Source organism: Echeneis naucrates, chromosome 23 (assembly GCF_900963305.1).
Source record: "Echeneis naucrates chromosome 23, fEcheNa1.1, whole genome shotgun sequence".
Taxonomy (NCBI): Eukaryota; Metazoa; Chordata; class Actinopteri; order Carangiformes; family Echeneidae; genus Echeneis; species Echeneis naucrates.
In genome coordinates this window covers 7,248,656-7,392,834 of record NC_042533.1, presented here as the reverse complement: position 1 = coordinate 7,392,834, position 144,179 = coordinate 7,248,656, and the positions used below count along the sequence as shown (strand labels likewise).

General features: G+C 40.0%; 6 protein-coding genes across 10 annotated transcripts in view; 4 read left to right on the top strand and 2 right to left on the bottom strand.

Annotated features, from left to right (window-relative positions):
• The window catches only part of LOC115037156 (uncharacterized), a 15,040-nt gene extending 11,473 nt beyond the window's left edge, over positions 1–3,567 (top strand). Inside the window, exons 16-24 of the mRNA XM_029495657.1 lie at positions 1–127; positions 219–334; positions 432–666; positions 762–898; positions 1,009–1,258; positions 1,392–1,522; positions 1,622–1,874; positions 2,000–2,103; positions 2,346–3,567. The exon at positions 1–127 is cut by the window's left edge and continues 126 nt beyond it. Coding sequence (XP_029351517.1) covers positions 1–127; positions 219–334; positions 432–666; positions 762–898; positions 1,009–1,258; positions 1,392–1,522; positions 1,622–1,874; positions 2,000–2,103; positions 2,346–2,353 — 1,361 coding nt within the window. The 3' untranslated portion in view covers positions 2,354–3,567. The remainder of the gene's footprint in view (positions 128–218; positions 335–431; positions 667–761; positions 899–1,008; positions 1,259–1,391; positions 1,523–1,621; positions 1,875–1,999; positions 2,104–2,345) is intronic.
• Positions 3,568–11,249: 7,682 nt separating this feature from the next.
• Positions 11,250–50,794, top strand: ptpn12 (protein tyrosine phosphatase non-receptor type 12). 3 transcript variants are annotated; one of them, XM_029494917.1, is made up of 18 exons: positions 11,250–11,847; positions 26,222–26,330; positions 27,386–27,462; positions 27,670–27,765; positions 28,571–28,609; positions 29,201–29,272; positions 29,393–29,452; positions 29,746–29,888; positions 30,927–30,993; positions 31,125–31,202; positions 32,345–32,443; positions 34,922–35,007; positions 40,929–41,118; positions 41,728–42,688; positions 45,826–45,897; positions 46,895–46,948; positions 47,461–47,535; positions 47,837–50,794. In XM_029494917.1, exons 1-18 carry the CDS (start codon positions 11,746–11,748, stop codon positions 47,896–47,898), a joined length of 2,442 nt encoding a protein of 813 aa, XP_029350777.1. In that variant the 5' UTR covers positions 11,250–11,745; the 3' UTR covers positions 47,899–50,794. The 3 variants fall into 3 exon arrangements, with proteins under 3 accessions (XP_029350777.1, XP_029350778.1, XP_029350779.1); XM_029494918.1 differs by having other exon boundaries at positions 47,461–47,539; XM_029494919.1 differs by lacking the exon at positions 45,826–45,897.
• Positions 50,795–53,088: 2,294 nt separating this feature from the next.
• On the top strand, positions 53,089–82,681 carry LOC115036829 (round spermatid basic protein 1-like protein). 2 transcript variants are annotated; one of them, XR_003840433.1, is made up of 10 exons: positions 53,089–53,779; positions 58,501–58,635; positions 62,702–63,264; positions 63,391–63,549; positions 70,134–70,271; positions 71,493–71,635; positions 75,434–75,604; positions 75,697–75,805; positions 76,376–81,623; positions 81,949–82,681. XR_003840433.1 is itself a non-coding variant. In XM_029495194.1 (9 exons), the coding sequence occupies exons 1-9, from the start codon at positions 53,140–53,142 to the stop codon at positions 78,350–78,352; spliced, it is 4,035 nt and encodes a 1,344-aa protein (XP_029351054.1). In that variant the 5' UTR covers positions 53,089–53,139; the 3' UTR covers positions 78,353–82,681. The 2 variants fall into 2 exon arrangements, 1 of the variants encoding a protein (XP_029351054.1); XM_029495194.1 differs by having other exon boundaries at positions 76,376–82,681.
• An 831-nt stretch (positions 82,682–83,512) lies between these two features.
• On the bottom strand, positions 83,513–84,631 carry LOC115036830 (transmembrane protein 60-like). Its single transcript, XM_029495195.1, has 3 exons — positions 84,483–84,631; positions 84,081–84,227; positions 83,513–83,913 (listed from the first exon to the last, which is right to left on the bottom strand). The coding sequence occupies exons 2-3, from the start codon at positions 84,162–84,164 to the stop codon at positions 83,596–83,598; spliced, it is 402 nt and encodes a 133-aa protein (XP_029351055.1). The 5' UTR covers positions 84,165–84,227; positions 84,483–84,631; the 3' UTR covers positions 83,513–83,595.
• Positions 84,632–84,918: 287 nt separating this feature from the next.
• LOC115037141 (putative homeodomain transcription factor 2) lies at positions 84,919–117,725 on the top strand. The gene is made up of 22 exons (XM_029495643.1): positions 84,919–85,205; positions 88,920–88,979; positions 96,544–96,624; positions 103,564–103,620; positions 103,934–103,945; positions 107,312–107,381; positions 107,840–107,998; positions 108,745–108,910; positions 110,303–110,464; positions 111,411–111,639; positions 111,724–111,870; positions 111,963–112,119; positions 112,280–112,350; positions 112,475–112,603; positions 112,694–112,779; positions 112,873–113,065; positions 113,176–113,307; positions 113,501–113,587; positions 113,956–114,111; positions 114,200–114,295; positions 114,406–114,531; positions 114,940–117,725. The coding sequence occupies exons 3-22, from the start codon at positions 96,580–96,582 to the stop codon at positions 114,958–114,960; spliced, it is 2,301 nt and encodes a 766-aa protein (XP_029351503.1). The 5' UTR covers positions 84,919–85,205; positions 88,920–88,979; positions 96,544–96,579; the 3' UTR covers positions 114,961–117,725.
• On the bottom strand, positions 117,373–143,976 carry adipor2 (adiponectin receptor 2). 2 transcript variants are annotated; one of them, XM_029495644.1, is made up of 9 exons: positions 143,842–143,976; positions 130,305–130,361; positions 129,913–130,208; positions 121,928–122,092; positions 120,793–120,964; positions 120,152–120,338; positions 119,876–120,063; positions 119,591–119,784; positions 117,373–119,468 (listed from the first exon to the last, which is right to left on the bottom strand). In XM_029495644.1, exons 3-9 carry the CDS (start codon positions 129,997–129,999, stop codon positions 119,340–119,342), a joined length of 1,122 nt encoding a protein of 373 aa, XP_029351504.1. In that variant the 5' UTR covers positions 130,000–130,208; positions 130,305–130,361; positions 143,842–143,976; the 3' UTR covers positions 117,373–119,339. The 2 variants fall into 2 exon arrangements, with proteins under 2 accessions (XP_029351504.1, XP_029351505.1); XM_029495645.1 differs by lacking the exon at positions 130,305–130,361 and having other exon boundaries at positions 143,842–143,938.
• Between the last annotated feature and the right edge of the window lie 203 nt (positions 143,977–144,179).

The window sequence follows — 144,179 nt, the reverse complement described above, 5'->3', positions numbered from 1 at the left end:
ACGGACATGTCTATGCAGACATTTCAGAGAAAATGAAAGATCGTGGCTTCATGAAAACTTCGGAGCAGTGCCGGTGGAAAGTCAAATCTTTGAGGAATAACTTTCGACACTGCTATGACAGAAAGAAGTGAGATCTGTTTGCTTATTTAAATGTAATTTATGCTTATTTAAATGCAAGTCACAATCGTGGTAACGGTTTGTATTTTCACACTTTTTAGATGTGGTAGAAAAGTAAATTACAGATTCTACAACCAACTAGAACTAATACTGGGACAGGAAGCAGTTTCTCTTGATGAGTATGATGAAAGAGATGAACAACCAGAGCAGGACCCAGGTACAGTTATTTTCACTGATTGGTCCAGCAGCAGCAAAAATGCTCCTTTAAATAACAATACTTCACAGATCCAGCATGTCTTTACTTTCCCCTGCAGTAAGCGTAGATGGCTTGAACACAGTGTGGTCAGAAGAGGAGACCACTGCTCTAGTTGAGGTGTGGGCTGCAGATGACGTGCAGCACAGCCTGAAAACCTGTGTCCGCAATGGCCACATATTTGCCGACATATCAGAGAAAATGGCCACAATGGGATACCTAAGGACACCGGAACAGTGCCACTCCCGGATCAAAAGGTTGAAAAAGACTTACCGGCGTTCCTGCAACACCCGGAGGTGAGTAAAATGAAAGAAAATGGAGGCTGACGAGTTGTTGGCTTCATGATTTCAGCCCACCGTTCTCCAGCTCACCTTTGATTTGTGTTTGGCAGAAATGGAGGACGACCTGCAGTCTTTCAATACTTCCATGTCATGGCTCAAGTGCTCGGTGATGACTCTTTGTATCCTGATTTGGACAGTGCTGCAGTGGATGCCACTTTATCCCTTATGGACAAGGATCCTGACTTGTGTAGGGTGAAATATTACACTTATTGCACAATTTGTAAATTGTGCAGTATTTTTCTGTATTTATTGTCAAAATATAAGGTAATACAAAATAACTGTTGATTTGACTTTTAGATGATCAGCCTTCAACCAGCCAACTTGCCACTGACCTGAGCAGAAAAATGCCCTGGTCAGACCAAGAGACTCGCAAGCTTCTGGAGATCTGGGGTGAAGACAACGTCCAGCGCACCCTTAAGGGCTGCCTGAAGAACCGACACGTGTTTGAATACATCTCTGAGAAAATGAGCAACCAAGGGTTTATGAGGACGTCAGAGCAGTGCTACACCCGCATTAAGCGCCTCAAACATGGCTTCCAGCATGAAAAGTGAGTGAAGGGAAAAACAGTGGCTTGAAACATGTTCATCATTTACAGTATTGTTAATAGCAGTGGATATTGGTGCAACAAGCTGGTTAGCTTGATGGTGAAGTTTTTCTGTTGTATATGTTTTTATGTTCAGGGTGGAATTTAAGTTCTTCAATGAGATGGAGGAAATCTTCAGCAAGGAGTTGAAAGTAGAGGACTCATCTGCTGACACATCAGTCCCAGATGACTCAGATGACTGCCCACCTGAACTGAACCAAAATAAAGGTGAAACAAAACAGAAAACAAAAAGACAACTGAGTATTGTGTACATTCGGTATACTTCCTGTTTATTGTAATCTGAATCTGTAATCTCTACTCTGATAGTTGCCTCAAGCAACCAGTGGGTGGCTGACGGCACAAAGCAGGCCTGGGGCGACGGGGAGACGAGAGCTCTTTTGAACATTTGGGGGAGTGAGGAGATCCAGAACAACCTGAAGGGCTGCACCAAAAACAAACATGTTTTCATCCAGATCTCTCAGGTCATGGCCAGCCAGGGCTACCTGCGCACTCCCGAGCAGTGTCAGACCAGGATAAAGAGGCTGAGAGCTAATTTCAGACATTTCCTGGAGGGCAAAAAGTAAGTGCAGCTGAAATGCAGTCCAAGCAACAAAGTTTTATGGTGAAAACACATTTCAAACCTCAAGCAAGCAGTTTATTTGTCTCGCTTTTAGCCAACTCTAAAATTCAGTCTCATTTTCACAGAGGAGAGAGGCAAGAGTGTAAGTTCTTTGACCAATTGGTGCAAATATTTGGCAACAAGTACATGATGAACTCTGATCCCCTGGCTGACGACACAGCAGATATAGGTAAGTAGTCACTCTCCCACACTGGTGTCACTTTGCCTCTATTAGTGGCAGCCAAATGGACGTTCTTGCGATGACATAAGCTAAGCTAAGTCTCTTCTGGCTTTACCTGCACACTGGTATAGATTCATTTAAAATACATATTCATTTAAAATTAGCAGCAGTTTTGCAATTTTACTGCATGTTATTGTCAATTGGAAAGTTCATTAGTTAAATTAACTAACATTTTTTTCTGTCTGAGTCAGAATCATGAAACTGTTCAAGACAAGACAGCAGAAGCAGATGAACAAAGACACATTCAGAGGGAAAATAACAAGGACATAAAGCAGAAACTGATACTTACTGCTCTGGTGTGCAGTTGTTTACAGATGATAAAGAGAGCCTGTCCAGGCTCACTGGAACTTCCATCTGCCTCTGTACATACTTTAGGCCAGCGGTCCCCAACCCCTGGGCCGCGGACCGGTACTGGTCCGTGTGTCATTTGTACCGGGCCGCACAGAATAAATAACTTGGAATATTTTCTGTTTTATTCATTATCTAAGTCTGAGCGATGTTTTATTTTGAAAAATGAGCGGATTCTCTCTGTTACATCCGTCTATGACTCACTTTTGACGCTTCTTTCAGTCAGTCACCCACAAGCTAGAAAATGAGTATAAAAACAAACATCTTTGCGAAGGGAGAAAGGCCCAGTGAGAAGATAGAAGAGTCTAAGAAAGCTGCATTTAGGTTCGGCCTTAGTTACTCATGTTATGTTGGCACGCTGTTACGAGGACGCTGCTAATAAAGTTCCATACGAGTGCACAGTGGATTCACGTTTATTATTATATTTGGAAAATAGCACAGTTTTTATGCCGGTCATATCATTTTATTTTGTTGTATTTATCTGCCACACCTTGGAAATGTTATCTGACCTTTACCCGGTCCAGGGCACAAAAAGTTTGGGGACCGCTGCTTTAGGCTGTAATGTCGTGCGCATGTATGTGTGTGTTGGTGTCCCTCAACTAGAGTGTCTATGTGAGTAACTTGAGAGCCATGCCACTAAAACCAGGATGCTCAGGGCTTGAGGGACAAAACAAAAGATCAGATTTAGACCTGGTGACAGTCTCCCAGAAAACACATTTTTGTAATATTTAACTATTTTCTACTTGAACTTAAAGTCAATCAATCCAAGAAATACATGCAAAGCCTAGAACCGCCGTCTACGTTTGCTTTTTGGTCTTAATTGTTCAGTCTTCTGTCTTTGCACTTCTTTGTCATGTTTGAAATCTGTGGTGAAAGGTTAAAGATGATTTATTTAAATTAATTTTGATCTCAAGGTGAGCTTTTTGTGTTGGGGGTTTTATTTATTTGAATTACTGTTTACATATGTGTTCCAAAGTTTTACAATTTCCCTGTATGTTTGAGCATTGTTGAGGCACATAAAAAAACATGTAGAGGTTTTGTCATATCCATTAAAAATTTTTGGGAAAATTATGATTGAGGATTCATTTCCATGATTTTACTGTGAGAAATATGAAGAAAAAAATGCATGATAAATAATCAGAACTTGAGATAACATGGTACAGAAAAAAGGCAGAAAAAAAATCTAAGTTCTTGATTAAACAGTCAAGTTCATATCCACTTGAATGTATCCATTAAAAGAAGCAATTTGCAAGTTTTCCCCGTTTTTTGGAGGGTGGGGGGTTGCTACTTAGCCAATATTAATGCTAACATTGACCAAAGCAGCAATAGAATAAGAATAGAATTTGAATACTTCTGGTCAAATTGTAGGCTACGAAAACTTGTGATCACAACATTGACAATTCAACATTTTTTATGTTGACCTGGCAAAGTTATGAGCACATTGTTGCTTATTGACACATCATTTATTTGGAGATATGAAAAATGTAAAGCTAAATATTCACTTTCTTTTAGCTCTGCTTTTGGTCTTAACCTCCTGAGGCTAATATTTGCCTAATTGTGCCTCTCTGTAGCAACTGAATGTGTCTCAGTCCTTTTTCACTGAACATCAACATTGTCTCGCGTTGTGTTAATGAACACTGAATTGGCAGATTGCATTGAACTTTTGGTTCAAAACAATATATAACTTTAGGATCTGATCATTCAAAATATTTTTACCACAACAAATGTGTCCAAAAGGTATTCATGAATAGTTGCCACAGTGATTGCGTCACTGCTGTTGATTTTTCCTCGTAGTCACCCAAAGCCCCCTGCTCAGTTTACACTAAGTAAACTCCGATGGATTGAAGGGAAACCAGAGGATCATTACTCGGCGACATGATGTTGCTTTGCTGGCAGCGGCTCCCACACTATAAACATTTACTGGACACTAAAGCAGGAAGGCTCAAGGTTTTTATTACATTTATGGTCTGCACTTTTGTCCCACGCAGAGATGGAAATTAACAGACATGTCTTTCACTGTTGTCCAAACTGATATACCTCTTAGTCAGTTAATTATCAGATTACAAGAGAGAAAAGTAACATAAGTAGGATTCATCCTCTAGGGACAACATACCAATATATGAATAGATGGAACATGAGCATGTGTCAGCCACACAGCTACAAAATAAAGTATTGCAAACTCATTAACGCAGATAAGAAATCTGGGTGAAAAACAACAAAAATAAGTATAATATTAATATATTATATAATATAATAATAATAATATTCAAAGTGTTTGCTATACTTCTAAATTTTGTATTTCTGTCAACTTGGGATGTTAAGGCAAAGATGCTGTTGAGTCAACAGTACAAACAACACAAACTAGCAGATGAACACTATGACTTAGTGCCTTGCAGCTCCCTCTCTCAGCCAAATAATATCCTGGACGTTTTTAAAAACATAGTGTCCCTCTGCCTAAAGACAGATCGTTGCAGGCTGAAGTGATTTTTAAAAAATGGTTTGACAAAGTTAAAAGAAGTTCAGATCATTTTCTTTATTTACTTTGTTTTGTCGGCCGTGGGACTTGGAGGCAGTGATTCTTGTGGTTCTTGTCAGGTTCCTCAGTCCTTCCTGAGATTGGTGGCAGTACACTTGGTACTCTGTGCAGATTCCCACTCTTTGGCCTGGAGCTCCTAACTGAAGTGTTCTTGACATCAGGCAGTTTCCTGCTGCTGTTCAACACCGTGGTGGGCTCGAGGGCAGCCATTTTCGGCCTGTGTGCTGCTGACCAGGCACTTCTGGAGCTTTTCTGGGTCATATTTTCAATTGCAGGCAGACAAACAGGTATTGGTCGATCCTGTTTCAACTGCCTGCTCTCCTTGTAGCCACATCCTTGTATGGCGACTGTCAGTAAAACAAAAAATGTTACAATACAGTAACTGATTTAAGAAGTACTCACACACGTGTACACAGAGGCTATTTTATTTTGGTTCTTTCAGTTTTTTGATGAGCCTGCCTCATACCAGAGATGCTATGGACTAAGTGTACCCTCACTGTGTGCCATATTGTGTGTGAAAAAGTCTTGAGCTGAGAAAATCAGACCTCACCTGCAGGAAACATGGGAGGTTTTTGCTCCGAGTCCAACCCAAGGCTGGAAGTTGAGGGGCATTTGCTCAACATCTTGACCCGCTGCTGGGCCACTGCTTTGACTGGTATTGGGGGAAATTTAGTGGGAACCACTTTACCACAACCTGCAGGCTGAAATGTTCAGCAAACAAAGGAGGAAAATTGAAAAAAAGAAATTGATTTTTAACTCTGTTTTAACCAAGTTCCCAAACCAATGACGGACGCAGTGATCAAAATATGTATTAATCTTGTTAATATATAGAAATGAAAACTGACCTTATTGTTGCCTGTGTGTTGTGTCACCAGCTGACCATTACCAATTTCTGGCAATTTACACCTGATAGCCTTGGACACGTGTGATGACGTGTGAAGGAGATGATGGACATCTCCTGCGTGAACCTGGTATGTGCCACAAAAAAGGTACCTTGATTATCAAATGACACAAACTAAAGAAGAAAGAGGAGGTATAGAACTATTTCTAGGAAGTGAGTGTGACATAAACAAAGTTTCGTGTGCAGACCTTCATATTTGGGTTCACATAACTTGTATCCTCAATGTTCTTCCGTCGGTTTAAGAGTTTCAGCTTTTGCCTGGAGGAAAAGTCCAGAAAAGCATCCGTGTATTGCTGCTGTAACACTGAATTATTCTCCAAATTAAAGACCATATGTATTATTCACTGAATTTCTTACCGTTGCATGTTTTCAGTCCCTCGGGACAGTGAAATTAAATAGGCAAAGTTTGATTTAAGTCTCTTGCAACAATATGTGGCTGAAGTTTGTGAATGTTTGGAAGTTGGAAGTGAATTTATTAACTGTGACATCACAGAGTCAGAATGTTTGAACATTCCACTTCCATAAATACATAAATCCAAAATCCTGATTATACATTATGGAGGTGTAGTCAGTATTACAACACCAAATAAAATTATTTATAAATTAGAATGATTTACATAATAAACATAATTACTTGGCAATTATCACATTGTTTCATTAAGTTGAATTACCAGGTTCATATTGTAAACTTACAAGATACAAGATATAATATACAGAAATTAAAATGTAAATTAACAATTTTCATTTTACAGATTTATTATGGTTGTTGTTGTTGTTGTGCTTACAACTTTCCAAATGTTGTCCACCTGGTGGCGCCAGTGGATCATAAAAGTTATTGTAATTGTTTAAAACGATGTTTTTGACACATGGTGGTCATAGTTAAAGGTCTGAATAACAGAAATGCACCAGCAATTATATTAATGTGTTTATTTGTACCTTACACACATAATTCAATCCACAGACAGATCTGTTTGTGTGGTCTCCAGTCTTTCCTTGTTTATTCGGACAGGATGTTGTTTTATGATGTGTCATAAAAGAGCAGGTATGTGTGTGTATGTGTCACTGCAGTAAACCTAATCCATGTTAAACACAGACACTGAGCTTAAATAGACTGGTTCACCCGGCACAAACAAACACACATACACACAGCTCTCAAAGGCCAGGACAGTAATTACAGGTCTAAATCTGACAGAGCGTCCAACCACAAGTGTCTGGCTGTGTGCGTCTGTGTGTGTGTGAGAGCAGAGACAGGCTGGCTGGAGTGTGCTGAGGGAGAGGTTATACTGAGGCTGTTCCTAAACACACACAGAAGGCGTGTCACACGGTCCACTCTGTCATCTTTTGTTGCATTAACCACATTGATTCAGTTGTGTCTCCGCTTGAGGATGCTCTTGTGTTACAGCTGCAGAATACACAATCTACACAACTACTGTCCTCCACTATAATGATGAAGTGTTGGTTCTTTGCTTCAGTATTTCTGTATTATTACACTGAATACTTCTACTTAACCATATTTCAGAGGGAAATGTTATTGTTTTGTATGACTTGCATTTAAATGGGTACTTCAGTACTTCAAAACTCAAAGCTTCCCCTGATGAATTTTCTGAGCCTCTAAAATGACACATCTGATTTTCATCCCCTGTTTCATTTTCATTAAGTATTTTGTTTATCATTAATTGAACCCTTTAGTAAGCTGTGGATGGTGCACTGTCATCCGGGGCCCCAGAACACCATATAATGTTAATGTTGCCCTCAATGCTTCCTCCTCCTTGTTCAGGGATTCCATTTCATTTGACACTGTCTGTATTTCACTAATTTGTGCAGCTTATAACGGTGGGATTGGCAGGGTTGTGCAACATGCTACTGAGTCAGTCCTCTATCCCGAGGGCAGACATTTTCTCCCTACATTGCTGCAACAGGCAGACTCACGCTCTGTCTTTCTGTGTGTGTGTGAGTGTGTCCAGACCAGATACAGTCAACTCATTCTGCCATGTTCTCAAACATGCAGCTTCATGCTCTGCCCTCAACTGCACACACACATATACAAGGACAGAACTTTAGGAAGAGCAAAGCAGTGAGGACTAAAGTCAAAGAACGCAAACACTGTGAAAGGAAACTGTGCGTATAAGGTGTGTGTGTATGTCTGTGTGTCTGTGTGCGTATGCAGGGAGCCTCCCTCCCTGGGGTTGTGTATGGGCTTGTTACAGCAACATTCCTCCTCTCAGCTGCTTCTGAACAGCACATTCCAGAAAGACAGAGACAAAAAAAGGGGGTGAGTAAAGGGGAAAAAAGTAAGACGTGAGGGAGATAAAACGGGGAGAGTAAGAACAAAGACAGAATTCTGGTGAGTAATTAAAAGAAATTGTAGGGAAGATGGAAAAAATAGTTAAGAAGGAGGGGCAGAGGAAATTGGTCAAAGAAGGAAAAAGGTATAATAATATTAGTGAAAATAATATTAATTCGATGTGTAAACAATCCCTGTTGGGTTCCCTCTCATCACCACAGAGAGGTCAGAGGTCAGGGTCAGATACAATACAGAACAACCCACGCTGGTGCTGAGAAAAGGAAGTGACAGAGAGGAGGCCACTGGGTGTCTATAAAATATTATTCTCTATTTAACCAAAACACACAGAGACACACGCACCCAAACCCATCTCTTCAGTCTGCTTGACCTGTTTCCACTGAACTGTGGAAGGAAGATACTAATCTCATCAAAAACGCAGGTACGGATAATGATTCAGCCACAAAAACACACAATTACCCCTTTCTGTATGGACACAGCAGAAAAGCACGAGACAGAGCTCTTCATAATAAAACCTCATACAGCATGTTTTTCCAGACGGATACAATGTATTTCACTTAAACTGGAAAAAACAAACAAAAAAAGAAGACGATAAAAAATTAATGCAACCATTACATACGTAGCAGGAAGGCTTCTTGGAATTTAAAAAAAAAACAACAACAAACAACCATTTGCATTATGAATATCCACACATTAAGTCTGCATGCAAGCAACTCGGACTCTATTTTCTGGGGAAGAAGTTGATTTGCTGTGACCTGTTTCTTATTGATTACACAGATTGTATGAATGTAAGGATCTAACTGTGTGTTATGAACACACATATTTTGTAGTAGTAATGTACAACTCCATCTTCATCTTAGCAACATATGTGATGGCTGGGAACTTTAAATACAGGCTCTATAATGAATGAGCAATTAACAGAGCATTTACACATCACATCAGCGTAGACACACACAACAATGATGGGTGCAAGATCTGAAACTATGAGTCATCTCTTGACAATGAACTGACTGATAAATGGAGAGTTGAAATAATTGGTAGTTGCAGCCTAAAAATATACCAAAAATGATATGCATTGTATGTTGTGTTGTTGTTTATGTGTCAGAAGAAGCTCAAAGGTGAAAACACACACACCTCTTCAAATCAAAGTGGATAGAATTATTAGGTTTGTAGTTTTATTGACTCTTTCTTCCCTGCTTTTTTTTTTTCTTGTTGTTTCAAATATGACTTTGCTTTGTGTCAGATGAGAGAGGGGAAATAATAAAATACACCTGATAAAAGTTAACAGTGTTCCTCATGCCTGGTAACTGAAGACACAGCAGAAGCACAGAGAGATGGGGAGAAAAGAGAGCAAAGAAAACATAAAATCTCGACTGCAATAACAAGCAAATAAGCTTAAAGATGAGAGCAACAAAAAGCAGTTTGTGAGTGTAAAGCTTGTTGGCTCAGCGACAGCGTCCCCTCTCCTTCTTCCTCGCTCAGCCTGAATAGATGGGTTTGTTTGCCATCACTGGTAGAACTAAAGGAAAATAAAGTGACTCAATTCCCCTTCCCTCTATGTGTGTGTTTATTGGAAGGGAGTTAATCATGCATAAGTATTTACTGAGTTCTTCTCCCCCAACAGCTCTAGCTAGAATACCAATTTCCCTTTTGCTTCTTCTCTTCTCTTATTTTTTCTTTCTCTTAAGTTTGTCACTTGCATTATATGTTTAAATGAACTTGATGCTTAAAATTTGTATCCTTAAACATAATTATGTAATACTTTTCTACCACCTAAATACAACTACTAACTGCAAACCGACTTTGGAAATGCCAATACACGACATCGTCTATTGAACATATTGCTGCTCACAAGAGAATCACCATTAGTGCAGATGTTACATGATGCATTGGATTGTTTCTATTTCTGGAAATATCTTAATCCAGATTATATATCTGACCTAATAATCTGTTGGCGGTTGGCTGCTTCTATTTCGACAGCTAGCTACCACCTGTGTGTATGCTGTGTTTGTGGAAATAAAATCCGCATGGATGAAAGACAGGATGATCCAACTCAGTATGACAAGAGCATGTCTCCTGTGTCCTCCATGCAGATTCATCCCAGAGTCTGTTGATGACTGGAAACAGTTGAAAGCCTTCTCAGAGTGGAGGGGATGCTTACATAACGGCAGTAATTTCACATTAATGCATCAATGATCTAACACTGAAGGGGAACATTTCTCAGCTGCTTCTCACTTGTGCATGTAATTGAAAACTTCTGTAATTTAACAATGCTTTAACATTGCCTGTAGCATTCAGACATAAGAATGAGGATATAGATAGGAATGGGTTTGCATTTGAGTGGTGGCCCAATAGGATGTAGATACTCCAGGCCACTACACTCAAAAGCCTCAAATGACTCTCCTTCTCTACATAGTTTGATTTTACAATTTACCCACCCCGGGACAAAAATAAAGGAGTTTGAATTTGCTATCACAAATTTTAAAGAAAATTCTCCCACCAAAGCAAAAAACTTAACGTCTGTTTTTTGAGGAGGCATGTTTCAAAATCAGACTTAACTGAGATCCTAAAATTGTGTTTCATCACTCAACTTGAATTTTTGTTTGTCTGTTAGGATTGGTAGTGTTCTTCAATTAACAGTTCTCAATAATTATCACTAATTTGCTTTGATAATAAATTAAATATTTTGTAAATGATTACATTAAATGTCAGAAAGTTGTAGTAATAGCCATGAACATGGCCGTAAATGATCAAATAAATGAGAAGAAGGCTCTAAATGAAACAATGTCATTTACCAATGACGAAACCGAGTCGCCTCAAAACGACAGACAGATTTTTAAGCCAATCAAAGCTGGATAAAGCTTTGAGCTACATCCACAACAGCCAATCGCATTCTTATTCCCGGCGTCTAGTGTCCAATCAGCGGTGGGGATGCGCTGGAAGGGGCGGGAAGTGTCCTGCGTTGGCTTCGCCCAGTCCGGATGTTCCTCAGTAGCAAATAACGAGCAGCAGTGTGTGAATGTGGCAACCGAGGTAGACAGGGAGGGGTAGATAGGCTGTCCGGAGCTGGGTCCTTTTTTTTATTTTATTTGTCATTTTCCTTCATTTTCCTCCACTCCCGGAGCGAATAGCTGGCGGTTTATGTTACGCCACGGCTGTGAAGTTGTTCGTCGAGCGGAAAACGGGGCCGCCGCCGCTTTTCTTCGGGACTAACGGCTGTCTGTGAAAACAGCCCAGAAGAAAGAAGGAGAGGCAGAAACAACATGGGGCCGTAATAAAAGCCGAAGGTGCTGCGTTGTGAACCGACGATGACTCCCCGGGGGGACCCGTGAAGCTTATTTATTTTTATTTATACCCCCTCTTCCTTTTCCCCTTTGTCCTTTTTTCTTTTTTGCGTTTTCGCCTCCCTTTCTACTTTAAAGGGGTGGCTGTGTTATTTAGTTTTATTTTTTATTTTAATTGTTTTTAAAGAAGGGTAACGGGATACGTGAGGAGAGCTGAAGGATGGACCAAGCCGGCATCCTGCGAAAGTTTATCCAGGGGGTGAAGGCCATGAGCGAGGGGGACGAGGAGAGGGGAGAGGACAACTTCGGCAACGACTTTATGGTGGGTCAGCATTTACACCTATTCCCCTTTACTCAGTATGTCCACCAGACCCACTCCCTTCATGATTTCCACCATACGGACCCTCCAGACCCCCCCGCCCCCCTTCTTCTCTTCCCCGTATCCCCCAGGAGGTGAGGCAGGGGCGGCCACACTGCCCTCTTCCTTTTCCTCCCATTTCCAGGCTTTACATGGCGGCCTAGCATTGTCTCCCACAGCACAGACACCCCGCCGGCTCCCGTTTCATTAATATACCGAGACAGACAACAAAACAAGGCGCATTCACGTCCCTTTGCAGACCCAAGCTGACGTTTTTACATGGCGTTGTTGGAAAGGGCTTAGCTTGCAGGTAACCGCTGGCCTGATGTGTAGTGTTATTGTGGTTGTTTGCTGAGGATACAGTGTAATGATTCATACCCCCCCCAACTCCACCCCCTGTTAGTGAATATCCAGTAACCAAACTCAGCTCAATTATATTTATCATCTCCAGTCGTTTAGCTGTTATGCCCCTGCTGAATTTTTTGGATGCATTGGATGACTGGACTTACTGATGTAGCAAATTAGCAGATGTGAACTGTAAGGAGGAGGATAAATCCATGAAAAGGTAGCCAAACCAATTCCTTTACTAAAGGAATACTATTAAGAAAGCTTGCAAGCTCGGATTCAGTTTAAGATTGTTGTCCTAGGCTGGATATTTTTTTTTTCCTGTGTTAATGGTGTAAAGGCTAAAGAATATAGCATAGTTTACAGTATCATGTGGACAGGGTCTTCAAAGATGGAAAAGAGAGGATTGTTGTCAAACATTTGTTGTTTTCCTCGTGATGGCCACTGACCCACAATCTGGAGTTTGCCTTCTCTATACCACTGGATGTTATTGTGTTTCCACTCTGGACTGAAAATAGGACCTCTCCCAGGCTTGTGAAATACCTGAAATAGCCACAACAGGAATGGCACTTCTTTGATAACATGTCTCATTTTATTTTAATGGCTTTGGCAAGGATGTGTTAGAAAATCCTGGGCAAAGTGGACGATTGTCTGACATTTATTGCGTTTATTCAACACTACAGGTTATTATTAAATTATCATTGCCATTCACAAAGCCATTCAGACCTCTTGACCTGAAATACACAATGAATTTTTTTTATTGTTTGTTTTATTACGCAGGAGGCTAAGCAGCATCAGAATAGTTAACTTCTTCTCCTTTTGCCTACAGTTGCGTACACACACACACACTCTCACTCCCTTCTCCTTACTTCCTACCTCATGCAAGCTGCTTGCTGGAGCTTGCAACATTCTTTCTTAGTCCATTTCATAACATTTTGTCCTAGCTTTTAAAGTGGAGCATTTTCAACTAACTTTGAGTAACAGCCACACAATTTGACAGTTTGTTCTCTCTCAATTTATGCAAATTATTGACTGTGAAATATGCAGGATTCTTATGTAGGTACCTAGCTGTGGGCTGATGGCCTGGCCTGTGCTGTCTTTTGAGCATGTTGCAGAAAACGGGGAGATAGCGGATGTTGCGCAAAAGCCAGACTATTTGCAGCAATGGGTTGAGTGAGAGGCACTGAGGAAGAGCTTTATGGATGAGGGACACTTCAAAAGGAGCTCAAACTAATCTGCTGCTGGTTTATTTGCATGCCATTCATCTCATGATGCATGTGATTATAAATAAAATGTTTTTCGTCAACTTTTTATGCCATATCCATTTAGTTTGAATAATTGTCTTGGTTAGTTCACATTTTTGATTGGCCAATCCTTCCTCTTAACCTTAAGTTCTCTATCTAAAGTCACATGGGTAGATGGAGGTTCTTGTTTTAGCACCACCATACTTCTCAATAATAATTTTACACACCTCCTGCCTACAACAGCCACAGGAGGCTTTTAGGAAGAACCAGAAGTGAATTGGAGTGTTACCAGAACTTGTTCATTCTGACTTTCCTGGCATACAACAATCTTCTTGTTTGTGTTCCTACTGAAAGTGATATCTTTTGTTTTTAGATGTCCCCTTTTTACTGCTTGCTTTTTGTGTGGTGACTTTTCATGTGATATCTGCTGAGTTTCCTTTTCAGTTAGCTTTGTTGGCATGAAATACAATAATTTTTTACAATTAAACATATTTCCTGTTGGCCTTTAGGCTATCACGCATTACTCCAGACAGTAACTCAACTATCAGACGACTCACTCACTCACTGCTTTAATTTACCATAGTTCCTTAATCTGGTTATCCACAGTAATCAAGTTATTTTTTGTTCCTGCAAACTTGCTGAATGGCAGCTTTGTGGCATCCATGTAAATGGGACCTCAAGCAAAAATTTTCTCCCAGTGGGCAACATCACCCTGTGGATGTAGAGTTTCCCCTAAATTATTAAGCAGGGAAAACCAGCTTGTAGATAAGAAAACTTGTTCTGATTGGGCATAGGTCAGATACATGCCCATGAATCAAGAACAATTAAGCCACATCAGCCAACATGTAAGTAAGTGCTTAAACTGGTTGCTACCCATCTCACAATACCACAAGCACACAGGGTGTGCTCCTCTGTGCACTGAGTCACCAGAACACCCTGACATAACACCCACTTTAACTGCCTATTGTTGTTTATATATAGAAAGTGTTTTATAGACATAATTACAGTGCACTGTTAGGGCAACGAGTCACAGATTATATACTTCAGTACGTTTGTCTGCTGTTTGATGGAACAAGAAGCCTAGAGATAATTTTTGTACCTAGCACCCGGATATGACAAATATCCTTTCTTGGTCTTCAGGTGTGATCTTGTTGCATGTTTGAATCCACTAGAAGCGTTTTAGTACCCCTTTTGTATGGGGGATTAATATTTTTAGGAATTTTGTTTATTTCCAGACAAACCTCAACAACTGATCTAACTACACGGTATGCAGAACTAAATAGTGTGAATACATGGTGATAGGTTGCGAAGCAAAACACGATGACCAGTCCAAGTCCAGATGTAATGGGACCCATTTTCAATACTTATGTTAAAGCTATAGTCAATGCGAGCTAGTTTACATGCTCCTCTATACACTCACAAACATGCAGCATTATGGCCAGCATGTGCCTATAATTTCTTCCTTGACTCTTTGCATTTTTCTGGTGAGTTTATGACAGAGTACATTTTAAAGCTGACCGAAAGAGCTTTGCTTGTTGGTGGATCCAAAAATCAGTGCGAACTTTGGTCTGTGTGAAACATTTAAGTGTTAGGAATGGAGTTGTGCAACATGTCATCAGCAAGAAACTTAATGTATGATCATTTTAACCAATATGGACTGATGATGTTGAGTTAATCCATGATGCAGGTTTTGCAAAACCTATAGCGTCTTCTGTTGCGTCTAACACAAAACCAAACAATGGCTTTCTTACTTGTTTCACAAGGGTGGTTATCAACTGGCTCACTCAACCCAAGACTTTCCAAACCAGCTCTTAGTGCGCTAACATAAGAGAGTTAAAAACAAAAACAAATAGATAGTTACAGAGAGTGCGCAATGGACAGAAAAGATTTTAAATGTTGAAACTTTTGGGGAAATGCTGGTTATGATTCAGCAGTTAAAAGGAAACTCAATATCAAAAATATAAAGCAAAAGTACAAAAACTTGAAAGTGAGTTGCGCAAAAGGTGAAATATATTATTATGTCACATGATGATGTAAGCATATATATTTTGGGTCTACTTCCAAATATATCTTTCACGTTGTAAAACATAAATGTTCTGAATTACAACAGTAAAATCTAAAGTGGTTTCTGCTTGAAAGGATCGAGAAAAGTGGAAATAACAGAAAAGGTAATTTCCCTCCTTTTGGACAGTGTGAGCGCCATCTCTAGTAAACTTGCATATCATATGCTCATCAAAATGCCATGAGTGAATCCTGTTATTGTGCCAGTTTCTTCCTCTGTTTAGGAGACACTTGACTGTTCACTACCTACATCTATTTTGCAGCTCAGTGATGATACATCAGTTTCTGTGGGCAGTGAAATGCCTGTATTTGATATGGGCTTTTTCATTTGGGGTGATAGAGAGTGGTGTTTGTGGTTTGATGGTTGAGAGACAGGGCTCTTTTATGAAAAGCTCTTTCCATTTTATATATTATATATGTATGTATGTATATGTGTGTGTATCTATCTAGCTTACAGTTAATAGTGGAGAGATGAGCTCAAAGCCTTGCTGACTGAACACATGGGTGTTCATAGACAAATATAAGAGTTGTTGGTGACCTCTGTGTTATGGGAAACTGTCTGTAGCTTGTGGGACATCCCAATGCTTGTAAGAACCATGCTATTATAGAAAACCTTCAGTGTTTTTGTTCCCAGTAGATCTCCTAGCTCTGGCAGTGTGAGCATAACATAACATAAGATGGGAAATTTAAATTATTCAAAATCTAACCTGATGTCAAAGACAAGGTGTAAAACTGATTTTTATATATATATATATAAAAGAAAGGCCTTTTCTAATGCCAAGTACCCTTGTATGCCACACAAACAGACGTTTGCATTTTAACAGATGGTTGGACATTACGAGCTTCATATGAGATAGGAGGACACACTTTAAGTGTCATTACAGAAGTGTAAAAATCATTTCACAGGTTATAGCTACAAACTGAATTGAGTTTGAAGGGAGAAGATGATTACATAACATGGTTTAAAAACAGGAAATAACACAGCCGGAAACAAAATCAAATGCAGAACGGGGCGCTGTGTTACCTGTGTCATTATACCAACTTGGATATTGTTTCCAAGTAGACTGGCATAATCATACATGTGCCAATGTTGTGCTCAACACTGTAGTCTAGACAGGGTTTAGATGTAGGAGGTCTGTGTGTGTGTGTGTGTGTGTGTGTGTGTGTGTGTGTGTGTGTGTGTGTGTGTGTGTGTGTGTGTGTGTGTGTGTGTGTGTGTGTGTAATCCTTCCCCACGTTTCCGAGTAGATCCAAACTCCCACGCAAGACATCAAAGAAAACGAGCACACGCTTTTCTAAACATGTGTCCTGTCGGGCAGACATAAAACACTCAGAGGGGAGGCAAGAAAATGGGATGTGGTAATGCCAAACATGCAAGTGTGTATTTGTATGAGTTTGTGCTTGTGTGAAGTAACAGCTTTGACTCTCACCAGGGGGCTTCCCCCTCTCCTTTCTGAGTTTTGTGTGTCTTTGTGAACCTTAAGTGCACACACATCTGAGCTCCCAGCACATGATTTGGAAGTCTTTTTACCCTTATAATACACACACACACACACACACACCACAGAAACACCTCATTGGACATGGCTGCAAACCCTTTATTCATGTGTGAAAGCATGGTGCTATCCCAGTGTGAATTATGCAAGACTAATTCAAAAATTATTCAGTACAGTCACTGGTGGAAAGCATATTCAGAAAGTAATTTGCCCTGTGTTAGAACGTAAATGTAAGCGGTTGTGATCATAGGGGTATGATGTTTCATGTGCTGGTGAGACAATCCAGGAAGTCCAGCTGTAGGAATGTGTTTGCATATATTAATGGCCACCTCACTGGATGACGCAATGCAAAAATTTAAACTGGCTATGTATTTTTGCATCATTTTGGATGACCAGGTAATCGATCCAGTAGTGAGCACACATTGTAGCCTCTTTTGGTGAAATTATACACCATCTCCAGTATGTTTGGTATGCTGTGTTCTCATTTTCACACTCATCAGTCAGACATTGTGTTGAAAATCAGCTGGAGGCGGCAGAACGTCGGCCTTCTTGTGGCAGGCAGTGTAGTCTACGGCTTCAGGTTTCAGTAAATGTATCTGAAAATTGATGTGGGACATAGTGAAAAGAAGGCATTTATTCATTTACAATGTGTGCTACAGTTTATGTTCTCATCAGATGAAACATGACATAAACGGGATGCATGGTGGGATTCTCTGTTGTTAATGGAGTGTTTGTTACTGTTATCTCAGCAACTTTGGAGAAAAGTAATATACCAGTGTTTTTATTGGTTGTCTCCATCTCCCAGCATGGGACAAAAAAAGTAGAAGCCTGGTGTTTGTTAGGCTTTGGGCTTTTATTAGATTGTTTGTGTGTGGGGGTCCAGGGGCAGCTGCTGTTTTTGATTGTCTATGTCTGTGCATGTGTTGTAATCACTTTAAACCCACCTTATGTTACTGTAACAAGACTTCCCAGTTTCCTTTGGTGTCACAAGCCTCCTTTTTGTTCTTACCCTCCCTTCCCCGGTTGTTTCTTATAAGAGACGCAATACAAAATTTCCTCTTTCAAGTTAGTGTCTGTGTGTCTGTGTGTGTGTGTGTGCATGAGGCTTTGTGCATGAAAGCTGGCTGAGCCACTAATAAGGCAAAATAACTTCTTTGAGCAAGATGAGGAGACCTAGGGCTGCAGCTATCAGTTATTTTTGTGATCACGCCTTCTATCGATTATTTCATCAATAAATAATTTTGCCTTATTAAATAGCAATGGTAAGAAAATAACAAAAAATTACTGTATTGTATTGTTTAAATACCATTTTTCATGAAACTATAGTGATGTCTGGCTAAGATGAAAAAGGCCAGTTAAATGGGGGACTCATCTTGGTCATGACAATGCACACACATCAAAATTGAATGAACATGCTCTTGTACAAAACCAGCATCTGCTCTGCTGAGGTGTCCTTGACGAGGGTACCATAAAAAAGAAAAAAGTCTCATCACCAGATACCAGGGCAGCATGAAATCACAACATCAATAGTAACAATTTAACCACACACATTTGTTGCACCACTCGCTAAAGATGTATGAAATCACAACTAGATGTGAAATATCTGTGCAGGGAAGCAATTAATACACAGGGTTAATAGTACTAAGAACATACTAAACACAGAATGAGCTCCTGTCCCACATGATTGGGATTATATGCAGTTCGTCCACATCCGTTTCCTGCTGTAGACCAAGACCCAGAGTCAGAAATTACCACCCGGCAAATACCAGTAAATGCCAACTTTGTTAAGTATGACAGTGGAGTAAACAATTTTGGCTAAAGTTCAAAACATTTCAAACATTGTAGGTTGCGTGTTTTGGGCTCTAGAAATGTGTCTGGCTCCCAGTGCTTTAAGCATCAAATCCACTCATGATAAGCTGATGCTTTTGAGTTCATGCAGCGGGTGTAGGATTTTTATTCTGGTTTCAAGGAAGCAAAAAGTTCTGACATGGGAGCGAGAAGTCAAGCTGTGAAAATTACATCATTTGTCGGAGGAAAAGTAACATAGTGTACAGGTGCAGAATGTTTTTGAGAATACTCAAAACTTCTTAAACCCTCAGTAAAATGTATATGATAGCTCAACATACTGATAGTGTGTGTTTTCATATCTTTCATTCTATCAAATGTGAGATATTTTGTTTATACACTCCCCTTAAAATGGTGGGATGATCTTAATCTCACAAATAAATTCTCACACCTGAACAGATATTCTGGTATATTTGAAAGATGGTGTTCTGGTTATTGTGCCATTTAATTTTTCACTTGCCCCAATTCTACTTAGCTCTCATCAGTTAGATGACTGTCCCGCCTCTCTTTCCCCTCTACATCCTTCCTCTTCATTTTTTCCCTCTCTCCATACTGATGTTATAGAGGCACAAACTCTAACTTCGCTGAAGGAAGCACTATGAGTAGACCCTGTGTTTGTCTTTCTTTTTAGTTCTAATATGGCTAGTACTTGAGGTCCCAAAGGAAGTGAGCTCCCTGAAATGATGGGCATTTTAATTGGCTGCTTGAACTAAGTGCTTTCAGTTGAGCACAGGTGTTTCCTGTGGTCAGTGTGACACATTGGATGCATGTGTAGCCTCAAACACACCGATAGGCTCATATTAAAAGGCTTAATTATTAAGTAACTTCTCAGTTTTTCAAGGGGGGAAAATGTTTTGCTTTTAGAACTTCCCATTGTTTTTATTACAGTTCAGCTTTTTGTGCTGTGATGATCTGCCAGGCCTGTCTGTCAGGCATGCAGTATATCTGTCATATTTTAGAGATGAAAACCAAATAGGGATGCATGGTTGCTAATTAAAGGACAGTGCATGTGGTTTGTACTTTGTAAATGGTGGCTTGCTTATAACCAACCCTAGGTAGGTGTGTAGGTGTGTATTAGTATGTTAAGTGACAGCTCAAGCTGTCAGTGCTCCACTGACCTATTTTGGGCAGCAGCCATAAAGTGAACATGAATATGTGCATGTTTGCATGTGTGTTTACAGTTTAGCAACTCATACTAGATAATCATCTTTGTCAGGATCTGAAGCTAATGAGGATGACACACACACACACACACACACACACACGCACACATGTACACATGCACACATGGACCACTGACTCACACTAGTGGGCAGGGTGTGGTTTACTGTTATTTCCTTTGCAATTAGTGAGCCCGCTGAACTGTTAAACTAACAGTAGTACGCAGACATGATCACCACACAGGTTACTATTGCTAGCTTGACCCTGTTCAAAGCCAACAAAACTCACCCATTTCCACTACTAATATCTATTTTATACATTTTTATGATTTCACTAGTCACCATTTTCTTGGTGACTTCAGTAACTTCCTTCAATCTCTGGTTTCTATTGTTTATTCAAACAACTTGCTGTCTGCATTACCACCATATAAGACGTAGAGACAGGAGAGGGGTCTCATCTCTCCTCATCTAAAAGCCAGACAGAAAACAAAAATCAGTATTTCCTGAAATGTCAATCTATTCCTTTCATATGGCTGCTGCCTATATCGAAACGTTTATCTTTTGACATCTCTACATTGCTTCATTCAATTGATGAATTTAATGCAGTCCGATTTTTCTATATAACTCAGTATGACTTTATACTTCACAGCTTTTTTGGAACACTAATGCAACATAGAGGGAAGAAAAGGCAAAGGGAGCATCAGTCAAGCTTATTGAGTTGTCAGAGGGAGACTAGCAGAGTGTCAGGCTCATCAAGATCCATATAGACCCTTTTAGTCTCTGTGCTGTAGCAGTGCATCTTTGCCCCCACATGCTGGCTGTGCAGGAGATAGATTCTTCTGAGAGCATTGTAAGGGGTGACCTATTTTACCTTGTACGTGTGTCTGCACAGAAGGTGATCCTCAGTACAGCCCCTCTGCCACTAGTGCTCGACAATCAATACTTCCTGGCTGACACATATACGCAAAACCCTTTTTACCCATTGCTTCTGCAGGAAGAGCGTATTTTCTGCCAATCAGTGCCCACTGCCGATTTCAAAAAGAGTTTGTGTATGAATTATTCAGTGTACCAGGGAAGTAGAGTGATGCTGACTTATTCAGCCAGGAGATAGAAAGTAGGTTAGACCTACTAACAATTACATCTTTCTTGCTTTGCCTTTTTAGTGCTCTTAATTTCTCTGTTGACCTTTTCTTTTCTTTTTTAAGCATTTTTCTTCTCAATTCAACTCTTAAGTCTTCTCCATTTTCTCTCCATCTGTCCCCTTCTGCCCAGGAACTGCCCTGGCATCCTCAAGTCATTTTAGGCCAAGTCAAGTCATTGTGCAGAAATGTGTCTGTGAGCACACATGACTCAGTTTCACCCTGAAGGGGGTCTGTAAATTTGGCGCTGGGCTTTTTGGGGGAACGCCCTGTGTGTGCATGTGTGTGTGTGGGACAGTGGAAGTTGAGCATTCACAGGAAACTGGCCAAGTCATGCAGTTTTACACTTCTGACTGACAGGAAGTAGGAAAGCAATAGAAACAGCAGGGAGTAGAATTTGAGTTTAAGGGTTAAATATTTTCTTCATGTAATGTTGAGGTTAAATGAGAGATAAAATCAATGGAGTGGAGGAGTACATATCAAAAACACAATATCCATTGTGCCTGAAAAGGTGTAAAAGGTGAACTTTTAGTAACACCATCTACAACAGATGTCCACCCACATAGATTTGAGAAATACACTTTCGCGTTTTTACAGACTAGAACAGCTTAGTAAAGGTGTTTTAAGTGCATTTTCCCCCGATGTGTGAAAACTAGAGAAAGGTCTTTGAGAGGTTTCTTTGGTTTCATTTTTTTTCCCTTTCCTATGAAGAAGAGGGCTTCCTGTAATGCTTCACATTATTTTCGTATGACCTGTCTCTTTCCAGCTTCTCAGATATGCGGCTATGCTTTTGTAACAGTACACTAGATGTCTCCAGGTTACAATCTATAAAACTAAACATTGTAGATGTAATGTGCTTTGTGAAAGATGACTGATATAACTGGACAATAATTCAATGTCACTATCTTTAGTGATAGACAATGTTTCCATTATTTCCAATATTTTGATATACAGTATTACTAGCCTCCACCACTAATTGAGGTAAAAAGGCAACAAATATGCATGTGGGAATACATCAAATCTGACCACCAGCTGAATAAGTTCACATATTTCTATGTATTTATTATAGTAATATATTATTGATTCATTGATTATTAATCTTGTCTGTAAGATGTTGGAAAATAGTGAAAAGTGAAAGCTTTTGAGGAAGACACAGCCATTTCACAAAGCCTAAGATTATGTATTTACATTGTAGTACATAATCAAGAAAATCACATCTTAACATTAGAAAAGCTAAGAACTACACAAGCTCTGACAATCTCATTTCAACATCTTAGCTGATCAATTAAGTATGGACTAACTGACTGGTGACAGGAATGAAGAAGAGAAACTCCCTCTCCTGACTTTATTTTCTCTTGTTATTTCCTTTCAGAGTTGATACAGCACTGCTGTATAGAAAACAAGAATTAAATAGACAAGTACACTTGAATTGTGAAAAAAAAAGAGTGGATATTTTCTTTGCCCTCCATCTCTGCATAGCTCCCCTCCCTTGTCCATTCAGAGCAGAAGCTAGTGCAAAGCGACAAAGTGTGTAAAGGGAGCATGTGAATGAGCTTCACAAACAAGGTGTAAAAGAAAATTTTGCTTAGTTACCAAGAGCCTCTTAAAAGCCTTGGCTCTCCTCTTAAATCTCTCCCCATATCCTTCTCCTCTACCTCATTCCTCTCGTCTCATCTCTTGTTGGTTTGTTTTGCAAAGATGCAACGCAGCAAGTGAGGACTTTCCCTCAGCCTGATATCTTTGGCATCCCCAAGCTTACCTGTTATTTTTGTGAGTAAGCATATATGCAGGCTTGTGTGAGTGTTTTCTCTGCAGTGTGTGTTTTAGGTAACTGAAAAAGTAAATGTAATTATATACAGGGTCTCTGAGTTACACAATGGAAACAAAAGAGAAGGGGAGTGTAACAGACAGTAACTGGGTCTCCAGCCAAATGTTTTTTTTTTTTTTTTTTTTTTTTTTTTTTTTAAAGGATGAATAACACAACCTTTACCCACTCCCGCTCTCTTGACTCAACCAAACCTGTCGAGGCAGGTGGCATCCCACTCTGAGCCCCGTTCTGATGGTTTCTTTCTGTTATTAAATTGATTCTTTCTTCTACACTGGTGTCAATGGCAATACTATTTTTTTCAGATTTTATGTGCATTTCTGTTACTAATAACATAATTGTGACATTATTCTGAAATAATATTGCAAAACACCCTTTCCACAATTTGTCAAATGAGATGTCAAAAGCAGCAAAGGGAATTTATCCTGACAACAGTCAATACAATATGCATACTCACTATACCCTCACCTTTGCTTTGGTATAAAAGTTGCACGTCGTTTTCTGCTGTGGGCATCTCAAATATACATTTACGAGTATGTTTCCATATTGTTTCCATCGTAGGCATGATGAAAATGCCTTGGAAACCACCTGCTTAAAGTAAATTCACCTTGTTAGAAAAAGGAGACCCAAAATATCTTCTGGCAAAATTGGTTCAGCGGCAAGAAGTGTAAAGTAGCACATGGATGTACTGAAATGCCTTTGAGCAAAGCACTGTTATGACTTTGGAGGGGTTGTCTGTGAGTAACCCCACACATGGACCTCAGCTGTCATACTCTTCTGTACAGCTCAAGAACTAATGCAGAGATGAACAGGGAGGTGCTGAGGTGCTGCAAAATGTCTGAATTTATGAGCTTTAATGGGAGAATCAACTACTACAGTGCTACTGTACTGTAAATGAAGTGAAATGGGCTGCAAAGAGAACATACTTATCATTGCAGTGTTACAGGGCACAATTTTCTGCATGTTTGTCTCCACATAATGTGTTTTGTGGGCTGGGGGAATCACAAACCATCACAAATCACTATTGCCTGCCTTTCCTGCTCATTGTGAGTCCGTGTGTGAGTGTGTGTGAGTGTGAGAGATCCTGGGCTATGGCCCAACACAGAAGCAGACCTCTGTTGGAAATGTAATTCACATGAGGCCAGAGGAGCTCTAATGCTATTACCACACACGCATGCACAAATGAACGCACACAAACACACACAGCTGTTGCCGCCCACAGCCTCTGCTTGTGTACTTCTCTTTCTCCCTAGCTTCCTTAACTTCAGTTTTCTGGTGGTCTACTGTTGTGGTTTATAAAGAAGAGTGATGCAAAATGAAAGGAGGAACATCTCATTGTGTCTTCAGGGTGTCTCTTTGCTGGCAGTCCAATGTGTGTGTGTGTGTGTGTGTGTGCGTGCGTTATTGAGCACAGCAGTCAGCTTTTCAGTTTAGGAAACAGCTGAATCAAATAGACATTTTAACAGAAAAGGAACAAAATGCTGAATGAGAGATTTGTCCATAAATTCCAGTACGCCTCAGTTTTTGTAGGAGATCATCTGTATGCTGAATTATAATGAATGACATGAGTGAAAGGTGAAACAAGCACAGAAAGTAAAGTCCCAGGTTTGGGAGTCCTGGGGAGTAAAGATGTACAGTACAGTGTGTCCATGTTACAGTAACAAGAGCAAAGCCTGCAGCCTCTGCCAGAGAGGCAAGAGGTGGGACTTTTTTCACACAAAGCTCCTGCAGCCTGAACACCCACGCTGACTTTTTCAGTGTCGGGGGGGAGAGGGAGTGTTGCAGACAAAGATGAGTGATGCCTAATTTTCTCACTGTCTCAGAAAGAGAGAGACAAGTGATTGAACTATCTAAGAGAATGAAAGAAGGCCCTCGAGAGCACTGTCGTATGAACACTATCGGAGTCTGGCAGCAGGAGTTTCCTGTGGTAGAAAAGTCTTTTTCTTTCACGTTTCAAAATGATGCTTGAGAATGAATTGAAGTTGTGAATGAGAAAATTCAAATGGAACTTTTAGCTCATCTGATGTCTTCATTACAAAAAAGACAAAAGTCAACATTCTGCTGCCAAAGTCTTGTTGTATTCACCACCAGTCCACCAGATGTTTTTTATACTGTTACTGAATGCGAAGAGTAACTCTTTAACACTTGTGTATTAACTTTTACTTATTGTAATTTATTCATTATTGTTCATTATTATTAATTATTGATTTCTGAAACCTTCAGTCTCCTCATCGACAAGCAAAAGGCACTAAAATCATATGTAGCATTTTTTGCAAGAGGCTGTCACAGCATTGATCATAAAATCTTTTTTTCTTGGTAGTTGTGGTTTTAAATTTTACTGGCAATTCTGTTCTAGTACATTCCTAGACATTTTAAAAAGTCTTTCCCAATAAAATAACATGATAGCACTGGAAAAACCTGACTAATGAAGATGCTTCATTACATTTATGCAAAAAATGCAAATGTAGAACTGCCTCAAAAATTTTGAGGTGCTTCTGATTATTGTTATAACCACAGGTATCAAATGCATAGCTCCTGGGGTAAGATAATGCACTAAAATCTCTACTGAGTTTTAGTGGCATTCTAATTTGTGGGCTTAAAAAATTATATTGTGGGCCACAATGTCTGAAGACAGCTTGCTGAGCTGTGCCCTGCTGTCTCACAGGAGATGTTGTAATTTGTTCTCATCCCATTAACTCAGTGGATGAATTTAAATGTGACCAACACTTCTGAAGACACATTATCACATAAAGAGGAACAGGAGTGTGTCCGTATATGTGTGCTAGAAGGGCATTGCAGTATATTAGCAGCAGAATGAGGATGGGCTGTGTGACTGTGTGTGGTAGTTTGAAAAACCAATAACCCCTAATGGTTGAGACACCAAAGAGTCAATATTTTTTATTTCCACCATGTTTATCACAACTCTGGCCCTATTTCTTTAGCTTTTATTTTGACTGCAACACCCAGACAAAGGCGGACTTCTGTCTTAGCTGTGTCACAGATAGATATTCCTTTCCTGTCACATATTTCTTTCCCTCCAAAGAAAAGCTACTGTTTGTAGCTTTTAGCTTTATTGTAGTTTACTTACAATGGTTAAAAGTCATATGTTTTTATTTATACACACAAACATATGACTTGTAACCATTGTACGTAAAGCGAGAATGGCATACACATCATTTTATACCATGTATCAAATCTTTTTTTTTCCTCCTGTTTCTTCCAGCGCTTACGACGGTTATCTACCAAATACCGGACAGAGAAGATCTACCCAACCAATGTAGGAGAGAGGGAGGAGAATGTCAAGAAGAACAGATATAAAGATATACTGCCATGTAAGTAACAGCGCACACGGGAGATATTGATTTATTTAACACGCGCATGTTGACTCACTTAGAGCACAGGCAAACCTGAAGTTAATTGAACCTTTTCTAATGGCTCCATTTGTGCTGTGTAATATGTGTATAAATACTGATGTGTCTGATCTGGGAAACATAGGGAAAGGTGATAATGTCGATTTTATGCTGATAAAGGCATACTTTATGTCAAAGGCTCTACATAAGACCAGGCTTTTTCTAGACCTGTAGTTTATGTGTGAGGATTCATTCCTATTCCAAGTTTTAAAGTTCAAGTTCAGATGCACAAAATACATTTAGTTGGCAGTTTGTTAGGTGTCCGAAACTTGATGGTAGAATCGGTTCACATATTTATCGGCAAACAATATCAAATGGCTTGGTGGGATTCAGATAACGCATGTAAAATGCCCTTAAAACTTTTATTTAGTTCTGTGTGTTATTTTGATCAATGTTTTAAAAATAATGTCACATAAAATATTTTTCCATACGAATTGTCAAATATCCCACGATATTTTTATTTTTACCCAAACATTCTGACTTTTTCACATACACAGAATAGACCAAACCAAACCAAAGTCATTTATGAAAAGTATAATGCATTCAGAACATATCTAGATGCTTAGTATGTTGTAATAGGTTGTGTAACAGTTTCACATACACACAGAATGACCTCAGGGGAAGCTTCCCTGACCCAACATCTGCCCTACTTTTTTAAATTATACTTTTATCTTTTTCTCCTCTGTCCATTCATCCACCAATACATCCATTCATTAAGGCTTTTAGTAAATTAGCTGCTGATTATTCAGAGGAAGAACTGGTTCACCCACAACAGATACGCGTGTGCACACACACAAAGACATATGAGGATAAGGATACTGTAGATACATTAACCTTTTTTAGGTCATGTCCTTATTTGCTCTGTCCCTGTCTGTTTTTCTCTATTTTCCTCTTTTTTTATTTTTTCCTTTTACCATTGTTCCTCAGCCTCAGTGATTAAAAATAAATAAATAAACATAACTATTAAATCTCCTCAGTTGATCACAGTAGGGTGAAGTTGACGTTAAAAACGACCAATCAGGACACAGATTACATCAATGCCAACTTCATCAAGGTAAAAATCAAGTTTCTTTGCTTTGTTCTCTGACTGGTTTGATGTTATGCAGTTTTTGACCATTTATGTATTACGCTATCAGGAAGATTCTAATGGTAAAAATGTAACATGAATCACCTGTTACTTTTCTATTGTTGTTTATGCGAGGCATATCATTGTTTACTGTTCTGACTTGCAATAATGTTTCCTGTTCTTTCTCTCCTTTAGGGAATGGATGGTCCAGAGGCCTATATTGCAACTCAGGGCCCACTGCCTAACACTGTCATTGACTTCTGGAGGATGAACTGGGAGTACAACATAGCTGTGAGTATAAAAGATTGTACTGTAATGTAGGTGGTTGTTAAGATGGCAAACACTCTATGAACTTACAAGTACAGAAAGTTGTCTTTTTGTGCAAGTCTTATGAAAGTGTCTGCTGTAAGAAATATCTTTGGTGCCAATTTATTCTAATCCTTTATCACATTGTAAAATTTGGCTATATATGTACATGTTTCATTTCTCCCTGTTTGTATTAGATTATTAGTTATCCTACTGAAATTGCAGTGTATACAATTCATGCATATAAGTTTTAAATGTCTAAAAAAGACAGGTCATTATAGTATGGTTGAATAAGGGAAAGTTTGGGTCATACTGTACTGCGCAGTTGTTAATTAAAAGTGTCATAATTATAGGTGATTAGAATAAATATTTAATATGGTTGCAGATATTAAGAAGATGGAGAGTCCTTACACTTGAAGCCAGATGGATAAAAATTAGAGGGAGGGAAAGAACAGTGATTAGGTTCAACTAGAACCCTGAAATCCTTCAGATTTACAGCTGTGATAATTAGTTCTGTATGATCAAAGGGAGTGATGGGAGATATGGATGTGGGTGAGAAACGTGTGATCCAAAATCATCTAAAGTCTGCACTAATCCTGTAGTATGGGAAATAGTGGAATCATTCTCAAATAAAACTTCATTTTCTGAAGGAGACATCTCCAAGTTTCTGGCACTTGTTTTAGTAACTTCAGCTTTACATAAATAGAACATGTAGATTGACCAAGCTGCATTTCTTGGTAATGGAAGATTTAAATATTGATCTAAATCTTTCCTGTTTGTGTCTCTGCAGGTTATTGTAATGGCCTGTCGAGAGTTTGAGATGGGAAGGGTAAGGCCTCTGCTCTTAATCCCTTCATCTCTATGTGTGTGCCATTGCATGCATGCAAAGTGTACATGTGTTGCATTATCCTCACCAAGGTTACAGTGCCATGTTCTGCCTGTGAGAGTTTTGTTGTAGAAGTAAAATGTTATAATCCTTGATTTTAGTCCAGTGCATACAATGACACTTTCAGAGCCTTGGTGGATGTATTACTGCTGCTTTATATGACTTTCTGTGTGATTGTTCATGGGTATTGTGCAGAGAGAGACTGAGTGTTGGCTGAAGTGACTTACTGATGCCTTGATCACATTTGCATTGATCCAAGCTTGTTTGAGGTCAAGATGTTCACTGGAAATTAAGTGTGACTAATAGCTCAAATAGCTTCTATATGTCGATATGAATGTTTGTTTTGCACATGAGCAAATTAGAAATTTGTACTATTTGTGTCGTTTTCTTTCTTTTTGGTTGTCACTGTCTGTGCTCCATATGTGGTTTACAATTGTTTATTTTAAAGCAGAGAGTGTGTCTGCACAGGAAGTTGTGGTGTCTGCCTGGTATTTTGTTCTCAGCCAACGCCAACTCTTGTTCTTTCCTCCTTAGAAAAAGTGTGAGCGATATTTCCCACAGGAGGGCGGTGAGCCCATGAATTTTGGCCCTTTCAGAATTTCCTGGGTAAGCAGACAAAGCTCTAATGTTACAGCTGTGAGTCTGATATTACAGCTGTTACGGGTCCTGCATTTCTCACATTTTATTCCAATGAGGATTGTTATACGTGTTCTCCTGGTCCTCTAGGAATCAGAACAGGCCAGAACCGACTACTGTATCAGGACTTTGATGGTGGAGTATGAAAATGTAAGTTCACATCTTTTTATAAAAACAAAAAGAAAAAAAAACACCTTCTTTAAACCCACCATTTATCAATTTCATTGAGTGATGCCCCCCATCCTCCCAACAAAATATTATTATCGCTCTAGAGTAATATTTCCAATGTGATATAAAAATAATGCAATTATGTCCAAAAACTTCACATATGTTCAAGTAAAGTCAAATTTTAAATTTTGGGAGAGACATAGAAATTAAGGTAAATCAGAAGAAGACCTCCCTCCACCCCATAAAATTATCTCTCTGTATGTTTGGCCCTGCAGGAAACTCGGAGGATAACACAGTTCCATTACACGAACTGGCCCGATCACGATGTCCCCTCATCATTTGACTCCATACTGGATATGATCGGACTAATGAGAGAATACCAAGAGAATGATGACGTCCCTATATGTGTGCACTGCAGGTTGGTATATACTGAACATGCTGTGCTGAAAAAAGCACTGATGGGAGATGAGACAGTTAAGTTATGATCTCCATGGTTATACAGATTAAATTGAATGATGGATGAGTGTGTGAGTAGTTTTATATGAGGAGGCAGAAAGAAAGTGGGAAATGGGATGTGTATTTTTAAATCAAGTTTCAATACAGAAAAATGTTGAGCCAGGGGCTGAAATGCACACACATGCAGATTTGCTTCTGGTAAAGATTAGATTATTATTTTAAAACTCAGCCCAACACATACCAGAAATATTGAATGAGTTGTTTGGGTTGATATTTCACTGTTTCCACTGACTAATCCTCTAATTGAGATTTGATTGATTAAAAAGATAATGAACTACTTAGCTGGGATTTATGATTCAGCCAGATGAGCCCAGCCTGACTCTTGCATCAATGATATTGCTCTGATTGCTGCCATTAAAAAAAAAAGCGTGCACCCTTTTCCTGCTCCTGCAGTGGCTGGTTAGACTGGTGTGAGCTGAGAATTTAAATGGGATTGGTGTGGGTACCATTATTTTTAAGCATTCTCAAAAAGAAGTTCAAGTGGGGACGGTGTTAACTAGAATGAGAAGAAAACAAGCTGATTCACAAATCTGTGGATTTAGATTTTCTCCTGCACACAGGATATCATACAGCTCACATACACACAGTGTCCATATGTGTGCAATCAGCTATAATGAGCAGCCTGAGGACAATTCCCGGTTCCTCTGTTACACAGCAGGACTTAGAGCTGTGTCTCTGTGTGTGTAAAGGTGCTTTGTGTGGGTTGATGTGTACTGTATGCATGTGCTCATTAGAGTAGAAGAGCGCTGTATGACAGCGTGGGGCCACGTTTTATGATTTTATGTGTCAGACTTGATGTCAAGTAATCTGAGCTTTTGTGTGTGTCCTGTCTCCATTCTGTCTGGACAAGCTGCTGTTACACACTGATAAATATGTGTGTGTTTCTGTCTTTACACATGTGCTTCTTTTAAATCTAATCTGTACTCCTGTGATTGTGCAGTGCAGGCTGTGGGAGGACGGGTGCAATCTGTGCTATTGACTACACATGGAACCTCCTCAAAGCTGGGGTATATTTGCACATAGACATACACACACTCCCACACATGCCTAACTGGCACATCTGTGTACAAATACACACTTTTTCCACACTAAATTAAGTGCAATTTAACTCCTTTTTTGTAATGTTTTGCTCTTAAAGAAAATACCAGAAGATTTTAATGTTTTTCGGTTGATCCAAGAAATGAGGACGCAACGACACTCTGCTGTTCAAACCAAGGTTTGATTTTGGCTTTTATGTACACATACTTGCTTTAACTAAGATGGAGAAACTATCAAAGTGATCGGTGTTGATAATTGGGAGGAAAATGCTAAATAAGATTTTCGACACTGTGATATTTGATATTAAAACAGATTTCTAGAATCTGGTTTCTCAACAGTGGGATTAAAAAACTGTATCAGTGTCTTTGTATGAAAACCACCCTGCTTTCTGCCCATAGAGGCTTTGACAACATTTTGCGCAACTTTCTTAATACCAGATTTGGGAAATGAGTTAAGTAGACTAAAGTAGCACTGAAGGGGATAGACACTGCATGAAAGTCTTTCACAATCACCTGCGTTTATGAAAAATTTAATCAAAAGGTTCAGCCCTGCTCTGTGCTTTTAAAAGTTCTACTAAACTATACTTCTAAACTATTCCAGTGTTGCTAATTATTTGAAACATTGTTTGAGTAATAGTGAAAGATCAGCAGCATTTCCTCCTTTTTATAAACTGGCACAGCTCATTCATTCATTGGCAGCTTGCTGCACAGCTGGTTGAAAGTGGATCTTCTCAACTCACACCCACCATTATTTGTAACTGGTTTAGGTTGTTTAACCAGAATTAAATTATGTGACGATTGCTGCCAGGGGAGTCACTAGGCTGGACACAACTTGCATTTCCAAGCCATATTTGTACCTTACATTTAAAATAATAAATGTATGGCATTTCCTCCTACGCATACATTCTTATATTGAATGGCAAAGCGAGCTTTGTTCAATGAATGATAGTTTTGCCTTGAAAGAAATTAACACGTGTTTGAATTCAGTGTCTCAGACTAGTAACTGTAATGCAATTTCTGAAAATGTAGACCAGTGCTCTTGCTTTCCTTCTGCAGGAAGTAATGAAATTATTTCAGTGTGCATTGGCACAGGTCATTCCATTGTTTTCACAAACCTTTTTTATAGCTTTGGAAATTGAATCTTTTGAGTACTGACATGGAGAATGTTTTTGGTTTAGTATTGATTTGTTGAAATGCAGCTCTCCTCGTTTCTCCATTAACTGTCTTTGCAACACCTTTTCTCTCTCTTTCCACTGCTTTATTTCCTTACCTTTCTCTCTTTTTTTTGGTTTTCATCTTTTTTGTTTCTTTCTCACTGTAGGAGCAGTACGAGTTAGTTCATAGAGCAATCGCTCAGCTCTTTCAAAAGCAACTGCAGCTACTGGAGAGCCCCACCAACATGCAGATACATGATGGCATGGTATGACACACACAGATTGTGCATACTGTCTGGGGGTAAAGAAAGACAGGATGTCGCTGGGTAACACACTCAGAGTGGGGAAAAAAAAACACAAATAATTAGTCACAGGGGAGGGAGAGGGTGGGAGGAGGGACCTTCAGAAAACTTTACTCTTTACACAGACAGAAAAAGGCGAGTTAGAGTTTGTGCAGAAGAGAAAAATCTCTGCTCAACAGGGTATTTTCAGTGAACTGCATACAGTTAGACCTATTTAATCGAGCAAGAGAAAAATCATTACTGTTCTAATTTTTATATACTTCAGACTGTCCTTCACTGCATCTAAACACAAACACCTCTAGGTATACTGTCATATTGTTTATATTAAGATATTTGAAAGAGCAGTAAATATTTTGTCCTTGTTGGCTTATCCCAAGATTAAATGCATTGCTATCACAGGCCAGTCGATTTAAGGATTCGAGTTTTGTAAATCCACATTTCTATCAATGCTACAAGCTGGACAATTTCTGCTGAAAGTTAGTGAAACAAACTGCACCACAACTTTGAATGTTAAGAAGCCTCCACTTCTGAGTGGCATTTTATATTATTACTTTTAAGTAAGTAATTGGTTAGCTGTAGGGCCTGGTCTCCCTTTTTGTCTCTGTGCTGCCACATATATGTGAATGAGGTGCTCTTGCAACATAAAATAGGGCTGGTTTATTTTCTCTTTCTGAGCTTGTTGCATTGATCATGATCCCTTGCTTATATTAAAAATAGCTGCCCAAGCAGACTGTAGTAGCAGCACATTTCCCAACCCTGTACTGTAGCTATTTGAAGATTAATGACAAAAAGTCAGAGGACAGAGTTCAGTGAGACATTGTGGAAGACTGACAAACCTAAAGACAGAGGACACACTAGGACTATGAAAGCGTTCTTTGGCAGCAATCCAGAGCTGACTTCCTGCTAAGGAAGCCATGATGACATCGCCCTCTCCCATAATGCACTCTAAGCCTGAGAATAGGCACACATCCACTGGGAAAGGGGCGCCCTTGCAAGAGAGAGTTAAATGAACAAACACAACCAACTTTACATTAGAAAAGACTCAGCTGACACTCAGCTCTTGCCAGAAATCCTAAAATATCTTTTTTAAAAATATATTTAGAGACAATGCCAATGGTTTTGAAACTAATGCCATTAGTTATTTGTTTGGAGTAGGTGTGGCGCATTGAGTTAAACAGCTGCGGTGCAAGTTTATGTTCACTGGAATTGGAATTTTGCAAGATGACAGGATTGCGATCAGTAGCAACACACACGTTTTGCAAAACATTATCAGTATGCTGGACTGACTCAGTCCATACACAAATTGACTCAAGTCCAGTCAGCCATTGTCAGCTTCAGAAACACCCACATAGGTGCTGTCAGTGGCAGCATGAACAATAAGCCTACACAGACACACACCCCACACACATCTCTCTGCTCACATGCACCCTCCATTGTTTGCCAAAAGTATTCCTACAAAACTGATTCTCACAATACATGTAGACCTACAAATATGGAAGGATGTGACTAGTTCCTCTGTATAAAGCTGATTATGTTCAAATGTTGTTCTTCATCTTACTTTAGCTGCTAAGGCCTGATCTGCTCCTCTGTTATAAGTTTATGATGACTGAAATTGTCCTGTCATCATCATTATCAGAGAGGAGAGAGAATCAAATTAATGAGTCACGAGGGAAAGATAGAAGAGGAGGAAGATCAGAGCTCAGAGGAAGAAAGGACATTAGTGTGGAGGTGGAGGAGAAGGAGGAATAGGCGTCTCTCAGGCACAGTTTTGATCCTTGAAGCTGTTTTGTAACAACTCCCTGCCTTTGCTCCAGGAGAGAGGGTGAGATAGTAAATCAGAGTTAGAAGTGCTTTACATGTCAACAGCAGTCATGAAAGTCACAGTTACAGTAAAACAGGCTCATGTGGTCTCAGGACAATTTTAAAAAACTAAATATGTTGTGTATATGCTAAGCTAATAACATGTCAGATGACATTATCAAGATAACTGCAATTTTGCCTCATTTGGCCATTTACAGCTCCCAAAACAGACTAAATCTGTGGCAGTAATTTGGCTGGCAGGCTGAAAATGCCAGCATGCTTAGTTCACTTCATGGGTGTTCATTTAACATGTCTGAGCTTTTAAGGCCAAGTGGGACTTATCGGTCCCTCTAAATAAGTAAACAGAGTATTCTTAAACTACAGAAGTGAAAGCCTGTGGTGGATGGACTTGCATCCCATATTTATTTTCCACTCATCTAAATTCAGATAAAATATTTTGAAATATAGTTGTCTGCAACTCTTCAAAGGCCTGAAGGTGCCTCCTACATTTGATAACAGTAATATTACCTATTTGAAATAAAATATGAAAGCCTCATCACAACTTAAAGAATGCTTTTTATTTATACATGCCTGCATATTTTTAAACCTTTTCTTTCCATGCTATCTGTCCACGTGTCTCAGGATGAAAACAGTCCAGACAAAGCAAGCCACCAGTCAGATGATGAGAGATGGGACACACCGCCTCCAAAACCTCCCCGTATACGCAGGTAAGACACATTCTGCATTCTGTTTTCTTGAGGTTGTTCAATGTAGAACTCAGCCATCATCTTTGAGCAGCGAATTGTATGTAGTTAAAGACTAATCTGACCGGCACTCTGCCTCCACATAGATGAATGAACAGGCTCACAGAAGGAAAGGGAACGGTATAGATATGAAACAGCATCCTACTGAATACAGTAGGTTTTGTCTTTGGTATGAGGAACACATGCAATTATAGCACAACAGTTTCGAGCACAGATTGAAAACGTGAAAGTGACCAAACTAAAGCAGCGTTCAATGTTTTCAGCTCAAACCAATTGCAGCCCACATTAGTTGCCCATCGACCCATAGATACACCCAACCTCTATTTTACTGAAGTTAACTTGTGCTTGCCTGTTAACAGCTGCTGTGGCCTAAGGAAGAGCTGTATTTATAGGCTGTTTTGCAACACTTTGCAATACTCTGCATCACTTCATCGTTTTCAACACATCACGACCCTAGGCTAGTCGAAGCAAAATTTCTACAGCTTTCATCTCCCCCTCTTTGAGAACAAGTAGACAGGCATATTACTTCCAACGCATTCCCACTCTGTTTTGTGCATGAATACATTTAGGTGCCCTCTCTCTATTCCTCTACAAGTCTGTTGTATAGTTTCTTGCTTTCTCAACCCATCCTCCTGTTTTTATTCTTCTCTTTTCTACCTTTTCCTCTCATATTTGATTTTGCTATATGTGCCCAGCAGGGGTTGTGCTCCACTTATCCACACACTTATCCACCAAAGGTACGGCCTCTCTCCACTGTTAACAGCAGCAACACATACACTGTGCAACTTTCAAAACAAGCCTGATGGATGCCACTGCTCAGAGAGTTGCTTCAGTGTTGCTGCTTTAATGTCAGAGAGGACGTCTAGTTGCCAGGAGACACAGTTTTCCTTTAATTACCTGTTGCTAGAAGCATTGTCTAAAAACGTCCTGTTTGACAGCATTTTGTGTGTTAACATGTGAATCATTATTGCACTATTGTACCATATTCTACTACAAATATTTCTAATATTTCTAATTTCAATGTGTATATATATATATTTCTTTTTGTGTTTCCCTTGTCCAAGATAGAAACACCGGACTCAAATTCCTAGTATGTTTACACATACCTGGCAATAAAACAATTTCTGATTTATTATTCTGATCATTTGCTTTGAGCTTATCTATTTGGTTTTAATTATATATTTCTATATATTTTTTCCATTCCTTTCTCTGAATCAGGCTTCATTTTAATTTGATGCCAATATGAACCTTTCAAGACATTTTGAACTAATCTTTTGTATGACTAGTGAGTAAAGTCAAGTCATCAAAGTCATCTCAGTTGGTTATTCGTTCTTTTTTCCCTGGTCAGCACATACACGCCACAGGCTTAGATTCGTTCATGAATGGGTCTTTCTGCAGCATATTGTCTTTATAGGAAGGGCTGATTTGACTCATAAAATAGGGTCTTTGGATCCCTCATTCACTGTTCACATGGTTACAGCAGTAACATAACCAATGCTGTTATTACTGGTGAGGAGAGCTATCTGACGTTAGCATGAAAGTTAACGTTAGCTATGTAGCTATGGGATGGATGTTTAATTTGCCTTTTCGTTGGAACAAATTCATACACTACAGGTCTTCAGTAACCAAGTGAAGCAAACCATGTTGCTCTTCAGCGTTTTAAAGATTTGCTTTTTCAGTCATTACTCAAATGACAGCTACAGAATGAACAAATGATGAAAGTGACGATTAAAAGACCTGAATCAGTAAAAAGAGCCGAACTTCCCATCACTACCTTCAAATAAGTTGGTAGCTGTAAGAATCAGTTACCAGCAGACATGATTTTTGTTAGCTTCTCTTACAACAACAAAATGCTTGTGCACTCAGTTTTCTTAATTTATCTGACTCTACCAGTTGTTTTGGTGGGAAAGCAAATGTTTTTCAGCAGTCCTAATTTTAGGATTAAGCTACAAGAGATCTGTTTACTGAAAAGTTTCTTTCCTGTTCTAAGTAAAATTTTTGTTTGGAAATGCTGCCAAAATAGGAAGTGTTCCTAGAACTGGGTCACAATGATCGGGAATATGTGGGTGTCACTCTCTCTACTCGTCTCACTCTGTGTCCCTCAATTTCCTAAAGAAATAATGTCAAGGTCTAGTTTAAGGCTGGGAGCATTTCTAGTGATGGTAAGAGCTATTTTTACTGGCATAGTCCACATTCTGCAGGCCACACTCCCCCCTGGGTCATTTCAGAGGGGGTTTGTGTGTTTGAATGGGATGGGAGGGAAAAACTGCTGGAACTGGCTGGCATCAAGTTTACAGACTGAGTCATTCATCTTTACAAATACACACACATCTATAGCCACACCGTAAAGAGCTGTCCTCTACTTCTTCCATACTAGATTGTGTCTTCAGTATGGAAAATTGTTAACCACCAGTAGGTGACAGTCATTGTTTTGGCAAATTATTATTTGCCTTTTCAGATCTTTACTTTGTTAAATAATCACCTTACGTTTTAAATGCGACCACTGTGTCTTAATGCTACAATGAAATATGTTTACCTTATGTCATTAAATAAAAAAAGGTATCTTGTAGAAAATGTGGTCATATTCCTTGAAGTAATCAATGCAAAGTATAATTTTATGGTATTTGTACTGACACTGAGGTATCATGTCAGCACAAATGGTGAAACAGTGTAATTGATACCTTGCTGTATTCACTGTTATACTTAATTATTTTTGCTCTTCATTCAATAATACAAATACAGTTTAAAGGTATCCAGGGTTCGTCCGCACCTCAAATTGAGCTACCAAAACTTTTTTTGTTTGTCTTTAAGATTGGAAATGCATAGCCAGTCAATAAAACCACAATTAAAAGACATTCCAGATTAGTGTTTAAGGCCAAATAACATAAAAAAGCCTTCCAGTTTACGGTTGATGTTTTTTCTTTGGCATTTTTCAAGTGGAATAAGAAAACCAGTGTTTTTAAATTTATGTTAAATCTGCACTCACCTTTATAATACCGCCTACTCTTATTCAACCTTCATGCTTTGAAAAAAAATAATCTCAAACCTTAACCTGTAGTAGTGATGTGTGATGAGGTCTGTTGTTCATAAAAGAAAATTTTTCTAATCTAATAATTTCTAATCAGGCTAGTGTGATTTGGGCAGATTTGTAATCCTGGCTTTTTCTCTTTTTGCAGTTATGCAGCAGTTTTAGCAATACAAAGTTGGTGATGCTCATATTTTCAGGCAGTCAAATAGATAATAGAAACACAGACAAGAGAAACATGTTTACTTAAGCAGTTGTTTGCTACTTTCCTTGGTTGTCTGTGTGACCATACCCCAGCAAAACCTGAAACAGGAATATGTCTTTTTAAGCTCCATCCCCTGCACACACATCCTGACTCCTGTGGATGCATCCACATCCTGTGGAGTACAGATGTAGAGGGCACAGTGCACTTCTGCTGTGCGGTTAAGGTTGGGCATTTATTTATGAATGTAGGTGGTGTTATTACATAAATTTCAAGTCCTTCTGAAGGGGTGTGCACGTGTGTTTGTGTGTGTTCAGGGTTAACTCTTGTGTGCCACCAGCATGCCAGAACACTGGAGCCTGTAGAGTTTTTGTTGCTGTAGTGCAAAAGTAGAGGAACATAACTGCATTGGGTAGTTTGCAGCTCTTTGAAGTTTGGAATAGTCGCTGCTTCTTGAGCTCTTGGTCTTTTAGTCACAGAGGCTGTTTACAGTTGGAGCAGAAATATTTCACAGTAACCCTAACCCAGAAAAGAAGATCAAAAGTAAATTAGTTTGATGTGATTTGGGAAATATGTTTTAAAAAGGCAGGTAGTTTAGTTAAATTCTTGTTTTGATCCCATATACACCCACGTGGCTGAATTAAAAAAAAAAAAAAAAAAAAAAGATAGAAGATGGAAAGTGTTGAGGATGTTAAATAAATTGAACTTAGAGTTTTGAAGTTTTCCCTTTACAGGAAAAATACCTATAATCACCTTTGATCCATCCATACATTTCTTCATATCTGTCTTGGTGCTGCATTCATTTTATGCCTGTAACCTCAGTTTCCTTTATGCTAGTTGTTGCTGCTTACTTATTTTGCTCTGACTGACTTGTGTTTGTTCCTGTAACAGCTCAGCTTCCCATTTGGAATCATTAAAGTTTTATCTCATCTCCTCTTTGAGGGCTTCAGGGCCTGAATAAACTCTGTGGCATCTGAATGATTCATATTCCCATGGAAACAATCGGCACCAGTGGGAATCATCTGTGTTACTGTTAAATATGTCTTTTGCTTGCTCAGGCAGTGAAGATGATATATGAGAAATACATCTCATGGGGAATATGAGTTTTCATTAATGAAAACTCCAAAGGAATAATGAAATTGCTTTTTAAATAATGTTTAACTGAGAGGCCAGGAATTGCCAATATGTGACCTATAATAGACAAATGGAGACTCTGGATGTTATTAAAGCTCTGTAACTATTTAGACTTAATACGAAATTGTGACCTATTACCTTCTTATAAAAGATCATAATAAATAATATTATCCAAAAATCACACTCATTATTAGCACTTATGAATATAGAAGAATAAATAATTTATAATAATAAGCCTGGTCACATGGCTGCAATATTGCAGGGCTAAGGCTCATGAGGAAGCATACAATATGACAATATGAGAGAAAAGGAAATCCTCCAACTAATATCTTCTGTGTCTGATATCTTCATCTGTCTCACATATATGCAGCATCATGTCAGTCACACATATGATGGCTCTCATTTCAATCATGTGCTTTTTATTTAGCACATCACCGCATCCTTTCACTAAGTTTTCTTTCTATGTGTATTTATATTTGGGTGTTTATGTGGAATGTATATTCTGTGAAGTTGAAGAATATCAAAATGTATACGTTTCCATTGCCGTGTGGCTAGATTTGTCACAACCTCAATATCCTGTATGTAATTCACACTCCTAAATGGTGTGTATCGAGTGCTGCTGTTGTAGGTAGATGGTAAGCATGTTACCTAAATCCTCAGTGCAGTACATGTGGGTGACTTTTCGCCTTAAGTAGCTGCAGAGAGAATTAAAAGTTTTGAACACCAACTCTTTGGCACAGAGCAGAAATGCCTCAGGAGTTTGCTGCCTAAGAAAATAATGGAATACAATAAGAGAGTGAAAATTACAACATTAGAATATCCCGTTGGGAAATTTTTCTTTGGCAGATACAGAAGCAGTCAATATAGAACTTTGTTCTGGTGGTTAACTCCGTTTTCAGTTTTCCTCAAATTAAAAGATCACATCCACCTAATATAGATGTACTGGGAGTCAGCGCTCAGCTTTTTTTATTTCAAGATTTGTCTATTATGTTGACATTGTAAGCTCATAGTCTCACTTTTTTAAAAATTCCGCCATCTAGTGGTGTAAAACTTGCTTTCCTAACACAAATAGAAGCGGCTCTTTGAATCTGATAGTTTATTTCATCATCTCACTTTCATTATTCCGTTTGAGTAATTTAATCATGACTGTTCAGATAGCTGCCCGATGTCCGAGCAGTGTGATGAAATTCTTGCCTTTTCATCACTTAGATTTTTTTAATGATGTTTTCAGAACTTTTTTGTTAGGTGCCCTTCAAATCTGGAGTGTTTTATCTGTATGTCCAACACAAACAGTCCACTTAAGTTTTAAAGCCATGTGCATTATATAGAAAAAGCAAAATATGTTGAAATTGTAGCAACACTGCTGCATTTTGAGCTTTGTTGAATTGCTACATCTTCTTAAAAAGCGTCAAAAGAGTGGGGAGGGGAAAAAAGCATGTGATATCCATTCAATGAAAAGTGTCATGTTTTAGCTTTGTCTCTCTGTTGAATGACTCCATTTTTCTTATCTCTTTTTCTGTCTAGTTCCCAGGCAGAAGGTGATGTAAAGGAGGAGATTCTTCAGCCCCCAGAGCCTCACCCTGTACCCCCTATTTTGACCCCATCTCCCCCATCAGCCTTTCCTACTGTTACAAACGTACGGCAGGACAATGACCGCTACCACCCCAAACCTCTTATACACGTCCTGGCTACTACACAGCACAACGTGACGCAGGTGAGATGAGCAATATGGTAGAAATACATCTTTCTGCACTATCTAAACTGAGCATGGAAGCTTTTTCCATGTGGGTGCCTCAGGTATTTTGGACCTTTTAAAACCTGTTGTTTTGCATTTCTCTTCAGGCCTTTTACATACATTCTTATCCAAAATAACTTATAGTTTGCATATATTTAAAATATGGTTATTTTGTGTTCTAAAATATTGTATAGTAATGAAAGTAAAAGTATTAATTATTATTATATTATTATTATTATAATTAATTCCCAACTAGCTTTTGCTTGAATGATGTATTATTAGATGTCTTGTCATGATTTAGATTTTTACTGAAACCAATTTGGAAGTGATGCAGAAACTGAGATGATACTGCAGTTTGAAAAGAATGTTGCATTCAACAGGTGATGGTACATAACACTTGTCTTTTTCTATTTAGTGATAGATTACATCTACACTTTCAAAATAAAACCAACGTCTGTCCTGCAAGTTCCTCAGAACTCAAGCTGGAGGTCATGACCTGAGCTGTATAGAATGATATCATTCTGTGGAGTGTTTGGAGTTAAATACCTTTTTTGAATGCCAAATCTCTTCAATTCCTTTTCCTTGTAGACAAAAGAAGGGGACCAGCAGCATAACCCGTCAGACTCCAGTCCAAACAAACAGACCAGTCCCTCAGAGCAGAAGGACCAAGAACTAGAAAGTCGAAAACAGCAGACTCAGGTGTCAAATCTGGATCTCAATGACAACTACAGCAACAAACTGTCTTCAGCATCAACAAAATCAGAAATGGGCCAAAGCCAGACTCAGACTTCCTCCTCGCCCCTCTCTCCGGTTGTTGAATGTTCTGGTGCTCCTCGGATTGAGAGGAAGCTCAGCATTGAAATTAAAAAGGTGCCATTGCAGGAAGGACCTCGTAGCTTTGACACTTCCCCATCCATGGGAGTAGCAGGTGGGCTTGGTTCAACCAACAGTGGGGGTATGCTACAAAGAGGCCACGCCTTCAAAGCCCGTTCTGGCCAATCCCTACTGACGTCTAGCTCTTCACTATCGGAGGATTCGGGCACGGAAGGAGGAGCAGGAGTGGAGAGTCAAGCTGACGGAGGTGTCCTAACCAGACCAAACCACCTCCCTGTAAAAAGCGGTGAGAAGGGGGAGCCACAGGGAGGAGAGAGAGCGGAGGTGAAGGCAGGACATGCAGCGTGGGCCCAACCCTGCAACAGCCCTGACAAACATTTCCCAAAGACCTCGTCTTCTTCCTCCTCCTCAGATCGCGTCGCTCCATCGTCCTCCTCTTCCTCCCACCTCTCCTCCTCCTCCTCCTCCTCCTCCTCATCCTCCACTCCTGTTAGGACTGCCCTGAGTTTCACTAATCCCCTGCACTCCGATAACTCTGACGAGGAGGGGGATGGAGAGATGTCTGGAGGAAAGGAGGGTCATCGTACTAATGTATCTACAGCAATGGCTGTGGTGTCTGCACCCGCTCACCATGGAGACCAGCAGCCTGTCAGGAAGATGCTGCCAATGTCCATCGCAGGGCAGAGTTCTCCATTACCCCCTGCATCCACAGCAAGTATGTCAACAAACTGAGCGAATGGATCTAACCTTATAAGTTAACTAGTTAACTATTTCTACAGTTAATTAACAAAAACAAACTGTAAACTATACAGTTAGTCTGATTAATGAACGTCTGGGTTTCTTTGGGTTTGTCAGATTCAGACATCAAATTATTCAAACAACACGATTAACACAATTTAAGCCTGAAACTAAAGTCACTGAGTGAGTCTCACAACCCGTCCTTATAATCCATGCTAACACACACTGTGAGAAACCACATGGTAAAGTCATTTTCTGGCTCAGTAAGGGCACAGAGTTCTCAGACAGACCACATGCTAATGACAAGCTTTATCCGTCAACACACAGACACACTGGGTTAAACTGTTCTTTTTGCTGAGGAGACTCGGAGGCAAAAAGGAAAAAAAAAACAAAAAAACAACAGGGCACATGGAAGAAAGGAATAGGAAGAAAATCAACAGAGACAGACGGAGTGAGATTGTTTCCAGTGAGTCTCATGTAAAGCATGATTGTATAACGAATTAGTTGGTTTGTGAGGAATGCTGCAAATGTTAACAGGCAAACATCTGCCAAAAAACTCTTCTCTTCCTCTTCCAGCTTGTGTGTTTCCCTGAGTGTGTGGATTTACAAACAGGAGTGTTTTTTGTGTCAATGCAATTGTGAGTGAGAAGTGTGTTTGCATGTTGGATGGTGAAGGATCAACACTGCATGATGCTGATAAATACACACTTCTGTGCACGTTGGGTTGAGCAGAGCAGTGTTGCACTGTTGGCTGTGCACACATCCGTACGGCTGCACTGTCACAATTACAATGAGGTTCTGAAGGGAACGATGTCTCTTCTCCTGACCTTGATTTCAAAATCAGGAGATTCTGAAATCTCATTCTTGCTGTGATTGAAGCTGATATGAAGCAGAGTGGATTGAACTGGATTTTGGCTTGTATTGATCTGGAATGGCCTTTGGATGATATAACTGATCTGCATTTTAAATATTTGGTTGAAACTATGAGGAGACATGATGTGAACCGGTTTTCTGGTTGTTCACTTTGTGTACCTTTATGTCTTAGTATCAGAAGAACAACCTTTTTTATTTTGAGTTTTGTAGGTAACATTTTGGACAAACTGAAATAGTTTTCAGTTTAAAAAAAAAGTTGGATGACACCATTTAGTCAATGGCAGAGTTAAATGTATAAAACTGTGAAACCTTTTAGTGTTTGCATCAGTTAATAGGTAGCCCTCAACAGTTTGTTATGTAATAGAACTTCCCTTATTCACTTAAAAATCACCCCTAACACAGAAGCACCACCAACCTGTGAGCTGTTTCAGGAATCACAGTGAGAGGCTGTCACACCTCTCACAAATATTCATTTTAAAACTGGCATCACACATTATGTTCTCCTCAAGTCATTCCAGCATATAAAACTAAATGCAGACGCATCTGCTACACAGTCCTGAAGTGGTCTCTCTTTGGTCTGCTTGGCTTTCTGGCTCATTGTCTCCTTGGGCTCTGGCAGTGCTTTGTGATTGGTAATGAAATGCTAATGGCTGCTGTTTGATTGGTTGCAAAAATCTCATGGCTGCCTATTGATGAGTAGCATTGAGAAAATTGCTTTGTTGTTGGTCAAGGGAAAGCTGGTGGCTGCTTGTATTCTTGTGAATCAAATGATACTGCACTGATACATTATAGAACTAACTCAGTGATAGTTATAATCACAAAACAATGGAAGACCAACATCAGACATACAAGTGCACATTACATACATTAGGTTTATAATGAAGTTATTTATACTGTAATAAAAAAAAGTCTCAATTCACATAATATTCACAGTGACTAACCTTATACCTTACAACGCATTTTATAAACTGCACTAAATTAGTTCAGGAACAGCAAAACCTTGTTGTTCCAGCCACTCACTGTGACATTAACCTGCTGTACAATATTTTGCTGAAAATGGTGTAAAGTGAGCATTGAACTCTTGCTGTTAGTAAGACTAAGACAGTAAGACAGTTATCATTACACTATACAAGGCTTTTATGGGCTTCTCTAGGGCAATACAATCCTGTAGAAAACAACTCCATATGAAACCTCAATGGTAAATACATGTGCAAAATGTTTGGATTGCAGATAAAGGAGATTTTAGATTAAAATCAGTCAGTATGACATCAGTGACGGCTGAGTCAACCATAGTCTAGAAAAGTGCCAAGAAATACAAAAATCACATGCTGATATAGAAACACTGGCATCAATGTGAAGAAATGTGGATTTTCACCACCAGGAAATATTGCTCTCACAGATGGAGATTGCCAAAGAAGACTCCATTTCGATAAGGAAGAAAATGTAATCATGGCATGATTTAAGTGATCATGTCAGAAACCATGACATGACCATGACTGTACATTTAACAGCCACAGAAAAATCCATAAAAAATCATATGAACAGTGTTATAGGGTGCCCAACTCAAGAGAATTATTATTTGATATCACATCAACATTTCCTTGGACAGTGCTTACGTCTAAGAAAATCTCAGAGCCCATTGCTGCTGTTTGAACTATCAGTATCGGTGTTGTTACAGCACATCTGCAAATCCATTTGTGTCTTTTACAGACACCACCGCTGTTACTAGGGTTTACTGTCATAAATGTCAACTGTGAAAACAAAAACTTGTTCAATCTTTACAATTGGTTAAAATTAACTGTACCTCATAACATATGAGTACATGTTTTAAAATCCATTTGTTATTTGTTATTTTTGCATGGCCATAATTCTGACTACCAACACAGCAATACAGCATCACGTTTCATATTATTTTCTAAGAAATACATGAAAATTATATACAGGGAAATAAATAGAAATAATTATAAAACAAAACAAATACTTAGAAGACATAGAAAAGAATTAATAACACTCACATTTTTTATAATATTAAGTCATTGTAGATAATGAGAAGATGCTTAAAATATGTTGCATTTAATAACATCAAACCTTCTTTGTGTTTGTGTTTCTGATAAAGAGTCAAAGCATCAACACTTTTCTTTACTTTACCTCTCTGTCACCTGATTGTCGATCTCTTGTCTGTCTGTCTTTGGCCAGTAATTAATGCTGCTTCTTATTTGACCTCTTGACCTTTTAACCCAGACTGCTGGGACAGCGACGACTCCCCCCCCCCCCTCCCTGCGAGAACCCCTGAGTCCTTCATACTGGCCACAGGTGCGTTTGCATTGGTCAAGATTCACAGTCTGTGTTTCCAGTGCTGTGGATTCACTGGCTCATCATCCTGGAATTGTCATTGGTCAGCTCCTACAAAAGCTGGACTGGTCAGTGGTGATTATGAGCTAGAAGGAAGAGTCATTGTATTAAAAACAAAAAGGTTAACTGGGCTGTCGTTGCTTTGTTCGTGTAGGTGGTAGCTGGTGCTGCATTTGCAAGGAGACACTTGGGGTTGTTTGGGCAGTCAATAGGTACTAATATAGGAAGACTTTATTATGATTATTTTTTTTTTAGCATTTTCTATTTCACTTTCCACTTTATTCCACTTATACAACGTTTCAACAGCCAGATATTTTCTCTCTCTCATCCTCACTTTAAACAGACGGGTGGACAGTCACGTTGCAGTTATCAATTCTGCAACCTCTACCACACCATATTCTCCTTAACTATTGGCTGCCCACTTGCTGTCTGCTGTGCTTTTTTCCCTGTGTTTTGGTAGCAGGGCTTTATTATATTTAATCAAACAGTTAAATATTTGTTTTAATAGTGAATATGTGGCTTTTGTAAGTGGTTTTATCAGATTTACAACACTGGAGGGCAGCATTAGCTCTTTCAGATCTGATGTATTTGTGTTTTGAGAAGATCATCTTTAAACAGACAACAATCAGTCACAGTTGACGGCTTTTGGGTGGATTTCTACACAGAGAGAGAAAGAGAGCGAGAGAGAGAGCTTCAACGCCTCATGTTTCAAAGTGCTTTAAATTTTTCTAAATATGGTGTACTTTTGGACATAAAACTCTGGAGTGGAGGTTGTTCTCCCAGCTATGTGACTGAAGGGTTGGATTAAAGGCTGAGTGATGAACAGGGATGGAAAGTGAGCTTGAAAGGAAATGTATGACAGTTAAAGTGAATGTTCTGTGTGTGTGCGTGCGTGTCTGTCTGTCTGTCTGTCTTAACCATCATTGCTTCATCTAATCCCTTATTCCCTCTCTACCAGACCCTCTTGAGGTGAGGACTTCGGCATCAGCTGAGTGGAGCGGTTTACACACAGGTACCAACGTGTTTTCCAAATCTGCTTCCTTTGCTTGCAGTTGTCCGTGCGTGAATTTCCATATTATTGGTCCTCGTTGGCATTGCATTTGTTGTAGGATCACAACAATGGGTCAACAGAGCAGAAGAGGAGATAGGTTGTCTGTGTTTTGCAAATTAGCCTGCCCATTATAAGATGGACAGCATTTGTCAGGGGGGCCAGCTGTAAGAATGAGAGAGTGATAAAACTTGTCAAGAGGTGAAATGAAAAATGTGTGTATATGCTATGAGCTATGAGGACTGAGCTGTGATCGCTACGACCAATTAATTGCATCAGTAGTCTGCGTGTGGCAGATTAATCAAAGGGGAATAACTTGTTTTGAGGAGAATTTTTTAATTAATATAGCAGATATAAATTATTATAAATCTCTAAATTATTGACTTAGGTGCATCTGTAATACTACACACAGCAATGATATTCACACAGTGTTTCCACTCCATTAACCTGGGTGTATGTGCTTGTCTGTGTGTCAGACTGCATTAAGAAGACATCTCCAGCTGACCCTGCATCTGGTAGCACCACAGCAACAGACAGCAAGGCAGACTTGGGTGGGTAAGTCTGCTGTCTTGCTCTTTACAATGTCCCCATATGTGATTTTTATGTGATTTTCTTTTTTCTGACTGCACACTGCTGTTTTCACTTCAGTTCTCTGGAGGAATGTTAGTATTATTTGCACGTGATGATTTTTCTCTTTGCTGAAACACATAATTTTGGTTAATGTCATAATTTTTTTATCATGTGTGCCATTGCTTTGCTGTTTGGAAGATTAGCTCTGGGCTCCTGGTGCAGAAAAGTGATGATGGTTTTGACACTAGGCGAAAACTGAAAGGCACTCTTTCTTCTTCTCAGGGTTCGGTAACCGTTGCATCCAGCCCAAAGGTCCTCGAGAGCCCCCCCTGGAGTGGACATGATGGAAAGATCCATCCGCCCCGTCCACCAGCAGTGTCCTCACTTGTCAGGAGGCAGACTCTGCTCATTTCACCTGGCAGGTCCCAAAAAACCAAGTTGTTAGATGCTACAGAGACAGAAAGCACATTGTTACATAGAAACAACTTCTTTGTGACTCTGTGCCAAATGGCTTGTCAAGACTGTCCTCCTCTTCCTCCTCATCTTCAGTCCTTCCACTGCCACTGTGCAACGCAGAAGAAAACTTACTGTTCAAGTGGCTTGTCCATTTTAGAATCAAGTCCACATTTTCCTGTTCAGCTTCCTGATGTTAGAGATTTTGACTTCTCTAGTCCTTGACCTTGAACCAGTCTTGTTATTTCCCTATTAATGGTTGAAGGATAATTCCTGTTTTTTCCCCCCCCTGTGTTTTTAGTGACTTAAACAAAATGGTTTGTTTTGAACTTTAGACACGTCATGATTATTTGCCCATTCTGAGGCTAAATGATGAGGAATGTATGAATAAGATTTAAAAAGTGCTCTCTTTACAATGACAAGAAGAACACTTTGTTTCATACCAAATGAGAAAAGAAACTTTTGAAAATCAGGAATTATCTTTAAGCAGAGAAGCTACTGTGGGAAGCTGATTCCTGAGGTTTAACTGAACTCCCAGAAGGAGTCTGTTTCCTCCTACTGAATGAACAACAATCTTCAAAGCGAACCTAGATAATCTGTTACCCATGATGCAACCGTTTCTGTTGGGTATGTACAGGTTGCCAAGGTGCTCTCTCTCTGTCTCTCTCTCCCTCTCTCTGTGTGCTGGTGCTACATTATTAAGGATCAGCAATGAAACAGAAAGACTAGAGGTGACTGTTACAATCATCCTCTGTCTGGTGGGATTACTTCCAGTATTAACTGCAGTAATGTCAGCTGTAGTACTTTTTGTTTCTTTGTTGACCCCCCTGTTTTCCAGAGTCACAAGGCTGATGTGGTTTGGTCATTGCACTTGTTAATAGTAGGTTGTATATGTTTGAGTTACCAGCTCAACCAAAATATGGCCTTTCAATTCCATCGTTAGAGCCCTATGATTGATCCAACAATACTTTGGGCTTAAGAAATGTTTTTACCTGGAACACCTGACACCCCCATTTAGAGTTGCAGATGAATTCAATTACCTTCAAACACATCAGCGATTGTCAAAGTTGTCGTCAGCCCTTTGACTCTGGCTCTCACTGCTGGGACCATGAGCCTGCCTTAGTCCCCCACTCAGAGAAGACAGCCAATGGCAGTCCCTCTTCATTTGGCTTTTCTCCTCATTTCTGTTTGTGAGTTTGGTTTTTTTTTTTTTTGCTTTCCTTTACTTATTTGCTGTTTTCTTGTTTTTTGTTGGTTGGTTTTTCTGTTCTCATCCTCCTCCTGCTGGTGAGGCTCTCAGATAAACAATTGTGCGTGTCTTTATTTTAGCAGCCAGCTCCTCCCAACAGACCTCAGTGTTTGGATTTATGAATGTTGCACATAATCTGAAACTCTCACAGATCTTGACAAGGTGAAATTAAATCCAGGTTTTTTTGGTTTCCAAATTGTAGTTGCTTCCGTATGTGTGAGACAATGATCAAGACCACAGCAGCTAGGGACCCAGGACTACTGTTATTTCCTCACTTATATAGTGCTCTGCTAACTTTTCCTTCATTTGCTACCATAACTATACAGTATATGCATTTTTTATAAAGATCAAGAACTGTACAGGGCAGTTTAGGTATATAATATTTCAGATTTTTTTGATATCTTAAATATTCTTATTAACAGAAGATGTAAGAAAGTCAGTGCATGATGTTGATGATGATTCCTCCCCCTAAAAAATGTTTCCCTTCAAAGTGTAAATTATTCTGCTGCCCTTTTGTTTTTGCTTCTGGCAAATATTTCAGGGTTGTTTTACTTTTTACTGTTTTGTTCAAATCATATGCATTAAAGCAAAAACATTTTGTTTTAATTGGTTGGCAGAGGTAACACAAAGACTGCCAGCTGGCCCCCTCTCAGATAGCTACAATGGGCTCCTAAGATTGTAATAATAATATTAATGATAATAATAATGATATTGGTCGTTTTTTGTAAATGGTATTTTAAAGTTATTTTTGTATACACGGTTGTTTGTTGCGTCACAACTCCACTGCTCCCCATCCAAGCCAAACCAAACCCCCATTTGTCTCTTCTGGTACACTATGCACCTTTTTTTTCCTCTTTCCTTTCTTTTTTTTAAAATCTTGTTTCTGGTTTTTTTTTTTTTTTGTCACTTCTCACTCTCAGCTTGCTCTTTCAACACAAAACATGCAACGGAGTTGGATCTCGTGCACCAGACCAGGAGCATCTCATTATTTTCCTCTTCTCTTGTTCTCGCTATTCCTGCTACTTTCTCTCTTTCATCTTCCTCTAGTTCTGCTTCTCTTTTATGCTTGTTCCATTTTTGAAAGGTTGTCACTTTCAACATGTCAGTTTACTTTAGTTCAAAGTAACAAAAGAACAAAATATGCCCATGAACCTGTAAATGGACCAGTAGACATGTTGCAAAGAGGCATTCTTTTTACCTCCATTCATCATTTCTCATCTGCTTCCATTTCTCTGTTTAAGCCTCTCTGCCCCAGATGCCCACACACTATCCTCAATCTCAGAAGAGCCCACCTGTGCCTTTAAGAGAGAGCCCGCCCTCCCCTTGTCCCTTCTCCCCCAATCATCATTCGTGGCGTGAGCGTGAGTGATATGATTCGCTGCTGCTTGCTCATTGCCTCCTGTGTGACTCTCATTCAGCCACGCTCCCTGTCCCCTTCCTGAGACACATGCATCGAAACAAAAACACACACACACAAATAAACACCCAAAATGTTTGTATGTTGCAGAAATCAATCAGTAAAAATGAAAGTTACGTAATATTGCGCCTCTTTCTTCTTTACTTGTGCTTGATGATGTAACAAGAAGTTTGTGTAGATGTTTTTTGAGGGAGTCTGTGTGTGTACCAATACACTATTAATTTATGATGTAGACCTGTCAAATGGTTCATAAATCACTTTGACTTGGCTCCAAAGCCACAGCAAGTAGAATAATTAAATTGTCTCCCACTGGCTAAAATCTATAATCTGATAATGTCAATCACAACTGCCTTCAAAATGAACTACTAAGCATCAGATGTGTGTGTGCAGAGGGTGGTTGTCACAACAGGAGAGCCTCTCTTACACACCTGGAAGATAAGCCGAACCAAACGTACGCACACGCATACTAATATGACAATTAATTAATCATAACAGATGGTATAAACACACATTTGCTCACTGTCTTACACAGAGACCTTGAGGGTTTCACATTTGTATTCACTTTTCACACATAGAGAAGAGCAGCAGGTGGGCATGCATATTGTAATTATTTGCTGGTGATCACATGTAGCCAACGCTCATATTGGGTTAATTATACAATGCAATACACGCTCAGTAATATTTCATGTGTGACTCTAGCTAGAGAATTGGTTTATGCATGTCTGACGTTGGCTTTATGAGAGTATTGATTTGCAAATCTACGCAAAACATTTCCATAAATGTGAATGATAGTGGGCTGTATGTACCAACAACATCTATTCTATTTAGACCAGAGCGGCCTGACTGGCCAGCCGATCTAACACCAAAGTGCAGTGGGCCAGGAAACAAACCAGAACAGTGAACAGTTAAAACACTTAAAGGTCTTAAAGTAATTGTAACTGTTGAACATGCCTGTATAAAGACGAAGACTTGTATCCTTTAAGGATTTCAGTATTTAAGTTAAATGATGCACTATATTTCTTCAAAGTTTATCCCACAATAATTTTAAATGCAGGCTTCTACTAGATTTTAATTTACTATGCTGTAGACTAGTTTTGATATAACTTTGATTAAAAACTCAGACGCCTTTGCATTTTTGACAACTGATCATCTCCTGTCAGTATGAATATTCACTATCAGACACACACACTGTCTAGTATAAATTAAGCCAGGTTGCTGTCTTAACTGGGTCACCTCATTTTTACCATGAAGCAGTTTAACGTGTTATGTAATGGCTTATAAATATAGCCAATCAGTGTTGAGTGTAGCAGGAGGCTGCGCTGCGTCTGAAGAAAAAGAAAACTGTCTCTGTCTCTATTTTTATGGCCTTGAATGTAAAATGTAATAGAATAGACTAATTTTAGGTGAATTAGTTTTATACAGCAGATGCTGACTCTGACAGTTTACACTGTCACTTCACAGTGATGCCTGAGAGCTGCTGCTGCACACGCACATTAAATTTCCCCTTCTGGCTTGCATCATACAATAATCTTGTCATAATGTTTATGTCCACTTGCAGCCTCACAATCCTTATTGTGCAGCTGCTAATCATGTTTCATATTCACGATTGGCCGTCACATACTGTCAAGCCTTGTGCTGAGAGAGGTCAGCCAACCAGTCTGGAATGAAGAAAATGTTTTCATCTCAAGAAATCAAAGTGTAGACAACCCTGGAGGATCTGTGACACTGTAAAATGAAGCATTCTGTGTGAGCGTGATAAACTCATCCAGCTGAGAAGATTAGATGAAAGAGGGAATGGTTATCTCTTCAATCAGAATATTTCCCTTTCCACTCCTCTCTCCTACCACATGTTCAGTCGTTTGGGGACTCATCTGAAGAACTGGACTCTTTAGTGCCAGCAGTTAGCCTGCACAGTGCTGGTGCCAATTCAATACTGGGAAAACTCAACTAAGGCTGATGAAATGTTAGTTCTGAGACCAGAACTAAATGGATGTCCAAAATATTAAAATTCAAACTGGAAAGTGGAATTATTTTTAACATAATAAAACGCTCTGAGTCTTCACTTTGATAAACATTTGAGTCCATTCCTCTGTTTTATACCAACACTACTGAATATCTTTCAGTCAAACACTAATATTTTACATAAGGAATATACGATCAGATGAAGTGAAAAGCCCAACAGTGTCCAAAGTGGTTACAAGTGGCTCAACTCTCATCTAATACAGTCATGAATCAAATATATATATTTGGAGTATTGTTTTATAAAATAACAATGGATTATACACAGCTGCTAAGCCCCGCCTCCAGTTTTTCGTTTCCTTCTGTCAGTCAAGCCTTAGTCCCGCCCTCTGCCCGTCCACCCGTCAATCAAGCGTCGACCCCGCCCCTCCGCTGCCTGCTCGCACGTCGCGTAAAGAAACAGCAGCGGCCGTTAGGGGAAGGGAGTAAATAGAGAGAAGCCTCAAGATGGCTGACTCGCTGGGCTCCGTTAACCTCACCGGAGCTGCGGCCACTGCAGTAGCCCCCGCTGTCGCTTCCGTCAAAAGCCCGCTCGTCAAGCCGACCGAGGCGAAGGGAGCCCCTGACAACCGCCCCCAGTCTTCCCGGGATTTCAACCCGCCGCCGCCCAAGAAGGTCCGAGCCGAGGAGAGGAGCGTTAAACCCAAAAAACTCAGCAGGGAAGCGGGAGTGGGAGGCAACGGCGGCGGCAGAGAGAAACTCCAGCAGCCCACCAAGCAACAGAGTTATGGCAGCGGCGGCGCGGCTCCGTGGAGCCTCAGTCCGGTCAGGACGAGCGGCGGCAACCCTCCGATGCCAACCCCGACAAACACACACAAAGTCTTAAAACAGAGCGATTTCTTCCTCCACAAAGCGCCTTCCTCCTCCAAAGCCAAGAAACCGAGCAAAGATAAAAAGCGGGAGAAGGAGAGGGAGAAGGCGAAAGGAGGCGGAGAAGAGAAGAAGAAACACAGACTGATGGTGACCTCCGGACCCGGAGGACCCGGAGGACCCGGGAGCGACGTTAGTAACAGCGACGACATCGGCAGATTTAATTACATTTCTGCGGTGAGGAGAGAAAATGGGGAGGTCACGCTGCCACCCAAAGGTAGGCCATCACAACCTATCCTCTCCGGTCGGAAATGGCTTATAATTTGGCACAAATTCATGAAGTTTGAGCCGTGTTTATTATAGGTAGGCAGCAGCCCTGTCCTTTTATAGTTACTTGGCCCGCTCGGGATTTGAACATGTGGCTCTCTGTGTGCAGTTCGTCTGTCGTCTGCTGCGCCTCGGACAGTCCTGTTTTCGGACTAGCTGCCGTTCAAAAAGCAACATTATCTGCTGTGTACGAGCCAGCGGAACCGGGTGGGGGGTTCACTTCGCTCCACGTTTGTCTGCTCTGGGAAGTGTTTACACCGGGCGGAGCGGATTTCGCTTCGGTCGCCTGCTCACCCGCTCGTGAACCCTCGAGCTCCTCGACGACGGTCCGGGGCAGCGGTCGCGCGACCCGGCCATCAGAACCGTCCGCTCGCGGGCTGCTGCGGAACTGTGACGTCGTCACGTCTTATTGATAAATGTGGCGCGTTTTAATCATGTTCGTCCAACAGTATGTTCACGCGATGTATTCTTTATAACATATTATCAACCATCGAAACGTAAAATGAACTCTGACAGAACAGCAGCTTTTTGGGTAAATTGTTAATATTTCTGGAACATAAACGCACATCTAATACTTGCGCTCCCTAATGGAGCTTTTGGAGCTTTGTATGCATCAAAACTACATACTGCTGTCATAACAATATGACAGGCGCCCGCCATTATAGTGGAAGTGTTGTTTTGGTAGCGCACCACGCCCCCCTGTCTAACCCCGGGCTGTATGGGAAACAGACAGATACTCCATGTTTTTTTTATTTGGACATGCAAAACATGTTGTTTTTCATTCCACCACTTTTGCAATTTGCTTTACTCCTCAATCCTTTATTATTACATTTTTATAAGGAGACCTCGACTCCGTCATCAACAGCAGATATAACCACATTACTGAATCAGCCACCTACATTTAGTTTTTAGTTGAGTAGGACCAGTTTTCTGTGCAACTGAAAGATCACAAAATTTAACCTGCTAAATAGTTGTCAGTTTACCATAAGGCATTGAAAGAAAGTCAAATTTAATCATTTGATTTAGAATACAGCTTTCAATGTAACTGTCTCAAATCTAGCCAAATTAAATAATCCTGTTTATAAGGTATATCGAAACAAAAGATAAAGAATATATGCTTGATATATTCTTTATAGGATACATAAATGTCACATCACTTTCATCAATAGCAATTTATATTTATAAGATAAAGGACTGTTGTGTGCAATTGACATACTTGTGGCTCAGTATTATTGTTCTTCACCATTCAGAGACATAATTGACATCAAACCAGTAATAAAATTGCAAATGCATTCTGGCATATGGTGAATTGATTTATGATAAACACACATTTTATCAGTTCCTAAAAAACAGTTGTGTCAAATTTGTTCACTATCACAATACCAAAATCTAAATGTTTTTTCATTTTTCATTTTTAAGACCATCTCCTTTATGGCCTTTGTACTTTGTACAGTGTTAGTTTTTTGTTTTTGCTTTTGTGGGTTTCATCATCACATCAAAGCTGTTTCTTGAAATCTCTGCATGTTTGAGTTGGCTGGTTCATCCAAATGTCACATGTGTTAGTGTTTCGACGTGTGCAGGGAGCATAGATTAGAAACATGCAGTTTAAGAAGTCATGGCATGCACTCAACAGCCACTGCAGTCAGTGTTTTAAATCTATAGGCCAACAACATGTCTCATTCTGCTGTTCTCCCTATCAGACACACTTGTCTTGTAAACAGATTGTACCGGATCTCAAGAATCCATTATAGACATGACTGAGAGAAATGGAGACTCAGCAGGAATCAACCTTTAGTGAAATAAAGAATAGTACTCTGTCAACAGTCTCATTGTGCTGCTCTTGACCAAGACATTGAACCTCTAATTGCTGTTGTGAGCTTCTCAATGGCCAGCATCAGGAGATTGCAATTATACAGAGTAGCTTCAAGGCAGTATATGAACATGAAGATGTATACCCACATTGACCCTGAGCAAAATTATTTGAAGGATTAAAATGTTAAGGTGCTGCTGGAAGAAGAATAATTTGGAGCAAGTGAATGAGTGCTGCCAGTTTGCAGACCACTGCTGAGAATCTGAACTTTGCTCTGACCTTCTTGGAGGGAAGGAATTTCCCTACCAACATCCAAAGAGTATCACATCATCCCAGTGATAGCACTGGTGGTCTTGCTGTTGGACTGAGGCTGAAGGCAGTGATGAGGCAGTAAGGTTTGATACTGCAGTAAAAGACATGATTCTGACAAAAAGTACAATGAACAAGTGGACAAAGACAAGGGTGGTGACGAAGAAGTGCACTTACTGTAAATATTCACTAACAAAAAGGAACAGGATTTGTCCAGTTGATCCAGTATTCAAGATTTAGCTGTTATAGGCAAAGTGCCTCGCTGTTGGACCAGTGGTTGGCACCCAATGTATTTACGTGCAATCTGATCTTCTAATTATATGAAATTAAGTATTTATTTAAATTGATTATCTTTAAACCTGATTATTATTGGCATTTTCGTCAGATTTATCATGTAAATCACAGATTAGAGTACAAGCAGTTTATATTTAAAAAAGAAACTGTAAAAAGGCAAATAGTTTGTTTTTCTGCTCACAGGTTTGAAGCCTTTCATGTTACAACAGGTATTGCCGGGAATAGCAGGAGCTTGAATGAAAAAATAGTTCACTCAATTTCTTCTTATTTGGTATTTCATTTTCCTGTCACACTGAATGGGACATGTATTGTTGTTGACATTGTTTTGATCATAAAAACATAAATAAAACCTGAGAAACCCATTTTTCCCTCCCTTGTGTCCTCAGTTTAATATTTGCAAAGCTGCTGAGGACAGACATATAATTAAGGGATGTATGTATCTCCACCATACACCCTGAATATACACATCATATTAAGTCTTTAATTCCCCCACCCCACAGCTCTAAAAATGTTGATGCCAGTGGGCTCAGGTGTTGCTGAAGTTTACCAACTACCTGCTTCTGGCCCTCCTATCTTTCAAATTGATTTTTCTCTGTGATCATCCAAAGAGAGAAAGCCACCTGCTGTGTTCCCCCTGAAAACTGGCGGCTGCAAGACAGCAAGACAGTCGATAAGTTACAATTTCTTGGATCCATTCATTCATTCATTTCTCATTCCTTCACACTTTTCTCTAGTTTTGTGTGGGTGCTCTGTCAAAATCACCATTTAGTTTTAATGAACATTTTTTTTAAGTGATGGACATACTGACCTTGAACCTGTGACCCAGCTGTCCCCGAAGCCATTAGATGGCCACTGTATGTTATCAATGTTAATTAACACTTTGATATGGTCTGATACATTTATATATATGTGGTACTAGATGTAAATGGTTCCTCTTTAGTCAGCAGTTTCCTGTAGAGCCAAACTGATGTTTTTAATTTTTTGAATTTTATTTTTTTTCAGTGTCTTGTGTTTTTTTTTTTTTTTTTTTCTGCATGGTTCTTAAAATGGTTTGCTAACATTTTTGGCATTCCTATTCCTAACCACAGGTGAATGAATGAATGAATGAATGAATACCTGCATACTAAGTAGCAAAGAAAACAATCTTTCTGAAGTTTAAAATACCAAGGTATTTAAAAAAAAAAAGTGTTATTCAAAAGAGTGTATCGATGTAACTCAAATTCTTCCTCTGCTCCTTTAAACCCTTTTACTTTCAAAGCATTTTCTCCTTTGATCCTGCAAACAGTGAGTCCAACCCCACTTTCCCACTCTTCACATCCACAGGAGAGCGCACAGTCTGAAAACACAGTTTCCTTTTAATGATGGATATGACTGAGTTCAAAGAAAAAAAAGTTCTTTGGAAAAAGACAAAAAAAAAAAAGCAAAGGCAAAAGAACAAATGTGGGAAAAATAAAGGCATTTTTTTTCTCTTTAATTTCTTTATGGGTATATGAAAGGAAATAGAGAATCAAAGGAACAGAATAAAGGAGATGATAAAATGAAAGTCATTTTAAAAAAAGGTGAGGTTTCTCTCAGTTCAGCTGGAGATGAGAGAAGTAGGTTTGCAGAAAAAAATGTGTGCACTCTAGTCAGACATGCCTTGAGCTTCAGAAAGCACTCCAACAGCTGAAGGGGTTTGTGTGAGGTTATGATATTTACATTTTAAACTGATGCGCTCATTCACAGTTTTTGCAATGAGTGCTGCATTTGAGTGTACTCCGGTTCCTCGTGCTGCAATAATTCCTCAAATCTCAAATTATTCTGTCAGACAGGGAAGCATTGGAAGAGGAAATAAAATTAATCAATGGAATTTTTTAGGCCTTTTAAAACAAGAGCACATTGAAGCAAGTAAAGGCAGAACACGAAAGAGGGATGAGTAGAAACACAATGTGTGTCCAGATGAGATGGCTGTAAGGTTATAAGGGAAGTTGCAGAGTGGCTGCTGCAGTCTTAAAGGGAATTGGAAGGTCATTACACCGCTTGAAGAAACATCAGAGATGAGGCAAGAGGCTGCGGTGGACAGATGAATATATTGTAGCAGAGAGGAGAAGTCAAACATGCTGTGGGAGGAAGGCCAGCATGATGAAGGAAAAGTTAAGGGTAACGGCAACATGACAAGAGTTCACTTCAGAGGTTTCAGAACTAAATTGAAGTGTGTTGTGCTTTCACGAGCGAGTAAATGTGAGTTACTTTGCTTAAACTTTCTTCTTCTTCCTCAGAGCACTCCAAGGATAAGGCAGAGGAAAGGGAGAAGAAGAAGGTCAAAGACCGAGAGAGAGAAAAGGAGAAAAAGAAGCACAAAGTCATGAATGAGATCAAGAGGGAGAACGGAGAGGTCAAACAGCCAGTTAAAGGTTGGTGGAAGCGCACACCCTAACCCACTTGTTGATAATGAGAATATTCACATCATTTAAGCTTGATTGAAGTTAAGTTGTATTTTATTTTTTTTTTCTTAAATGTCAAAAATGGTGAACAAAGCTCATCCCTATGCCAATGGTGATGTCTTCAGATCACTTCCCCAAAGCAAAAAACATTCAGTTCAATCAAATCAAAGGAAATACTTTAGCTTAAAAAAAATGCTCCATTGAAGATCTACATTCTTGTTTCTGAGGGTCTCTATCGCAGTTTATGGTTTTTATCAGTGGAAGGATTTGCTTATATGTTATGGAGATTCTAGTATTGTAGTCCTAAATACTCTTGTTGCTCTTACAAGTCGTGAAAAATTAAGATTTGTAACTGTAACTGTTTGGATGTTGCGTTGAGAAGAGTTTTTTTCAAGATTGTCGAGATATTTTCCAATCACTGACTGTTGGTTGTTTCAGTCATAGAGCTATGTCATTCCATCAATAACGTTTGATTTAGAAATATTATAGGCATTTTGCTTGACTTGGTTACATTTTAGGGCATCAGCACATAATTTTAAAAGCATACAATATGAAATCAAATTTTTTGTATTAAAATTGGTTTGTCCTGTGTTTTGATATTGTTACTTGATGTGTTTTCTAGACTGTCAGTGTGAGAGCACAGAGGAAATCAAATGTGTTAATGTGTCCTCACAGCCTACTTGTTACATTTCTCTCCATTGTCCTTTCTGTCACTTTTCATGGAATGCAGTTAAAAACAAAGACAATTACATGATCATAATGCTGAAAAATGTGCAGTACAATGAAAGTAGGACACATCTCTCAGAAACCAGCTATTAATACAGACCATCACTGGAAACATTTATTGTATTCAATCTATTTAGAAATGGAGACTCATGCAAGTGCACCATATTGGACCTCAGCATGAATTTTAGCTCAGTAGAAAACCTGCTGCTTATGTAGCCAAACATGGCCTAGTTACACAGGGTGCTGTACAGTAAATCACCATTATGTTTGTAATGTACCAGCAGCAAATGCAACTGCTCAGCATCGCCGTTGCTGTTGAGGGAAAAAAATTCTAATACTCTGCACTTGACATAAAAGGCCCAATATAGAACAGTATCAGTGTGGTGGGAGAACTCCCAGAGTCAGACAGCTGTAGTGACTCCTTTAATTATTGTTATTATTATTTATTTTTTAATTTTTTTTTTGAGAATTTGAACTCTGCTGCTCCTCACACACAGAAATCTGACTTGGGGTGTGTGGTCTGACCTCCTGATGCTGTGTGTTTGTATGTGTGTGTACTACCTTGTTCATCTGGTAGCCAGGATTAAAAAATGTGAGTGTCAGGCCTGATCAGTGTCGCCTGTGATCCAGCTTTACAGCACTACTCTTTTTCTGCCGTCCCGCTCTCTCTCTTTCTCTCCTCCTTTTTGTCTACCCCTGTTTTGTTTTCATCCGTTTCTGTTTAACAGTCTGTCAGGTTAGCAAGCAAATCCAAAATAAATGTGTGATGATTAGGAAATCATCCAGGGCATATTAGGGATTTAAGAAAACTTTTTTCGGTCCCCTTTAATTTACATAAATGAGCCAAAGTTATTTCTTAACATAATGTAAACTTCACTGTATACCAGATCAAGTACTCTAGTGAAAAATCCTAAACACTAATACATTGGATATAATTTAACCTTGAATGTGAACGCAGAAGGGATAAATATGCAGAAAGTTGCATCCTATAGAACTGGTGATAACTGCCATCAGTCTACGTGTCCATCAGCCATTGTCTGGCTCTACTTTTTGCATGTCTATCCTCCGTTGTTTACATTTGATAAATATGTGGTGAGTTTCACTGCCACGTTTTTGACAGTGGTGAATTATTTGCAGAGTGCTGTGATGTAATCATCATCTCTGCTAGTGTAATCTGAGTTTGGCCACTGAATTGTAGCTCCCCAAACAGTGGCTGTTTTATCTTTGAAACTTGACCTTTTTCAACAGACGTGCCACATATGTTTATTTTGACTGATTTGATTTGTTGTAAAGCTCAGGTCAGACTTCAAATGTCCCTTTGCTGGTGTGTCATGACCACAATGTGACATTTTGCCCACATACCATAGCCAGTCACTGCAGATGAAAATTGTCACTTTCAGTGCAAACTTTGGAGTAATGAAAAGGTTGGACTTGGGAGAGGCAGAGAGAAAGAGACAGTGTGTGTCAAGTCATCCTGCGAGAAAGCATAGTATTTAATCATGTGTGTTTACGATTATAGAGTAACACTGCGTGGGATATTGAATCAGAGTTCAGAGACCAGTGAGTGAGTCATTTAATCACAGATTGTTAAATTTGCAAATGTTTGGACTGCCAGAGAGATGGAGGGAAAGCTAGAAATTTAATCAGTGAGAGAGTGTTAAGTTGACAATTGAACAGGGTGGCAGAGAGAGAGGGGCAGCCAAAGGAAACATGAATAGGAAATCAATAAGGAGCAAGCAGCTATTCCGTCACTCTGGCTTCTTTACCGCCAATGAAACTGTGCGCATTAATTTGACTGGCGCTTCATCTGACCTTAAACTCATCATAACTGTCTATTATGTAAAAATAAATAAATAAATAAATAAACTATAATTAAAATATGCAAAACATCTACAACAATGAACATGTACGTTGAACGCCTGCATGCAACAACATAATTACAAATGTTTAACAGAATTCAAGACTGTAGTTCTTTGGGGAAAACCAAAACAAATGGTGGTGTTACTGAATAAATGATATGCAGACATTGTTATTATTGTAATTTGAAAATAAGATTAAAATCCTTTTTCCCCAGGAAACCAAACAGGTTTTTACTCTATATATGCAGTGTGAGATAGTCTAATTGCATGCTAGGACTTCTGTGACTGCATTTCATATCATTGTTGTAATATCAAACAAACATATCACCCATAAAGTACTTTTCCCATATTGTGCTACTGTTCTGTGAGTGGTGTGCATGTGTGTGTTAATGCATTTATGTGTGTATGAGTAGACAGAATTGGGGGAGGGTTGACTTGTGGGTTAAGGAGCTTTTGGATTAGTAGCCTGGGTATTGTACTCCAAATACCTTTTCTCTCTCTCTCTTTCTGTTGCTCTCTTTGCTGCTCTCTCTCTCATTCTGTTTTTCATTCTGTCTCATTCCTGTCTCATGTTGTGTTGAACGTGCGTGGGGTACAAACTAGGCAGAAGGTGTTTTTATATGTGTGCGTGAATGAGATAATGGCTGATGTTGAAATTATGCTGAGGCAGCAGCACCTCTATCATATGTATGTGCGCATGCACACCCACACAAACTGACACAGACACACACACACATGCAGTAAATATATCTTGTTTACAGAACTGCTGGGAAGGGATGAACCACCAACATGTTTGTAAATCAACACGGACAGCTCTGACACACACACTCACAGTCAAAGGCATACAGTAGCACCACGCATAAATTTGCCTGTTCCACTTTGTCCCGCCTGGGGCATTTAGGAGATGGACTACCATATACAGTATTATCTCTGTTCAGATATGCCACTCGAAAGCTTGTTTCCTGGCTTAGTCATATCTGCCTTTCTCAAGGGATTCCATTTCAGGGCTCTTCAATTTATTTTATGTGTGTACCCCTGGAGATGCTCACCATCTGGGAAGAGCTGTGACTCATCTGTCTAAGCTGCTTTAAATTGTTAGGACTCATTTCTCGTTTTTTGCAATAGGAATTTGATCTGATATCGGTTTGTTTTGGTGATTAAGAAACTATAAATAAATCAATACAACAATCTGGGAGAGAAGATTATGTTTTACTGTATATTTATTTTAACAGATCAGTAATTTATTTCTGTAAGTCCATTTTTACAGCAAGGAATATTGGTTTGTTGTTCAAATCTTGGAAGGATTATGTCTGCACTCAGTTCAAGGCTTCACAAAATTAAGTGTCAATTGATTGTTTTGGTTTTGTTTTTTAGGTTTTCTCCATCCTACAAAAAGTCTGTTTTCTCTAAATAAAAAGATTCTTTTTTTCTCTCTCTCAACCAATGTCCAGATGAAAAAGAGAAAGCAAAAATCAATGCAGAGGAGTTGCAAATCAAAAAAGTGAAGAAGAAAAAGAAGAAGAAACACAAAGAGGGGGAGAAGCACAAACGAGTGAAGATGTACCACCGCTCCTGCCAAACCATTTGCGCTGGCCTGCTTCTCCCTCCCTCTTCTTCATCTCCAACTTCTTCCTCAGCCTCCGAGCCCACACACAACTCCCTGTCCCCGTTCAAGTCTCCACTTCCAGTTTGCCCTTCGCCTAACAACAAAACATTACACAACCTGCCCATCTCTCCTGCTCCAGCCACAAAACCCTTCTTTAATGCCCCTCTTTGCGACACTCCCAATTCTCCATCCCCACTCCCTTTGACAGGCAAACAAGAAGAGCATTGCACCTATCCTGGCATAGCAGGCTTGGAGTTTGCACCTTACATCCATATAGAGCACCAGCCTAACGGAGGGGCACTAGTGGCCCACGCCTACACTTCACAGCTCTCCTCCCTTTCAATGGGCCAGAGGCAGAGATTTGCCCAGGAGTTTGTCACGTTGTCATTTAGTGAGGACTCATCCCAGGTACAGCATAAATGTGAAAATAATATAATACCAGATTATTGGTTTGTCCAGTGAAGCTGCAGTATAATTTCAGCTGAATTAAAATGAAAACATTATATTAATAATTTTACTTTTACTGTTTTTCAGGCCGCTCATTATGTCATGGGAATTGTCCACGGAGAAGCCAGCTACCTGCCTGATTTCTTGGACTACTTCTCAGCCAAGTTCCCATCAGCTCCAGTCAAAATGGAAATACTGGGAAAGAAGGACATAGAAACTACCACTATGGCTAATTTCTACTCTCAGGTTAGTCTGACACAATCACACACAAAGAGGCTGAGGATAAGCTAGAGAACATGTGAATGTGATCTATGAAAATAGCCTTTACATACATGCATAGTGAATTACTTTTTATCTGTCAATTTTATGAATGGCTGCTAGTCTCTGGATCAGTATTTTGCATACATGGTCACGGTTCAAGAAATGATAAGATGAGTACACTGACTTCCCATCTTCTGCCGAAGTAAGCAGCACTTTTTTTCTTAAAAATGTGTAATGGAAAGCATATAAGAAGGGGGGAGTAGGGGACAGGAAATTCAGGAGATGAATGAAGTGGGTGGTTTCAGTAAGAAAAAAGGAAAAAATACAAACCGAGGGAAAGGATAAAGGGGTGGTGGAGAAAGGAAAGAAGAGTAGAGGACCTAATGGCTGCTGTGTGTAGATAAAAAGTCGTATTGTTGTAGCTTTAACCATCTGGTTTAAGTGTCTGCCTCCATCTGTCAAGCACTAAGCAGCTTTTGGCATTTATACTGATGTCTGATTGTTGAGACCAAATCACAACTTTTTAAATGAGAGGCAGGCCACCCTTGGTTGAAGTGATAGAATCTTAAGAAGGCACAGCTGAAGTGAGGGCATGAAAGGAAATAGGACGCAAGAAAACACTTGAGAGGAGTGAGGGCAAAATGCTGAAAGTGGGAGTGGAAAAATAAAGAAACAAAGTTGAGAATAGAGGTTTATTTAAAGAAATTTAAGTGCAGAAAGATTAGAAAGAAATATGGAAAGATAGTGACTGTAAGAGATGGCTGCCGTCAGGCAGGTGACAAGCTCACAACAAGTCAGGTTAGAGAGTCAACCCAACAAAAAACTTATTTTTCTTTTTGCCTTTCAAAAACACAAACAAGCACAGGAACAGCTGTAGTCTGATGCCTCTCACTCCACCATTCAGCCGACTACATGGCCCTTTGAGGGCAACTGGAAAAACAAGAAGTGTGTGTGTGCTGGTTGTGTCTATCTGGATTGTCTCTTCTGTGCATAGTGACACAGTTAGACCTCTAGAGTCGTCCCATGTCTGTAGTTCAAAGATGAAAAGCCTTTTGTTGCCTCAAGCCTCCTGAGTGGCTTTGTATTGAGCTACGGTCTTCTCTTCTTCAATGCAAGCACAGACAACACTGGCTACTCCACTATGTGACTGTGGGTGTGTGTAGGGACACTACAGGGGGAGTAGTCCCCCCCCCCCCCCATTTTTATCTGATCCTGAAACGTTCATAATGTTTTTATTTGTTTGTCTGTGTTTTTTGGCCAGTTTTGCCTCCACAAAAACATACCTGATCTCTGTGTGATTCTGAATAAATTAAAAGAATGAATTACACACCTAAATTGTCTGTTGTCTAGGTGGCGTTTTGCCTTCAAACCTGTGCCCTAAGCTGTCCCTTTAAGAGTAGAATTCTTTGCAGGGCTAACGTCATTGTCCACTGGTCTTGTTAATTTTTTTCCTCTCTCCTAGCTTTCAGCAGTGACCTTGGGAAGTCGACATATAGTCTACACGCACGCACACACACACACACACATAAATGTCAGCATACACGTTTGCATATTTACACACACACAAGTAAGAGTTTATGGTGCATATTTTATGTTTCTTTTCTCATGTTCTGCTCACTGCTGCTTTTTGGTATGTGTGCAAAAGTGTTGAAGGGAAAGGAAAAGAAGGAAAGAAATTTGCAACTTGTGTGTGTGAACGGTCTGTCTATGTAACTGCCACTGACAAAGATCTGTGTGTATGTTTTTGATTATCAAAATCCTTGAAGTATTTTATATTCAGCACCTGACTAAAGGCATTTTCACTGCTGGTGAGGATTATAAGAGATTACAGCACTCCATTTCCTCAGTGCAAGTACAGAACGACAGGCAATATATGATGTGATTGGACATTGAGGTAATTTGGCCTTTCCTGCTCAGTAACTGTGTGTAATAATGGAGTTACAGCACCAGAAGATTAATACAAAGCCAAAGAACAGACTGTGTTTTGTTGTTTTTAACTGTGGACTCTTTGTGCTTGTGTGCACACTCATAGCCAGTTTACATGTGGGGAATTGTTGTAAATGCTCTTATGTGGCTAACATCCAGCATGTGTAGCAGAAAACAAAGTTTGCAAACTATTTCTTTGATAAATTTGGAAACGTATCACATTGAATATGTATACAATTAATTCAATCTTAACTTATGATGCAACCTAATATGTATCACATCTGAGTATATTCCCATGGAAACACTGAAGCACTCTGCATTTCAGGAATTAATTTTTTTATCATCCATAGAGATTTTCTGAACAGATAATTTGCTCTAATCATGTTGTTCAGAAATATATATTTAGTATGACTTGTGTAATGGATTCTGAAAGAACTTACTTATTAATGTAATTAATTATTCAAATTATTTAAATTAAATAAATAATAAATAATTATATTAAATTAAATTAATTAATAAATAATTACATTAAATATATAAAATAATGTTGTGAATCAACAATTTAATTTTGTTGGGTAAACATTTTAATTTAGATGTAAGAATCTAAAGGTCAGATAATACAAAATAATGTACTAAACCACTATACAAAATATTTTCTAGTGTGCTGATTATGGGTTATTATAGGAATGACCCAAGACTATAGCTAGTTCTTAGTCTCCAGGAAATCCCCTGAGTTTAACCTGTGCTCTCTGTTTGACAAAAAGCAAGTCTTGCTTGCATCAGTTTAATCTTATCTGACCCCAGCTCCAACCGCCTTGACTTTGATATGCTCTAAGCTGGAGGCACCATTTTTGGACTTGGCCTCCAGATGATGTGTTACTATGTTTACAAATCAAACCTAGACTTTGGTGTAGCATTAGACACTTGAACTTTGCCGCAATGACAAAGATGAGACACTATCCTTGAGTCAACTCTGTTTGTCAAAGAGCAAATAAACCAGAAACAAACTTTTCAGAATGTGTTTGTGCATTCAAATGCTTCCTTTCGTGGGTGAGATTATGTAAGAAACGTGTGAGCAATTGTGTTTGAAGCACCAGTCAGCAGCCAGAAGCTTTGTTGTGACACAGACACAGTAATAGACCAGTTGAATTAGCATTCTGGAGACTGAATGGGCATAATATGTTAGAAAGAGTGACACATTGCAAAGAGAGGAAGAAGCAGAAAGGTGTGCAGAGGCCAGACAGAGTAACATCATGTCCTGGTATAAACTCTACCAGAGGGAGTGAAAGAAGAGTTGACAGGACGGGAAAGAAAACTTGTTATAGAATTAACAAGCGGGTGAACCAGAGACGGAAAAGAGAGCAGGAAAGAGAAAGACTTGATCTAATATGCTTCCCACTGGGGCTGCCAGTATTATCAGAGAAAGCGGCAGAGGAGGAGATGGAGATGCTGACAGACAAGAGAAAAATAGATAATCTGCAAGTAGGAAGCAGCAAAGGAGGGAGATGAGCTGTTAAAAATATACTGCTTTTAGCCAAAGAAAGTGAAAGCACTGGAAAGATGGCAGTTCTGATAATTATATATAATAATGGTAGCTTTTTAATCTTGGGAATGTCTAGACATGAAACACAAATGAATTGCACTAGATTTGGATGCTGTTAGATTATTTATTTTTATACTTGTTTGATTACATAGTGTTTTTTGTATCATTTTCATAAAAAGCTCATTATAAAGTTTAGTCGTGTTAGAAACCATAAATATGATGTTGGTTAGTTGTTTTTACAAATTTAACCTCAGGATGTGTTAATATGCACGTACACAGAGGTGAGGAAGGACTGGAGCATCTTGAAGAGAACTGCTCAGAGGAAGTCTGTCACATTTCCTGTTTCCTTCTGTTTGCCTTCACTTCATGTAGTCAAGCTGTGTGTGTGTATTTGCATCTGTGAAACCCTGACTGTTAAATTTATTTGTTTATTTGAAGCAGAGGTGTCTCCTAATACTCTTCCTGTGATAATGAGGGACTATTCTCTTTGCAAAGAGCGTGGGGGTTATTCTACAGTTAAATTATGCATGTGCAAACACACAAGCACGAACCAAAAATGCAGAAAGATGAATGTATACAGTCATGATAGCTGAAGAAAAGGCACAAGTACTTGTAAGCAATCCACGCTAACAGTTTCCTCTCAGTATCTTGGTCATTGACTTAGGCAGTTGAAAATTTAATATGTGTGAGTGGGTATTTAAAGCATGTAGTCATCATCATCATCTAATGAAGATATCACACTGTTGACTATCATAATACTGATTCATGATTCATTTTGTTCATTTATCGTAGATTAAATAAATACAGATAAGCAGCTAGTTACTTCACATCTGTAGTGCAGATGGGCTGCTTTAATACTTTAGAGTTTAAATGATCCAGTTATTATTTAGTCAGTCAATTATTGATTGATCTTTTATTCTTAACATTTGGAACGATTTTTCCTTCCTTTCAATCGTAAATTGAATAGTTTGAATAGTGAATTGACTGTTAATTTGGGCTCCTGAAGAATGCAGAAGGTATTTTAAAATATTTTCTAATTTGAAATTGAACTGTATAGTGGCTGTTATGGTTAATTGTATTAATGATTAATCGATAATCTTAAATTGCTTCCTAGCTACAGAGTTAAAAGTAGATACACAGTTGAGATATTTCAATACATCGTAAACATGACAGTGATCAAAGCTGATCATGAAGGCCTATAATTGGCTGTCCCACATAATCTTGCCTGTGGTGATGAGTTGTTTTGATCTCAACTTTAAGATAGCATTTCACTGTCGTTGACCCTCATAATCCTGTTTTTATGGTCAATCTCTACTTATTACCAGCACATATAAAAACCACATAACACCACCAAGAAAACATCCCTATTAACAGCAACATCCTGGGGGAAATAGCTGGAACACACATCCACACACCTGAGAGCTGCTGGTCTTGCATGAATGGCCTTGGAGCAGCCGTTTTGGGATTTAGTGCCTTGCTCAAGGACACACCTGGGAGCTGCCAAGCTTATCATCCCCCACAGTCTTTTTCCAATTCATTGTTCTTGTCTTCGTTACTCCATTACTTTACCCCCCCACCCCCACCCCCATGCTCTCTAACCTGCCTTCATTTCTTTCCCCCCTCCTTGTCACAAGCCCTCTCTCCTCCTCTCCTCTTCTTGCTTCTGCTTTTAAGTCTTATCTGATGTCTCCTGCTCAATTGTCCTCTGTCTATCTTACCTCTGTCCTCACTCCCTCATTTTTTTATTTCATCTGTCTGCTTTCTCTGTGTCTCCCACATTTGTTTCTTCTCTTTCTAAACTTTCTCTCCATCTGTCTCTCCCTCTGCCTCTTTTTATCTCTGCCTTGTTGTCAAGTGGTGACTCACTGGAGGCATGCAGCCAAGGATCTGGCCAAAACAGACACACACACACATCCTGATCAGCCAAGAGTACAGCATGCAGGCCACATGCTGCACGTACTGCATACACGCACACACAAAGACACTCTTGATGGCCAAGGGTACGGGGAATGTGTTAGACACACACACACATACACATATGTAACGCTCTGTCAGCCAAGTGAGGAGCAGCAAACAGTCTGTTGAGTCACACTAGCAGAGCAGAAACCAGCAACAACACCCCCCCCCCCCCCCCCCCCCCCCCCCCCGCCCAAACACACACACACACACACACACACACACACACACCCACACTATATATTGATGATTAACAGGTTCTCAATTTTTCTAAAGAAAGTATGTCAGTGACAGTGTTCCCCTGCACTGTATTGCAGTTGTACAAAATTAAGCACATGTTCAAGGCTGTAATGGTAAACACACTGAATCTAAGAACAACTGATTTTTACATGTACTTTAGGTTACAAATGTGAGTATCACTTAATCAGTGAAATGCACTTTTAATTCAAGGTAAATAAGAAAACTTAATATAAGCAGAGCATGTCTCAGGGCAGGTGTCTGTCACTACTAATTTATTGTCAGAAGACCTCTGATGCTTGGCCACAGAGACATTTTTGTGGATCACCATATTTCAGGAAAGCAGAAGCATGACTGTCTCCTGTGCCAAATCATGTCAAATTATTTTCAGATTTTGTACCAATATTTATTTAATTTTTTTAAGGAGCGGGTTGACCTATTGTGAACACAACTGACAATATCTAGTATGCTTTGATTTTGATCCAAATGTCCAAGAGAAGATCATGGCCACAGACCACCACCTCCCTCAAGTCAGTGGGGACATTGAGGCTCTATAATAACCCTTGCTTAAGCTGTGATATGTAAATAATGATCCAAAATCATCAAATCAAAATGGGGTTGAATGCAACCGTTTCAAATAATATAGTGGTAATTTACAGAAACCCAAAGGCACTTAATATAATAGTGTCTGCATGCTCTCTGCTAATCAGTGACAGTATAATTTGAAATGTTTGCTGCAGATTTGAATTGGACTACACTTGTGAACACCTTCTCTTTGGAAATACAAAGGCTGACTGACCACAGTAATCAGCCTTGCCCACTAGCTAGAGTGTTAGACTAACATTACAATATCATTGTCAAATGAGGCTCTCACCCACCCCCCCCACCCCCCCTTTGGTTTCTGCAGGTGAAGAAAACATACAGTCATGGTACGTACAGAGCCGGGGCAATGAGACAGATCAGCCTGGTGGGAGCTGTGGATGAGGAGGTCGGTAATTATTTCCCGGAGTTCCTCAGCATGCTGGAGGAGTCGCCCTTCCTGAAGGTGAGTCAGGACAGGATGATTGGCAGTAATCCTCAACACCACCAGAATCTTATTTAAATTTTAATGAATGAGGACGGTACAATTTCTAACACATATCCACACTGAGAGGGAAAAAAATATATATTTCACAAATGTGTAATTTTTCAGCGCATTTTTTTAAATAGACTAAATTAATACCCCAAAGAGCTGGTGGGTTTTTTTTTTTTAGTTGGAGAATAAAGCAAATTTCTGGTCTGTTTTAGTCGATAACAAAAACACATTATATCACAGGTGAGTAAAAAAATTTGTTGACTATTGTCTGTAGCAGCATCGAAATCAAAACTGTCAGTATTGTGTCTCATTTGGGAAATATGTCTTGCATGTTTGCCATAGAGGTTTAATGCATGTGGGAGTATTCTTTAAGAAATTTGTATTTATTTTTTATTATTGTAATATTACTCCTTCTAGATTATTATAATGATATTGATTGTTAAACCCTGCACACTTGGAGGATTAGGCAAACATTTGTGTGATAACTTACAGGCACTTCCTCACTGAAATGTGAAGTAGGATTGAGATAGTCCAGTCATAATTTACTGGTTTTAACCTTGTAAAGAGTCAGTATATTACTAATAGAGCTATAAACTAGATGTGGTCAACTACTCCAATGCATTTACACCACAGATCATTATATGGAAATGACATAAACTGAGCAGATGGGCAAATACTGACAAACATCAACAACACACAGAATATTCTCAGTGGTGGCTGGCAAACAAGAGGCGTTAAGTGGTGTGTCAGAGTGATTTGATGCAGCTTCCAGCATCAGCTTAGGAGGTAGCATCTCTCCTAAAATGTCTGTGCAGGAACAGACCACCAAAATGCTGTGTTTACTGCTCTCCCTGAAATTCAGCCGTGACAAGCTTTTCTGCTTTTTGCTATCCTACGCTGACACTTCAAATCTCCTGCATTTAGTGTGGAGGAGTGGTGTCCTATGCTGAATATTAAAAGCCTCTCATCCATTGGTGCTGCCTATCTGTCGAGAGTTTTGGCTCTGATTTGTCACTGTCTGAAACATCTCGGGTGCCAGTGACAAGCTTTGCTAGGGGACAGTTTCTGCTTGTGGAATAAACTTACTTATATTTGAACTGGTCAACCACTAAAATCATATTATTCTTTGATTATATTGATCATGTCCTCTTCTACTTGTGCTCTCCCACATCCCTCTCTGTGTGGCCACAGAGGACTCTTCCATGGGGAACGTTCTCCAGTCTGAGGCTGATGAGTCCTACAGAAAGCGATGACGGTCCCATAATGTGGGTCAGACCAGGAGAGCAGATGATACCTGTGGCTGATATACCAAAGTCCCCTTTCAAAAGAAAACGGTGAGTACACCACCATTTACTGCCTGTTGTTGTTGTGCTAAAGATAAAGCCAGACAATGTTTTGAATCCCCTTTAAACACTGCCGTGAGACAGAGACACAATTTGCAGGGATTTTGGTATCCGACTTTTGTTTGTACTGCCTACAAGTCTCAGTGGTGTCTTTTTCGTGTGTATACCTTAATGAGCCTGTTTGCCTCTGTACTCTCCACACAGCATATGAGGACTGATTATGGCGCAACAGTAGCAAAACACACTCACACATTTGAGGCAGCAGCCACAGTAGCCACATGAAGCTTTGCTGTAGCCTCACAGCTTCAGATGAAGCAATTACACCCTCTCTGTTTGTCTCTGTCACAGTGCCATTGTCACTTACAGAGACTCAAACACATGATTTCAGTGTTTGAGGCCATGGATGTGTATGTGTGTGTTTGTGTGTGATGTGAGCGGTATGTGGCTCACCGCTCAGATGAGATCATCTATGCTAATAGAGCCAACATCAGACACTACTTCACATGGCAGCCAGCCAAGCAGAGAACAGCACACACCATACACATTCCTCCCATGCTTCATTTACTCCTCTCTTTGTAGATTGGTAATCGTATCAGCACTAATGTTTTGGATTTCATTTATTTAATTTTTGTTGTGGATTTTGTTTGACTAAATAAATAAATCATTAGAAAAAAAAATGCTAGTAATTTTCTCCTGTTTGTCTTTGTTATGAGATTGTATAATAAATTTGTTCAAGTAGAAAAACAGCAAATAGGACATTGGGAGCTGTTGCTTTTGTGACATTTTCCACACAAAATTATTAAGTGATTAATCCAAACATAAAAATACTAAATATATTTGATAGTTGCAAGCCTTTCATATTTTGTTGTCTTGAGATGTGGCTAAGAAAGCATTGCTCAATCAGAATTTTCTGGTTGGGAAAAAAGAAGTAATAGGAAATTTATAGATCAGTCACTGCACCTGAATTTGGCACGTCTAGACGACGTTTGATGGGATTGTGTGTCAGTGTGAATGACTGTCAGAAACACTTGTGTAACAGCTGGGGCTTAGATGCTTAAACAGAGAAGCAGTGGACAGACCATTCCCTCCTATTCTGTCCCACCATATCACTTGATTATAAACTTCTCTTTTCAATTGCATTACTTGGCATCACAAACTGAGGTCTACTTTTGTTTCTAGTATCTCCCCTCAGGCACTCACTTCCCTTCTCCTTCAGACTCTTTCCTTTTTCTTTCTTCCTTTCCTCTCTCCTTTATTGGTCCTTGTCCTCTTGTTACCACTAAATATCTGCCCTGTCTTTACCTATTTCCTCCTTGTGACCTCGCTTTCCTACTTTAAGTTGATTTATTTCAGTTCACTCTGCTGTTGCTTTCAAAAGAACAATAAGTCTGTTTACAGAAAGCAGTTATGTTTAATATGTCATAGCATTGCATGTCTGTCTGAATTGATAAGAAAAAAGACACAAAAAGACAGTGTGCTGTAAAGAATAGAAGTAGAAAGACAGAAAGGAGATAATCTTATTTGCAGTGAGACTGGTTGTCTGCAGTTTGACCATGTTCTGTGTTGAAGGCAGGAAGCTGATTGTGCATGGGGAGCATCTCTTCCCAGTGCTACTGCTTTTCCTGGTGGTTTCAGTGGAAAGGTCAAGCTTTTGTACATTTCTGTCAGCCCTGAGACTCGCAGTCTGAGAATTTAGCTTAATTACAGTGGTCAGATGATGAAAATAAACCAAAATATTTCAGCTTTTTGTCAAAGTGCAGGGCTTCCAGAGATTGACAATAATTGCATAGTAACGCCAGCGGCCTTGGAGAGCATCAGTTGCAAACATGACAGAGCTCTCATGCTGAACACGCAGTTCTGTGCATTACGAATGACAATCAAGTTGGGTCCATTGAGAGCCCAGTGGCTGTCCGTAGGACTATAAAGCACAGGCTGCTTTGGAAGGAAATTTTGTCTCTATTCACTTAAAATTTAAGTACATTGTGAATGTGTGTTTATGGGCCTGTTTCAGACTTGACTTAATTTATTTTATTGTCCTTATCACCTTAAACCATCGGACTTCTCAATGATTGGCATTTTCCTTTTGGAAGATTTTTTTATCCACTCTTCTATATACACATTACTAATTTATGCAGAAACAAAACTCTTACAAACAACTAAATATGTTTTTTACTTGGCTGAGGCAGAGGCAGTTTCTGTATTAATAAAATCAAATGTGCTATGGAAAGTTAGCGATGAAATCATGACATATGTAACGTATGTTCACTGAAGATGTTATGTTATGTTATGTCTGGTTATGTTTATTGTGGAGAAAAACAAAAAATAGCTGCAAATAAATAAATTCCATATTTCCATTTGCAAGATTTATTTTTAAATCATTGTACGTTTGACTGGAGCCCTATTACTTACCTCATCTTTTCAGCTTCAGTTATATGTTAGCTCAGCAGCAATTGATTGAAATGCACATTAATCTTCATTTTGACTGGCTAGATTTTGTTGAAGTCCAAGTTATTTCAGATTTAAGTTAATCCATTATTCAGTAATGTAATCAACAGACTCGTCAACATTGAAAGCTGGTCACAAATTTGTGTGCGTGACATACATCTTGACTGTCATCAGTGTACTGTGGCTTTAAGATGTAGATTAACAGTATGTATCATCAGAGAAGGTGGTTTCCTCTGTCCTGCTTTTGTCCTTCTCTCCCTCTTTTGCACCCTCTTTTTATTGCTTTATCCCTCATCACCCCACCTCTCTCCTTCCTTATTCACCATGTCTTCTCTCTCCTCTCCTACTTCACTGTCCCACCCCCAACCTTTTTTCTTTTTGTATGTGTATATTTTGGGCCTTTTGGACGTTTAGCACCAGTTCAGCACCGGCTATACATCCTGACCCACATGCTAGAACAACCCTAGAACAAGGGGACCTCACATATAGAGGACAGTTAGAGTGGATGGTAGACTTTGAATACAACGCTAGATGTGCATGTTCAGCACTCCTCCCTCTACACCTCCTTCTTTTCACAGTTTCACTTACTAGCTTTTTTGGGTTTTACATTCATTACTGTCAGCCTGCAGTCGGCTCAGAGACACTGAGCTGTGTGTGTGTGTTTTAATCTCCTCCTCCACTCTAATATTTTTCTCTTTCTTTCTTCCTCTTCCATCAGCTCCTGCCTCTGCTCTTATCTATGAATGAATGAATACACAATTGACTGTTCAGTACGGGTTGTCTCGGTGCTGTTCTATCTGTATGTGTGTGTCTGTTATGCTCCTGTAGGCATCTCTTGCACACTATGCTTGTGTGTTTATAGTCTTGTTTGAATCTGACTGCAGCTCCAGTGTGAGTCACTGATCGAGTAGTGAGCTGACTGCAGTACTATCATTGTTTGGTAACACAGCTCATTTTTAGGTTTTTACTCGTTAGCCTCTCAGCCTGTGTGCATGAAGCCAAGTGTGTGTGTTTAAGCATTGATCTGTATTCATTACATTTTGCTTTCTGTTATTCAAAAGAGATAGGGAAACTAAATGTAATCTTATCTTTGACACAAGCTGCTACAACTGATTTTCTTTTGATTTTTCAATCCAGCTTTCTTGTTGTCAGTGTTTCATGTTTAGAATTTTGATAAACAATTTTTTGATCAGTAGCCTGTCTGGTGCTTTTATGTTGCACCTAGGAACTTATTTCTTTATTTAGGTGCCAGAGAAAGAGAGAGAAGAAGAATGTCTTTGTGTTTCCAGCTACTTCACACTCTCCTGCTTTCCTGACATAATGATCGCTTCTGTTCTCTTGTAGCTCCACCAATGAAGTAAAGAACCTGATGCAGTCGCTGCCCAGGACCAGTGAGCCCAGAGAGATGCTGTTTGAGGATCGCACACGGGCCCATGCTGATCACATCGGTCAGGGGTTTGAACGTCAGACAACGGCAGCTGTTGGGGTGCTGAAGGCCTTATGCTCTGGAGAAGGGTAGGCAATGAGGCAACACATGCTCACATTCAGGATGTCAGATTTTTCGAGTACACTCATCTGACTGTTATGATACACTTCCTTGTTTTCAGCTCAGAGCCTCCTCGTGTAACCAAAGATGTAGTGTGTTTCCACGCTGGTGATTTCCCTTATGTAGTTCAAAGGTTGCAGTTGGACCTACATGAGCCACCGTTATCTCAGGTGTTTTTATCTCTCACACACACACACACACACACAGAAAAAGAAGCCATAGTAATAGGAGCTGCTAACATTTAGAGGGTTAGATTCAGCTTAATATATTCAGCCTTCTTCACGTCTCAAGTTAGACACAGAATTATCCCACAGTTTTACGCCAACAGAATGCTTGATACCGAATACTGAAGGAGAAAATTAATGTATCCGGGTGTTGGATGCTGACACCTGGTGGAGTAAAAATTAAATGCAGGGTTGACTGACAATAAGAATTTTAACATGAAACAACATGGAACTACAGCATCAATGTCAGGAATGATGACCAGGCACCTAACAACTTAAATTAAATGGTATGGAGATATATTGTTGATTCTGTCTATTCACATTGCTCCACCTTTCAAAGAACATAATGACACACACACACAGTTGACACAGGGTGTAAAATGTTAAAGTCTTCTTATATCACTAATCACAGTTAGTTTTTAACATTGATATCAGTGTTGAAAGGTGGATGTTTTGTCCTTGACTACATCTTTTCCTCTCCTCCATCTAACCCCTTGTCTCCTACTCTCTTGTCAGTGTGTGCAGTGGGTGGATGATGCCAAACTAAACCAGCTGCGTCGCGAGGGTATCCGTTATGCTCGCATTCGCCTATGCCACGATGACATCTACTTCATTCCCCGCAATGTGGTTCACCAGTTCAAGACTGTCTCCGCTGTCTGCAGCCTGGCATGGCATGTCCGCTTAAGGCAGTACCACCAAGGAGAGGAAGAGGAGGAAGAAGAGTTGAAGGAGGAGCAGGAGGAAAAGGCAGATGAGTTGAAGAAGTCAGACAAATCTGAGTTTGAGAAAAAAGAGGAAGTGGAGGGCAGGAGAGAAAAGAAGGTTGAAAAAGGAGTAAAGATGAAGATAAAAGAGGAGGATGAGGAAAAAAATGTGGTAGAAAACAGGACATTGCCACCTGTCAAAAAGGAGGAACAAGCACGTCATCTTCCTCACTGTCAACCTCAGCAGCCACCTGTGGTGCTTCAACCTGCTCACTCAGTGGACTCAAACGTGGGCAGTGCTAAAGGGGAGAGTGACAGTTTAGAGGGAGAAGCAAAACTCAAACAGCTGGACTCACCTCCTGCTAAGGTGAAGACAGAACCTCCAGCTCTTCCTCTTGGCAAAAATAAATCACCTTCACTTCTCCCTTCATCCTCTCCTGCCTCTCTTCATCCTCCTCATCAGCACACAAAACCCAAAGTATCATCAAAGCCACATCATCATCATCATCACCATCAACACCAACACGACAAAAATCATCACTCCAACAGCAGAACGCCGTCTTCCAGCACAGCGTCCTCCTCTTCCTTTTCTACTTCTCAGCCGGATATTAAATCGCCTTGTTCACCGTCTTTTGCTAAGTCTTCCTTCTCTTCAGCTGGAGCTACGCTTCTAGGCTCATCCTTTGCTGCTCCCAGTTCATCTTCATCTACCTCCTTGCCTGTTCCAGGTCTGTCTGCAACTTCCCCTTCATCAACCTCCTTGACTAGTCCCAACCCTTCAGTGGATGCCCATCTCCCCACCGTCCCTCCTTCCACTGTCCCGTCATCTTCCCACCTGCCCCCCTTCTCTCATTCAGACAAATCAAATGACAGAGACGCATGGACAAGAATTCATTCAGAAGTTCGAGCACCACAGGAGTCACCTGCTGTGGATGTACAGATGCACACTTCCCAGCCTGACACACGGACGCACACAATAGCTGGCACACGGACGCAAACATTTTCAGAGAAATGGACTCACAGTTCGGACTCAGATGCCAGGATGTTGCCGGATCCACAAACAGATGTGCCACAGGACTCCGGGAGGCAAGGGATTTACATGCAACAATACACACCCCAGCATCTTCCACCTTCTCACCTCCCTCAGATGCTTCCCCCCTCCTACCCGCCTCTACTATCACCCTCCCACCTCCCTCATAGACCTCCAGTCCTTCCCCCAAATGCGCTGGCTAACCACTCCCTTCCTCCACAGCCACAAACTCTTAATGCTTTCCTGAGTCAGACACCAACACCCCATTCAGTTCACATGAACCAGCTTCACTTGCACCCCCCCCACCAACCTAATATCACCACCCAGTCTCAGCCATATTATCAGCCTTCCTTAATCCCTTCCCCATCTCAACCAAACACTCCTCTCACCAGCGCCCAGTCTCTTCCCCATCACCTTCCTCACCATCACCACCAGTTTGCCAAAACCTACTTCCCTCCTCAGCACCCCCATTTCACCCCTCCCCCCTTCCTCCCTCCTCAGTCTTTCCTCTCTCAGCCACCCAGCTCTTACCCGCTACAACCGCAGTACCAAACCTCATCCCCAGCACAGGTTCAACTCTCTATGTCGCATCCTTTCCCCCACCCTCACCAACCTCCTCCTCCTCCTCCTCCTCCTCCTCCTCCCTCCTCACAGTCTCTGCCTCCTCCTCCTCTCCCACCTCCTCTCCCTCCTCAGCCTTCTCACTCTGTCCTCTCCCCTCCTCCAAAGCATGAAGAGGAGCGGAGACAGATTTTATAGTAGTTTTTGTATATACTGATCCTGTTTTTAAATGACTGTATATGTACAAGGTTTTATTTTGTTTGTGTAGTTGTAAAACAATGTAAAGAGGAAATAATGGTAAAGACAGTGGAGTGTATCAATATAGACAGATTTGTTTGTTAAGCAGAGTTGGACTTTATCTACCCCACACCTCTTGACTGGACTGGTTTAGTCTGTACTGATATGTTGGTTGTGCTCTGGTTCAAAAATATTAAGCAGTTGTTGCATGTACTAGTAGTGTTGGCCATTAGTAAACGATGGGTGCACCAAAATCTCGAGGAGGTTTTCCAGGTTCAAGTCTGCCGAACTGCTGTCGGGTACATATTTTTTTTTAATGAGCATAGCCCTATTGAATACCAGAACACCTGTGAGCCATCAGAGGTAGAAAGTTTCAGATTTGTGTCATATATTTACTTGCAGCTAATGCTTTCGGTTTGTGGCTTTTTTTCCCCTTATATATTCTTTGTGCCCAAGACTGTTTCTTGAATAGTGAAGGGTCACATTGATATTATACAATACACTAATTTATTGATGTAATATCACTACATTTCCTCAACTATATTGTATCAATGCATCCTAATACAGTATATTGCAGTACTATTCCCTAAAATTGTATTCTGAGCAATAATGCTCTGCAATAAGCTGCTGAATGTAAACCTGCATTTCCCAGTTAATGATGTGACAAGTATCAGTATTTTTATTTAAATTTCAAAGCGACAATAATCTCCTGTTAAATCATGTTCATTAAGTCAACCTCCATGAGGGTCAAATGTTATTGACAAGTATCTTTCGTGATTTTTTTTTTTTTTTCTCCAATCAGTTGCAGCGTTTCATTGCCCAAGAAGAATATTGTGCTATTAAATGAAAAAGAAAAGCCAATTTAAAATCAGGAAAGTAAACAACCGGATACAGCCAGTCGCACTGTAATGACAACAGGAAAGGATTTGCAGTTTGAAATATTGAGAATTTCTTGAACCTGCAACCCTCATTACACGTAGCAGAGATTTTAGTGTCATTTGCTGTATTTTTCAGTGTCTGTTGGATCTGCTCCAGGGTCTGATTTTTGGAAACTGAGCACTTGCTGGTCAGCCAAGGAAGAATTTGACCCAGCCTAGGCTGTTGCACAGAAAGGCCTTGAAAATCTCAGGAAAAACTATTCAGGACTCATCCACAAATATTTTGGTCTCCTGAGGGGAAAAAAACCTTACTAAATCTTAGGCACTGTTTAAACCTGATCCATTGATTTAGCCAGAGTTTTAGGTGATTGTTCAGGGTCATTAAAATATTGTTCAATCTGCAACATCATATTAGCACCTATGCAGCTACATCAAGAGCTTGCCATAAGGTAACTTTACAGGTAGAGCAATATCATACAGATCCAGTATGTTAACACTTTGCCACTGTGTCTCAGTACAGCACTTTGAAACACGGAAACTGCAGCCACAGTTTAAATACAGTTGATATGGTTGAAGAAACATTGGGTCATGCCAGATTAAAAACAGGACAATTTCAGGTTCTTCCATGATTATTGTTTTAATGCATCCAGGCCTCGGCTATTGTATGATAGAACTTTTGTATTCTTTATGGACACATGCTCTAAGATAAGACACTTTGAAAACAGATGGTACACTGATGAGAGCTTATTCTCAAAGCACTGTTTATCTATTTACCTGAAGTTCAGATTCTCTATGGTGTGGAGCATCCTGTCTATACAAATGTTTTATTTATCAACCAGGGACTAAAGTGACCTCTTGTGTAATAAATTATTGAAATTCTGTTTTAGCAACAGATGTGAAGACTGTATGTTTTTTTGCAAGTATTTGATTCTCGGATCAAACTGCTCATCCCACAGTTGTGGAACATTATTGTGGATTATGGTTGTTCCTTGGGGTTTTTTTTTTTTTGTTTTTGTTTGTTTGATGTCTTGATTTCACGTAGTTGCTATTGGAGTTCAGCTCACTTGCTAATGTAGCCCACAGCATTTCCCCAGTGCCTGTCCTTAACTGTGAATTGATAAATGGTCCAGAGCCACACAGAGCAGGAGTTTTGTCCTTTCATGAGAGTTTTTAGAAGTAAAGTTTTAAGTTTTCACTGGAAAATTAGAATGAACCCTTAAATTGGCCCTTAAAGCTGCTGAAAATTCTTCAAACATCTGTGGTTCAAGTTGGGATAGTTCAGTGGAATGATATCCTGAAAGCAGGCTTGTGTTTTTCATGATCAGTCTCACCGCAAGCTGGAGCTTCAGCTCGCTCATTCGGAATTTTAAAGACAGAACTCCTCGCTGTGCTGCTCTGGGGAGAGCTGGAGTGATAATTAAGGACTTGATGCCAGTTGCAAGGCGCTCTGCAGCTCTTTTTATGCTTTGGGGTTTCAGATGTTACAAAAACATGACGGGAACTTCTATATTTTTTTGTACAAATGTGACAAAAATTAAGGTTGAAAACAAAAATGAAGTCTTCAGGGGCTTGTGTCGTTTTCACAAATTTATTTATCTCAAGGTTTTGGTCTTTGTTTTTATTTTTTTCATTTTGTTTTAGGGATTTTTAACTGTCAGCACTGTAGTGTACATAAGAGGTTTTGTAAAGAGGAAAAAACTTGTAGTGTGATTTCTACTTTAAATATGAGCTGAGCTAATAAAGGGTTCGACATATGAAACGATTGGGGTGAGCTTGTTGCTCTAGTGGTATGTTAAAAGGTGTGGGTTTAGAGAATTCAGTTGTTCGTGTATTCCTGAATAAGGAGTCATTTTATGGAGTGGTGCTGTTTTGTTTGTGTGCAACCAGCATAACTGACTTCCTCCCACCTGCTTCAAGCTGCTCACCTGATCAACAGCTGATGGTAACGCACAAAGAAATGTAGTGAAATGCAAACAAAGGAAAGAGACACTTTGAAATTACCATTTTTACAACAACTAGTGTGTCCACTGTTGTGATAAAATCTAAACTATGCCAGCTTTAATATGTGATATTCATCATGTTGATATTTATTGCTGACTTGGCTCTTCTTTTTCTTTTTTTTTTTTAATCAGTTGTGTTTAGTTAATACCAAAGACACCTGTCTGACTTTAAAGGGCTCCAAAAGGCTGTTTCCTCCAGTTATGTGTACACCTCTGATGTATGTCTGTGTGTGTTGCAGTTATACAAGCCACCCACTCACTGCATGCTGCAACAGTGCACTCAGCGGTTTCATCCAGATGTGAGCAGACAACACGAATGCAGTCACCTCATAATGCCGGGCGGGCGTGTGTCAGGTCATATACAACTCAAAACAGCCCTTTTCCCTTGTTTCAACCTTTCATGGTCTTTCTTTCTCAAACACACGCGCACACACACACACACAGATCAGGAATGCCAGCTGACCTTGAAAGGGTGGCAGAGGGAATGATGCAGGAAGTTGGAGCAGGACAAAGAAAGGATTTTTGAGGGAATGCTTAGTAAAGACTAATTGAACCATGAGAATGTGGTGCACTTTGACTCTGTGTTACAGCATCAACTGCTTGTTTCTTTTCAATTGCAACTCTACTAATTGTGCTATTTATCTACAAACGAATTACTGTTTATTCTACCTCTTAACAGACTCTGCCCTGATTCAACTGCCCCTGCAGCTGCAAGGACAGTTGACTCATCGCTTTCTGACGATGGCTGACGATGTTGCGGTGTCTGACTGGAGCTGTTTCCACTTTGGAAACTGGCTTGAGACGACATCCCCTTAAAGCCTCCAATAAATGTACCCAGGATTGTGCTTTTAATAAATGATCTCTCAGCAATTTCAGTTCCTCTGGTGGGCATTTTCCTGCTGCTACTGATGGCGTCAGTGCAGCTTGGGCTCAGGACCGACACTTCTCACTGGAAACGCTGATCTAATGCAGTCAGACATGTGAACATTAAATTTTTTCGACGTCATTAAAGACCTGTTCCAATTTTCAATAAGAGAAAAGAAAAAGACGTCTGTGTGCTCTGTTTGTCTGTCAGAGGAGCTGAAGTGCTTCACAGCTCATTTCAGGATGGGTCCCAGAAGGATATTCCCAAAGCACAATATTTAGCTTTGATCCTTTTGTACACGTAGAAATGTGTACTGGAACAAGTGCTAAAATAAGTATTTTCATGTATTTCATGTATTATAAACAGCCCACAGTCTTTCTGTATGTCTTTTATTTATTGTTCAAACGTGCATGCAGTCTTGTTTTTATGTCAACATAGTGCAAAACAGTGGGAAGAATGTCTGAAATACTAAACAACCAACGAAACAACCATCAACTTCACACATTTTAAACAGCCGGTAGAAAGTATTCACATGAACTGTGTGGTAGTTATGACAATAAATTTAACATACAGTAAGAGCATTACCTTCATCTGGTTTTTATTTTAAAGCTTATTTGTTTATTTTCATTGGACATAATGATTTCTACAGTACAAAAGAGATAATATCCAAGACAGTTGCTCTTGGAACTTTTTTCTCAGAGCATCTATGTCCTGAACATTGTTTTTTTATATATAATCAAAGATTATTTACTAGTTTGTGTGTCTGTAGCAAAACCAAGCTGCTGTCCCGAACACTATTAAGGTTAATCTATAACTTGTAAAAATATTTGGCCAACAACCCTCCACAGCTAAGGAATGAAAAGACAAAGTATCAGTGCATGAAGATTGATAATTATGTTGTGCAGCTTTAAGTGAAGGAAGCAGAGTCACCTCATACTATTCCTTTTCTTCCTTGTGTGAGGTTCCCTACAGGAGAGGCTGTGCAAGTTTATGTACAAAATAAACACTAATATTAAAGGAGGTTCTTGTTTCTTCCAGTGTAGGTTTCACAGTAGTCAAATACAAATACAGCTGAGCCCTTCATGGCCCATTTTTTTCTTAGTAAAGAATACAGCTACTGTTGAGCTGTTTTTAAACTTTTTTTTTTTTAATAACCGGATGGTGACAGATTCACAAGCAGCTCTCATATGACACGGGCAGCAGAGTCCCAGCTCTGCCAAAACCCTCAGCAATTTTCACTCATATCTCAACACATGATTTCCATTTTTAAACGCAGTTTATTATTCTGCAGATTCAAGTTATTAAAAGATGATCTGATTACTTCTCGAGTCAAAAATCTCTCTGGAAACATTCCTGTCTTTAAAGCAAAGGCTCCAGTTTCACAAAATAACCATTAAAAAAAAAAAAACAGCAACACATTTACATGTCTTGTAGAGGTCTGAATAAGCATTTTCACCCCTCTCAGGCCTCTCTCCTCTCAGGGAAGATATTCAGCCCCAGTTCCACCAGCGCTCCCAGTAACATGGTCCACAGTGGGATGCATACAAATGTGAGGTGGACTTCAGCCAGTTTCTCCAGCTTGGCACACAATGTCAGGCAGAAGCCCAGTTTGAGCAGCATGGCCGTCAGGTACCAGGCACGCAGGCGCAGATCTGGAGATCCGTTGCGTGGGTCATATCCGGGCTTGCACCTGCCTGCCATCTTTATGGCAAGCATTAAGATGAGGATGCCATCAAATACCCAGACAGGGAGGAAGATGAGGAACCAACTCCACTGCACCTGCAAAGAAGAAATGGAGACCACGGTGTCAATCACACAGTGAATGCTTCCATTCACAACCTGACATCAACAGGTCATTATGCCAGCATTGTGTAGGTCACACAATAATAACACAAGATAAGATTATTTCACTGAATTCTATTACTTCTATGGCTAATAGGACTTACCTTCCCATCCAGTTTAAGCACTAGCATGATGAGGAATACCAGGGTGAAGACCCAGGTTAACAAAACCCTCTGAGCCAGAGACATCTCATTGACTGGGGACACCGATCAGTGGAGGACACGGACAGATACTGGACATCCGGGGGACAACTACGGAGACACAAACGAAGACAAAAACCGAGTTATCATAGGAACCCCACATTTAAGAACATACAGTAACACTGTGATTGCTGTTTAAACTGTTTTGTTAAAAGGGCTTCAAATAAAATAAACATTACATGGACTGACTCAGTTTTTTTTTTAGATTATTTTATTAACTCACGTTAGTTAGCAGCGTTAGCTAACTGTAGCTTTTATAGCCGAATAGCGTCAAGCTAAGCGGTTGGTGTTATATTGAAGACTTACTTAGAGTATTCGTACATCGGTGAGCGACATTTTCGTCTCCCCCTGACACCGATACTCGTTTAACATCTCTGATAATAAGTCACATAATTGTGTTTTCAGACATGCTTGTTAAAAAATGACAGTCAGAGGAAGATTTCTGCTCCGTTATCTGCGCCGCATCCCTCCTGTCCTCGGAGCTGATTGGTCCTCGCTTCGTTACGTCACGTCACTTTAACGTCTATCATTAGCGAGCCCGACCGTAAAGTTTGCTCAAAAGCGCACACTCACTTTGCATCTGTAGTGAATTTTGACGTCCACTAGAGGTGAGTGAAGTCATCTCAAAGCCTCCATTACTTCTGCTCAGGAGATTCACTGTGTGGCTGCACGATGCCTCAACAATGGGCAATGTTTCGCCTTTTAAATGCCAGTTAATCAATCTTAGCTGTCAATCGTGGTGATAACGTGAGAGCCATATTTCACTTTTCCCGTCACTGACCATTGGCGACGTTCATTGGCTCAGCGTGCTGAGGCGCACGGAGTGGGTGTTTTACGGTAGCGGGCTGAAGTTGTGTTAGTGCAGTGGGAGACAGAAAGAGCAGCTAATGCTCCAAACATCGGGCAACACACTCTCAGCATCTCTGCCCCACAATGGACCGGGCTGGCGGACTCACGGCAGCGTAAATCACGCCTAAGACAGCGCCTGGTTCGGGCTGGAGGCTCGGAGCAGCCGTCGCCATCAGAGAGGTAAAGGAGTGTGTGCTTGGGCAGCATTAGACACAGCTGTGTGGGCTCTTTGTGCCCACCGGTAGCTTAGCTAACTGTGTAGCATGACAAGAGCTAACAGGAGGAGGAAGACTGTCTGAACCCACCGGGGCTGCAGCTACATGCGGGCTAGCTGCAAAATGAGCTGCCCCGGGGTAGATCTATGGCGCAGGACGGGTCGTGTCCTTTCTTGGAGTGAAAACACACCGTCGTTCATCCTTCTCCACTTGGCTGTTGTCTTATCAGAGTGTAATGTCACCGGCTGTTGTGCCACTAATGTGCTCCAAACCTTCACATTTAGCCTGCTGCATCCAAATCACGTTGAAATCTTTATCAGACTGTGCATAGTAACATTTCCACACTTTAGTTCTGTTAGCGTCGCTGCTCGTCATCATTTCCATGATGTTTCCCATGGCCTTTTACACCGAGGGGAATCAGTGGGCATTAAAAATGTAACACACGGATCTTCAGGGGAAACGAGCAGACAGTGAAGTCTGTGTATTTGACTTGTCCAAACCATCACCTGTAGACCAAAGTGATGGGACCTCAGCTGGTTTCGCTCCGTCAATGAGCTGCAGAGGCTTCACTGTGGATGACTGCCTGGCTGCTTTTCCTCCCTCAGATCTGTCAGAAACTGGGTGGTTCACTACCATGGCTGAGCGATTTTCCAGTTGAAAGCCTTCATTCACTCACCTGACAGCCTAATATTTTACCACTCATTCATGCCAGCTGTAAAATTTTAGGAATGAATGAAAGATTTCTGCCTCCCAGATTTCTGCCTTGTCTTAGTTTGCATTATTTGTGCAACTGGCCCTGTAAAATACACAGTTTAGCTTCATAAAACATAATTTTATTGCATTAAAATTAAAAACATACAAGATTAGTTGATTATCAAAATAGTTGCACATTATCTTTGATATTATACCAGTTGATCAGTTGACTAATTTTTGCTCTTAATTCTAATCTGCTCCATGAAGGATAATCCATGATAGTCTTCATCCCCGTGCTATTGTGTTGTTTACTGTTTTATAACCAACGTTGACTTCCTTGAACTGTTGTTTGTCACTCAGTAGAACGTGTCACACTCTGTTTGGCTGGAAGGTTGGCAGGCTGTCTGATTATCCAACATGATTCGCCAATCAGACAGTGTCTGGCTAAAACTGCCATCACTCACCCAGATTTTCCACTGTAATTTGACCCCTAAATTAATCCCACATACCACATTCCTTTATCAATCCACAAAACCAACATTCAGCAAGGACAGATACAGTTGCTTTCTCTCTCATGCTTGTTTCAAATCTTGTGGAAGAAGTCACTTTGAATCACATACAGGGTGAAGAAGTGGAACAGATTGGATTCAGTATATGCAGTTATAAATCCTTGACAGAGTTCACTTAGTTCCACTGTTTAAGGTGCGAGGCTTGCCTTTAGCTAAGAGTGAAACGCATCCATTCCACCTGAAGGCTGAAGTCATGTAAACCAGTTAACAGCAGTGATCTACAATGTGGCCTTCTGTATTTTAATATTTAAAAAGTACTTTACTAATGCTAAAAATTAAAGCTCTGAAATAAAATTACTCCTCAGATAGCTCACCTACATCCTGAGTCACTTGGAAAATACCACAAGCACCGTGTGAGCAATGCAGTTGTTTTATGGTAAATGACAGGAAACTGTGGTGGCAAGAGAGCAGTCAGCAAAAGTTTGCAACAAATGATGTGTGATTTGTTGGAAATGAGAGATTGATGTACTGTTGTTTTGTCTTCCACATCAAGACTTAACCATGTGTTCCTCACCCAAATTTGAATGTGCACACACATTGTTGATTAGGGCTGCATGGGGCACACAACATTGAGACACTGATGGAATGATCCCTGTTTAACAAGGAGTTAGTTGTGTTAGTTTTAGACAGTGTGACTGTGTAGTTCAGCAGTGTTTGTTACTTGGAGATCAGTCTGTGCAGAGTTATATATTCTGGGTTTGTATTTGCATATATTTGCAAGTCCCTGAGTTGTAGTGGTTGGGTGACTGTCTGATTCAGTGTGTGTTTGTGCGTGTAACTCTAGCATCCATAGACAGTTGTCTGACCAGTGAGTCCTTTTGTTTGTCTTTGTATCTCTTTGTGCGCTCTGTCTCTGTCTCACTCTCTCCCTGACTCAATTTCTTCCCTCTCTCTTCCTGTCTGTCTCTTTGAGGAGTTCTCAGACGCTGCGCTTTGTATTGTGCAGCTTGAATCTGCCTGCAGAGCTGGTTACATCACCAGCTGCAATATAGTTACATCATACTACAGCGCCGTATCATTAGATTTATAGCTGCAGAATGGCTTACATGGAAATATAGCTATTACAGTGTCAAGTGTGAGCAGAAAGGCCACCGACAAAGTGACATGATATCTGCTGCACTGCAGTAGATGGCCAGGCAGTGTTGAGGATAAAATGTAAGTTACTTTGTCAGGATGAGGTGATGGGATGGGAAATCTCCATAAGGAGAGTTTTGTCTCTCGATAGTCAAACAGTCTGCTAAACAGAAATTCTCACTGTCACCCTACCATGACTTACTGGGTCACTTAACAAAATTTGCCTGATACAGTTTCACCGTGAACTACGGGGAGATGCAAGTTAAGATTTTTGATATCTTTAGATTGATTTCTGCAGCGCCGTCTCCAACAGCATCTCTTATACCTCATCTTTTTGAGGTACTGCAAGAAACCACTGTGATGTTTACTGGGCATTTACCGTTATCAACCACCTCTTTTACTGAATCTTGTACCACAGGAGGAGTTTTAGGTTGAGTGAAAATATCAAGGGCCCAAACTCTCACATGACCATGCAAACCCTTCTGCATCATGGCAGCTGTGGTTGTGGTCTGAATGGCTACCGTCATCTTCCTTTCACAAGATTTTTGCTTGTCAGTGCACAAATACTCGTCGTTATGATTCTAGTCAGTATTTAACTTAACAGTTTTTTGTTTGGTCAGGTTATCTGTCAGCTGTTGCTTTGAGGTTACATAGACTTTCACACTTTCCAAAAGAGACGCATCATGTGAATGACATGCTGCAGCGCTAATCATCGAGCTACAGTAACTACAATACACTAAGTAGTGACATTTCCAGGCCAAACACAATGCTGTGACTGTTGAGCTTAGTGAGGCTCACACTGAGCAGTGTTATCCTGAAGATCCAGACGACTTCAGGATGCGTTATTGATTAGCCATCCTCTTAGGCTGTTATTAATTAAGATGATAAATCTGAAGAAGTGATGGTGATGAAATTACATTTTGGGACTAAATATGCTGATAAAAGAGGATGATGAGGATTGTGATGGCTGGTCTCCTGACTTTGTACAAAGAGCTGCATTGTTAGAAAAGGTTGCTGCTGGAAGTTTCTGTGTCTGGAGGGCAACATGTGTTGGTGTGTTTGGAGCACAGCAAGAGGAACTTTGAAACCTCACTGGGCAGCTTCGACACGTGGATCCATTGCACACTGTCCAGGAAATCCAATTAGATGTATTTATTAGTCTGAGAGTCCCAAAGAAGCTGCTCTTTCCTGATTGGCTTTACTACTATGAACCTTATATGCACAAGCACATGCACACCACAGACTGCACTTGATGTTTTGAATCTCAAATGTGCCCATCCCGGACCAGACAGTCTTGACCTCATCTCCCTTTCTTTGTCTCCCTTTGTTTGCCAAATGTCCAGCTCCTGTCCTAATTTGGTTGTGAGGACAAAACATCACCCAGCTACAAGGCCCTACTAGAGGTGAGTTGTGTGTGTGTGTGTGTGTGTGTGTGTGTGTGTGTGTGTGTGTGTTTGTGTCCGTCCGTCCCCAAACTCCACATAGTCCCCCCCATGCACCACACGCTACAGCAACAGCTTTCTGTTGCTGTGATAATTTTGCTGCCTACATAAACACACCCACCCACACACACCCTGCAAACAGCAACAGCACTTCATGAGTGCTGTTCATTATGTCTGACAGAGACGGACAGATGGAAAAAATAGGAGAGTGAAGGATGAAAAAACAAAAACAATACTTCCCCTCTGAGAGCAGCACAGGAGGGAAACACTGTGTGTGAAACTGAACTGTGACGAGTGTGCGTTGTTGCACTAAATCTGTGGTAGCTGTTTTCCTGTTCAGTAAATACCCACCCACACCTTTCGTCCAGAACACTGTCTTATATTGTAACTTTATACAGAAATATTTGGTGTTGCCTTTTTTAGTTGTGTTTTGAAATCTCCAGTTGAAAATGACTGAAGGAAGGATGCTCCAGTCATGTTTGACATATGCCCGAATAAGCAACATATTGATATAAAACATTTACTTTTTACAGCAGTGTATGTAATGTTTTATGTGTGCATTGCTCTTAGTTAATTGACTAACCCTGAAACCTAACCTGACCCCCATCTGCTAAGATTTTTTTTTCCATGTCCAAGTTTGCCAAATCTGTCATTGTACTACTTATCAATGGATTCATAGTTGAAAAGCAATTATTCTTTAACAATTATAACAATTATTCTTTAACAGTGACCCCAGGAACACCCTCAGAAACCCTTGGAAGGAGAACCTGTGAAAAACTAACCTTACTGACTTTGCAAATTGCTCTCTGTGCTAGCCCTATATCGGTCAAGTGTGGGGTTGTTTGTTGTCACCTTTGAGGTTGTCAGGTTTGCCCTACATGATGGAAAACCTGACCCACACACACACAGACTCACTCTCAGAATCCCCTTGACACCTTTGACCCTTCACTATTGATTGCCTAGCATCATATATCCTGTAGGCATGCAAGCACACACACATGCCCTCTAGGCCTAGCTCAGAGATGTAACCTGCACCCATCATGAAATATAGAGTACCCAGAGAGAGACGGAACAGTTAGTGTTACACGTCACGAGTTAGCCAGCTCGTGGAGGAGGTCTCTTCTCATGCTCATGTTTTCATTAGACATCCCTGAGAAACATTACACTATTGTCAATTTGCATTAGTAGAAAAATTGATAGAAACCTCAGCTTGTGTTTTCTGTTCTGTGTAGCAGTGTAAAAAACACTTCTGTTCCTTTTTTAAAAAAGCAGTTTTGTGGGCAGCTCTGATAGTGGTTAGTGTTCCCAGCAGTTTCCATCTAAACTTGTCTAACTCTCTGCTCTTTAAGCCTAAATTTAACAGCCTTGTTTGCAATCACTGTTGACAAACAAGCAAAAAAAAATTGTTTCTACAGAGGAATGTTGTTGTTGTACAGCTCTCAAGGTCACCCATCTGTGTCTGAGTGGCAGCTGACAGCAGCTAGTGAAATATTTCACAGCTTTCCTGGTGCACATCCATGCAGTAAATAAAGCCTGACACACTTGAACCTAACATCATCATCATTCAGAAGTAATTGTGTATCTGATGCCTGTCTGTGTTACTGCAATGTATGGAGGAATGAGGTAGTCTATACAGACATGATAAACTGCTACAGAAACCGTGCCACACCTTTTAGATATAATTGGGAAAAGCAAGTTTCTTATCTGTGTTTAAAGACCCGAGAGGTTAGGAAAGTTACTTTTATCTAAATCAACACCAATCACTGATCAATTTGACTTTACTAATGTGAAGTGGTGTTTGTTGACATGGCAAGTCTGATATGTGGTTATGTATTGATGTCGGTGAAATCCTGGATGCTGCTTCTGTCAGTTTATCTTCACCATCCTTTTTTTTTTTTTTTAAACATTGCAAAGTGCTTCCCTGATTTAAATACTATTGAACAAATGTCCAGTTTGTTCATTCTGTCTAAGTGTGTCCTAGAGAAAAGATAATAGCTGTGTCGTGTTAGATTAAAAAGTCAGAGAGGAGAACATTTCATAACCATTACGCAAAAACGTGAACCCTTCTCATCACGCACACACTCAGAGACACACACACTCAATACTACACACTTAGTCACTGCACCTTCTCTGTCTCAACACTCCTTTGGCTGGTGTGATTTAGATTTTTTTCCCTCTCTTTGTCATTCTTTCTCTCTTTCTCTTTACCTTTTTCCCGACTAAACAACTACACGTAGACACAAACACAAGGCAAAATGGAGATAATGACAATAGATTCCACATTGAGGTGTGTGTGTCTGTATGTACAGTACATGGTTGTGAGTTACTGCCCCTGTCTCAGTCGGAGATTCTAACACACTGATTAGTAAAAAACATTTTGTATACTAGTCAGTAAAATAGTACTTCCAGAGAGTGAAACTTTCTTCTCACACACTCAGTCAGCAGGTTGAATTAATGCTAATCCTGGATCTGTACCTGAGATTCAAACTACATTGTGACTTTTCCTGACATCTTTTCTCAAAACGTTGTTTTTGTATTTTGAAATGTATCATGATGATGACAATATCACAAGGCAACACTCACCCAATAGAATTTATCCACGTTGCCTTAGAGAGGTAAATCTGATTAATAGTAGAACTGAAATGAATGAAGGCCTTTTCATTATTATGTGGACTTTAATCACAGATTTAGATAATAAATAAATATGTCAACAGTATTTCTATGATAAATTCTACCTGTTTTTTATATCCCTCAAGACGCAGAAAGCATCAAGTCAACCGTCCTTCCTCTTCCACAAACCTTCACTGACAATAACATTCATGCTGTTGCTACAACAGACATGATATGGCTAATTAGAAACAACCATTTCCTACACACACAAAGAAGGCTAACACATGCTCACATATACTGTACATGCACAGGCACAAAAAGAGCTCTCATAAAATCTGGCCTACATAATACATGCTGTCTTACTTGATTGCTTTCTCTCTCTGTAAATGGGTCAGCTCATTGGTCAGACAGAATTGGCAAGCCATAGAATTGCAGACTGAGTGTGTGTGCGTGTGTTATTGATGATAAATTAGGGAAGTGATTGTCAATGAAACTTCATTGTCAACATGAGTTTAGTGCCACCAAAAGAACCACGAGGTTCACACTAATGAGTGTTTCCTCTAGGATTTTTTTTTCAGTAGTGGGTCCGGGCTCTCAGTGGGCCATGGTAGCATAAACAGATTACACTTGACTGCAGATTTAACTTTTACAACCCATTCATTGGCTGGCCAGTTGAAAATGGCTTTTTCCCTTACAACTACAACAACAACAACATACATCTCAGCCATATACAATGTCAGATAAAGACTCAATGTAAAAAGTAACATAAAAGAACAAACAAACTGCCCCCCTACCCCAATTAAAATGAAATAAATAAAAATAATAAATAATAATCTCTTTAACATCTAAATGAGTTAGCACCCTCACTTTGCTTTCCTGCGCCTTCACTTTGCTGCACTACTCCTCCCTTGTCTCATATGATTACATTTAAAACTTGAGTAACATTAGATAATTCACACTCGCATCACATCTGATTACAAGTGTGAACAATTTTACCTAACCATCATCATTTATGAGTCAGTAAAAGGCAAGCCTTATCCTCATCAGATGTCTTTCTCTTCTTAGAGAATTATTTGAACAAGCTCATCTGAAAATGCAGTCAGCACCTATTTTTCAGGACGACATTCCTCTGACTCGCTGGCCTGGTGCTTGAGTGCCTGACGTGATGTCACTTTCAAGGCCGTGCTCTCACGAGTAATTAATGTCGTAAAAAAAGGGGGCAAAGTAATTAACTTCGTATTAGAATAGGACCCCCACCTGCACTCATGACCAGGCTGTGCTGTGAAGGTGGAGAAATACAACGGTAGTGTATTTGCAACAATAAAAAAAAAAACAAAACAAACAAAAACATAATTTTGAAGGCGTGGTGGCCGGCCACTCCTAAATGAATGTAGAGGAAACACAGCTAATTATAACGTGCAGTGGACCTTGAGCCAATCTTTGTTTAAATGTGGAAAGTCAACAAGTGAGCATGCCGTCTTAGCTATTTTTCTCTCTTAGCTCCGTCTCTCTTCGCTGTTTTTTTTTTTTTTTTTTTTTTTTTTTATTTTGAATTTCTGAACTTTTCTTGCTGTGACAAATTTAAGTATAATGTCTGAATGTGAGTCTGTCTAAGCTCTGTTCCCTTCAGCAAACCACAGTGTATTTTGGGAACATGCAAGTGTGTGGTTTTGGAAAAAGTGTGTTAGGAAAGAACTCGGGTTATTTCGTCTTATTATTTTTTCCATCATAAATAATAACCTAGTAGTTTACAGCTAATCCTGTGTATGTCGCCAGATTACGCAATAATAGTGTGTCTGTAAGTGTTTGTGTCTGATAATGTGTGTGAATCAGTGTTGCTGTCCCTGAGGTATGATGGAGGGATTCTGAGGCTTTCAACAGCCTGTTTTTGTTGTCACTGTCTCTGGGTGATGAGGATTTGTAGTCTTAAAATTGTCAGAAAGTCTGTGAGAATTAAAAACTGTAACCCTGCTGTTTGTGGTCTGACAACAGCAATGACAGAGTGCTTGCACTGTCTGTGATAAGTGTGTGGTCATGCTTACAATTGTTGTTTTTGTGTTTGCACAATTATCTGTGTCTCATTTGGTCAAAGGAGGAGCTTTTGCTCGACAGTAGAAAATGTTTTCAGTGCTCACCTTTGTGATGCAGTGTCCAATTCTTTCCATAACACATTTGAGAAATCCTGCAGAAATGAAAGAACAATGATTGCTTTATCTGCTCTGGGCATATAAAGATGTTCATTAAAGATAACAAAAGGAGCAAAGATTTATTGAAAAAATAAGTAACTTCTTAAAACCACACATTGTTCCCTCCTAAATCGCTGTACGAGCTGTGAGAGAAGTGTGTAAATGTGAGTTGAGGACAACAGGCGCTCTTGTGTGTTAATGAGAAACGTGTTATATTTAACAGAGGAAGTGGAACAGAGCGCACTGGTCTTGTTTGTTCACCCTCTACGTTGTTTGATCTTTCCTTACAGCCTCCTCCTTCTGAGCTGTCCATCATTCATTTCTCTCACCACCTCTGCCAACCATCTATTCACTTAACTTTTCAAATGAAACCCTTTGTTGACACTGTAAATCCATTAACTTGTATAACCACTGCACATAAAAAAGACAAGCCCTGTCCCTGCTGTCTCTCTCTGTCTTTCAAATTCAGGTTTATGTTTCATTGAAATGAACACAGACAGTAAAACACAGGTGTGTAGTCTGTTAACTACAAGAATTGGAGCAGTGGGCGGTGATCATAATTGTAGACAACAGCAAGTGAGACTTTCTTCCTGTTGCTAAAAATATCTCAGGCCTTCTGGGGGAAAAAGCACATGCAAGCACACGCGCACACGCACACACGCACACACGCACACACGCACACACACACACACACACACACACACACACACACACACACACACACACACACACACACGGACATTCACACAAACACAAAAATGCATGTAACACTTATGGGTTTAAGAACTTTGTAATTGTGCACAAGTTTCCCATTTGTTTGCTGTCCACTCACAAGCTGCCATGCTTGATGTAGAAACCGCTCACATTTTTGGCTTGAGCTGAAACTTTTGTCTCCTTCCTGCTTTTGAGTTTCAAATTCGGCGTATACACGCAGCTTGGACTCGCTCCACAGTGGCTTTGAAGACGAGGATGTCAACACATAGTAATACTTGTTTTTTTGAAGTGGTGACTTTATCACACAAAAACACAAGTGTTGTGGTTTGGTAGCTGGCAGAGCAGCTGTGGAGATATTGAACAGGCCTAAAGTACAACATCATACATTTAACTGTAAAGTAGCAGCAGATCGAAACACAAAGATGTTTTCAAGTAGCTGCATTGGAAATGACAAAAAAGTATTTCTAGCAAAGTAAATAATTACAGAGTCGGCAACATAAACAAGCTTTAACATGCCAAGCATGTCTTCACTGTCCTGTAATAACAATGTCAAATTAGAAAAGCTGAAAAGAAAAAGGCTTGATGAATACACTCCTAAAAATGGGCAAATTTTCTGAATGTGTCAGTGGATTGAGTCATATCCAGGACCTGCTCCAGCTGCCTGCTGAGTCAGCCTGGCCTGCAGCTGCTGCCCTCCAACCCCTTTACTCACACAGCAGGGCAGAAATGCTCTTATATAAAGGGGAAATAGAAAAGAGATGCAAAGACATAGGACGGAAAAGCTGCAGAGGCAGAGAGAGAGGAGGAAGGGAGAGTGGCTAACCGCAAAGGCTCCGTTACTGTTTTTGTTTGTTTTTTTTTATCATTTTTACAGCTGATCAACCACATATTCTCATCCTTTACATTCTTTTCCATACCTACCAACTCAGATATTTGTTCTTTTAAATGTTTAAGTTATAGTTATAGTCCTAATGTTAATCTTGAAAATATTTTTTATATGCTTGGATCAATGAAAACCCGCTGAACTGCAATAGCCAAACAAGGACAGCGTAACGTTCTTTGGCTATTCCCAGTGTCAAATAACTGAGATACTGAAGCTTGTGAAAAAGGAACCATTACAACTTTCTGCTCTCATCCACTTAAACTACAACAAACAAGCTCGCATCACCTCCGACATCACAAGATCCTGTTTCAAAGACAACTGTTTGTAAGGACATGCAGACTGTAGCATTAACACACTGCAGGTCTACTGCATACTGTGGACACAATCATGGTTGTCAGGCCAGCTCTCCATCGATGACCCAGATACTGATAATTAAATGAGATAACATGTCAGTGGTGATCATGGACATTGACAATTACATGTAAAGAAAAATTTGCTACAGACATGGGGGTGATCTTTTTTTGGCATTTACGAGAACAATACAGTTTTCAGTGTCGTCGGTCACCAGATGAACTTTACATCAGGAGTCTATTCCAGTTGTTCTCAAATGGGGGTACTGAAGGGCACTCCAGGGGGTACATGAGATTAAAAAAATATATATTAAAAATATCGATCAATTCAAAAGCCCTTAAAAATGGTTTAGGGTTTTCTAGCTGAGCACCCCCTAAGATTTATGTTATGTTTGTTAGGTTATGATTCAGCTTATTCCCAGATGAGCTCAGAGAAACACTGTCTCTGTTTATATTGTATGATTGCTGTCAAGGGAGCCGGCATGTCAAAATGACTGGATCCATTAGGTGTGTGTGTGCTTCAGTCCAAAAATGGAAAAACTAATAGATATGATTAGCCAGTATGTTATGCGCACGCGAAGACAGCGTGAACGCCTTCATACAAATCAGCATAAACACATGACTGCAAGTGTGTACAAGTGTGTGTGCGCCTTCTCCTCCCTCTCTCATTTGTCAAGACACACCTGCCTACCAGGTATATAGAGCTGACTCGTCCTCCCTTTTGCCTCACTACGCCATTACTGACGCGGCTCTCTCTGTCACTGTGTGCTTTGTGATTTCAGTCTAAGATGCCCTAGCCGGGGAGAAGGGAAATGTAAATGGCTTCCAAAGTTAAAGATGCTGTGGTGTGGTACCAGAAAAAGGTAAGACGCTACTCATTTATTACATTTACACACATTGTTCTCACTCACAAACTCAATCTTCAGGAATTCAAAGCCAGACTCAGTGAATGCTGTTGAACCTAGTTGTTTACACGTGTTTATACATATTCACAAATGGATGTTCAGATGCATCAATATATGAAATAACTGAAGAAAAGAGACTCCTCAGGCAAACCTCTCCATGGACCTCAGTTTAATGAAAGAGAATAACAAGATAAAACACACTTGTTGTTTTACACCAACGAAAAATCTTTCTGTAACATCTTAGTTTTTTGGAGTTTTTTTTAATTACAAAACATGAAAGCCCAAAGAAGGTTTTATCTAAAAATATGGAGAATATGCTCTAAGTGTTTAGTGTTGAAATGTCATGCATATCCTCACTATTTTAGAGCTTAAAGATGAGAAAAAAACCTTGCAACCAGGAAAATAAGTGGACACACAAGTAATATAAAAGTTGACAAGTTCAATAAGGATTTCCAAACCCAGTATTTTTGTTGTGTATATATATTTTTCACTCAGCTTCTACATTTTCTGCTGGTGCACAATATGGATTTTTGAAGCCGATATCCATTATTCTTTCATGAAAAAGAAATGATACACTTCACAAACAAGGGAAATTAATTGAAACTTAGATTTGCATGTACACAGATTATGCTTACTGCTGCTTTTCATCCAGTGTGTTAACTCCAGCAATATAACCTCAATAAGCTGCCATGGGTTGACAGAGTTGAAGCGTTTGTTCATTTTCTTTCCTTGCAACATGGGCTCTCTGGTTTGAGTGCACAGACTTGTATTGATCCACCAACATTTTGGCACTGAACTCTGCAGCGCTGTCAGCAGCAGTGCTGGGCCACTGGGCCGTTGGGCGCAGCGTGAAACAAGCCTGGTGTTGTGTGTCGTCTTGTTCCATAGTCTCAGATATCGGATCCTTTGCTGGACTCCAGCACTGCCCCCCCCCCCATAGCTCTCACCTTACACCCTCACAGGCCTGTCTTCCTGTCGTTATCACCCAGGTGCCTCTTCTCTGTCTTTCATATATTTCTCTGATCTTCTGCTGGCACCTGGCAGGGGGAGATGATGAAATAAACTTTTAGTGTTGAATCATGCTGAAGTTGATTCATGATTTAAAAAAACTAAAACAGTCTGAACTTGAAACACTGTGTTCTTCTTTTTCTAGCTGTTTTTCTTTGTTACTGTTTGATTTAATTGCTGGTCACAATTAAAGGGTTTTAGGTGACGCTTGGTCTGATCCATAATATTATTTCTAAGGAACTGGATTAGAAGCTTGTCTGGGCAGACACACAACAGCGATGGCACACCCTGAGTCATGACTGAATGACTCCTGACTCCTTTTTGAGGAATATCATAGCCTGTCCTTAACTCTGATATGTTTTAGAGATGTTGAGTGCCTTTTTTTTTTTTAATCTCTTTTGACCTAAATTTAAATGAAATGTGACACAGATGATCGATTAAAGGACAAGAAGATTTAATCGATGTCCAACAGTTCTGTTTTCTCTGTTGGTCCTGGGATCCATGAAACTAGTCAATAACACAGCAGATGGACGAATGCTGAGCGGCAACGACAGGCTTATATGTAGTCTCTGGCTCTGGGGAGCAAATGATGCTTGGAGGTTTGGCGCTAAGCGGACATTTGAAATACAGCCAGTTAAATAAGCACTGCCCTCAGGAGAGAATTTAGGTGAGTGTATTTTTAAACGAGCTCATGGCTTCTGACGGATCTCGTGGTGGAAAAAATCTTGTTGTGCTTGTACTCTTTGGTCACATGAGTGGTGGTGTATTGTGTTATGTTGTTGATGCTACATTGCAATGGAGTCAGAGGGAGGGCTATGGATTGGCCACCCTCCACTCATTTATTTAAACGTTCAACCTCCCACTCATCTCTTTTTTTTTTTTTATAGCTCTGCAGTTTTGATTGCAGTTGCTGAACTTTTGAGATAGCAGTCTCTGACCTTCCTGCTTCCATCCCATATAAATGATGGTTAGAGTCATTTTGTTTGTGCCACTCAGTCTGTGACATGTAGAAACTGTGTCCTGTTATGTTGGAGTATCCTCCCACTTCTCTGTGCGAAAATTTTTAACAGTAAGTACTTTCTACAGAGGAAAAAGTTCTTGGAAAGATTAAACTTTTTCTCATCTCATGTTTGTGTATTTCACCCCCCCCCACACACACACACACACACACACACACACACCAAAAAAATGCATTTTTCCAATTTCTTTTTCCAAATTGTATTTGCCAGTTTGTTTATCTGGCCACATTCTTCTTCTCCAGTTTCAAGCCACATTATACAACAGACTTTTGTCATTGGTATAGTACTTTTTTTTTTTTTTTTTTTTTTTTAACTGCCAGGGTGGTAAGGAGAACAGCTTCTGGTTAACCCATTCCACCTCACAAAATCACAAACCTCTGTCTTTTGTTTTTGTTGTGATTGAGAGACCCCCAGTGCAGAAATGTACATACTGCGTGTTAAACTGAATGATGAATCTGTCCAGATTTCAGCTGTGTGACGCTGATCATCCTCAGCTCTCCAACCTCTCCCAACACCAAGCATTGGTTGGTGTGAGTCACAGTACATTTCTGACTGCTGTCTGAAAATGGGCTGTAAATAGACACAGTGTCATGTTTGTGTGGAAGCCTCTTTTTAGACCTCAGTGCCAAGCCAAGCCCATATTACAGTGCAGACACATGCAGCCATATTGTCTGTTTTTTGTTTTTTTGTTTTTTTTTTAAGCCAGACACAGTGTTTGCTGTTGCCAAGTAGGAAATTGGTTACCAGCTTCTTTTCTGATATGTTAGATCTTGAAAGTTCCATAAATCAGCTTATAGTTTAGTTGTGTCTTGGAATGGAGGCCTACTTTAAGACATAAACACAATGTTACAATTGTATATATTTCATTTCCAGCACACGCAGGACAACACCAGTAGCCTCCACACCAACGAAGAAAATCAGAGCTGCACTGATTAGTTGATAGACAAAGGTATCAGCAACTATTTATCACGGTTGAAATTGCTTGTTAAGCAAACTATAACAAATGTGGTCCTGAGCAGAAGGTTTAAAAATGGCAAAGTTTGGTATTTCAAATTGTCTGTTTAAAAGTGTGCGTGGTAAAAAAGGTTTTACCATTTGTCAAACACACATACACACATGCCTGTCTGAACTGAGAATAGATCTTAGACACACACACACTTCTGTGTGTGTTTCCACGGTAGCGTGAAAACGCAGCCAAGAGGTTAAGTCTAATGCCACAACCAGCTGTCTAACCCCAATTCCTTTGAACAGTTCTTTGGCTCCTTCAGTCAGTAAATCTGATTTGGTCATCTACACGGTCACTGTTTCTTTTTTCCTTTTTGTCACTGTGGAAAATCATTCATTTAGATGTTGATGTAATCAGAGATTGGTAGTAAATAAAAAAAGATTAGCGTGTATTTTAAAGTTTTTGTGCATCAACAGTTTTTAGATCTGTGGTAAAATGATTTGTGATGTAAAAAGTTTAATTGTTAAAATGTTTAGTTAATTCGAGTTGACTACTTTTTGAAAATCTTCCATTTGCTGCACAGGCCACTCATTAGACACATCTAATTTAGTCCTTCCCAGCAGCGAGTGAAGGATTTTTCATCACAGCCAGTGTGACAGCAGAGAGTACTGAGATATACAATCAGGTAGGAAGTAGGCCAAGGTAAAGGAAGAGTTTCCTGCATTTGTAAACATAAAATAGATTAAGGAGACTCTTCAGCATGACCTGTGTTATAGTGGATTCATCTGTTTGGTATTTCATGAAGGTGAAATCTTCACATTCTTTTATTAGTCTAAACAACTGTATTATAAAAGCTATTCAAGTTACCATGATGGAAAACAGAAAGGCAGCAGCTTGAGGTTGAATTCACAGAATATTTTTGGGCTGGTATTTATCTTGATGAATTACTTAATGAACAAAATAAACCTACATTAACCGATAAATGAATGTGGAAGCTGACAAATTAAGTCCAATACCTTTTAGACCTATTTTGGTCTCCACCACCTCCTTGAGGAGGTAGTGTGGTCTGTGGCCCCTAAATGAAAGTGGGTGTCTGCTGTTTAGCATACATTGAGTTGTCAGAGTTGTTGTTGTTTTTGTTTTTTTGTGTTGTGTAGCAGATGAGAGTGATGACATAATTCTCTGGAGGTTCATCACTGTGAAATATCCATTTATGGACTGGAGTCATCGCTGAGCAAATATTGTGTTACACTTGGGACCCTTTCAGCGAGATGACACAGTGAGCCTAGCCCATCTATAACATTAGATAAATAGCACCAGTCTAGATTCTTTCCATCAGGTATGTGTGCTGTAGACACACACATAACCCCAGCATCCTCCTGAAGCACCACATCTGTGTGTGTTAACCCGCTCCATTGCAGAGGCTGTTGTTATATAACTCGGTGCTTTGCAGACATAATCCCTCTCTCCCTCTTCATGCCTGGCTCATCGCTCCATCCGTCGCCATGGTGACCTCCAGCACTGCTGCAGCGGCACATTTGTCCTCATCAGTTTCTCTTCTGGTGCACTCAGCTCTTGATTTGCTTGTCAAATCGCTCAAGACTCTTTTGGTTTTTATTTTTGTGAGTAAAGGACATGCATATCATTTGACCATGATTAAGAACATTTCCACCAAAAATCTTTTATTCATTTAGATTTTTTCATTTTAAAAATGATGCAAAATTGAGTAGCCAGAAAAGTGCTTTGTTGCCTAAGAACCAATTTATTTTGAGACGATGATCGAACGGATACTGATGCAAGGATGGGAGGGTGTGTGAAGATAAGAGGATTTACAGTCGTTTTAATTCCACTCTGCCAGATCTCAGTTACCTCACTGCTGTGTGTGTGTGTTTAAGAAAGTACCCACCCTCCTTCTTATCTGCAATTTCCCCACCTTTATCTCTGCTCTGGTCATGTTTGCCCTCTGGCTGCCCTCAACATATACTCAATATCCGCCTTAATCTGTGTGTGTGTGTGTTTGTTTTAATATTTTGAGCGATTTGGCAGTTATCCGAAAGCACAAATGTCATGGAGTAAATCAGTCGGACATCAGATTTAATGTTTCCCTGCACTTCGAATCAGACATCTGCTATCAGGTACATTGATCCTGCTTTGCTAAACACGAGAAAAATAATGTCATGTTCTTGATTCCCCCCCCCCACCCCCAGCTTAGCAAAACTTCTATATCGGGTCAGTATTTCTGTTGCAGCAGTCGGTTTAACTCTTAATACTTTTGTTTTTTCTAATTTTATAATGTGCTCCACTACATTGTAAAATCGTGACAGCCACATGCTGCAGTCAGAAATGTTGGGAATGAAAACACAGTACAACAAAATAACAGCAGCAGGCTGTGAGAAACTCTGCTTGGCCCACATCTCATCCAGCTGTGTGTTCGCTCCCACTGACCTATCACATTGTTAGGACAGGTGTGTGCATCTAGAAAAAACCTTAACCCGTTTCCCTCCATCTTCTGCTGTCCAATCATCTTTATTTTCTGTTTCCTGTGTCTTTAGCTGTCCTCTCTTTCCGTTCATGTTTAATCAGTTGTCATTAAAGATGCAGACTTTCCACTGGCAAGATCACAGAGCGACCCAGACTTTACGCCTTCCACACACACACACACACACACACACTGATCCGCTGAGGTCAAATCATCAGCTGATCTTGTGTCTCTGAAAAAGGCATTGGATCTGTAACCTCAGCCTCCCAGTGTGCTGTTTCTCCCTCACTCTGATCTGTCAGCTGAGTTTTATCTGCTAATTCTGAATATGTGGACAGAAAAGGAAGAGAAATAAGAAACTGGCACAGTTCGACCTTGGCTTGTGTTTGTTTTGTGCTTTTGTGTGCAGTCTTTGGCCAGATGTCTGGACAACAAATATTTCGCTCCCATGACAGCACAGTAACAGCACAGTGTACCTGTTTACGTTCTGTTCATCTTAATTTAACATATGCAACATAAAGACACTGCATATGCATTTGTCATAGATGTGTCCTAACCACTCCACCATTCTCATGTACACAAGTCTGCAGGTCTATTGATTGCAGTGTGACAGTGACAGGTGGCGTTACATGCACTTCCACAGACTAACGCCCCCCCGCTCTGTGTGACAGTGATAAATACTTATGGAAACGTTCATCTTGTCCAGTGTTTTGTAAATTAAGCCTCCATTTCATTTCAATTTCTAGACAAAGGGAAAAATACACCTGAAAGAAAAAAGGTACACTATAGATGTATGTATTGTTTGTTGAATAAATGTGTGTTTATCCTTTCAGCTTACTTGTTTTATTGTTAACATCCCAAAGGGAACATAATGTCTAAAGGTATTCTGTGAAGTTGTCTGACCAAACAAAAGTTGTTTACGTTCACTGTTAGTCACAAATGCATGTGTGTGCTTGAGCTCCAGTACAGGGAGTGTTTCCCTCCTCTACACTGACTGTAATAGTAAAAAGGCTGAAATCCTGCATAGTTTACATTTCTACACCTGCTGCCAGCCGATATTAGTGCTACCAGCTGGTTATCACTGAAATAATGTGGAACCAATGGATGGCATGGTTTTTGTCTCTGCGCTGCTTATTACTTAATCTGTTCATTCAACGAGTTGTGTTCAAAACCATACAAGTAATTTATAAGGTTAAATAAAAAATACAAAACAAATATGAAACAGAATTTTGGGGAAATGTGTATGACAGTACACAGAAAGTCTCTAGATTACTTTAGTGTAAACATCATGTATAATATGTAGCTCCAGTGTGGAAAAAAAACTGCTACAGAAACTGATTTTTTTTATGAGCTTAACTCAAACTTTGTGCCTGGTGGCTGTTTACTTTACTCTACAGCTCTTTTTATCATCACTAAATCTTCCTCTCCCTTCCCATGTTTTCCAGATTGGCGCCTATGACCAACAGATTTGGGAGAAATCAGTGGAGCAGAGAGAAATAAAGGTTTGTTATTCTCATTGTTAAATTGCACCAACTGTTGGTGTGTATGCTTTTTTTTTTTTTTTTTATTTCCCAGTTTGTATTTGCTTTCTTTGCATATTCAAGAAAGGCTCTTCTGTCTTTTACTTTTATTCCTCCATCTTCTTCTTACTCTGTTTGTGTTGCGCCTCACCATGCCTCCAGTTCGTTTCCAGTATTTTTTCTTTTGTTTTTAAACTCATTCTTCTCTTGCCTTCCTGGCTGGGGTGTCACCTGCCCACCTCTCCCCTCTTCACCTCCATCTACATCCCTTCTTCCTTCCTCCTCTTCTCTCCAGTTTATTTCTCTGGTGAGTATTCAGCAGGACGTCCCTGTTGTCCCACAGAGTGCTCACCCACGCTGTAGATTACTAGATTGGTTGTTTGATTTCACTGCTCAGTTGGCCGTGCTGGTTCCAGTGTGTCTATTAACCCAACTCTGTGTTCACACTGTAGATGGTTACTAGAAGCTAAATTGCAACCAAGATGAATTTGTGGACAAATAAGGGAGTTAGGCAGATGTGGGCCTGTCTGCAGTGTGACCACAGCTGGATTAGCATCAGTCATGTGATCAGGGTTGGCCCTGTGGTGGACTGGCGACCTGTCCAGAGTGTACCCCGCCCCTCGCCTGTAGTGTTGGCTGGGATTGGCTACAACGCCCCCGCCGCCACCCGGAAATGGAGGCAGTGTGGGGACAGCTTTGGGTTGTAGAGTTTGTACACATTGACCTTTTTAAGTGCCAGTAACTTGTTAAATGCTGAGCTCAGTTTTCTGACAGGGTCAAAGGTGCATTTCTTTGACTCACACACCATCCCTATGGAAAGGAGCTTTGTGGCAGGAATCGGTGTGTGTCGCTGGATGTCATTTATGGTCTGAGCACTTTTCATCACCTCTTCATAGCTCTGTGATATCTGACAGCTTGATGTCAACAGTTCAAACCGAAAACTGCAATCGCTGCAGAGAGGGATTCTGAAGTGGCAGAAAAATTAGTCCTTAGCTCCTGTCAGTTTTTCAGGATTGTTGTTTTATTTCCATTGGAAGAGCACTCTGCTGATGTATCATTGCTCTTCTATAACACGGTTTGACTCCAGATGGATCCTTTGCATTTGTGCTTTGTACTTTTCCTGTTAATACATTTTAACTTCCTCTTTATTCTTCAATTTTAACTGTTTTTACACTGAAGAGGAACTCTCTTTTCTTCACTAGTGTGCTGGCAGCAAATTCTGAACAGTTGACACTAATAAGATACTTAATAGTTGACCTGCTTCACTTTCCAGCCACATATTAGAGTTTATTGGGCCATTGTTGTTTGTGCGTGTGTGCATTTGGACGTGTGTGACTCAAATCCTTTGTAGTCCAGATTAGTATGAGTTGGAGTCTCTTCCCATTTGACCTGATGAAGATGGCATCTTTCATTGCTTCCTAGACATTTTTTATTGATGTTTTTATCCAAAGTTCATGTCTCATAAATTCTTTATTTTTTTTTTTCACATATGCTAACTCACTCATGGTGGCAGCAGATATAAAATACTGTTTATGTCCATGTGATGTTTGAGTTTGAGAGGTTTCTGCTCTCTTTCCTCTCTGTATGAGGTGAGGGGCACTTTCTTTAATGAGCACACACGCACAGACTCCTAACCGCCAGAGTGATAATTATACTGTTTATAGGCTTTTTAAAAACTTCAATACCAATTATACTAAGAAGTCTAGAGGATAAATAACTTAGAAAGACAGATTAAAATTATGAGTAGACAATGTTAATTTGCATGTATAATCAATGTCACACGTAAGACACATGATTGTAAATAGGATGACACATACTGTTGATAAAATAAATTAAAAACACAATTTATAAATAATAAACTCATAAAAAATAGTAATGGTGTGTAAAACCAGCTGCCACATGCTTGTGCAAACAGAAAACTACACTATGTCCAGCTTGATGTTAAAATTCTTAAATGTGTGAGTTATGGGACAGAGTCTGGCTGAAGCATAAGAATAAATCAGAAGCGACCTGACAAGCAGCTTTTTGTAAAGAATGGAAAGTGTAAACATTTTTCCTCTACTCATGAAAGGAATGAGATGAGTTCATACATGTGGCTGTTGACCCCTGAACCAACACCATAATTTAAGCAGAAACTATTTTACATGCTAGATAAGGGGCTATCAATAGCACAGAGATAAGCAAATTGTGGCCCGGTCCGATGTTTATAAAGGACTCTACGTCTGCACTAAATTTACTGCCAGGAGGAAGCTATTGATCAGTTTCTTTTTACACACTCTGTGTCTCTCGCTCTCACACACATATACTCAAACAGTGTATTAGCCTGTTGATGGTGAGATAAGGGCTTGCATTGGAGATCAGTATCAGTGACTGATAACTGAAAACTTGTTTGGCCTGCATGTAAATATTAACACGAGATGGTCAGATTGAAGTGGCTATCTTTGTGTTTCAACAGCAATCGGTTCAATATGACTCACATCCTGTGTAGTATTTCAAAGCTTTGAAAGGATTTTCTCTCCTGGTGTAATCTCATTGTGTAAGAAAACTACTAATGCTCGTACCAAAATTATACTTTTTCTGGCACTTTATATTCTTGTGAAAAGTATAAACAAGGTTATGTTAAACAAAGACAAGACAAAATGGTAAAATTAGAAAATAGTTTCCATGACAAATCTTTCAGACATTTGTTTGCAGCTTTTAGTTCACTTTATTAGGGCACTTTTATGTGATTCACTGTATCATAGAAAATACTTACTTGTGAGGGACACCACAGGTAAAGACACAAGAAATAAACCTTTGCGAAGATCTTAACGATGCAGGATTTTTGTACACATTAAAACGCTGAACTGTATTTTGCTGGGGGGAAAAAAAAGCAACATTTTGACCACAACATATCCTCAGGGGTCATGGAGTAGGTGTACACACAAAATAACACAACAGACACAATACTAAAAACAAAATGCAAATGTCATTGGAACAAAAATTAAAATCTATAATTGGAGTGTTAACTACATCCATTTGTTTTCCATCTCCTCATATGACTCACACACAGGCTGTCAAACTGGTACCAATAACTGCTCAAATATCTCTACAGTTTGTCATCGCAGTAGTTCACTTTCTCCCTCTCCTCAGGGAGAAAGGGCGAGTGTGCACACACACACATACACAAACACACAAATACACAAAGTGTATGCATGAGAGAAGGAAGTGACAGGCTGGCTCAGGAAGTCAACATACCACAAGGGAGGTATAGCAGTAAACCTCACTGTGATGAATGAGACTCCCTCCTTTGGAATGACATAGCTAGACCTTCAGGGATGTGGGGTTCTCGTTTTTTGACATTTACACAAAATTAATGCATCAAAATGAGGAAGTCTGCCTGCCAGCTCCCCCCCATATGTGAGCAAATATACCTGCAGTTAAACAGAAGACAGTCAGTAGCTGTGAGCTTTAATGCACGCTGTGCACTGGATGTGTGTGTAAAATGGCATAGGGTGCTTGAGAACCAACCCACGGTTGACTTCCTGGATTTGTGTGTGTGTGTGTGTGTGTGTGTGTGTGTGTGTGTGTGTGTGTGTGTGTGTGTGTGTGTGTGTGTGTGTGTGTGTGTGTGTGTGTGTGTGTGTGTTCATTCCGTTTCTTTCTCTGACTGTCTCTCTGTCTCCCCCTGCAGGGCTTAAGGAACAAGCCAAAGAAGACAGGACATGTCAAACCAGATCTGATAGACGTGGACTTGGTCAGAGGTGAGAAGACTGTATTTTGGTGCAGACGTGTGTACATTCTTTTTCTTTCTTTCTTTTTATCAGGATAATTAGACACTAAACAGGCTTCCTGCTGCTGTCCTGCTCAGTAGCATGAACCTGTGATGCTGGAATCACCGTGCCATTCTCTTGTTAATCCTCAGCTCTCTATCGACGCTCTCATCTCTTCGCCTCCGTCTCATATTCATCACATTTTCAATTATTCATCACAGCAGGCAAATTCATCCTTATTGTTATTTCATTGTACAGGGAGGCAGAGAGATGAAGGGGAAAGAAACGAGTTGACAGTTGAAAAAGATCTGCTTATATTTCAAAGCAGATAGAGAGAAAGGAGGAAAAAGGAGTCAGAGAAGGATGAAGTGTAAGATTAAAAGATAAAACATTCAACAACAGTCATTGGTTTTAATTAGTGCATGTGCGGTTACTCTTGTCCTTTTTAGGCTCGGCGTTTGCCAAGGCCAAACCAGAGAGTCCATGGACGTCGCTCACCAGGAAAGGCATCGTCCGAGTTGTCTTCTTCCCTTTCTTTTACCGGTGGTGGATCCAGGTCACCTCCAGAGCCATTTTCCTCTTACTGCTGGCTCTTTATTTGCTGCAGTGTAAGTATGTGTATCTGGGCATCAGAGGCAGTGTGTTGGATAACTGCCAAAGCATGCTGCTTGTTTTCTAAAGCCAGCCCACAATTTTGTCTGTCATTTGGAGTCAAACATCACTTCAAGGAAACGACAAGGAAATGGGTGACAGGAAAAGCATGTTCTCTTTCAACATATAACCACAGAATGTAGTTTTGGTGTCTCTGGGAGGTTCAGTCAACATGAAGGGTCAGTGACATCCTCATGGATCTTTCAATCCTATTTCCTAGATTCATGTGTCCACACAGGGATTTCTACTGAAAATCATCATTACAAGATGCTCAGCGGCTGTTTCTGTGCATCTGACCTGCTGTTTTTTCTTGCACCTAGTACTTCACACACTCACTGAGCAAACAATTTCACTTAAGTGTTTCCCCCACCTATATCACGTTGTTCTTCCAGCACTGATCAAAAGACTCTTCGGCCCTCCACCCTTCCTGCTCACTTCCTTCTTGTATCACATAGAAACACCTCTCAGAAGCAAAGATGAAGCTCACAGAAATAACAACACAAGATACAGCAAACTTATTCAGTTCAGTTCAAGTTCATTTCAGTTACTTACATGCACATCTATCGGATACAAAGTAGCATAACTTTCCCATCAGAGTTGTGTTGTGGCTCTTTGTGTGTTCATTCTCAGAGCAGGTGGAAATAAGAAGCTGAATGATGATTAATACTCAAACACATGCTCCTTTTTTGTCTCTGGCTCGCAGTGGCAGCAGCAGTGCTGTATGTGACCATCCCCCAGCCTCATGGGATACCGGCCACTGAAGTATTTGGAGCCATCTGGCTCATGTTGCTGTTGGGCACCGTCCACTGTCAGATCGTCTCCACCAGGACCCCGAAACCTGCCTCCAGCAGCGGGGGGAAGAGACGCAGGTAAGCAAAGTCCGAAGAAATGATGACAGTAGAGACAAGACACTGGAGGCAGGAAAGGAAAGAGAGCTCAGGAAAAGGACTCATGGATATAATGAAATTAAGAAAATGTGAATAAAGATGTGGGGAATATGCAGCGGTACAGCAGGCAGGGAGGACATGTAGTAAGAAAGTCTGTCTGGGGTAAAAAGGAAGATTCAATAAGTGATATGATAAGGTCAAATGTAAATAACAGCTGTGACACAGAGAGTGGGTGGAAATGAATGACTATGTCCTTTGTTGCTGGGTTGTGTGTGTCCTCCGCTTTCTGCAAAGATCTCCATCAGATGTTGGTTTGTTACGGAGAGGTTCGTCCACAGGAGATGTTTTAAAATCCATTCAAGGCCAGAATTTCTTACCCAACTCACATTTTTTCATTTCTGCAAAATATAAAATAACACCAAATAGCACCACCTTGTAAAATCTTTGGAAACCTCTCCCTGATAAAGAGTCTCTGGTTGGGGACCGAAGGATTTTATTGTGTGTGAACATAGAGGTAGCTGGCTGACATGCTGTGTTTTGTAATCTTTAGATTTGCAGGCTGGTTTGAAGTTTCAACATGTTGCTGCTTTTCCTAGTTCAGAAACACTGTTAAAACAATTTTCAGACTCTTGGAAAGAAAATTGGACCATGCCACAGCTTTGGAAAGGGTTTGGGGAAGTTTTGGAATTTGGGGTGTGTGCGCGCCTCCATTTAATCATCTCCAGTTCTGCTTCCCCTTTAGGACATTCATTTCAGAAAAATTTGATCCTCCCTAAAGATTTCAGTGTGCCTCTCTTTCCCTCATCCAACTCTTATAGACATTTCCCCTCATGGACAAATGAGGGAGGAAAACACATTTTAAATGCCAAAGGGCCCAGTCCTACGTCATGTGTCACTCGGCCAATTTCAGTGTTTTGAAAAGCTGAACTAAAATACTTTTTCTGTGTCCTTTTGACTCATTGATATTCTGCTAAATCTAACTTTTACGGCAGTATTCTGTTTTTACTTTCTATTATACCACTGATCCAAATAAATTCATGAATACTCAAAATGAAAAGGGGGTCGGTATGTGTTTGCATAATTTTGCCCCGCCAAATTAAATGAACTGTGTTCTGAATAGAAAGCTATTATGTTCGCTTTTATAGAATTCATTGAAACATCTGCTTTTGCAGAATGAGGACCTAGCAGGTGATTTTGGTGGGATTTATCTGTGTCCATTGGGTGCCAGGATGTTGAACTGTGCTGTTAGTCTTCAGTGAAAGTTAAACTTCCTAAACTGAACAGTGCCGGCTCCCAGTGGACGCAGTGCTGCAGTTCTTAGTCTCCAGGTCCACTCTAAGTCTCTCTCCACCCTCTACTCTTTCCAAACCAAAGGAAGTTGAGGAAAGCATCTCAGATGGAGGTGCATAGGGAAGGCGACGGGTCTAGCACTACCGATAACACACAGGAGGGGGCGCCACACTCCCACTCAGCCAGCACCACATACAGCCTGGGCGCTCTCTTCCAAGATTTCTGGCATGATCTCTGTAAAGCTGGGTGTGTATTTTCATTTCCTGTCTTCCTACAAAGCGATGATATACAGAGGCTGGGCTGGGCTGGGCTTCAGTGTCCAAATTGAACCATTGAATTTCCCCTTAATGCATAAATTATCAATGAAAAGAATGAATTATTATCTGCATCCAAACAGTATAATACTGAAACAGGAAATTTGTCTTTTGACTTCAAAATGAAAACCTGAATCCCATCCCTGACTCGGACCAAACCTGAGCTTCTTTAGCTGCAACGTCACTTCCTCCCCCTTCACACTGACAACGTCGTCATGAGCTGATTGACAATTCAACAGTTAATATGCAGATAACCGTAGCGAACTATCTCACGTCTATTGAATGAGAGAAGAGGGGACTTTGCAGCTAAGGAAATAATGAATGACTTACAGAACAATCTGCACGTAAATGAAGCACGGGGTGTAGTTGTTAAACCAAAATCAGGAACAAGTCATTAGGTTCAGATGTTCTTATGGTCCTGCAGAATATCCTCTAAAGGTCTGTCCCCCCGTGCTTCAGCTTTGACCAGCTTTCAGCAGACTGAACAGTGTGGAACATTTCTACTAAATAAATCCTGACTTGGTCTCTTCATCCACTGATTATCCGTAACACCTTTCTGTTTATGAATTTACTGACCTACTCACTTGTTCACTTGTTTACCTTTTAAACTTTGAGTGAGAAAAGTCAGACGTATGAAGTATAATTCCCAATTAAATCAGGCTTTCCTATTTATTTTTATACACTTGTTTTCGGGCTGTGTTGTTCATTTTGTATGAATGTTCCACAGTGTTCCACCTTATGTCTGCTGCTGAACTTAATGAACCCAGAACTCATCAACCTGTTTACTAAACATCTGTCTCTTCGTCTGCATCCTTCTCTCTGCACGTCTGTCTTTTTCTGCTATCCCTGTCTTGCTTTTACCTTATTTTTTTCTAAAGGTCTAAGAAGTCCAAGCTCTCCATCGATAAATCTACAGAGACAGACAATGGCTATGTGTCGCTGGACGGCCGAGTGACCAATCGCAGCAGCGAGGAGGGGCTTCAGCTCCACGAGCAGCGATGCGATTTGTTAAACAGGGCTGACGAAGTGTGCTGGAACTCCCACGTCCAGCCTACACACACTCATACAGTCCGCAGCGCAGGACTGATGCTGGCCAGTGGCAACAAGGTCATCCATCAACTTATCATTTCTGACTGTTTAGCACTAAATCAGAGGTCAGAGAAAAACCAGGTGTGTGTTTGTGTTTTATAGGAGCCAGCCTCAGATGAGGCATCCAGCGAGGAGGACCCTGAAGCATCCTACAGCACTCTGCGCAGAGGAGTGGAAAGAATGAACAGTGACTGCACACTCCGAAACCGCAAAAATACACACCACTACAAGAAACACTACAATGTGGAGGTAAACACAAAGAGTGTGCCAACTTCTCAAAGGTTTAGTCTGTTTCATACGTACACACTACAGTCCTCTGTCCCTGTCCCATCCTATTTCAGGACGTCCCCAAGTCGGGCACCAGCTGCAGTTCCAGATGTTCCAGTCTGAGAACTCAGGACTCAGAGAGCACTCGACATGAGTCAGAGACAGAAGACCTGATGTGGGAAGACTTCCTGCACTGTGCTGAGTGCAGATCCTCATGCACCTCAGAAACAGGTCAGAAGAAGAGAGGAACATTTCACAGAGCAGAACAAATATAAGCAGCTGCTTACAGACCGACTGGCTGTGGGACATCTTTGCTCATAGAGAGATCTGTGTTTTATTGTATGAAAATTCATGATCAATTTTTTAAATTGTGTTTATTTTTTTGTTACAGAGGGAGAAGGAGGAGGAACACCTGTATGTCCCCCTGCAAAAAAGGAATATAGAGACGACCCCTTCCATCAGGTTTGTTCATGTTTTCTGGAACATTTAATCATTTCTTGGACTCATCTGTTCAGTACATTCATAAGGGCATGCCATTAATGATGCGTGTGTGTTCGCTTGCTCACTTGTTTGTTTTTTTCCACAGGGTCATGTTCCCTGGCTTCACAGCTCCAACCCCGGCCTGGAGAGAGTGAGTGCTATCGTGTGGGAGGGAAATGAGTGCAAAAAGGCAGACATGTCCGTCCTGGAGATCAGTGGCATGATCATGAACAGAGTGAGTCATCCTAAACTAGCTGACATGTCTGAAGCAGAGGGGATAAAAAAATCAGATGTTGACCACAACACCCTTCTCTGGTCCGCTCAGGTGAACCTCTACACTCCTGGTATTGGTTACCAGGTCTTTGGGAACCTGGTTTCAGTGACACTTGGACTCACACCTTTTGTATACAGGTACTGCAGATATCCGTTGATTTGAATGTCTCAGAACAACAGCAGTGAAAAACTTTACTGGGAGTTAGTAATGTTGGTGTCCATCTCATGCAGGCTGGCTCAGCACCGGGACCTGGATCAGCTGACCACGCTCTCAGCCAACGAGCTGCTGTCTGTGGCGCTGGGGGGTGGGTCTGGATCAGATGCGCTGGTTATCACCATGGTAACACTGAGCTTCCTGGTGCGTGTTTGCCTCATTTGGCTTTTCTTCTTCCTGCTCAGTGTAGCAGAGAGGACCTACAAACAGGTGAGGGGGATTTTTAGCTTGTACTCCGGCAACTACAAGATGTGCAGCTGAGTTGGAAACGTGTCTTCACTGTCTTCATTTTTTTTTTTTTGGGGGGGGGTTTGTTTCAGAGGCTACTGTTCGCCAAACTGTTTGGCCACCTGACATCAGCTCGCAGAGCCAGGAAGTCTGAAGTCCCCCATTTTAGACTAAAGAAAGTTCAGAACATAAAGATGTGGCTGTCGCTCCGCTCCTACCTCAAGGTGCCAGTTTCTTTACCTTTAAAAATGTCACTGATTTTATTTGACAATTAACTCACATAACAAAGTGAGTGAAGCTGCTCTTTGACTGGAAGTTCAGCCATTTTAAATGCTGTTGTCTAAATGTATGAATCGATTCACAGCTGTAATGAATAACCGCAGGCACAGACTGAGTGGTATTGTGTTGCGTTCTCAGAGACGGGGTCCTCAGCGCTCGGTGGATGTGATCGTGTCGTCAGCCTTCCTGCTCACATTGTCTGTTGTCTTCATCTGCTGCGCTCAGGTATTCCTGGGAGCTTTCACCAGTCAGCTGATTAGGTCTCATCATATCATGTGACCTCGAAGAAGAAAATTACTAATGAGAACTTCTGTTGTAAGATGTTTGTCAGAACAGCTGAGAACCACCACAGTGAATAAAAGGATGTTATCAGCAAGTCAAGTGCAAATCCAGACTTAAGTTTCTAGTTTAGTAGTCATTGATGTAACACAAGTTCTTTTTTGTTGCTTGTTTGTGAATACATTTAAGTTTAAGCAGCTTCTGTAGAATTGTCCTTTCATTGTTTCACAGCGTCTGTATGTTCATCAGAAAGCTTTCACTGCAAGGGCCAAATGAGAAGACCTCTTTAAACTAACCTGCTGACTTCTGTTCAGTTGCTCCACGTCCATGAAACGTTCCTGGAGTGTCACTATAACTGGGAGCTGGTGATCTGGTGCTCCAGTCTGTCTCTGTTCCTGCTCCGCTTCGTCACTCTGGGCTCCGAGACCAGCAAGAAGTACAGCAACACCTCCATACTGCTCACTGAGCAGGTACCAACACACCGCAAACACACAGCACGTGAACACACAGCCGACAACACAGTGCCAACACTCACACTGGTGATTGTGTGTTTAACAGATCAACCTGTATCTGAAAATGGAAAAGAAGCCAAACAAGAAAGAGGAGCTGACACTGGTCAACAATGTGTTAAAACTGGCCACCAAACTACTCAAGGTGCAGATTGCCTTCACTTCAACCTTCAGAGGGATCTTTACTGTCACACCGTCTAAAATGTACTTTTTACAAACATCTGAGTTCACTGAATCCCCCCACTCTCTCTCCAGGAGCTGGACACACCGTTCAGGTTGTACGGTCTGACCATGAACCCTCTGCTCTACAACATCACGCAGGTCGTCATCCTGTCCGCCGTGTCAGGAGTCATATCTGACCTGTTAGGATTTAACCTGAAGGTAAGTGTGTGCATGACCTCACAGGTCTGACAGATTGATTTTCCCTTTTTATCGTTGTCTGCGTGTTAAAGTGCAGGATCAGGCCAGAAGGTGGCACTCTAAACTATAAGTCTGCTGATGTTGCCCTCTACAGGGAAGACCATCTGTTTGTTCACTTCATCCACCGTCTCTCCTTTTGGAGCAGCTCATACTAATTCAGATGCTGCAACATTGATTAACATGGCAACATCTTCCATTTGGACTCTACTCCAATTAAGTTTCTTATCTGTCCTGCACAAAGAGTTGATCCTGAATTAACTGAGTATACTAAAGCTCATCAGTGTCACCAAAATGTGCCACATTCTGGTGTGACCTGTTTGAAATCGCTGCTGGAAAACACTGACATTGTGTTTGTTTCTGTCTTCTCAGCTGTGGAAGATCAAATCATGACAAAGAACAGAGAAACAGTGTCAACTTGTAAGTCTCCACATATCAGAGTCCTTTGACTTTCAGCGTTCTCACTTTGTGCAATTCACAAATTATTTATTTACCCACTCAGTGTTTTTATTTGAATTCTAGTTTGTTTTTTCCGTTTTTGTGTTTTATGACACCTGTCTCCAAAAAGTGTTATTACAATAATAATAATTCTTTTTATCATTATTATTATTATTATTATTATTGTGATGGTTTAGGTTCTAAGCTGCATTTACAACAGTTTTTGAAGTATTGACCTGCCAACAGGGCAAAAGTCATTTTTGTGTTTATTTGCATAAACTGAAAGTTATTTATGTTGAGTGAGTTTCAAAACAAAACTTCCAAACTGTTACAACCTTAAAACGTCTTTAAAATATACCCAAGTTTCTTTTGATGGAGAAATTCAAAATGGGAAACAGATAATGTTTCCTTCCACATTTAGATCAAACTATAGTTTTGGGGCTCATTCTGTCCTGATATCATTGTGAAGTTACACATTTAGTACAAATCCTGGACAAATTTGACAAAACTGAATGTGACCATTGATCTGATGACAGTCCAGCCCACAGACAGAACCGTGACAGTGACAGTCGCGTGTTGAACTTAGACATTTTCTGACTTCTGTGACAAAGTTCTCAGCTTTATTTTCCTCTTCGAGGACAATCATTCACTTAGAGGAACAACGAGAAGGATCTGAGATCAGTTCAGCTTTAACTCTGGGTCTTCAGGCCTATGGCGGTGGTTCAGATGTTACCATGGTAACTAATACTAAACCACAGGTAACAGAAGCAATAATCATTTATATAAATTAATCAATTTGTATTTATTAATGAAGTTTTCCTTAAAAACAAATTTTAACTAACAAAACCTCAGATCCAGCTAAATGTTCTGTGAATGCTGGAATAAAGTTTGAGGAGGATTATAATTGACCTGAATGTGATTCGGCTCATTATCAGGAAACGTCATTGTTCATTATTTAAACTCCGCCTCCTTTCCCAGAGTTAAGCTGAGCTCCTGGTTAACCTGCTGCAGAAAAAGTAAAGCTGTCTTGGGGGAGTTGAATTTGCTTTGCAGTATAAGCCTGAGGCAAAATTTACAGAAAGATCTGGATTCCTTCTTCATTCATACACTTGTCTATGAATGAAAATGCCCCCCTTTTTATATTTTATTTTTCCAACAGTATTTTAACAGTCAGTGCTCTGAACAGTATTTTCAGCAGATGTGTGAAGGCAGAGCTGGTTTCCTTCAGTAAATTTAATGACTTCAAACTGCTTCTTCATTGACCTTCATGGTGTTTACCTCTAGACTTACTGAACTTCTTACAGAAAGTTCTGCACATCAGTCCAAGTTCTCGTTTTAGATGATGTTTGGTCTGAACTCCAATCTTTTTTTTTTGTGTGTAAAAACCTGAGCTGAATCTAATTATCTGGTTCCACATCCTGCAGATCATAAAGACAGGAGGAGGTTTAGTTCCTGGTTCAGTCTGCAAGTGTGAACATTTCAGGACAATCTGGTAGATGTTTTTATATCAGTCAGTTTTCAGTGGACTTCATTTTAACAGAGTTTAGTTTCTCAGACAGCAGACCATGCAAATCAAACGCCTCTGAATGGGGATTGATATGCACTTTAAAAACAGAATTGAATGGGAGAGCAGATGTTAGTTTGTTTCAGTGCTCACATTTTCTCCCGTACCTCACCAGCTTCACTCAGTGAGTCTCATTGTTCAGGTGAATGCCAGCTCTGGACTTATCACTCTGCAGTAAATCCTAAATGGTACGTGAAGTTAACATAGACACAGAAAATATCTGATTAAATGTTGACATAAGTTGTTGCCTCAGTTAATTAGTTAGCAAATTGCTAACTGCGAGTAATGTCATTCATAAACATGCTATCAGTGTGATTGAGGAGGAAGACCAAAGTGCTTATTGTTTGTTTTTGTTTTGCTCTGCTGGATAAAGAATGTATCTGCAGCATCATGCTTTAAAATCTATTTGTTTCCTTTTGGAAATACTTTTAGTTGTATTTTTGGTTTCTTTTTTTTCATTGCACCTTTTTTCCTTTCATTATTTTGTTTGTAAAAGTTGTTTGTTCTTCACACTCGCCAGAAAATAGACGTTTGTTTTCAAGGAACAAAGAAGTTTGAAATGTATGTGTGAAAATTAATTTAGGCGAAAAGACTACGTTGTGATTCTGTTTTCAAAGAGTCTGAATATTTAGATTTAGATTTTTTTTTTTTTTTTTTTGTGAACTGGTCTGTCCATAAGGTCTACATTTTTATAAGAAAATAAAAAAAAAAATGGATGTCGACTAACTCTTCAGCTGTCTTTCAGATAACCAGAAGAAACTCGACGGGATGATTAAATCTTGCATACATCTAAAACAGGAAAAGACAGATCAAAAAAACTTTTATTAGAACAATACAGCAGATATAAAGGTCTATTGCAATCAAACACTCCCATCAGAACGGAAACGTGTGCTTCAACAGACAATATGCGCGTCCCCAGATAAATAAATTAATATCAATTGGATAAAAACAGAAAAATTAGGAAACAAGAAGAAAAAAAGGTGGAAAAAAACTTTCTTCTTAAAGGTAAAGCATGAACGAAAGAAAAGATGCAGCGCTTTCAAATAATAATTGAACTTTCTGTTGAGAAATTCACAAATTTGTTGTGGCTGTGCAAGATTTTGGTATCGTCAGAACATACAAGGTCATCTTGTATTAGCTTCAGAGTAAATAAACGTTTGAGGCTGTTTGTGTGTGTAGTGGTTACAGAAGCTGTTTGACAATATCTTTTCTTTTTTTTTTTGCAATTTCATGGTTGGAGAACGTGGTACTCTGCTCTGTCTCCACATGATGATCTCTGGCTGAATATAACGAACAGATGATCAAACAAAACTTATTAAGCTAGAAAAGTAAGAAATGAAATTAAAGCTTGTACTAAGAATAATGATTATGATAACCAAAAACCAAAACAGCTGTGGATAAATGAAAATACACTTGTTTTCTGTGTGGAGGCGAATTCTGAAGTGACAGGACAATGACGCTGAACTGCAGCTGTACTGGATTAATACTGCAGATCTACAGTATCAGATGCTGGAGCCTTGTTTACAGAAAATGTCTTAAAGTTATAGTTGATTTTTTTTTCTTTTTTTTTTTTACAGCGTCTTTTAAGGGCAGGTTGTAAAAAAGAATAAAATTATTGGTAGAATAGAAATTAATTTTATCATTAGATATACAAGACAATTTACAGTCAATGAAAATGGCTACATATCAGGATGATTTTCATAATTTCATCATTTTGACTTTTTGTTTGTTTCAAGACCACATGAGAGCATTTTAGCCACGAGGCCTCAGGACTGATGTACATCAGTGCTCTGACTCTGTGGTGCTTTAAGAAACACAAGGCCGCAGGTTCAACAATGAGAGAGAGAGAGAAAAAATAAAACCAAAACAAAAAAAACTGGAGGACAGTCAAGCTGTCATCTCCTTGTTTATATTTCCAGGTCTGAGTTGTTATTTCCGACCTGCGGTTGAGACGAGATACAAGCAGATCAAGTTGCTGCTCTTTGGATGAGATTTAGACGTGCCTTAAACTTCCCCTCCACCTCTCATCCCTTCACATCAGACAGAAAGCTGCTTCACCTCGGTGTCTCTATGCCTCTACTCTCACCTTTCATTGATTTATCATCAAACATATTTATGTCTTCTTGCCATTATAACAGTTTTTTTGTTCTTTTTTCATATATATTTCATACAAATCTATAACCCAAAATTTAGAAATCTTATTTACATAGAAAAGGGATTTTTTTTTCCTTTCCTTTTTAAAAGTGACTATTAACCCCCCAGCTTTAGCAAACATGGAAGAAATCCAGAGACATTTTCCACTAAATATTTTTTGTCGTGAATGCTCTAAAATGTATCTTGGAAAACAGCATTCGGCAAGAAAAAAAAAAAAGAAGGAAAAAAATATCAAAAATAACACCCCCAACTTTTTTTTGTTGTTTTTTGAAAGACATGATTATGCTTCCTCTTCAAACCAAACCATAAATGTCAGAACTCATCACCAAAGAAATGTAGAGTGACTGAAGGAGGACCTGATCGGCTCATCCCTCCCAAACAAACAAAGAGTCTCACAAATCGCTTTATAAAACAAACGGCCTGGGAGAGATTTTAATCGCCATAGTGACGGAGCCGGAGGACGTGAGGGTGGATGGACAGACAGCGACAACAGGGAGGCCATCCTGTGTATTACTCACACAAACACACACTGGACCAGCCTCAGCGCCTGTGTGCGTCTGTGCATATTATTGGAATCAGTGCCTCCCTGTAAGACGAGTGAGCGAGTCGGTGTGCGTTAAAGAGTGCCATCCTCGGCGCAGCCCGCCCCTGCTGTGTACCGAAACTCCTGCAGGTTGGAGACACCGTGAAAATGAACGAAAGCCCCAGCGACGACCAAGATGTGGAACAACTGGTGAGAGTGGAACTATGACGAGAGAAAAACAAATGAAATTAGAAATAAAAAGAAGAAGAAGACGCTCCTTGTTGTGAATCCTGATGCGGAAACAACTTTTTGTGCTCTGTGTGTTGTGTGCGTGTGACACTCACCCAGATGTCGCACTTGCCAGGGAAGAACCTCTCAGGGATGCGAGCGGCGTACAGACAGGCTCCAGTGATGTAGAGCGTTGCCATCAGCAGCAGCCAGCCCATCTGACCAATGGTGGTGGCTTTGATCAGACCTTCGCTGATGACAAAGTGCAGAGTGGGAACCACGCCGCTCAGGCCCAAGCCCACGAACACTCCTGCAGAGAGAGAGACAAGGTGAACACACAAAGCAGAACAGTGGGAGAGAATCGTGATGGCCACTCAGGATGCTGCACTGGCTCTCTCTACCTGCTCTGACTCCTCTGTACTGTGGCGTGGCGAAGAAGTCGCACTGGGACACGGTGATGGCAGCCAGCCCCAGTATGCACACCACGATCAGGTAAATGAAACAAGGCTGAGGGGAGCAGTAGAAGGAGTAGTACAGCCACGGTACAAATGAGCCCATGATCAGGAAGGCGATCCCGCTGTAGTCCAGCCTGAAAGGAAAAACAGCCACTTTGTGAGATTCCTTTTCAAGTTACACCATCAAGGCAACCCGAGGGATGAAACTTCACAGCGTCTTACTTGGAAAAGACTCTGGAGACGCCCTCAGAGTGGCAGTAGACGGTGTGGAAGAGCCAGGAGAAGGAAAGGCAGAGGATGGCTCCCAGGAAAAACATCCCAATCACAACCTTCTCCTGGACCGGAGCCACGAAGGACATGTTGGGCCTGAACATGTACATCAGACCCAGACAGAGGAAAAACAAACAGCCTGCAGAGCGAGAGAGAGCGATTACATTAACAAAGGTTAAGGAGTGTTTCCTCATACATTTTGATATATTTCATCAAAAACTATCACAGGGTCTAAACCAAAGAGCAACGCTTAGGTGTAGTGTCTCTTTTAAACCATTAGGTGGAAGCAGAGGAGGTAAAGATTCACACAAAGTTGTGTTCAAGAGGATGGAAACAAGATACAGTGAAATTGGCTTAGAGAGTCTTTTCAAAGAGGAGGAAAACCAAAGTAGTTCCCCACTATATCACTAAGATCACCAAAAATTAAAAACTAGTTCAAAAAACGTTGGAATCAGCTCGCTCTTCTTCCAGCTGTCTCATGTTAAACACAGATCTGGTTCAACATGAAGGTTGGCTGGAAGACAAAACGAGACAGACAAACGAAACACGAAAGAACTGTTCCTGTTATCAGCACTCACACATGCATGTCCTACCTAGTAGGTGTGTCCAGATGTTTCCCGTCTCTGTGTGGATTCTGAAGATGCTCTTGAAACAGGCGCGAAATGAAGGCATGGGTGGCCTATGGCCGTGAAGCAGGAAGTCGTTGTCTTTCAGCCAATCAGGAAGAACATCGTGAGGTATGACGCGCCACCGGCCTTCCCACACCTGATTGGATAATAGGACACAGACAGAAACATCATATGTAAGTGACACAAGGCCCAAAGGCTGATGGGAATGGAAACTGATTTTTAAAAAAATGTCACAACTGAGTGACTGAGTGTTTGTGTGAGTCGAGTCCAGTCTGTGACCACAAAAGTGTGTATTTCAGGTGTCAGTGCAAATAGAAAGGGTCGGGTGATGTAAATAAATCAAGTCCAGTCTAAACAGACTGGACTCTCCACAGATAGTGAGATAACGAACGTTTGAGAGCTTCTCTCCAGAACGATTCATCTCCCTAATTCATTGCTGGTTGAATTTCAGAAGTCCCTCAGGTGGGATGTGTGAGTCTGCGCGCCTGTGTTTTTCTGAGTGTGTGACTGAATATTAGTCAATGCTGAGTCCACATTCCTGCTGTGTCCTCTCTCCCAAAAGTCTGCAGGACATTAAGTGGCTCCTCAGAAACAGAGCTATGTTCCAAAAATGAATAAAGAAAAAAAAAAAAAAAAAAAAAAAAAAAAAACTAATGGGCTGTTTTTCATGAAGTTGGCACTCTCAAGGTGCTCTGGAAGAAACTCTTTTATTACTAGTAAGCATGTTGAATTCTCCAAGTGATGACTCTGTATTTTGAGCATTTTCCTTATTAAAGGAGTCTGACACTGCCAGAGGTCAGGAACACCATCTAACCCTAAGATGAAAAAAAATAAATAAATAAATCGTATGAAAAAGGAAAATTGAACCTGAGCGTTACATTGTGTTATCTCGAGTGAAAACTCTCTCTGTAAAACAAACATTGCCGTCAGGCAAGTAAATACATTATAGCATAATTTGGTGGGAGGAGGAATTAAAGGTGTGGTGCTCCTCACCATCTTTTCAGCTGGGAAACATCTGTAACAAGTGAAGCACAGCTGTGTGTGTGTGTGTGTGTGCGTGCGTGCGTGCGTGCGTGCGTGCGTGCGTGCGTGCGTGCACCTTGTGTACGAACTCCTCCATCCTCTCCATGGCATGGTGAGCCTGCAGCAACGGTGTCATCCCCATGAACCCTTCGTCACTGCTTCTCTCATCCTCTTCCGCTCCTTCTTTTCCTCTGTCTTCATCCTCATTTATTCTTCTCTCCTCGTTGCACTCTGGGACATTCTGCAGAGGAAGCACAGACACAATGTTATGACGGGGGGATTTTCAAAGAACAGCTGTTTTATGACACGAGTGAATTTGAATTCTTTCGGCTTCGTTGGATGCATAAAGTGACGTTTGGATCTGTACTAAGCAGAGATGCACACTTCAGACATGAGATTTCATAATTCCAGTTTACATAATACAGGACAACAGAGCTTCTCCAAAGTTCACTGCCAAGCTTTATTAACAACCTGCTACTGATCTGCCCAATCATAAATCAACATGGATGATGAGTTTTATCATAAATAGTAACTTTGTTGTCAAACATGTGGACACCTTTTAATCTGACATTGAGCATTAAACTGGATCAGTTAAAGACTGTCACAGTAACATCTACATAATATCTAGGAGGAGTGAATCTCTGCCTCTGACCAGCTGAAATCAGTTCAATATGTATTTAACTAATTCATGAATTAATATGGCAGACTTTCCCTCCCTAATGGTCTTATGCTGAGAGGATGTCGTGTCCATTACATCATTGAAAAATGTGTTTTTGAATGTCTAATTATGTTAGAGTCTGTTTAGAGGTAACCTCTAAAACACAAAGAAACGAAAACAGCAGTCTCATGCTGGAAGGTGTGCTGATGTTGAATCTGCCATTATGAAGAAACCAAAATCTTTCAGCTGCATGTTAAAAAGTCGTTCGAAAGAAAAAGGGCAGCAAATCCTGTTGAAGCTTATTGGTTGCCTCATCACATAACTTGCTACATTCACAAAAGTTAGAATAATTTCTAATCACTGCTGTTCCTCTGAACGGACCCTGAGATTTATCTTCAGTCAGGTTTGGTTTTCCAAGGTCGCAAAACAATTTAAAAAGGAGAGGATGGAATTTTCTTTACTTAAAAGAAATAGGAAGGAGTTTTTATACTCATAACATAACAACACCACTGATTGCAAGTAATTACAATGACAACAAGCAGAAACAAAAACAGACCATCTTAAAAAAAACAAAACAAACCACTAATTTGTGATTGGACAGATAAAGACTGAATTCACTCTAAAACAATAGCTGTGACAGCCGTAGAGCTGCAGAAATAATTAATATGCCTGTTTCTTTGTGATAAATACCTAGCCATTAATCATAAATGACACACACACACACACACACACACACACACACACACACACACACACACACACACACACACACACACACACACACACACACACACACACACACACACACACACACACACACACACACACACACAGTAAAACCAGTGGTGCTTTGTGTTGGTGTTCAGGTGACAAAGATCAATGAGGCTCAGGAGCATATCTGCATGAAAACATGTTTATTTCTCTAATGCCAAAACAGACACACAATCTCCCAAAAGCACACACAACACACACACTGTTCCACTACTGAAAGATGATTACAAAGTTTAGGGAGCCTGTTCCTTTGATTACTCCAGAAGAGGATGAGGGTGATGAAGAAAGACAAGTCAAAAATATGAGAACGAGACGAGAGAGGGCAAGCCAGCAAAATACACTGCAACTCCTTTGTCCATGCTTGCTTGTGTGTGTGTGTGTGTGTGTGGGGGGGGGGGGGGGTTAGGGTTACCTACCTAGGGTTAGGATAAGGTGTACCTGCACGCACACACACACACACACACACACACTTCCATTACACCTGCAACCTTAACACCACAGTCATTAATCTGCCGTTTCAGAGCCAGGATAAAGGTGACACTTGGTGTCAATTGTGCATGTGTGTACGTGTGTAAGCATCAGTGATTCTATATACTATGTGAGACGAGGCTATCTGAGTGACTGCCAAGCTGTCACGTGTGCTCTGAGGTCTGTCTGTGTGTTTGAGTCAGTAACATGTGTTGATGTAATGTACAAGACCTCAATCCAAATACTGCGTCTATGGTTGTAGATTGTGAGGTTACTCTTGATGATTGTGTGAATGCGTGTGTGTGGATGAGACAAACGGTGTCCTCTAAGTATACTCACAGCCCCTGCCTCATGACATGCCAACACACACTCAAACGTACAAAGGTACTACACACACTGTTTTAACAACGGTTGGTCCTTTCAGGGCCCTTTGTGTGATATACACAGCACTTTGTTTAACAATTCTAGGGTGACTATACGGAGAGAGAGGCAGGGATAAATGGAGCATTTGGTTTAAACCGTTCACACTGCATCCCTCTTCACTGAAGTACAACAGCTGTGGATGCTGCACATTGACAATGTGTTTCAGATCCCATCCTACCACAACACAAAGCAGCTGAATGTAAGCCGATCCATTATAAATATTCATTCTTGCCCATGTCTGTTAAGTTTCTCAATCCAAACAATAATATGCTGTAATGAGGTGTATGTATCATGCAGCATTTAGATTGATTTGTACTGATGAACTGTGAATGTTGTTTCTGTGGAATTGCAGGACAGAGTCCATAACAAATTTCTCTACAGGAAGATTAAAGGATATCTTGTTGTTACATTATCCTGAAAAGTTAAACTAAAGTTATCATAAACACTATCCTGAATTTGACATTATAAAAACATAAATAATATTGCTATGTTGTGTTATATTACTTTATTGTGGGAATAAACTAGTGTCCAGGATACTTTGTCCTCGGACACTAATAACAGCAAAGGTAAGCGTTGCAGCTGTGAATCCTGTTACACATACAGCCAGCTTTTTATGTTTCATTCCATTTCAAAGTAAAAAATAAAGTTTCTTTCTCCAAAAACATCTCAATCTTGTTTTATGCTATTAGGTAGGTATTGGTATTTTAAGTAGTATATTATATTTCAAAAACACTGCTCAAATCACAGAGGTCAAAGGTGGATGTAATGTGTGTGCGTGTGCGTGTGCGTGTGTGTGTCCTTGTTCAAGTTTTCACACACTAACACTTCGGCAGCAGCTGCTTCAGTTTCACATTCTCAGTCTCCAGAGAAAATCTTGTATCTGTAAAAAGAACTGCAGTTTTCACGGGACAGTGACAACATGAGGTTAGTAAAACCTGAGACACACTTTGTTGTCAGTGTGCAGAGTTATTGAGTTAAGTAAAGCTGTGGTGTATTGTCCCTTTTGCTTTTAACTGCCTTTATACCTGATGAAATACAGAAGACCAAACTGCAGAGATGAACTGCAACTGTGGCTCTTCTCACATGTTGACAGGAAAAAGGGGTGAAAAACAACCAGCTGCCAGCTAGAGAAAAGGAATAGAAACTGTTTTTGCCTGTTGCAAAAAATCTTTTTCATTTGAGTCAGCTAAATCCAGACTGTGCTTCACCTGCTGCTAAACCTCAGCACTGCAGTTTTTAGAGGTTTTGGCTGTCGGCTGCTCAGCTGAAGCGGCTGAACTCAGCTCTTATTCAGTACTGTACTGTGGTAGGTAAGTACATCAAGTTTCTTGGACGTTAGGGCTATCCCTAACACACTAATGTGCTTACAGGGAAACACACACTCCTTAGACGAACCCAGCGTATCTCCCACATGTGACTCCACTTCAGCTGCCCAGTCTCCAACAAGTCTTCATACTAGAGATGATGGAGTCAAATTTCACTCAGAGTGAAAGTATGTGTGCGCTTCCATCTTCAGGATGGACATTCACTGTACAGCAGCTCATCATGTATCACTAAAACAGTCTAAGGTTCAGCTCAAGGAAGCTGACGAGCTTATCTGACACTGAGCCACAGTCACAAGTGCTGGATAATCATGATCTCAGCGGTTGACATACTGGAGCTGAGCAGTGTTCCCAAAACAGACGTTTCCTAGGAAATAGGTGAAACAGGTGAAAGGGAGAATCTAAGACGTGAAAACATCTTCTGTTCACACACTTTAACCTGCTGTCACAATGGTTACCACTGACTGACAATAAGGAGCTAATACCCAGCTGTTTGCTCTATCAAATGTCAAAAAGTAAAAAATTAAGTTAAACATGAATCACAACAACTTCAAAAACAATTCAAAATGCATTAAATCTAAGTTTTGTATTTGCGTCTTATTGAACCTTCAAAGGCATTAAAGTGTACATGTGTCAAATTTGAGCCGACAAGATTCAATTTAGAAGGATCAAACATCAGTATGAACCAAATCAGCAACAACTGCTCCAAAATCCAGATGACAAATGAAAGATTAAAAAAAAAAAGACAGCTGAGGACATTACCCCAACGAGACAGAAACACAAGCGCAACAAACAAGCAGCAAGATACAGACATAAGAACACGACTAAATCTCTGGAGACATTTTCCTGCTTCAGATCAAATGACGCAGTTTTTCTGAAGACTGAAGACCAATCTTCTCCTCAAACATACATAAAAAAAACAAACACCCAGGTCCCCTCAGGCTGATTAACCATTCTGTACGTAGACCTGGCTCATGGCTGCTCACATGCACACACACCTGAGATACTCAGTCAGTGTGTACATGTGTTAAGAAGAACCTCTGCTCTAATTACTTCATCTGAGGGGAGGAGAAGATAGTCTGTGGAGGAAGAGAAGGAAAAGGGACATTTGAGGAAAAATGATCCCAAATGCAGTGAAAGATGGAACAAAGTTAAACAAAGTCACATGCTGAATTTCAGTATAGGGTGGGATACAGGAAATAGCTGCCAGCCAATGGGAACATAGCTGAAAAACTTTGGACCAGTGGCAAGAGAGCCTGAATCTAACAGACCAAAGAGGGAAGAGCTCACCCTTGTACACTGTAACCTCTGCACAGCATAGAAAGATTCAACATGTGACTCACACGTGTTCAGTGTACTCTTGGGATGATAACAATTTGGAAAATAAGCCAAGGCCCACAAAAACAGATGGCATATTCCAAACACGCACACACAGACACACACGCGTGCCTAACATTGTTTTCGAACAAACTGCTCCCGCTGTTTCTGCCCAGGACCATGAGGAGGGCATGAAAAATCTGCATTAGCACGGAAAAAAGTAACAGATTTTTATCAAACTACTCACTGTTGGAGTCCTCCAATCAAGGATCATTCCCTTTTTAAAGAAACTCCAATGCTCTTTTTTTGTTCCTGCTGGCTGCAACTGGGCCTGGGTACCCTTGAGCCAAGGCTCTTATGTGTTTAAGAAAATTAGCAAAACTATGATCAGCACCTGACAAGGTTCAGCCAAAGTGACATTACATCACCTATGTACCACTATTTTCCCACTAAAAATCAATGTAAACTGAATTATCCTGTCCTTAATTACATCAGTTATCTTATCTCAGCATAACAAAGTGATTCTGTCCTAGCATAACTAAATCCATCCACAGAACAGTGAGTCATTTTTACAAGACACTTGTTTTTCTTTGGATGAAACACATGAAAGGCTCCAGGTACGTATTGAGCGTACATTTATGAGGTTGGCATATCACAGAAAGATATGTGATATATGATGAAATTAAATGTGATTTATGAAAGTGTGGGTGAAATTCAATAACTGGAATGAGTCCATAATACTATTTTCAGTTTACTCAACAAAGAGGAAGACAATAAACATTTGGCAGTTTGGTGTGTGAAAACAGCTTTACGGTTGTTCCTTTTCCAGTTTAATGTGTTATTGTCAACAATGCTAAAGCAAGTGAAGTATTGCAATCATGGACGACAGGCACAATTAGAGGAAGTGAAATTGAACATCACCTCCCTTTTCCTGTGGCATAGATGCATGAAAACAAAACCAAAAAAACCAAAAAAAAAAAAAAAAACAAAACAAACTTTGGCACAAATAAAGGATGTGCAAAGGACTGCAATGTCTAAAATGTCAGGCATTGTTCACTCAAAATTGGCCAGTTTCTTGGTATTTCCCTTTTATTGTTCCTTGGTCAGAGTCAGAGTTTGTGTTATACATTTCCACATGCTGACTATTTCTCCTCATCCATGTGAATGCACATAATGTAGAGTTTGTTTCAGAGTTTGAGGTTAATGTTTAGAAAGAATAATCTGTTGGATCTGTCTGTATTATGTAAAAATGCAGTCTCATTCTGGATTAAGAATAGAACATTTTTAGAATTTATTAGGTTCAGTGGTTACCTTTAGTTTTTGACTGCTTCTCAGTTTTTTAAAACGAAAACTAATTTTCATTAACTCAACACATGCAGTCAAACAAGTTTTAATTACGTTTACTGCACAAAACAATTTGTAAAGATTTGTAAACTCCACTGAACGTAATTGATACAGGGAATTTAGCACATACACAGTTTTGGGATGTTAATTCTATTAATGGTTTGATTATACTTGTAAACAATTCCACTGAAATACTTCATATTAGGTTGAAAGAAGCCAGAAAAGGAATCTTGTCAGTCTGATGACAAACAGGATGTGTGGCACTAACCCAAAAGCTGTACGACACCCACACAAACACATTTGGAGACACACACAAACACCAATCCAAAATGCTGAAAAATTCAAAGGGCAGCCTGTGGGGTGCTAAGACAGCATGCCCTTACTGATCAGAGCAGGGGGCCCCTGGCCTCGTCTCAGGTATCTGTGTTGTGTTACAGCAGGTAGAAATGGCACACACAAGCAGATACAATACATACACGACCACTATTGTGTTTCAGACCAACAATTCTATGCCGATTACCTTTCACACTGAACAACAGAGCGGCAGCTTTGTCTGAACACACACATGCAAACAGTCTGAAGGGGAACACAAGTAATGCCCCAGAGGGAGAGTATCTACCACATTTGTTTGATCAGTTCAATATGTTGCCGTCACACGATGCTAATCACACAGATTTTTGGTTATGCGTTTACTTTCCTTCCAGGAAGACATCTGCATATAGACACAGCTGGCTTATTTCTAGGAGCTGTGAATATTGCACAGGTTCAATATGCACATCACCTTGGAGTGCAAGTAAAACTGAATCAGGCAGCACTCAGACATCCCTATTATAATGCACTGTTGATTACTATGGCACAGAGTGACTCATCGTTGAGTTTTGAAAGCCTTGAATATGGTGAGGTTGTTGATAATAAGAGGAGGTGGTGGAGGTTGAAATGTTTGGGAAACAGGCTCATAATCAAACTGCACAAAATGAAACCCATGAAACTGATTACATCAGGCACTTTTGTCCTTCAGCAGCTATTTCTGAGGTGGCCCTGAGCAAGGCAATATACACCCAACTACACACAAGGTGCTTGAGGTAAAATGCACTTTTTTTTTTATTACTGCTGATAATGTTTTGCATGTCTCTTTTAATGTTTTAATATTATATGCTACAAGTAATTACCCCATAAAAAAAACTGGAGTGCAACTTGTCCTAAAACCCTTCTATTCATAAAACAACTCTAAATCTAAGAGAATCCTTAACTTTTAAAAGTATAATGAGATTATCCTCTGCTGTTTAGTTAACTGTAGTGTTTACGTCTCTGTTTTTTATCTGTGGAAACATTACGTTTTCAAAGGAAAACTGGTTACACACAGACGGGTCACATGATTACAACTCAACACTAATTACTGTTTCTAAAGAACATAAGTGTGTGTGTGTATGAAACAAGAGAGGGAGACTTATTTTGCTGTTATATGTTAAAGTAAAACATCTGTCCATCATGGTCATTGTGTGCAAAGTATGACTTCCTGGGAGGGGAAAAAAGTTACATGTTGGGAGTTTGAGTTTGTAATTATAGTGAGACACATTAATGGCCAACAACAGTCGCAGAATATCGTACTTCCCTGCTAACACCACCAATTTAATTATTAATGTGAGAGTGTGTGGTTCTGGGGGATAATTTTACTCCGTGCCCAGTTGACCCATATTGTACCTTATGACTGTGAACCAACCAGATGAAAGCATTTCTGTGTGTGTGCTGGGTACTCACCCCATTATGTGAGGGGCACTCTGTGGTACTGAGGTGACTGGTTGAAGAACCTGAGGTGAGCGTGTCTCCATTCTGCAGGGGACTCATGGGATCTGTAGGTGGGCTATCTGTGTTGTTTTCTACGAGATTTGAAGTTCTGTGTCGTAGCACGAAGGCCGGGCCCTCGGCCCCGTTCCTCTCCCCTCCGTCCAGCTTGAGATGCTGGACCGGCCTCCACAAAGAACTGGATTGAATTCAGCTGGAGCCAGACAGATGACTCAGTGGATGTGGTTGCCTAAATCCAGATGAGACTAAACCTGATAGGACAGAACAGAAACAGTCATTAGGTTAATAGAACAACAGCGCAGCAGCTGTAAGCTGAGCAAGATGACAGTGTAAATCACATGACCTACATGGACTCAAATGTAGAAGGCTGAAGTCTTTGGACTTGAATCCTTTGTTGGAAAAAACTGCAGTGACAGAGAAACAATGGGAGAATATTAGAAAGTTAGGGACAGAAAGAAATAGTTTGTATAATTCAGTTTATCCTCAAAATTAAAAAAATCCAATCAAAACAACATCAAATCAGAAGAAAGAACACAGTTGTTATAAATATTAAAATAGCATGTCAGTGTCCTAAAGGAAAAAAAAAAAAAAAAAACATTTAAAAGGTCACAAAGTTCAATCCTCTAAAACACAAACTGCCCTGTACAAATATCACTGGCACCTTTAGGTTACTTTGGATCTGCACGCATATAGATGCATTTACTCTATCAAAAACTGGCAACTCACTGTTATGGTGAGTTGCTTAGCGACAAGAAGTGTCAAGAAGAGGCACAAGATATTCACAGACAGGACAAGAAGTAACTGTGTGCCCTGTAATGTAATTTTTGACACGTTTATCTATTTGCTTTATATATCTAGCACTCAATTTAAAATTCAGCTATGAAAGAGCAGTATTATGGAACAAGGTCTGACATTTCCATCAAAATCAGATCACATTGAAATTGTTACTGGTTTAGTCAAAGTCATTTCAGCACAGAGCTTCTCAAAATTTAGAGGTGGATAATCAATTCTGAGGCCATCTTGGCAAATAGAGCAGCTCAAGTGTCCCATAAATTCTGATATAACTAAAAAAGGAAAAAAAAACGGTATTTTCCAGCTGCTGTTATTTGAAACGCTACTCACTGACAGGAATAGATTGAATGGTTGTAACACTACCACTATGCAGCTATAAACATAGCCATACATCTGTCCAAATGCAGAAGAAACTGCCACAACGCCAGGAGTAAAAGTGTGCACGTGTTATTACTGAGCATATCATGACTTCAACCACAATCTAACCTTGGAGCAAACCTGACCAGTAAAAACAGAGTCCTTGGTTGGGAGGACTTTCTTCCCTACCTTCACAGGGCCAAATGCCCTGATGTGTGCCTGATTTAGACTCCTTCATACATGCATGTATTTACAGCAGCATGTTGTCAAACACTAACCAAAGATTTACCGCTCTGTAGCTAGACGTTCATATCAGTGCACTGCTACACACTGTTTTCTCTGTCTCCCCTTCTCCCTCACTTCTCTCAAATCCACACAAACTGCAGCAGCACTCCAGAGGGGCCTAGGCAATGTGAATGTGCCCCAGAGCAGCGGACCACTCCATTTAACCCATCCCCCTGTGCTAACACATATTTAAATTAGGGAATAATGAATAACTGAAGGGAAAAAATTGAAGCACTAAGGCATGCACATACACACCAAGAGCATACACCAGTAAACACACAGTGAAAGACATAATTGATAAAGGGGTGCTGTTAACATGCAAGGAGAAAAAAATAAATGACAAGGTAAAACACTCACATTCACAGAACTAAAATAATCAAATTCTTGTTTTACTTATAGAGAAATTGTCAGGGTGCTTTCATCCTAACAAGTCAGTCAGTCAAAGATGATATTACTCAGATTCAGCCATTGCCATGTCTGCATGTTATCATCACAGCATTATTCTTTCATACAGACACTACAGCTTGATCTGCAGATCTAAAATTGTTTTCTAAGTGGAAGGCCGAACAAAGAGAACTGAACTGAAGAATTGTGATTTGTAAAAAAATAAAATTCTTATCAATTTCTAGTGGCCTCTCTATTCTAACATTGAAGATGCTGCTTGCTTTGAAAATAATTGCTTCTATTAGAAGTAAAACTTTAACATCAAAAGTGAAAATATTCCTTTCTGCTGGACTTTCATGTTTCACCAGTAACATAATGACATAATAAACATAATGACAGATATTTCTACCATGGGAGAAGGGTTTTTTCCAGAGAAGAGGTTGCATGTGAAAATATGTGCGGTTTTTCTAGTAAAAGATAACTCATACAGAGAAAGAGAAAAAAAACCCAAAACTTCAGCCTCAGCTGGCAGTGGGGAAAGAACATTGACAAAAAAACAAGACAAGTCAAACCATTGTGACAATTAACTATCTAGTTATGTAGTTTTGGATGATTAACAAGGTGTGAGAGCAATGGTGTGGAAAAATTGATTTAAAACATGGGTACGTAATGAGCAGTAATGACTGATTGGATGGTTATGAGCTGTTGCTATGCTGGCCTAAACAAAACAACATTGATGAACCATTCCTACAACAGATGCTGGTTGCCACAATTCATAAACACCAAAAGTGACATTTCAAAAGTGTCCATACCATAGCCATCACTTACTGAATATCAGAGATATTGACTGAAATCAGCATGCTAACTGGATAGCCCTGATTAGTGTCGTAAAAAGATTTTAGAGTGAGTACACTCTAATCTGCCCTCACTCTTGCAAAAATGAACAGCATTGCATGAATAGCTTTATAGCTGTCCAGACAGCTAACTACAAACTTTCTAAACTTTGCCCAAAAAGTCTGATCTAAAGAAATTCAATAAAGGGGTCTGAAAATAATCTGGTTACAAAGGTGGTAAATTGACAGCAAATAGGATCAACAAAAATTATTTTCAAAGAGCTAATGAGGAAACTAAGTCTTGGTTGGCTGACTGACACTTAACTTTTCTTTAAATTTCTAGGTCTAGCTCCACTGAGGCTGCCCACCTCCCAAAAACAAAAACAAAACAACCCAAAACCCTCCAAAAACAAAGCTTAGAAAAGGGTAAAGCGACAAGGTCATTAGAAGAGGACTACAAAGAGGAGTATAGAGAAAATCATTAAAGTAATCATAGGAAGGTTTTATGACCAATGACATCGACCACAGACAGTGACGCTATTCTGTGCTGCAATAATGATAAAAAAAAAAAAGACCATTTTAGCAGAAGGGCGATGACTGGCTGATGGGCAGGTTCCCTAATCGAAATCAAACACCCCCTTATTCAGAAAATCTGCAATCAATCACTCACCTCTCCTCCCCAATTGACTCTTTTTGAAAATTACATTGACACTTTCCTTCAGTAACTGCACCCTTATTTTCTGTCATGATGGAAGGTGAGATCTCATGCCTGTTCTTTATTAGCTGGGGAATAAGAGGAATAGAACACTCTTGATGGGATTTCTTTGCAGCTGTAGTCAATTCCCAAGATAACAATTCTTGTGGGCTGATTGCCACACGAGAACAAACAGCTCTCCTTACAACTGAAATAGCAGAGAGGTCTTCTTCTGGGTGGGTCTGATAAAGAGTCTGAAAGCAGTGTAGGAAGGGGAAGAAAAACATACCAGACGTGTGGGTGAACACGTGTCGACCATGTGCATCTACACACAGTTTTCCTAGGACCAGCTCTTTAAACAATCTTTCCCATCTCTTCAGATTTGTGAGTGATTCTTGCCCAAACCTGATATTACAACATTTATTGACTTTACACAGTTGACTTCTTAACAAACTCAATAGACTGTATGTTTCAAAATGGGGAAACAACATTCATAATTAAGGCATGATGTATGCAAGAGCAGTCGTGCATTGTTTTTTCTGTCTTGATTTTCACTGCACACAAATTACACACAAGGGCAGTGACACGAACAGAGCACACACACATTTACTGGCACTGCTTCCAAGAACCAATTGGACGACCACAGCAGCAGAACAGACTGAACAGAACAGACTGACCTCACATTAAGATAAAAAGCTTCATTATGATGGCGCACAAGATACTTAGAAAAAGTAATGGGGAAATAAATAAATAAATAAATAAATAAATAAACATTCATAGAACCAAACCAAATGGGGCTTCACAGTATTGAGATTCAATCCTCAGATAACAGCTGACAAATAATGTCTGTTGACAACAGGATGCAAAATGACTCATCAAGACGATTCAAGCAGGGTAACTGTATGATCACAATTTTCTTGGCTCATAAACACCTCAAAACAATGTCCTATACTTTTTCCTTTGTCATAGTCCCAGTGTGAGGTCAAATTGTTTTCCACATTCAACCTCCATGAAAGAAAACTATCTCACAGACAAGTTTACCTTCTGTGTTCCTGCAAGTTCTAACAACTCAAAAAGCAGCATCAAACTGTCCCTGAGTGCTTTGTTTACCTCAGGGGACACAGACAAGTGGACACACTGGGTCAAAACACCTACAGCCTAAGGGAACCTCTTCTTGACTAATGAATCCATTACTTTTCAACCATTCCCTCAATGGATAAGACTGAGCAAGTAATCAGGATTGGATGGTGTCAGCAATATTCAGCAGTATTAATGCACTGTTTATTTCAAAAAGCAATAATATGTCACTGAACTCATCACATTCCTCCATTCGTCTTTAATATTTTCTTCTCTTGACATAAAAACTGGCCCTGTGGCTACTACAGCAACACCATTAATAAACCTTATTGTCTCTCAACAATGGATGCTATTGATTTGCCCAAAAGGACAATTTCTACAATACATTGAGTGTGTGTTTCCACCAGCAGGCTATAATAGGACTGATTTGAACAGTTAATTTTAAAAGTTTAAGCGATTTTTGTCATGACACAAGAGACATTATTGATATTTAGATGTTACTAATGTAAAGTTTTCAATGAAATGGTGTCTTCTGTTTCTATGGTGTAGATGGGTCAGTGAAAGTTAGGATTATAAAAACAAGGTCAAAGGAGACATCACACTTTGTGTAATGGCTCTAGTTAAACTCTGACTTCATATTTATCATCTGCTGAATTGTTTATTCTGTTGTTTATTATATTATTTTTATGGCATATCTTATCTGCACTCAAAGCTATTGGACTGATGTGCTGGATCCAAACTCTTAATAACAAATCAAAGTGCATCAACTCCTCTCCATGTCAATTTAGAACTTACTGCCTCAGCACACACACACACACACACACACACACACACACACACACACACACACACACACACACACACACACACACACACACACACACACACACACACACACACACACACACACACACACACACACACACACACACACACACACACACACACACACACACACACACACACACACACACACACACACAGGCCTGTAGCTGCTGTTGTTATTCAGTATTATTTATAACTGAAGTTCACTTAAATACTATTGATTGACTTCAGAGAAGATTAAACCTGTTACTATGTTTCCAAAAGGTCATTTCTCTGAACGCCAAATAACCTTGACATACAAAGCCCTCTTTTATTTGCTGTTTCTTTCCAAAACTGAAAGCGATATAAATGGCCGACTGATTTTCAGAGGCTCCTGTGGGCAGATGTAGTTAAATCTGGACACAGCCAGGCAAGGCTAGTTGTTTCCCTCTTGTTTACAGTCTTTGTGCTAACAGTCTGCTGGAGGGAGACATATATTAACAGGACCAATACAGAATGTTAGATTTTTCCCATCAAATCCTCCCCCTAGTAGCCCACAATGGCTGCCCAGCAGCTGGTCCATTTATGTGACCTTTAGTCTGCCACTACCATCAAGTCCAGATTTCACCTCACACAACACTTTAATACGTGAGAGGATGCATCTGTAACTAATAGTCTCATTTCTTCTGACCCTTAAGTGCACTTCAGGATAAATGGTAACTGTATGTACATTAACCTGCTACGGTTAGCATTACATAACAGGCTACACACAAGGTCATTTATTCAGAGGCACGTGCTCAGCATTCTCTCACATCCATTGTCCCCATCTGTCTCTTTGCCATGCTCACACACACACGCCGCACAGCACACAATCACATACATAAACATACAAACACATGTACACACAAAAGTGTTCCAAAGAAGTGTGGCCTTGGTCATTATCGCTTAAAAATTGTCTCCAAAATCAATCCTGGCAACTGACAGACAAACCAAAGAGACACTCAGATAAAAAGGGGGGAAAAAGAAAGAGCAAAAGAAGAATGTCAATGGGAATTGATTTGTTATCCATTTTTTCTACCTCTAGGGAGAGAGTGGATGGTGAACCTGGGCTGCAGCAAAAAATTGGCATTGAACTAGAGAATAAGCAGAACCCATTTTTGGTTGTTAAACTGTGGATTCAGAACCTCAAGGACATTAAGAGGCTACAACGCCGTGTTTTTTTACTTTGTGCAAGAATGATATCCAACAGGGGATGAAACTACCTGAATTTTAGGCAAATATATTTCTTGTCAGAAACCAAGACTGAAAAATCTAAGAGTTAATGAGGAAGTTCACCACGTGTCAATGCCCTAGAGCAGAGTTCTGGAAGGCCACTGTCCTGCATGTTTCAGATGTCTGATTAAAACGATCAGCTAGTCATCAAGCTCTGCTGAAGTCTGATCAGGACTCACTCATTTCAGGTGTGTTGGATCAGGAAACATCTAAATAATGCAGGACAGTAGCCCTCCACGACTGGATTTGGAAACCTCTGCCCTAGAGAGACATGCATGAGCGCATGACTCCCTAAATGAAAAACTAGAGTAGAGACCAGGAGAAAGACGTTGAGCACAGAAGATATTAGTCACCAAACCTGCTCTGCAGCATTGTCTGTGAGCGAGATCCAGCTGTGCCTGAGGACGCCATGAATGTTTGAGTAGTGGCGCAATAAGTCATAGCTTACAGACTATTTGAAGGAGAGCTGTATTTCTTAACTTTCATTCAAGAGAAAGCAAATAGGTCAGAGGTCAAACAGCACAGAACAAGTACTGTGCAGCTGTTCCACATACTGAAAAGAAAAGCAATTTCAACACATGCAGATAGACTGTACACTGTTTCAAAACCTAACAGAGCAGACAGAGAAAGTGAGACTGAGAGGAAGAGTAGAAATGCTGAGATGATTTGTTCAGTTCAGGAAATAAATGACAAGATGAAAATGACTATACACAAGAAGATTTTACCTCTTAGTGTGTTTGACTAAATTGAGCAGCGAACAAGGCAACAAATTAGTGCAAGGAATCTCCTCTACTGCCAGCTGGAGATCCGACTAAATTTGTTTTTCTTATCTTTGCAAAGATGGTACTTTCAGAATTGTAGCAGTTAACTGAGCTGAGTCACCATTTAACTTAAATCTTATTAAAAAAGATCAAGTCCTCAGACACTAAGGAGGCTTGAGGCTTTAATGAAGCAGTGTTGGAAAGGCCAACCAGTTAAAAGACTAAGTCGAATGCATTCACTGTAAGGTGGCTGAGACATGAACCTCTTTAAATGAACTTAGCCAGAAAATAAAAACTGTAAAAACATTGATGTCACCGCTAGAAATTTAAGTGATAAAAACGTTTGACACAAAGTACATAGGCACTTTCTCCCTTTGTACAGCAATGTTGCATCTTCGTCTGTATCTGCTACCAGTGGTTCCAACTGAGAATGTCAGTGGCTGTCAAGTGACTTTTTCCCTGCTATGTGTGCTCACAGTCTGAGTCATTTCATCAAACATGCCCTGTGGCTTGTCACTTGCTATGTCATTACTCTCTCTCCTCTTCACACTCACACACACACACACACAGTGTATCAAAAGAGAGTATACATGGTATCTGACTGATCTGAATCTGACTTGAGAATTATAGTAGTAGACCCTTCAGGTTTTCAGACAGCAGAAGACAGTCTGAGAAATCAACCAGTCAAACCAGGCTTTCTCTGATCTGTTTCTTTTCTTTACTTTATAACCTGACAGGCTGAAACACAGCACCTACACTTAGTGTGGATCTTTCTGCCTTTTTGTTTTGATTAAATTTTCTGTTGCCATTTATCTCTGATCTAATAAACAGTGACGTCACTTCTCCTTTTAAAGGAGCTGTGTTTCTCTTCCTTTCTAAACTTCCAGTGACAACACATTTTGCACATAACCTACATGGTGCTACATCGCTGTGGAAACTCAGGGCGAGTGTGGGATGATATGAGTGATGGGAGTCATGGGAGTGGGTCTATGTGGGAGGATTTTAATCAACACTAATATCTTTCAGTGTTAATGAAAGCACTTTTCTCATAAAAGTGTCAATAACTTAAGCCCCTGACCTTGTTTACTCAGGCAGAAAGAAAACCAGTACTTGGATCTTCATTTCTGTGTGTCCTTGTGATGTTGTCCCTAAAAAGCAATGTACAATATCTGTACACGTCACAATATCAGCCTCTGATACAGCTCTTCAACTGGCAAAAAGAGAATATTAAAATCATTCCCTTAATTCTTAATTTTAAAGTACATTAATCAGCTTTAGCTATATCTGTTTTCCTACCAAATTGACAAACTGCCCTCTAATAATGCAAGTACCATAATTACAAGTACCATAATTTCCGGACTATAGAGCGCACCTGAATATAAGCTGCACACGCTAAATTTAAAGACACAGAAAGATTTTGCCTTTTCACCAGATCGATCGACTTCATCATATGCATTTCTTTCTGCGTTTTCTATGATAAGGGTGAGTGCATGAAGTGCAAAATAAATGACTGATCTGCAGAATTTAGTGTGGGTGCGTTTAATTTAATTCAAACAATTTCATTGGTCCACTGTGACCTGTTCGGTAATTTCATTGGTCTGATGTGACGTTAAATGTATTGTTGGCATGAAGCTTGTTACCCATAAAAATCCACAAATTAGCCACATAGTTGTTTAAACTGCAGAGTTCAAAGCGTGTGAAAAAAGCAGCGGTTTATAATCCGGAAATTACGGTAATCACAGAAGCACACCCATATCCATGACATTACCGACACACCTTTGATTCTGCGCCTCCATGCAGCTACACCTGACAGCAAGTAAGCACAAATAATTACTCTGAGCCAACCTATTTGTAGCTACACATGGTGAGGTTTGGCTTATGCATAATTGGAGACTAGAGACTTTAGAGTACTTGCAACCCTGTTGTTCTGTTTTTCCACCTCAGAAATCATCCTGATTGCATTTTCATTCATGGAGACCAACTACCTGTAAAAAAAATAAATATATAAAAAAAAATCAACAATTAATAATGTCAAAAAATTTAATACCTAATAAGTGTGTGTCCCCTTATGACCCCACAGTCCTGGTACAGCAGTGAGTTTCTGATTAGGCTGCCAGCAGTCTTATGACAGAAAGATAAACAAAGAGAACCAGTGTGAAGTGAGCAACAAACACACACACACACACACACACACTCTTGTTTTCTCGTTCACAGTAAACAGTGAATTTCCTCCCAATTACTTACACATTTGACAGACATAGTAAATGATAGAAATAAAATTGCCCTAAACATATTTATCTCTGATGTTCCATAGGTATGTAATGTAAACTGCATTTCCCTCAGCCAAAAAACACAACTACTGACTACACACAAAAGTAAAAACTGGTCTTATGCTCAATGACATTCAGGGACTTTTTACTAATGAGACTGACCAATTCATCATAGTCGCTGATTTGTTTGATATTAAGCAAACAGGAAACTCATACAAACATACCCATTTTAAACTGTCAGTTCTTCTGTTAAAACCACCCTGAATTAAAAAAAAACTAAATATTTTGAGGTTTTGTTTTGTTTTTTTAAGCAATGGCTCTCAAATAACAGGTATAATGGTGCATGGCCATTCCTTGGCAAGTCTGTACATGCCCACAAATGAAAAATAAAATAGACTCACTCTGCCATACCATACCGTACTGTACCATTACCTCCATGTGCAAAAGCAAAACAATCAAGATATCAATGTCACACAGACTGTGAAACTTTTGAAGAAACCTTTGCTCCCACATATTAAGTTGTCCTGGGAAATGAATAAATGTACCCTGAAGAAAACGCTCTCACTGTATCATACTTATACCTACACTAACACAAAAAGCGGCCACATCTTGACCCAACTACCGATGCTGTTTGCTTTGTATTTGTTTGCCTCTAAGGCTAATAATAAGTCACTTTCAGGATGTCTCAAGCTACTGATATGTTGATTAATCAACTGTGGATATTGCTCAAGCCACAAAATATTTCAATTGTCCTGAAATGGCTTGTCTTTCAAAATATTCAAATACTGCTTTCTACAACGTCATATTGGCAAAACTAAAGATGTTAGTACTGTCTTAGCTGGCATTGTCCCAAAGGTGATGGAAAGACTTGACCGTTTATCTTATCTATTTATCTTGTCTTCTGTTTCACCCACCCTCCATCCGGGTGTCTCCGCTGGCTGCACCAGCATGTTAATTGGTTGGTTCCTGTTTGATTGTACATTTGATTCCAAACTAATTTAGACTACACTTTAAGATTTTGAGCTTATGTTTTGGAGCCTAGCATGGTCAGAGACCAGCAAGATGAGCTACTACAGGCAGAGGGATCTGAGCTCCTCTGATCAGGGGTTTAAAAAGAAGCTAACCATTTGTTGAGACTTACTTTTTTTGGATTTGCTCTGTTTTTTCAGTTTATATTAATTTTTCTTTTTATTATTATTTTATTTTGAAAGATGACCGAAGTAAGGTGTGTAAATGTACTTACCTACACAGACCACAATGTGGTGGTACACAGTGTGGTGTGGGCATTGCTGATAAATGCAGTACAAATAAATGCTGTGGTTTTCAAGCACTGGGTGGGAGGCCAAAGGTGCTTAAATGAAAATAGAAATAGCTTTAATGTTTTGATGAAAGGGAAACCAAAGACTACTGACAGTCTTCAGTCTTACATTTTATATTTATAGCATAAAGCTTGGGTTGTATCTTGCATTTTATTAAAAATATTTTACGTCAGAGCTGGACATTGCTAGATAATCTCAAGTTATTGGGGGAATATGGAACAGCACAGTGCAGCTAGATGCTTTGAAGAAAAAATTACTTTAATTCCTGTCATGCAGTTGTATTTTCAACATCCATTAAAGATTTGGTCCATAAAAATATGAATTTCATATATGAATATGAAAAATATGAATTTCAACCTTAAATTCATCGTTTGTAAAACTAATAGTCAAAAACACAAACTTATTCAGTGTGATATTGAATAAAAGGAAATATTTATCTTTGAGAAGATGGAAACTTTGCATTGTAGTATATTTGTAATTTGTTATAGTATATTTTATCAAAACTGTTTGTGTAGCTTATACAGACACTCCCACAAACTCTCACACATACAAACATATTCTGTTGGGAGAGAAACTTACTGTACCTACAGAAAGCTATTTAATATTATTAATGTGTGTACATGGTCACTTGGGCAAGAAAAGGACAACATGAAAAATTTAAGGGTAGGGGGCATTTTGTTATTTTGCTGGGGTTTGTTGTACACCATTATATCGCTTGTTTACTGATTCATTCTGGGAGTTGTTAAAGTAACTGGGAAAACAGAGAGAGAGAAACAAGATGAGAAATATAAAAGGAGGACAGAGACAGCTACTCTGTCTTATGATCAATCAATTTTGAAAAGACAGTTCATCCCTACTCTCAGAAGCTATGTTTAGCTGCTCTCCTGCCTGGCACACTGTCAAAGAGTGACTTCATTATGCATTAAATTCTCTAGGAAGTTGCACTTCCAGGAAGAAATATGACATTGCTCAATAGCCACATGTAAGAGGGTGAGAGTTGGTGCATTAATGCAACCAATGAATACTGTGAAATAAAATTCTATTTAAAATTGCAAATCAATATCTTCCAATGAAAAACTGTAGATGTCCTGGTGTCAAGATTTTGAAAGTAGTGACACTTCTTGAATGCCAGTGGCTATTTGGTAAATATGGAGTTACTGTGTGTACTGTGCTCTCTTCACATCTTGTTTTGTTTTTGTTTTGTTTTTTTTTAAACAGGCCCCACAAAGGCTTTCACACAAAAATACATTAACATGCACAAGTGTGTCTTCAAGAACAACGGCAATGATGGATATGTGTAATTATATTTATAGATCAGTGTTAAGTTTCTTTCTGGTCTGGTTAGTTGCAAAGGAAAAAAACCTGAACTTGGACACTCAGAAGCCCTTGAAGGTCAAACGACACATGCAGACCTTGATAAAAAATGCAAAATGGGTTTCAACCCAAATACCAGCTAAGACACAGCTCCATGAAATATCCATGGGCTAATCTCAAACCAGGGGGTGGCTGGGAGTGTTTCTGTACATATAAAGTTTGGGTTGAAGACAAGTAGGCTATCAGCTACTCAGCCCATAAAATATTCATGACATGACCTCATGCTTTATGGCAAACTAAACAGTCAGAGGAACATTCAAATGGGTTGGGCACACATGGAACCTATGCACTCAGAACAACTAAATGGAAATATTAAGAAGCAATTTAAAATTGAATGCAACACTTCATAGTTTCTCTTTGTATACACTCAGTGGTCACAAGCTTTCCAGGTTTAACAATATAGTCTGCTGGTGATGACTGATGGCAAACCCCTTTTATGAGCTCAAGTTTCACTAAGAATTACTTCATAAAACACACTGAATATAGGCCAATCAATTCTGAAAATATCTTCTAAAGATTTTGATGAGCAACTGTTTAGTGCAACACATTACAACCAAATCACTCCTGACTTTCTGTGGAAGTGGTGTGACGTGATGGACATTAAACCAGATAGACACTGTTCATGTCAGGCCTTAAAATATAAAACCACAACATGAAACTAACAATTTGGAATTGAAAAAAATAACTGCTTGGTACAAAGAGTTGTGTGTTACACAAAAAGTATTGTTGTCTTGATCTAACAAGTCATAATAATACTGAACAAAAACAGGCATATTGTTGACACTGGTGGATATGTTTGACAGCTGATTCATTGTAAATTCACAAAGAATCAAAAATCGCACAGGAAGAAGACAGATGACTAAAGATATACTTACAAAGAAAAGCAGGGCGAGTTATTAAATAAATTACCCTTAACACCAGACACTTTCATCAACAATATGGTAACGGGGAATCTCACGACCAGTGACGGATAAAAGCACAAAAATAGCCTTTCAACCTGGTAATGTAAACTCAGACAGCACACACGAGTCAACACAACACTGGCGAGCATGCAAGACAAAGAAACCCAAAACTCCAGCCAGACTGCCTTCTTGTTGACAGCGACAATATGTGCACTTCTTGAGAGAGAGAAACAAACAAAGGGGTCGTTATTGTGTGCACGACGCCGAGCGGCTGCTATAATATCTCATCTTACATTTCACAGGAGCCGTGTGACAAAAAGAAGCAGACGGCAGCCCGTCGACAGGCTGAGCTGAGGGTTTGTTTACACCGACCTAGCGAGCTGGCTAGTCCGCTAACGAGGGGTGCCACATCCGCGAGAAGCCGGATAACTATTGAGCAGGGCTATTATATATTTTGACAGCTTTCCACACCGACGTGCCTGCCTGTAGACACAGAGGACAGGGACTCCGTGTGTGTGTTGATGCACGGCAGAGAGAAAGCAGAGCTGTGTTTTGTGGCTGGCTAGCAGATTAAGCTTCTCCCCTGTTGTTGTGACAGCCAGAATTAGCTGGATGGCGAAGCTGCTAGCTGGCGGGTTACATTCAGAGGCGCTAACGGCACGCTAAGGAAAAAAAGTCCCGGGCGGATTTAACAGTCGGAAACAAGATAAAAGAACAAAAATAACAGCCTACACTATCAAAGCTCAGTTGTGCTATTCACCTGATCCCGTTGTCCGAAGAGGAGCCCGTCCCCCGGCTGGTAGAAGTCAGTTCCCGGAGTTGTGGTGGCCGCTCGGCTGCTCCGGACTCTGAACAGTAACTGACTGACGGAGCTGGCTGGACTCAGACACGGCGGCCCGACGTCGCTCGCATGAGCAGATGGCAGCCAATCAGATCGCTCAGCGAAAATACCCAACCAATTGTGGGCGACCAGGAACAGGAAGACCAATTGGAAGCACTTGTAGTTTTTAATCATATTGGCAAATTCCACGAGGTAAAATGTTTGATAAGAGTGTGGGACTAGCAGTCTTTCGTAACTGAAACATAAAATACATCTCT

Excerpts from the sequence above, each read along its gene's own strand:
- ptpn12 (XM_029494917.1), top strand. The coding sequence starts at position 11,746 with ATGGACCAAGCCGGCATCCTGCGAAAGTTTATCCAGGGGGTGAAGGCC. Across the intron at positions 32,444-34,921 it reads TGCAGATACATGATGGCATG|GATGAAAACAGTCCAGACAA; the intron begins GTATGACACACA and ends CACGTGTCTCAG. Across the intron at positions 42,689-45,825 it reads ACCCCCTGCATCCACAGCAA|ACTGCTGGGACAGCGACGAC; the intron begins GTATGTCAACAA and ends CTTTTAACCCAG.
- adipor2 (XM_029495644.1), bottom strand. The coding sequence starts at position 129,999 with ATGAGTCCCCTGCAGAATGGAGACACGCTCACCTCAGGTTCTTCAACC. Across the intron at positions 122,093-129,912 it reads AGTGCCCCTCACATAATGGG|AATGTCCCAGAGTGCAACGA; the intron begins GTGAGTACCCAG and ends CTTCCTCTGCAG. Across the intron at positions 120,339-120,792 it reads CATCTGGACACACCTACTAG|GCTGTTTGTTTTTCCTCTGT; the intron begins GTAGGACATGCA and ends CTCGCTCTGCAG.
- LOC115036829 (XM_029495194.1), top strand. The coding sequence starts at position 53,140 with ATGGCTGACTCGCTGGGCTCCGTTAACCTCACCGGAGCTGCGGCCACT. Across the intron at positions 63,265-63,390 it reads TTAGTGAGGACTCATCCCAG|GCCGCTCATTATGTCATGGG; the intron begins GTACAGCATAAA and ends ACTGTTTTTCAG. Across the intron at positions 75,806-76,375 it reads ATGAGCCACCGTTATCTCAG|TGTGTGCAGTGGGTGGATGA; the intron begins GTGTTTTTATCT and ends CTCTCTTGTCAG.
- LOC115036830 (XM_029495195.1), bottom strand. The coding sequence starts at position 84,164 with ATGTCTCTGGCTCAGAGGGTTTTGTTAACCTGGGTCTTCACCCTGGTA. Across the intron at positions 83,914-84,080 it reads TGCTTAAACTGGATGGGAAG|GTGCAGTGGAGTTGGTTCCT; the intron begins GTAAGTCCTATT and ends TCTTCTTTGCAG.
- LOC115037141 (XM_029495643.1), top strand. The coding sequence starts at position 96,580 with ATGGCTTCCAAAGTTAAAGATGCTGTGGTGTGGTACCAGAAAAAG. Across the intron at positions 112,604-112,693 it reads GTGGCATGATCATGAACAGA|GTGAACCTCTACACTCCTGG; the intron begins GTGAGTCATCCT and ends TGGTCCGCTCAG. Across the intron at positions 114,296-114,405 it reads TGGCCACCAAACTACTCAAG|GAGCTGGACACACCGTTCAG; the intron begins GTGCAGATTGCC and ends CTCTCTCTCCAG.